This window comes from Sebastes umbrosus, chromosome 24 (genome assembly GCF_015220745.1).
Source record: "Sebastes umbrosus isolate fSebUmb1 chromosome 24, fSebUmb1.pri, whole genome shotgun sequence".
In the NCBI taxonomy this organism is placed as follows: Eukaryota; Metazoa; Chordata; class Actinopteri; order Perciformes; family Sebastidae; genus Sebastes; species Sebastes umbrosus.
In genome coordinates, this window is record NC_051292.1 from 7,350,996 (window position 1) to 7,472,891 (window position 121,896).

Sequence of the window (121,896 nt, forward strand, 5' to 3'; positions counted from 1 at the left end):
GTCTAGGCAACAAAACTACATCTTCTACAGGTTTAGGCAACAAAACTACAACTTCTTTAGGTCTAGGCAACAAAACAACAACTTCTTTAGGTCTAGGCAACAAAACTACAACTTCTTTAGGTCTAGGCAACAAAACTACAACTTCTTTAGGTCTAGGCAACAAAACTACATCTTCTACAGGTTTAGGCAACAAAACTACAACTTCTTTAGATTTAGACAAAAAAACAACCTTAGTTATGTTTAGGGGGAAAAAACATGTTTTGGGTTAATAAAACTTCGTACACAAAGACAACAACACATTGATTTCACACAGGACGCAAACTCTGATCTCATGTGTGAACTTCATGTGTTTTGTGTCCCATCCATCGTCCCCTGACCAACATTTTTAGTCGTAGTTATTGTTAACGAAATTGTCTGGCTGCAACTAAATTGTTTTCATTATTGAATCCTGACTTCTGCTTCTGCTCCTGCCATAATTACCGCGGTCGCTAGAGGTCACTGTTGTGTTCTTTTATACCTTCTTTTGGTGATCTACCATGTGAATAGATGATAAAACCTACTCATGGGTGTAGTAGGCCCCTATTAACCCACATCTATGGTGCTTATAGCGACTGATAACGCACATTTAATTAGCCTGACAACAGTCTAATCTGCTGCAAATCTCCACTCTGTACTTTTTTTTCTATGTTTAAACTCTTCCGCCTACCCCTCCTGGAAAGCAGTTCTCCTTTTCCTCACCGCCTCTTCGGGCATGTTCCCAGTGGTTTGTGTTCTCAAGCGCAAAATTGCATGTGAGATGTGGGTCAGGTAAGGAGTGAGATGGATGGGGTTTTAATAGAGATTAATTACATCCCAAATGAGGCAATGAACTCCCCACGGATCCTCGCAAGATTGGTTTGGACCACTGTTAATGACGGAAAAAGTCCACGTCTAGTCTACGAGCACACAATAGCATCTTAGAAACAAATGCACGGACAAAACTCAACTCTCTGTTGCAGATTGTGATAAAAGAGATGTAAATGTGACCAAACCCGATAAATCAATGTTAGAAGTGCAGTGGGTTGTAGGAACTAAATCGACGTAAATGACCCAGTAAAAACGACAAAGAAGCGTTTACACAGTGAGGCAGTGAGGAACTAACTCCAGAATTCACTACTATATAGTTCAGTCTTTTCATATTTTTAGAAATTATTTTCCAACATGTATAATGCGTTTAAAAACAAATCTGTGATTTTACTTTACCCAGACTTATTTTGTGATCAAAGGAGGATAAGATCGTGAGGTAGTTTTGTTATCATGAGACCACTTCTTCCATAAAAGTCGGCGTTGATTTTACATTGGAGAATTGGCCGACAAAGATGAAACATAGATGTGAAATAAAGTAGCTTTCTGTCTTGGGATGAAGTTACAAATCGTAAAATTCCAACTGTAAAAAAGAGTTCATGTTTTGATTCTTTGAGTACACGCAACATTACAACTAATTAACCGTTTTCCCAAAAGTCGCCTATCTTACAATGTAGCTCCAGGCCTTGGCAGCTTTATTTCTCTAAACTCTAATTAAGACAACAAGGATTTAGTATTCTCTTATCACATCAATGGGAAAGTTGAATGCAAAGTGGCCAAATTCTGGATTTCTAGGCTTTGGGAATAAATATGAAAGGATTTGCCAATACTACTTATGTATATTTAAGAATGTGATGTATATTTAAGTGCAAGATCTTGATGCAAAGATTTTGAATCACAAGCCTGTTTTTATGCTCAACTTAACGAGCACATGAGCTGTAGTTGTACACCAGTCTGTTAAAATACATGATTTATAAAGACAATGTGACAGAGCACAGCGAGATGCATTCATTCCCAACCAGGGCGACTTGCATCCCGGGGGGTTCTTCTACAGTTGCTAGGGGCTACGTGGAAAGATTGTGGAGCATCGCAACCAATATAGAAAAGAAATTATCATTTGATAAAAAAAAAAGACACATATTTGTGTTACGAAGGAAAATGTGCATCAAATCAGGATTACTAATTGGTGTGCCAATCTTTAGTAAATTCATTGTCACAATAACCAATAAGCTGCCAGACACTGAATGTACACACGGCGTTACCAGATGTATTATAATTATCATATTTGTATGATAATTTTGCCCTCTGTACAATCAATCATACCGAACGTGCCATAATTTGATCATTTTGTGACTAATTAGTAATTGGTGTTAGTCTGTGCCGTCTCATTTTAATTGATTAAGCGTTAAAAAGTTGTTTAAATACATGCTTTGTGGTTATGACTCACGAAATTTCCCCTCAAAATACGATAATTAACATTAAGTTAACATTTTCCCATCAAGCAACGCTGAGCAGGCTACACACCTCCTACCTATGGAGGACAGAACCTGCCAAGATAATAAATAATAAATAAATGACTTGATAAATAAAAAAGGCATTTAATGTACATAGGGTATCAAAGAAAATGTAGGCATAAAATAAATAAATACTTTAATAATGAATAAAATAAGTACATTTAAAAATACATTTTAAATAAATAAATAAAAGGGGAAATTAAATAGAAAAGTAGATAGGGGAATTAATACAAAGGTAAATTAATAAAGAAGCAAATTAAAACTGAAATATTAATTTATGTCACATTCTCAATTTATTAATGCCTACATTTAAGCATATTTATTTATTAACAAGTCCTTTATTTATTCATTCATTCATTTTTTATGTTGGCAGTTTCCGTCTTCCATACCCATTAACACCTTCAGGTCATGTTTTGGCAAAGAGATTGAAAGCTAGTTAGCAAGCTAGCAGAGAAGTTAATATAATTAACTAAAAGTAATGGATAAACAGCTAAAGTAGGTGGATAATGGATAAATGGTTGAAGTGTCCAGCTTAACACTCCAGGTGGTGGTAGTATAAATGCAAACTTAACCAAACCAACCTAACATTGACAATTCAAGTTTCCGAAAATGAATTTCATGTAGTTTTACTTAAAGGTGCTAAATTTGATATCCAGAGCATTAATATAGCAACAAACAACTATTATCTACGTAGAGATATAGAGGAGTAATGTCTACCTGAGCAGAGAATGAAGTCTCTCTTCCTCTGTGTGTGTTGTAATCTAAGCTTCTCCGCGCTTTGTTGACATAGCCGGGCCGGCCGTGTGTGCTTTCAGCGCACGTTCGTGTATGTGCGTGCCCCACTTGCCATCTCACAGCTATCGCTCTGTACTGCTCTCATACAGCGGTTACAGCGGAAGCGTAGCGTCCGCTATGAGTCAACGGAAATACTCTCAATCCCGTATTTAGCACCTTTAACATCCACTTTATCTTTATTTATATACACAGCAACGCAACACAACTGATGAAGTGGCACTTGAACATCACACTTTAAAAAAGGTTGGGAACCGCTGCACTATACGACGCTGTAAACTGCTGATCTGCCTCTGTGGGCTGAGTGAGCGCTGCTGCTCGCCTGGATGCAATTGGAATGAAAGAATATAAGCATCACTTTCATATACATCAAACAGACTAACTCAGAGAGACCATGCATACTGCATAGGCCTCGAGACGGATAATCGAGTCACATACTTACAAAAATACTGACATTAAATGCACAGAAAGAATGTTATAAGCACCTTGTTCCTTTACCGGCTCTCTGAATCCAATGAACTTAATATTCATAAGCCGATCAGGTATTTATGAGACTCCACTCACATGCAAAAATGCAAATATTCCTGCTAAGCTAGCGGCTGGTCATAAATATGAGCCTGCTGCCTTTTCGGTAGAAGGTGAAGTTGAGCTCCGTCAGTTCCAAGAGATCAGCTTCCGTCCCAGAGCATTAAGGGTTAATTTATCGCTTACGCAATTCAAATTTCAGCTTAGCTGTCACACTTATCTCTGTCAAGTGCTCGTGGTGAACCCTGCCTCACGCCCTGATGTATGCTTCCTATTTAAATCCCATCTATCTGGTGGGGATGACAGAGAATAATTCATGCTGCTGAAACGCCGTCATCGACAAGGACAGTTTCTCCTGGCACATATCCATATCAAGGTTTCGTCTTGAGTTGTTCTGTGTTTAACGTTCTGCTGCCCGGACATGCGATGGATCGTGAGCAACGAAGAATGTGATTGCCTATAAAACACCAAGTGACACGTACGTCATTTATGCAACAGGAAGCACAAGTCTGGGGCTCATTCTGCCTCCTCGCTGCCATTGATTTGTTTTTGCAGAGAAGTCATTTCACAACAAATTTGAATGTTCAGTCTCAGAGGCAGCCGGCGTCCAAAATCGGCTCGTGTTTGCTGTATATTTATCAAAATGCTCCAAACGTGGCAGACAGGACGAAGATTAATGGCGTCTGTGCTTTTGATCGCTGAGCCTGCATCAAGTTTTGACCTTTGAGTCGCAAGTAAATATCGCTCTCGCTGCCATGCCTCCTCAAGGTGGAAAAACTACAGACTGCTGACTGATGCTGTGCATGAATGTAGAGTCAACACTCAACATTAAAGGGATGGTTCGGATTTGTTGTATGATGTACTATAAGTGTTGTCCCCATGAATGTATACTCAGCTATACAGACAGCTAAACACACAGGATATATGAAAATGCTGCATCACTACGCAGTATCTCACAAATCTTACCACAAAATATAAATCAAAAAGGACCAATCAGCTATGTTATAGGCTAAGTTCAAGGTAAGTCTGTAAATCCAAGTCAAGTCAACCATTCCTGGCTAACCCGACTGCTGTTTTGAAGCCTTGAGGTCGCCATCTTGGTTTCTTGCAACCAGAAGTGACACGAGAGGGTGGAGCTAAGTACAAACCGAACTCTGAATCAAGACATTTTTAGGCGACCAAAAAGGTTATAATTAACTTTCATGAACTAAAAACTAGGGCTATCAAAGTTAACGTGATAACACAAATTCGTTTTAACGCCACTTATTTCTTTAACTATAACAAAATAAATAAATACATTTAAAAATGAATACAAATGAATACATAAATAAGTAAAAGGCAAAATTAAACAGAAGAGTAAATAAATAAGGGAGTCAATACAAAGATAAACAAATAAAAAAGCAAATTAAAACTGATATCAATTTTAATTTGATCAATTAATTAATGGCTACATTTATATTTATTTATATATATATAAATAAGCACTGTTACTGTTGTTTTTGCTATGTTGAGAGCCGTGCGGAGGCAATAGAAATGCTCCCAATCTCACATTTAGCACCTTTAAAAAAAATCTGATTAACTACTGTAGATATTTGCAAAACAGAGTGATCAGATTCGGATATATTGTCATATTTTGAAGGGAGCCGGGCTTACTGCATGTCTTTAAGTTGTTTATCTCATTATATTTTTTATTTTTGCGTCAATTTTATAAACTTTTTGCATTGTTTGAATCCCAATTTGAGAGTTAGATACTGTGGAAAAAATACACAAAAAAGGGATTTTTGTTTCCAATTCATAACATAAAGCAAAAAATACTAGTGCAAAAATAAAATATACCCTTTTTTTAAAATAATCAAAAACGTAAGAAATTCTGAGGAGGTTTATGAATAAACATATCTCCTACTTTCACACAAAACTGCACATCCAAATATAATAGTCAGCTATCAAGCAACAACAGAACAACCAGCAGATCCAACATGACTTCAGGCCAAGCTAAAAGCCACTCGCACGTTAAGTCGTCATTATCGTTTTGGGGAAGCTGCGTTGCATCGCAGCGTTCGCTCTCGTGCCACTTTTCCTGGAGGAAGAGAGAGTATTGTTGGGTGGCGGCTCCCCAGCTGCTCTCAATGAGCCTCCTCCTCTCACCTTGCTATAACTGCGGCTGCACAGATGGCAGATTGCACACCTCCCAATTTATTCCACGGCTATTTTCCTCGTAAACTCACATCCTCTGTGCCTCAAAGGACGGGTCGCGAGGAGGTCGCGCTAACTGGAAGGCTGACGTATTTAGAGCAAAAGAATATGAATATGCATCTTGCTTTTTCATTATGCAGCATTAAGACATTTGCCTCCAGCCTTAACACATGTAACTAGACTACAATGTAACTCCAATGCCAAACCTCGGTGTCGTAATAGTGTTGTTTTCCCACTCAAGGCTCCACCGGCCTGCCTTCATCGGCTCTGTTTTGAAACCGGAGCGTTCCCAATTGTCTCGCACTCCGCCTTGTTCGTTATGAGGTTCATTTACCACAGGCCCCGGAATAATCACTCGCTTTTCATTTTCCCCAAGCTTTAGCCTTTTAAATGCTCTACCACTGGGTTGTTTGGCCAATTACAGAGCAGACTTTCTATTACTCAGCATATTGTATCAAATTGCATATACCATAGGGGGTGATCAGAGGAGTGCAAAACGCAGCGCCGAGGATAAAAAGCTGTGAATAACAATTATTTCACATGTGTACTAGTGGGTCGACTACGTTTAGAGTTTTTTGGAAGTAAAATGAAGTCATTAAGTGATAACATACTGCGGTTGTTAGGGGTTCTTTTCTTTCCCACACAATAAAAATAAAGCGCCCTAAACGGATGCATAAAACTGTTTCAATTATTTTCCAAAACTGCTCTAGAAAACTGATCAAAAAGAAGTATTTGACGTAAAGATGTCAACCGGGAATAGTTTTATTATGAAATCATAACAGCAACGGTGTGTTTTCCGCCTACGAGCTCCCACAAGGTTTGCGAGCGAAAAAAGCCGTTTGAGGGAAAGAGCCTCGCCACAAGTGCTTCCCACGTTCTTATGTTTATCTTTGCAAGTAAAGAACAGAAGACATTTTTTCATTTTCTTCGCCGCCGAATCCCGCCGGAGTGTTGCTGCGCTCTCAGATGATGGTGATGCCTGGAACAAAGAGTTCACGAATCCAGTACACGCACACATACACACACCTGTAGGCTTCAGAGGCTGAAGCAACCTAATTACAGTGTTGTTGCCTGGTGCACATTTGTCCATACACATGCCTACACACATGTAACATGTTTTATGCTGAAGATAAAAAAGCTCTTAACCTATGAGGAGGCATCAAAAGGGGAAATGACTGTTTTAGTGTTCATAAAAACACGTTATTTCTGTTCTTCTGTTTTGTGAATTTCATCATCGTGCGCAGGAAGTCAGGACCGTTGAGAGGTGCACGCATCTCATACGAAAAAGCCATTTTAATGATTTCAGAGGAGAAAGTCATGTTCATAATAACCTTCACCAACAGGTTCACCAGTTGTGACACAGAGCCTGTAGCTATGGAGGACCGAACGTGCCAAAATAAAAAAATAAATTAATGAATAAATAAATGTCATTAAATGCGAAAATGTGACATAAATTGATATTTCTGTTTTAATTTGGTTCTTTATTTATTCATCGTGGTATTAATTCCCTTATTTATTTAATCTTCAGCTAAATTTTAATTTTAATTTATTTATTTTTTAATTTATTTTAATTTATTTATTGTTGCATTTATTTATCTATGCACTTATTTTTTATTTATTTATTTGCACTTATTTTTTCATTTATTTATTATTTCACTTATTTTATATTTATTTTTAAATGTGTATTTATTTATGTATTTTGCAGTTAGAGATTTTCTGCACAATATGCCCTTTACATTTCACCCCATAATTATTTCCCTAAACTTATTTATTTATGTATTCTTTTCTTTATACATTTCTTTATGCATTTCTGCCTCATTATGCAAATTAGGTGTTTGTTACATAAAATAAATACAAAATATATGCAAAGATATATAAATAAAAAAATAAATGCAAAAATAAATAAATTTAAAAATGAATAAAATAAATATGTAATAAAAGGTCAAATTAAACAGAACAGTAAATAAATAAGGGAATTAATAAAAAATAAAGAAGCAAATTAAACAGAAATGTCAATTTATGTCACATTTTATCAATTAATCAAAGGCTTCATTTATTTTCAATATTATTTCTGCTGCCTTTAATGAAATATTTATTCATTTATCGAGTTCCGTCCTCCATATGTATCTATGTCATCAAGTTATTGACTCACCAGAATTATCCTGGTTTGTAGGCTTTGCAGTAGGCTGAGCGTTTGCTTTGATGACGGTGGCCACTACCGTAGATGTCCCTGTAGGAGGCGAACATGTCAAATCAAAGAGTCAAGGGATAACACTACAATCGGACATATATGAACATACATTCAGATGATTTCACCGTAAGGAAACAGTTTACACTTTTATTTCCAGACACAACATTTTTGGCGAGTCCAATAATGCACCTGTTATAAGTCGGCTGCAGTCAGTCTGACATCACTGATGAACCAGTCATTGAAGGTTAGAATGTGTTATTATTAACTGTACGTCTCCTCTGAAATCATTCAAATCCTTAAAATTGACTATAAAATTAAAAAAACAATCCATTTTCTATTTAAAATTGTCTTAAAGGTTCAGTAGGTAACTTTTATAAAAAATAACTTCGTCATATTTGCTCAGTAGTGAAGGGAAGTAGTGCATGAGACAGATAATCTTTGAAAATATAATACTGTCAAAATGCTTTAGCTTAATTTACAGAAATGTAGTGTGTAGTGTGCGCGATGATGCTAACTTCCTGGTTGGCCTGCAAAAATACGTCATCCTTGCACACTCTATTAGCATACATCCATGGGAAATAGCAAGCTCGCAAGGTAGGGGCTGCGCCGAGGGGATTCGATTGGCTGTTTTCCCTCAGGCACAGTGGATTCAAGCCGCTAGGAAGAGCGCCGGGCTTCCAAGCAAATTTTCGTAGTGGCCAAACGGCGGTACTACAACCACCGTGTCGTGGGCCCAATGGATGCGGAAGATCGCCGAACGATCCGGGAACTTTATCACTCGGCAGTCGAGCCATTTTGGCTTCATGCGCCACTGAGCAAATCTCATAGGAGCACTAATGTCAGGATATCGTGACAGTTTCAACAAATATGACAAAACATTATTCTTTATAAAAGGTACCCACTGAACCTGTAAAAATCCTCACCCGTTTTTAGACTGAGAAACACAGACTAACACAGAGAAACAAAAAAAAGAATACAAATAATAGGGAACCTGTAAGACACTTGGAAATCAACAGTGTATGCACTGTCAATCTTCACTTACACACACACCTGCATGAAGGAGAAGACGGCCGCGTTGCTTCCAGAGCTTTCCGTCAGTCCTCCTCGCCGTGTGTCGGTGACGTGTTGAGAGCTGCGACCTGCTTCACACTGAGCACAGCTGCTGAACGAACAGCAGTCCTAATGAGACGCTTTCATTTCTACCCGCTCATGTTTCACAACAGTCACACCGAAGCACCTCTAATCTAGTTTCCTCATATGCAACGCTACAGATTAAGTGTAATAAATCCAGCAGAATAAAAAATAGTTTTTTCTGTAATAAATACAATATCGAGTCTTATAAAAGCGCTTTATTTGATCTCAAGTAATTGAAAAGAAGAAAAGCACTCAAAAGTGTTGTATTTGTCTTCGCTGCTCTTACCGTACATCTGTCCTCCTTCATGTTCAAGTAATAGAAAATGTAATAGTCTGCAGCCCGACTGCCTGGGACAAATAACTGCACATCACACATTAACAGAAGTAACATTCACTTGGGAATGCGAGCCGCCGATATCTCCACGAATCAGATCTGTGGCTCTGTTGTAAGAAAATATGTCTGATTCTGAAAAGGATATTACAGAGGCAAACAGGTCCCAGTCATTAATACTCCACTGCTTTCCAAGAGCAACATGATTCACGTTTTGTAAATGAGTCATCACACTGTAAACTCACCATGGTCCTCACGACGACAGCTGCCGCAGCGCCAGACAGTACATCCAACATTAACACCTTTGTTCAGAAAGTACAACAACTGAAAATACATGAGGAACATTCATGATTAGAGTGATCAACCCAAGAGGCGAATATCTGGGTCCGAAGAACTGTGTTGGCATTTTATGTCATCAGTTTGGTAATCGGGGGACGGTTTGTGTCTCGTATATATAGGCCCTTTTTGTGTCGACGTCATGATGATGTTACGGTGTTAGCCGGAGGCAAAACAAAGGAAAGACTGGAGGCTAACACTAGCAGTTAAAGTTACACATCTAAAATGTCATCTTGCTGTGTTGTTGGGTGCCAGAATCTAGCGAATTACAATATAAATGTTTCAGAGATGGAGAGTTAATGTTGCTCATATTTATCCTTCTGCTAACCGGCTGCGGCTTTAACATTAGCAACCCTTTCTCTCGATCTCGGAAACGCTTCGCCGATATTGTACGACTCTTTTTGACTGACTTCACTGAAGGATAGTTAACTATAGGCGTCCAAAGATTAATTTATCTTTACAACGCTGCCGTTGGCCACCGTTGGCTATGAGACTACTAAACGTCACTATCAAAACTTGCTGGCCAGCGTTAGCTACCAGAGAATGTTTCTGCCTCCATTTAATGCTCCGTCCACAAAATAAGTCATCATGTTTAGCAATAGAAAAGGGGTCTGTAATAAAAATCATAGTGCTGCTGGCAATGACAACCAACCACCTGAACATTTTGCACGTTTTTTTGTTTCTGGAAAATGGGTTTCCAACGTTGTGCCTGTTTTGTGAGTCTGAGCTCTCATGAACACCTTGAAGTGAGAAAGGACATCGAACACTGAAGAGTTTGCTTTGGCCTCGCACTACGGAGACTCCTGGCAAAGCAATCAGCGCCTGGACAAAGCCTTCGTCGATCCTTCAGCTCGGTGCTACGTGCTGTACAGTATTCGCCAATGATGGAGACCCTCCCACTGGCGTGAGTGCTAACAGTCCTGCTAACATTTCAGGTGTTTCTTGCTGGTCATGTCGTTCCAGATGCGGTGCATCTCCTCGGGGGAGATCTGGTGGACGGTGACCACCCGGCGGTAGCGACAGAGGCTGTAGGCCATCTTCCAGTGGTTGAAGCCACTGTTCTGGAACGGGTGGATGCCCAGCTTACGGAGGCACACGCCGACGTACACGTCCTCCAGGTGCAGCAGCCTGGTGTGCAAAGACGTCTTGTATATGAGCTCGGCCACGTCCGCCGAGAAGACGTAGCCGGTGCCGGAGCAGAACGGCGGGTACTTGCTGTCAGGGTACAGATCCCTGGGCATGTACCACTTGCTGCGCATGTCTCTGATTGGCCCGCCGTTGATGACGTAGCCGGTGAAGTACCTCCTCCGGGGCTTGGTGGTGGGCTTCAGGAGGTTGTAGATGAGGTTCTCCATGTTGACGAAGATGTCACTGTCCGTCTTGAGGACATACTGAGCCTTGGTGCAAAACGTGGCCACCCAGCGCATGCCCATCAGCGTCTTCAGCGTCAGGTTGTGGTACGAGTCGATAAAATCCTCCACGACGATGTCATGAAAGATCTGACTCTCCTGCTCCACCATCTGGTTGAGGACGAGATCGGTGCTGCGGCCCAGCAAGAAGAGCGTGACCACGCGAACCTCCGGGAACGTGCTCTCGTCACCCCATGTCTCCCTGATGGCCTGGCGGGCGTCGAACTCCTTGTGGGTGGTGCTGATCAGGATGACGAGGAACGGGGGCTCCGCCTCGCACTTCTTGGCCTCGTTGATGAGGTAGCCGAAGTCGTGCGGGTTGAGCGAGCGCGTGCGGATGTTGCTGAAGGTGTCGTTCTTGCTCGCCTTGGGCGGTTTGCGCACGGGGATGGTCATCTGGCCCACGTAGGACGTGGAGGGGCGGGACACACTCAGGTACCACAGAGCGCTGGCCCAGCACACCACTGTCAGCAAGTATAAGCAGGAGACCTTAGAAGGCATCGCTGTTCACTCGGCTGTTAGTGGCAGCAGTGCTGGAAACGTCGAGGCCACGCCTCCATGGGTTGTCTCAGATCTGGCGGCGCAGCGTGAGGCTGCCTCCGCAACGCAGCTGACATTAATCTTAGATAAGGGACTTCTCTACCGTCTAGTGTGATTGAGAAGGAGCACCGCGGAGATTTCTTATCCCGTCCGCGGCCTCACCGTGTCCCATCGCAGCTCGCACGAACGCTTTCAGCTCTCCGTGACAGCATCTAAAAAAAGATAAAACAGACAGTCAGTGGTGACATAAATCATGACTACATAATGAAACCGCAGCATTGTGATATGTTGACTAAAAGGTGTGACTTCCAACATATTTCATTTTCATGAAACGCCATTTATGCAGGCAAGGCGTGTGACATATCTAACAATAGTTCTGTACTCCCTATTCATTACAGCCCATAACATCAGTCCACTGGCAAGGCAGGCGGCACTGCGCCACAGCCAGTTACCCCATCATTCTATCACTGCCGCTGATAACAGCTCTGTGGTCTGAAGAAAGAGAGTGAATATCCCAGGAAACTCCCTCTCATTGATGGGGCCTGCTCTGCCTCGGCTCCGACCACTTTCTGTTTGCAAACGCTGTTTATCTCCCTCTGATCCCCCCCGGAGCAGACACAGGCTGGCCAATCAGAGCTAGTCTGAGAGGAGGAGGAAGAGGAGGATGAGGAGGGGTGAGACGGAGAGGGAGAGGGAGAGGGAGAGGGATCAAGGCAGAGAAGGTGAAAGTAAAACGTTCTCATGTGAAAAGATTAATATCCACTTCCTCTCATCCTCCTGGTCTCACTCCCCTTCTACTCATCACCCATCCTCTCCATACCTCAATGGCAAACTGAACTTCATGTAGATTTTTACATATTTTACTCTGTAATGAGCTGTTCTTTTGTTAGCACGACAGGCAACTAATTGGACACACTGACTGACCATGAGTGGATGTATTTAAGCTCTAAAGATTGATTTAGTACCTCAGTAAACATTGTAAACATGAGTTTATAGTCTCAATCGCTAGTTTCAAGTCTTCTACAATACAGCACAATGTGGCCAAAAACCAAGATGGCGACAGTTAAATACCAAGATGACGATGGCCAAAAACCAACATTGGTGACGGCCAAAAACCAACATTGGTGACGGCCAAAAACCAAGATGGTGACGGCCAACAACCAAGATGGTGACGGGCAAACACCAAGATGGTGACGGCCAAAAACCAAGATGGTGACGGCCAAACACCAAGATGGTGATGGCCAACAACCAAGATGGTGACGGCCAAACACCAAGATGGTGACAGCCAAAAACCAAGATGGTGTTGGCCAAACACTAAGATGGTGTTGGCCAAACACTAAGATGGTGACGGCCAAACACCAAGATGGTGACGGCCAAACACCAAGATGGTGACGGCCAAAAACCACAATGGTGACGGCCAAAAACTATGATGGTGACGGCCAAACACCAAGATGGTGTTGGCCAAACATCAAGATGGTGAGGGCCAAACACCAAGATGGTGACGGCCAAAAACCACAATGGTGACGGCCAAACACCAAGATGGCGACGGCCAAATACCAGGAGGGTGACGGCCAAAAACCAAGATGACAATGGCCAAATGCCAAACTCAAAGCTTCACAACGGCAGTCCACAAACCAATGGGTGACGTCACAGTGACTACATCCACTTCTTAAAAACAGTGTATGGCTTAAACACTGTGTGCTTCCTGTATTTAAATGTTTGCATTCAAAGGCGGTGACGGATTCACAGGATGTCTGGCGTCTAATCCTTCTTTACAAACTCACTTTTATTTGCTTCAGACATAATCCCCTTTTTTATTCTGGTGAAATACATTTTTCTTTTTTTAAAGCATAACTGATGATGAACAAAAAAAAAGTAGAACAGATCCTATTAGAGATACTGGGAGATGCTGCTTGTGCTCTGTCTCAAGATGGAAGGGCTGAGATTAAAAAACGGCTCATTCTTTTTATCAGACTCCAGATTTTGTCGTGTCTTGCGGGGCGCGATGCGTCTTTTCATCAGGGCTTTTCTCTTATCCCCCCCAACCCACCCCTCACATCTCTGCTATCTCTTCCCTCTTCTCTTTCTGAAGCAGAGTCATCAATCTCATGGTCCAGTAGAATCCATCTCATCATGGCTGCTTTTCCACACCTCCTCCCTCTCGATCACTCCCTCCTTCTTTACTTCAGCGAGTGCTTGATCCATTTTTATACGTCTCACTACCTCACCCCCCCCTCTCTGATTTCTTCGTCTCACTCTCTATACTTCTGGATTTTTATTGTTTTTGTCTGCGGGACTCCTCGTTTCAAGTTTCCCACACTCCCTTGCTCTGTCTTGTTGAGCTACCTCCCTTTTTCTCCGTGTCATTTCCCTCTCTCTCCTCACAGCTTGCCTCTAACTTATTGACAACTTCCATCACAATCAGTCTCCCTAAAGCCACTCCACTCCTCCTCCTCCTTCTCCTCCTCTCCGACAAAATCACTAAATCATCATATTCATTCCCTTTCCTTGACCTCGCTCCCCCTCATCTCCCTCTTCCTGTTTGCGAATCAGCTCGTCCTCACCTTACTCGGGAGGGTCTATTGGTTTCATAACCCGACAAAACCGCCGCACGCCGAGGATAACCTCGTTTGGCGATGCACCTCACGGAACCCCGAGACCTAACTTCCCCCCTCAGAGCAAATTGAAAAGTTCGGCTGTATCGTTTCATGCCGTCTTTGAATTACATTAGCGCCTGAGTAGAAGTCATCTCCTGAATATGTTGCACAGAATATCATAGTTTTAGATTGCGGTGATACAGCTCTCGCGGTGGTAAATATTAAGTAATGACGGTGTTAATTTGCGGTGAGCAGAAACTAATTTAGTACGACCAAAACAGACCACACGGTCTGCTGATTCAGCAGCCTGGAGAGGTTCGAGTACACATTAGTTGCCAGATGAAGAACATAAGTTACAGAGTGGCTCATTGGGCCACCTTGCATTATTTTCAGTTTAAACACGACCTATAATGCTTTTATGCTTTTTCTCTTTCCTTTAGTGTATTATATAGATTTTTGTGCATGTAAAAGTTCTGCAAAGTTATGAAGCCCAAAGTCCACACCAAAAGAAGAAACACTGCTCCTGAACTACCTTGTTTGAAGTCTCATCTTTTCTTCCGTAACATGGTGATGTCACCAAGTAACACATTAGCATAATACCTGCCTTGCGGCTAGTTTGGCACGCCCTCAAACAAAGCTAGTTAGAGCGGAGTCCGAAGAGTTCAGTTGACCAATCACAACGGTGGGCCAGCTGACCAATCAGAGCAGACTGGACTTTTCGAGAGGGGGCGGGGCTCAAACAGAGCGTTTCAGACAGAAGGTGAAAGGAGGTGGTGCAGAACAGCCAGTATGAGAATACTAAAGCGTTTTTTGAACAATAAAGCATGCAAACTTGTTCTAGTAGAAACCCAAAGTACAAGTATGAACCTGAAAATAATCATAATAGGTCCTCTTTAAGACTAGGGGTGTAAGAAAATATCAATACACTTGAGTATTGCAATATTGTGTTTTGTGATACTGTATCAATTCTCAAAAACATTGTATTGATTTTTGGGGCCTTGAGACTATGGACGTCTAAAATCTGAAAGGATGTACAGTATAAACTCACTATCGACGCACCCTATTTTCCCCTGATAATGCTACATTGTGAACAACAAATATGTTGAAATCGGCAGGACGAGAGCTAGTCACTAACGATGTTACGATGTTAACACATGTTGTCACGAAGGAGGTTAAATAGCGCTCCAAACTTACGATACATTTTGTCGAGGAAAAACTGGCATGACCATTTACAAAGGGGTCCCTTGACCTCTGACTTCCAGATATGTTAATGAAAAATGGGTTCTATGGGTACCGACGAGTCTCCCCTTTACAGACATGCCCACTTTATGATAATCACATGCAGTTTTGGGGCAAGTCATAGTCAAGTCAGCACACTGACACACTGACAGCTGTTGTTGCCTGTTGGGCTGCAGTTTGCCATGTTATGATTTGAGCATATGTTTTATGCTAGATGCAGTACCTGTGAGGGTTTCCGGACAATATTTGTCATTGTTTTGTGTTGTTAATTGATCTCCAATAATAAATATATACATACATTTATATAAAGCAGCATATTTGTCCACTCCCATGTTGACAAGATTATTAAATACTAAAACTGGAGGTCAAGAACTGTAAACATGAAGTTATAGACTAATAGGTAACTCATTCATTGGACAGTATTTGGTGATGTCATCCTGCATCATCAGCACAACATGGAGCCTTGTGGGGAAATCCAATTCTGGGGACTGACAGCAGGTCATGCTGCACTTCAATACTTCATATGATGTGTTTTTTCATCTTCTCTGGGTCACAAAGACCCCACAGAGAAATAACTCTAAAGCACATTATTGTGGCTGCAACTGGACCTCATTATATGAATGTAGAAACAGGATGTGACTGTAATATCACAGCTGGAGATGTGTCTACCGTGTTGTTGCTACGTTTCACTCTTTTTAATGAATTATGAAGGGTGCATACATGTTACCATGGTTACCAAATGATTTGCATAAACATGCACAAAGGTCGCTTATGAGGTCACGTGTAAGGTCGTTTCACGGCCACCAATCACGTATGGAAGATCCACCACTGTATGGAGCAACATAACTGTTTGAGTGTGTGTATATGACGTCTTTTTGACTGCGTTATGACTGCTAAGAAGACGTGCTGTGACATTTGTGGCAGATTGTGTAAATTACATGACAGAAAGGGAAATGACTGTAGATCATAATAATGACTACCCTGCTGCAGTGAAACACGCCATTGGAATAACTCCAAAATAGCACATTGCAATAAAACCTTGGCATTAACGTGTGAAAAAAGAAACATTAAAGTGTAATAATTACAGTTATTATTAACACCCATTTACGGGGCTTATTGCTAATGATCTGCTAATCTGAGCCGGTTGTCATGACAGCGCAGTGACAGGCCATAGGGGGAGAGAGTGAGAATGGTAGGAGAAATGCAGTCAGTACGTCATTAAGTGCTAAAGTGTTTTGAATGTAACTCTCCCCCCCCCCACCCACATCACGCGGGAAGTCAATTTAGCAACCTCATACTGAGCTCTGCTGCAGTCGCTGCTCCATTACGCCTCACACTGATCCCAGACTCCACATGATGATCACCTTTGTGTGGAGGAGGAGACTTATAATACTTCTGTACTCTGATCAAACATTTATCCGCAGAGAGAGGCACGCAACAGTTTTGACGAATGATTAATCATCATTTTTCAAAAACCAAACATTCCCAACCTTCACTGCTTCTTAAGGATTTGCTGCTTTTCTGTTGTATGCCACTAAAAACTGAATATCTCTGGGGTTTGGACTTGACTACAAAAAAAAAGCAATTTGAAGATATCACCTTGGGCTTTTGTGATGGGAAATTGCGCCGGGCATTTTTCATTATTTCTGACGTGTTATTGGCAAAATGATGAATCAGTTAAAAAGGTACTCGGGCAAATTGCACTTCCATAAATTTAGAGGGTTTGCAACAGACGTATTATGGAAATAATGGTCAAAATTGATGTGGTAGAGGCCTAAGGTTGGAGTTCATTAGCAACCTACAAACTCATTAACTGCTAATCCAAATCTAATTATCTAGTAGTTTTCAACTTTTGAAAGAAGCTGAACTCAAATTGAGATCTGTCTTTTTTATTGGCTACATTCAAGGTCAATGACTAACCTCAAACTTTAGAGGTCAACGTCTAACCTCAACCATTGGAGGTCAACGCCTAACCTCAACCACTGGAGGTAAATGCCTAACTTTAACCATTGGAGGTCAATGTCTAACCTCAACCATTGGAGGTCAATGCCTAACTTTAACCATTTGAGGTCAATGCCTAACCTCAACCACTGGAGGTCAATGTCTAACCTCAACCATTGGAGGTCAATACCTAACTGTAACCATTTGAGGCCAATGCCTAACCATAACTATTCAAGGTCAATGCCTAACTTTAACCATTTGAGGTCAATGCCTAAACTCAACCATTCAAGGTCAATCCCTAACCGTAACCATTTGAGGCCAATGCCTAACCTTAACTATTCAAGGTCAATGCCTAACCTCAACCATTGGAGGTCAATGCTTAACCATAACCATTGGAGGTCAATGCCTAAACTTAACTGTTCGAGGTCAATGTCTAACCTCAACCAATCGAGGTCAATGCCTAACCTCAACCATTGGAAGTCAATGCTTAACCTCAACCATTCGAGGTCAGCCCAAGCCGAGATAACCCTGATGACATCGCTATGACATCATCAGGGTTGTTGTCTCAGTCTTCTGACATTCTGGCACTGTTTTGACAGACTGAGTAGTGATCCACATAACAAATAAATTATTCATTCATTATATTATAATCGGATCAATTGCTTCAAGAGCTGGCGTTCATAACATCACCTTGTTATTATCATACATTAAAGAAATCAATGACATATTTTACTATTATACATTATTATTCCTGCTTGGGGGGTTCACAGGAACTCTGAACAGAATCATCTGCTCTGTTGTCTTTACAATCAAGTGACCTCTATGAGCTGAAGCACAAAGCTGGAAGGCTAGAGATGTGGGAGTTTCAGTCTCGTTTAATACACCAGATAATTGATTACAGTCATTAGTGCAGCGTAGAGTGACCTTGCTTGGGGGGGATGACTGTGTATGTGAGTCAGTGAGGGAGGGAGTTAGAGGAAAACAAAGCAAGGTGGTTTAATGGACTGTAATGTCTGCTGTCTGCTGTTGCATCGGAGGAACATGTGCGTGAGAGGTGAGCGTGGAGGGCGGACACATTTGAAGGTAAATAAATCATATTCCGAGCTCAGGGTTGACGTCTTACATTCACGCTGCCTGTTTCAATAGCACGGACTTAATGAATGGCGAAGGAAAACAGGAAGCAGCCTCCATCACTTGCGATTTTCACGACTGCTGATTTAAGCAAAGCTGTCAATACGTTTTTGTGTGTAGATTCTTTACATTGCTGCATTATGATGTGGTAATAGTATCTGGAAGTGAGGCGTTACCTGTAAATACCATTCAATAAATACAACAAAGAGGACAATGGAAATAAAAAATAATTGCTTTTTATGTCTGAGGGAGGAAAAAACGCCACTCAGGAACAAATTATATTTATCAAACACACTTTCCACTTTGACTCTAGGGTATGTGACATTGTCTTAGAGTGCCTGCGTATGCTTTATGATTACTGAACAAACAGCAGCTTCCTTAGAGGGAAAGACTCAAACACTTTCCCCTCAAACACTGAAACAAAACAGACTCCAAGGCCAGTGAGAGCTGCATATGAATATAGTGATACTGGAGGCGTGGAAGGATGTGAATAATTTACAATTTCAACTACATTTGAGGGTTGAACAGCTTTTTTCCCCAAAACCCACCGGCGGGTTTAAAAAGAATGTTTCCTGGCCAAAAATACACCATTTATCATAGCCAGAAGGAAAACAGACATTAACATGAACTTTCTGACTGTCCTTGAACACATCATGTGTGACGAACCCTTTCGTTAGGAAAAGCAACCAAATCGGATCTTAAAGGTGCTCAATACATATTTTACCAAAATGGCCTGTGTTGAACAGTAAAACATTATAAATATAATACGCGTTTTCAGTCCAAAATGGCGACAGCAGCTGTTGTCAAAAAAGTTTGAGTTTCGTCTCTTTGCTTCTATACTCTTTGCGGCTATGTCAACAAAGCAAGGAGAAGTTCGGATGACAACACACACAGAGGGAGAGTGACTTCATTCTCTGCTCAGGTAGACATTACTCCTCTATATCTTTACATAGACAATAGTTGTTAGCTGTTATAATAATGATCTGAATCCTGTATAGAGAACTTTTAACATAGTGGTATTTCATCAAAATGACTTTATTCTACATGTCTTATTTAAAATTTCGCCAAAAATAAACCGTTCGCAATAACCAGATCGCCATGATTGTGCTGTTTCCATTGAGGCACTCTAGAGGTGGACTTATGTTTAGTGGCCAAAGTGAGTAAAATAAAACTAGCAAAAAAAGGTTTAGAGAGTGAAATTTAAACCGATCAAACACACAAAAAACGCTTGAGCGGACCTTTCTTGCCGATGCCCACATACGCCGTCCACATCCTATAACTCAGCACCTTATCTCAAGCTCCTGCTGCTGAATGTGTGATAAGCTCAACAGGAGGTTTATAATTGTCAGCCGCAAAATAAAAAAAAAACGGTCTTCTGTCCGACGTTTGATCCTCTTTCCCTCCAATCTTCTGCCAAGTCTAAAACCCATTATGTCTGCCTCTAAACATTCAAAAGAGGAATTAATGCGCGAGGAATTTAACAGCAATGGCCAAATTGGTTTGCATCCCACCTAATATGAGAGAAGCACAATTAAAATGTCAGGGCTGGTAGGCTCCCAGCGTGGCACCAGCTACGCTTTTGTTTCCTGGATAATAAAAGACTGGATGATTGTTGTGGAGCGGCACAGCCAGCCGTGTAGTCGGCATTACAGGCCGCAGACTGGACACTCTGGGCTTAGTGCAAAGCCTCCGAATGCAAAGCAGCTTAGGAGTGACAGAGGAAATGGGATATCAATAGCGGCCAACAGATTTGGCGGCCGTACAGAAGCCTGATGCTCCATCCCCACTCCAGTGCTGACTTGAGCCCGAACTGTGCCTTGGCGCGTCAGTCTTTGGCCAAGTACACAAAACTCTCAGCGTTTGTTTAAACTGATGCTTCCCTCAAAGGACATTACGATTGCTGAAAGTTAAAACTTGTTTAACCCTTAGATACCAGCGGGATCGCGGACGCTACCGAACGTCTTTAAGAGGCTGTAGCAGATTCAGTTTTAGAGCTAGATAGAAAGAAAACCTAACCAATCCATTGGTACCAACCATGTCGTCGCTAAATAACGCTAAGAATTCAGGCTAAATTTTGACGACGAAAAACTGTCATGGCCATTTTCAAAAGGGTTCCTTGACTTCTGACCTCAAGATATGTGAATGAAAATGGGTTCTATGGGTACCCACGAGTCTCCCCTTTACAGACATGCCCACTTTATGATAATCACATGCAGTTTGGGGCATGTAGTTCTTTGAATGCAGTATAAATGTGTTATTTTAGTCGATTCTAAAAAGGTGTATTTGAATATTTCTGCATACTGGGGTCCCTAAACAGTCTTGAATTACATAAATTGGATATCACTGTAAAGCTGAGACTCTTGTGGATCCAATGAGCCCAACTGTATTCATGTGTGATGATGCCATTTCATTGTTGTGAGACCACTTTCAGAAACTTGACCTCACTATATAAAATGACCTGTGGTGACCTCTAGGATAATCACAGCCTCATGAAACTTTACAGCCACACACTAGAGACCTACCGTAGAGCATTCAGAGGATGGATGGCTTTCCTAGGTAGACTGACAATAAGGGGGTTTTTGAGCAGTTTTCCAGAACAGAAGTACTCGCCATCCAATGGCTGAAAAATGCATAAATCTCCAAATGTCAAAAGTTTTTGATACCAAATCACAGCATGGCTTTTTCTATGGTGTTCCTCAAGGTCTTGGTGACTTAATGTGGTATTTTTTAGGGATTACTGATCATTTCTATCAATTCTCCAGTGGTAAAAAATGGATAAATTTAGCACCAAATCTGTGCAACAAATGGTATCAACCCAAAAATTTGTATAGAGTATGTGAATGGCCATCATATACTTCTATCATAATGTTCTAAACCCTTATACATATTTTATATATACTAGATTTATGACTAGAAGAACTTGACCCACAGTGCTGCATCTCAAATTAATCTTCAGGTTCTCAGCTTTCAGATGATGTATACCGCTTCTATGTGACATCTACTGTTGACCTGCTATCTCCCTCTGAAGATCCCCTGTATCCCCCTAAAAAAGACAAAAACAAATCTATTATGGGTCTCAGAAGACAGTTGAGAACTTATAATTATACTTAATTTGTGTTGAGCTGTGACTCCCACCCAATGTGGTGCGTCACGCAGGTTAAAACAAGCTGAGATGTGCAAAGGCTACCCTGCTGGTGGATGAGTAAGCAGTAAAAAGACGCTGAGTTTTGGTGCACAAACACAGCTGCGTTTCATAATTACACATGAAAAAATGAGCACGGTTTGTTTTGCGGTGTCGTTGACCTCAATGAGAATCGGCACTGGGCGTTGCTGAGGGGGGGGAGGGATTTCGGAGAGGCGAACAGCTTCAGCTCCCCACACCGGCCAGACGTGTGCTCTGAATGCTAAGCTCCCTCATAAATTGGAAATGACAACTTGATTCATGCAGGTAATACATTTCACTGTCCGACTGGGTGACATTGCCGTTATACAATATTCAAGCTCGGTGCTGCATCGGGGTAAGTGGGGGCGATGCTCCCGGAAGACGCTGGAATTATGGTAATGCCGCCGAGGCGTACTCAGCACCCAAAATTAAACATTATGTGATAACAGCTGGTGAGGACGAACGCTACACCAACAAGAAAACAAGGCGTTCGTGCAGGGAAAGGGGAAAAAGCTGAGGTAATAACCTCCATAGATCTGGCTGTAAAAGTCAGAGCTTTATGGTATTGATGAAATGTATCAGCTGTAGTCACTAGAGAGCGCAGCCGCCTGGGGCGAGGCAGCGTTCGCTTCTTTAAACTTTTACATTATCCAGGGCAACGTTTTGCTGAGCACGCACTCCCAGCAGTGGCCTGCACTCCCATTCGTACACTCACACCTGCTTGGTTGCTCAGTGCAAGCAGCGTTTTACACTGTCAGGCACTCACATCTGCAGTGGAGCGATTGAGTCAGTAGTGTGACAAAAAAAAGAGAACGGTGACAAAATTGTGGAACGTATTGTTAACATTTTTCTACCCTCTGATCTGCTAGAGTTTTCTAGAGCTGTCCTCGACCAAAGAAATTCTTAGTTGACCAACACTCATACGACTCTGTTGACTAATTGATCGTTGATTTAATCAACAGATCCGTAAAAGTGAGTTTCTCCACAAAGAATAACACAAAAGCACCACTTTAAATCTGATGTTTACCAGAGATGTGCTCAGAAGTTTATTGGAAATAAGTCATTCAGCATGAAAAAAGCACATGCTGCCATTAAGACAGATTTTTCAAAACATTAACTACCATATTTATGCAGATGATACTCAGATCTACATTTGTCTTTTACTGGATTGCTATTGTCCCATTGACGAACTTTGGCAGTCCGTTGTTTAAAGCCCTTAAGAGGACTCTGCCCATATCCAAATCTAAGCTTATAACCACTTGTTCACTACGTAATTTTGTTTTTCCCTGCTTTGGCTTCACCATTTACTATTTATTGATCTCATTTGATTGTTTTTGTTCTTTTCTTTTCTTGCTTATTCTATGTAATTTGAACTGCCATTGTGTATGAAATGTGCTGTATAAATAATCCAGGTTCAATGCACTGCAAACAACTGAACCCTAATGAATGTGTTATTTCCCTACATTCAAAACGGTCTGGCAGTCCGACAGTGTAATAAATCCTACAAAACGTTCCGTCCAAAGTCATCACAAGGGTCTAACGATCAAGTATAACAGTCCATTTGTTTTCTTGCACGAGCGTGGGTGTCGATTCAACTGACAGGGCCTCAAACAGACATCCTGGCTGCTTTGATAAGTTATGACAACCACCATTAAATGGTTTGAGAGAAAACAGCAAAGCAAGAAAAATCATTTGAAACGGGCGTGTCCTCTTGGGGCTTCTGTTCATAGGAGGTCATTTTCCACATGTAGTGAAGCATATCCATCAGCCCCACTGGACTACAGCAACACAAATCAACTAGAACCAACATAAAAATAGTATTAGTAGGGTAATGAAGTTCAGAGCTGAACAAGCAGCATCATAAATTTCACTTCTAAGACTCAAGTCTTGCTTTCTTCACTCGACAGAATCAGAATCTAATTTATGTTAATAAGGAAAATCTATCTATGTGATCTAGAGATGTCACGAGAACAGACTTCTGTACCAGGTCCTCGCACTCGTTTTTATATAGTACCATAGGTACCGTCAGGGCTCGAGGCTGATGGCGTTTATTATTATTATCGTCCCGCGAATAAAAAATGTCCCTGATAATGTCACATTGTTAACAACAAATGTTGAAATTGGTAGAAGGAGAGCTAGTTAACATTAAATGGACTTGGCGAAGTTAGCAAAAGTATACACGTGTGACTACGTCCGTTTTTCAAAATAAGGTGTTAACAAAGGGAACTGTTTATACAAAATACATATATGGAAATAAGATTAATTCGAGTATAGAAGTATAAAACACATTATATGTCCCTTTTTGGGTTGCTGGAAAACCTTGAATAAATAATTCCTGACAATGACTGATATATTTGACTTCAGGACATCTCTGACTACACACATGCCAAAAATCAAACATTTTTAATGTATTAATTTAGATATTTTCCATAGTAAAAGTCCCTAGAAGTGTATGATTCAACTTTTTCCCATGGTGTAGTGTTAAAAAAGTTAACAAAACTTGCAATAAATCGTAATATCGAATCACAATACATATCGAATTGGCACCCAAGTAATGTGATAGTATTGAATCGGTAGATAGGTGTATCGTCCCAGCCCTAATACATAACGGAGCTAACAGCTAACGTACGGGTGTTACATTATGATGCGTTCAAGCTCTATTTAGTAAAAATGAGCATCATGCGAAGGTAACTTATAACACTATCATGATGTTTTCAAATGCAATCTTGTAAAATTTAGTTTTTTGGTGAGAAACTTGAAGTGGCCCATCAGGAATTAATAATAAATTCACAAAAAAAAGACCAGTATGCAAATGGTAATATGTGTATGTTGAAGTACATTCGATTTATTGTCTTGTTTTTTGTCTTTTTTAATTGTGGCATCGAATTTGGTATCTAAAATCTATTGTGGCATCCCTAATGTTAGCTTCTTCATCTCAATCCTTCCTTGTGATTTATGGTGATAAATCCATCTTACAATCTTTCCTTGGAAAGGTTTTATATTCTTGTGTCTCTTGGAGTCTCAACACATGCAGAGGAACCTTTGTGTTAAGCTGGAAAAACAAAGTGAGAAGGCGATCGATACAGCAAGCAGCCTGCAGCGGAAGTGTAGACACATCATGTAGCACCAACCTCTCCAACCCTCCTCTGGGGTCGACTGTTTTCATTTAAACACTTTCCCACCTCTTTCCTCCCTTTCTCTTCTTCCTGTGCTCTCTCCCCTTCACTCCAACGCCGACCTTAAACCTGCGGAAGTGTCTACAAGCACCTTCAACACTAAAGCAGCAGGAGCAGCAGCGGCGGCAGCGATAAGTCTCTGATGGGCTTGTAAATTCTCCGCTATTGATCCGGCTCTGGAGAGTCTCGGGGTGTTTCTCTGTAATTTTTATTTTCCCTTTTGCGACGTCCATCAGCAAAGTGATGAATCAGACGTACATAATACTGTGTGAGTATAATATCCTGAGGACTTCCATCAAAAGCACCGAATCTAAACCAAACACAGTAAAGTGAATAACAGACTGTTAGATAGGCGGCTTGAAGTATTCCAAATCCACTCTAACATTACCATTCGGAGTGATCACCTTTCTCCCATCATGCTCCTCTGCCCATATGGCAGCAGTTTCTATGGGGACGGAAAATGCCCCGATCTCCCAGACACTGAGCGATGTGAATAGCATGCGATATTCACATGAAGTGTTTCACTCCAAAAAATGAAGCAACCACCAATCGAAAAAAAAAAAAAGTGGTACTTCAGCTCATGATGGATAGGACGGGAATTGAGATAAGTGATATTCCATTCTGAACACAAATGGTTGTTTTCAGCACTTAGTTGATTAAATTAGACCTCTTTCGAGTGCACCGTCCTCTCTTTGAGGATAATGAATAGTGATTTGAGGCATCGTTTCTCCAAAAATGAGCCGGAATTGTAGTGTAGTGTTGCTTTAAGGATTTGTTCCATAATAGCCTTTCAGCATATTGTAATTCAAGTGCTCTGAGAGAAAACTAGACTTCTGCACCTCCTCATGGCTCTGTTTTCAGGCTTTAAACAAAATCTAGCCCGTGACGGGAGACTTTGGCCAATCACAGGTCATTTGAGAGAGAGAGAGCGTTCCTATTGGCTGTTTATTCAACGGAGGAAGCTGTCAATCACTCGCAAACTGCGATCAAATGGTCAAATATGAATTATTTTTCTGTTACTGTAACGCCTATTTCTCTCCTCACATGTTTTCAGAAACATCTTGTAGTGTACTGTTTAGCTGTAAAAAAGTTTGTTCCGGCTGGTGGGCGGTGCTTGGTATTTCCTCAACTGATCTTAACATGGCGGCCGGGTCACAAACTTTCTCATCTTACAGCTAAGTAGTGTTTACACTCACAAAAAAAAGAAAAGGCTGATGGGTCCAGCAGTATGCGAGATTAGCCACGGACAGACAGACATACGCACAACGAATACATAATCTCCTGGCAGAGATAAAAAATCGTATCTCCCCCCATTCAGAGTTTTTCTATGGACAGATTTCCTTACAACGTAGAACTAGTAAAATGCATATGAAAGTCTATGTGCACATACATGCAGCACAAATCTCCCATGAGTCCATGTGACGCCCCCTGACAACACAGCACCCTGTTCTCAGCCATAGAGGTGTGGCTCCGCAACATTAAAAGGCCACATGCTCACCACCACAGTCCTGGTGTTGAGTACGGACCTACTCAGTGGGAAACCTCCCAAGTCGAGCTCTAACACAAGGCGGCTAATGAAGTCATGGACGTCTGAACAGACACTTCCACACACACACACATTATTCACAATAACTAATTTACCTAGGAAAACACCTGGAGGGAGCCGACGGAGACGGAGGATTAGCGCTAGTCCAAACATATGTGCAGAGCCGCTGCCCAGTGGCAGTATTCCCTCACCGCGCTTCACCCTGCTGCAGAGCCCCAGCCTCTATCAGAGGCCGAGGAGTTATCAGGAACACCATCTCAGCGCTGGCAGACGGCACGGCCGTGGAACACATCCCATTATATAGCAGGGCGCAGACAACTGCACCTGTCTAGATAACAGGAGCAGCTCCAGGCAATAGTGAAGCTGGGGGGGGGGAGGAGATGCACACGATGCAGAGACAACGCAGAGACACGCTCTTAGGTTTTTATGTAACATGTGCTCCCTGCAGATGTCCTCCACTGTCCATGTAAAAAAAAAAAAAAAGTCTTAATTTTTTAGGCCACACACCTGCTCGGCGTCCTCGCTGGAAGCTGACAGAGCTCCTGTTAGCTGCTCTGTTGAACCTGAGAGCTGAGCGGATGCCAGATGAAGGGTCCTGTGGTAATTACCTTGTCTCCTCGTCTGTCCACCACACACACACACACACACACACATCCCTGCCACTGCTGATGGCAGCACAGGCCGAGGACATGCAGCTTCAGCACTCCTTCTGGTAAATAACACTCTACTAAGGGGCACTGGGAACACACACACACACACACACACACACACGCGCACTGCTAGAATGCAGCGTCTCCAGAGCTGAAGTCGGCATTGTCTTCTACATTTGGACATTTACTTATAAGAGTATGCATAAAAATGTGTTTAGGTAGGGAAAAGTGAATCTGTCCCATACAGGTTAGCGTTAGCAACACTAAAAGAACGAAAGAAATATGTATTTAATACTGAACTATATACTCCTATAGTGTCAACTAGTCAACGTTTTTAATGGCAGCCTGATTCATGTTGACAACCTGCAGCTACAAGCTGAAAATGAGGCGTTAATGATCTGACACGTTGAAGTAACAGCTGAACTTACTTTCACACTTTGTTTCAGCTTCTCCTGATTCAGAATTATTAAGTTGACATGCTTAAAATATTGATATTATATTCATGAAAGTTTAAATTGGACTCTCCTCACATTGACGCAATCGGCGAGATCACAATCTCGGAACCCATCGGCTATCGGTCTGACAACGGATAAAGGCCATGACACACCGGCAGTGTTTTGTTTGTGCACGTCAATACAAAGCTAAATGTTTTTCTACCTACTCAGGAGACATTCATTGGCATACAAGCCAACGAACTTTGCCAACTGGGAACTGTTGTCAATGGAACCAGCATTTAGAACCCAAACAGCTATAATCGTTTTTTTTACGTATGCTAGGATTTTTATGATATCATATGAATAGTTAAATTCTTCATGCGTTCCCCTACAAATGTCCAGCAACACAAGCAATCAGTGCACCTGCACAAGCCCTGCAGTGCAGAACCTGTTTAAGTAACAAAACTATGTGGTTAGATTTAGAAAAAGATCAAGGTTTGGGTTAAAATAAGGATGTTTGAACTAATTGCTTAATTTTAGGCAACAAAACTACTCAATTACAATTAAACCTTTTTTAATGCAGCAACAAATTGGTCAAAATTCAAACAGGAATTAAAATTCCAGTAAATAAATGTATATATTATATACGTATAGAATTGAATTGAATAGATCAGCCCGATTGCCATCATGGTTTAGTCTTTAAATATATTTGAGGTAAATATTTGTGAGGATCTAAATTAGATTTGGCAGTCCTATTGTAGTTAAAAGGTGGATAATGAGATTCTTTTCTTTTTAAATGAAAAGCCTCTTCTGCTGCTCTAATCTCATTCATGTTCCTGATAAATCCATGAGAATGTACTATTCACAAATCCTTGGCAACCAATTTCAATAACAATACAGTGAGAGCGGCTGGTGTTAAACACCAGGTATTTACATTCTAATCGACAAAATGCATAAATGAGAGCTAAGATTCATATCTCCTACTACTAAATATAAATAATCCTGACAAATGGCGCCCAGTGGGTGTCAAGGGAGGTAGATGAATATTAATGGACACGCGCTCCTCTCTCGCATGCACGAGCTTCACTATCCTGCCGAAATCACAGCAGGCCATTTGGCCGCTCTGATGATGTGTGTGGACGGCGTGATAACCCGCGGCCCGGCTGCCCACAGCTGCCTCGGGCCCTCCGAGGTGAGGCCGCTATCTCCGGCCAGCGTGAGGTCCGGTCAGAGGCCGCGCTGCTCGCCGAGCCCTCGGTAAATAAATGATTCCATCTGTCGGCCCCGCTAAGCTTCAGCTCCAACAGAGGTGAGACGCGGGAGGAAAGGAGTCAATTTTCCTGTTTACGAGCCTTTACACGTGTGTGGGAGAACGAGAGGATAGTTTCAGCTTCGACCTAAACCCTGACAGAAACACACACTAGTTTTCATTGTTCTGTCAGCCTGTCAGACACAGTTTGGCTTCAAACACACACACACACACACACACACAAACAGAGCAGACGGCAATTCTCTGAACCTTCAACCTCTTGCGCACACATCAGTATTGGCTGGAGGTGTATTCAGAGAAGCAGTATTAACCTTAAACTGTGCTTTTGTTTGTGCCGGAGCAGCCCTGGGGAAACACTGTGAGATCACAGGGAGTGTGTATAGTATGCATGTGTGTGAATAAGTGTGTGTTTTAGAGGCGAGCCGAGGATGGAGGAGGGGAAATACTAGAGCGTGGGCGACACACCGAGCCCACCAGGAAGAGCGCTAGGCTTTGAAGTAGAGCTGGACGATATGGAGAAAAGAAAATATTGCGATATTTTTGACCAAATACCTCGATATCGATATTATATATTAATAATAAAGAACAATTAAATACATTTGTATCTATGTAGTTCATATCCGCTAGTATCGGCCATGTTCCCTGTTCTTCGGAGGCGAAGATAAGCATTAGCATAGTATAGGAATATCCGAGAAGATGCCGACAGCGGAACAGCTGATCGGTCATGTGAGATAAATGTTCGCCGATTTATTCGGCAAAGTAATTTCCGTAATCCATTTAGCGCATCATCTCTTTTTCAATAAAGGCAAAAACCACCTCAAGCGAACATAAAACGTTTTTTTTTTTTGCACAATCGAGGAAGTTTTATTGAATGTTGCCGTTTCCATACAGCTTTTCTAATGTGAAACGCGGCTACTGTGACAGCGTTACCATGGCGACAGCATCACAGAGAGGGCTAGTGGATGTAAAGCTCAAATCATATGTGCATCGTTAAAGAAGGGAAATGATATGCATCTCCTCCAGCTGATTCTTTTAGGCTAATGAATATTTAAATTCTTCCGCAGAGGACTGGACAAGGTTAACTGGTGTGGATCCTGGCTGACTGTACCTCCAGCTCAATGTCTGGATCTCTGAATGCTACTTTAATGAGAGCTTTTCAAACATTTTCCACCTCCAGGCCCGGCTTTGACAGAGGAGCCGTTGTTACAAAGAGGATGGGGAAAAAAGATAAAGAGGGAGAGGGAGAAAAGGGAATACATAAAAACATTAGAGATGAAGGAAAGATGTGGGACGGTGTAATGGGGCAACCCTAAACCTCGTAAGTACAATTTTTACTGTCCCATAGCACAGAATGACCATAATATGTCTGCACGGTTTAATAGGGTTGTTGATCAATACCGGCGACTCAACGATTACTTTGCCAAGTGCTGAGGCTTCAAGTTTCAGACCTTATAAATAAAACACCCATTAGAGGACTTAATACCGCCTTAAAGTATTTCTCGAATTAAGATTAAGGAGACATTCGGAGAAGAAGTTTAAAGTAAGGCTTTGTGGAAGTGAGTCTAGTCAGCGTCCTCACAGGCATGCTAAGGGACTGTATGTAAATTATTTGAGTGGGGACGGGGGTTGAGTCTTACGTTTCATGAATATTTTTGTTGGACCCTCAACTCAAAATCAGGGTTTTCCACTAGTGCATCGGTTGTGTTCGTAACGTTAGCGAGTGCGCGGTCTCGAGAGAGATAGATGCTGTGTCTCAATTAGCATACTTACGAACTTACAGTTACTATTTTGAGTGCACAAGTGCGTTCATACTGAGAAGTATGGCAAAATGCAGTGCACTCTCAGTACCAAGACTCAAAACACTGCCCTTTCACAATTCACATTCACATTTTGCATGAAATAAATCTATTTTAGATTTGGGTTTAGAGACAAGTTCAAATCGTCAATATGTTTTATCAAATTTCACCATTAGTAGGATGATTGAATTTGTTTTTTTCCAATAAATCCCACAAGGGATGGATAAAATAATATCTGGGATGAGAAAAGTTATATTATTAGAAATATATTAACGACACTAACTGCTAAGCTAGCAGATCTGAATAGTGTGTAACGTTTGTTTGGTTGTTTTTGAAAGGCTAATCGCCAACAAATATGTGTTGAAGCAGAATAATTCTTTGGATAAAAACGTGACGTGATGATGAACGACATGTTTTAGTTTTTATGCATTTTGCATGAAATCGATTACAATTTTAGATTTGGTTTTAGAGATAAGGTGAGATATAAAATAGAGGTGTGTGAGTTCAGAACACTGTGAAGAAAACGTGTGCATTAGAGCTGCAACTAACGATTATTTTCTTTGTTGATCGATTAGTTGTTTGTTCTATAAAATGTCAGAAAATGGTGGAAAATGTCCATCAGTGTTTCCCAAAGCCCAAGATGATGTCCTCAAATGTCTCGTTTTGTCCACTACTCAAAGACATTCAGTTTACTGTCATAGAGGAAACCAGAAAATATTCACATTTAGTGTGCATATCTGATCATATGAGCTTTCCAAACTGTCAAAATTCACCCTCAATAGAACAATTGAATTTGTTTTAATAAATTCAATAAATCCCACAAGGGATGAATAAAATAATATCTGGGATGAGAAAAAGACGATATTTACACGATGCTCCCTTCAGCAAAAAGAAATAATATTACAGTGCCTAACAGAAAAGTGTGCGTGTGTGTGTGTCTTGACGTCGGAGTGTGTCAGTGGTGACAGGAAGTGATCCAGTAGCGGTCTCACTGCTTATGACGGGCTGTCGGACGCGAGATCCATCTGTGTGATTAGCCGCTGGACCGGATGACTCGCCTCTGGGACGGATCGATGTGAGCTGAGATGACGCCCGCCCGTCAAAGATGACTGTGTGTGTGTATGTGAAGTACATAAGTGTGTGTCGTGATGGGGCTGCAATATACCATAGTTCTATTCTACTCGTCCTAAACGTCTTCTCCAATACATACACAAAAAGATAAGGAAATGATGCAGAAAAAATATAGTTTTGCACTTAATTAGATATTATGATGTACTAAAATCATAGCACATTAAACTTGAAATTAACAAAAGTATCTTTGATTCACAGAGCCATCAGTACAGACACAGAAACCGATGCCACAAGCCTTCACGCCTACTCAGTGTGCTTGTTTTTCTTCCCCTGACACCCTCCTCTCATCTTCCATCCTGTCCTTGACCAACAACTAAATGGCCTCCATCCTAGCATGATCCTTTAGCACCTCGTAGGAGTCACTTGGGTTTAAAAAAAGCCCAGTTGATGGGGCTTGACTGGAGGGCCGCAGTGACAGATGAAACCGAAGCTACTTCTCACGGCATCTCTGATTAGATCGTCTGTCTTTTTGTTGGCCGTCCGACGCAGTTAATGTCTAATCATTTTGTGATCAATAGAGGAGCGCGGCCTGCCCTGTTGGAAAGATGACCTGACCAGAGATCTCAGAGGGAGATAGTCCACGACTCATTTCTCACTTTCTTTATCTGATGGGAGGCATTCCTCACAGCGGCCGACCCTCTGCAGGAACTCTGAGCCTCTGAGGAGAAACGCCAATACCTCTTTGACCTCGATGTTGTCTCAATGACTCACACTCAAGCCAACCAGGAATAAAGGCTGGGCGATATGGCTATATATATTTCAATATTTTCATATTTTCTTTTACTATTTGATTAAACCCGTTGATGCGTATGATCACACCAGCATGATCATTCCATTATTCTCTAAATTAATCTAAATTTAGAGGGAATATATCGAGCATATATGACATTTCAGAGGGCTTTAATTTTGAAATACCAGATCAGGATGTCCTGTTATTGTGTGAGTGACACTGTGAGGTGGCGTGCTATTATTTTGAAGTCAGATTGGTCTGTGGAAATTTATTTTTTATTATTAAGATTGACAATTTTTTCTCTTAAATACAGTTTGCAGGCAATAGTTTTTTAAAAACAATAATTATTTTATTTATTATTTAATATGTAATAATTTTGTTTAATTATTGATATTTATTAATTTATTAATGACTGTCTGACTTATTGAATGAAGGTGAAATTGCCAAAATTTAGTGCAAGTTTTGTTTTTTAGTTTCATTGATACTAGATGAAACCGAGCTCGCTACAACCTAAAAATCGCAAGTTGCGTTAATGCGTTAAAGAAATTAGTGTTAACGCATTATTATCACGTTAGCTTTGACAGTCCTTGTTTTAATGTTTCAACTAAGACAGATTTAATCACAATAACGAGTCGTGAGCATTGACCATGTCACTCTGATCACTGGGAGCATCACTGAGTGTAGCCTCATTGAATTGTATAGGAAATACTCTGTTTTCTAGTGTATGTAAGACCACAAACAGAGGATCCTGTCTTGCTGTTACAACACCAAAACCAAAACATGAGCAAGTCTGATCTACAGTATTCCTACAAAGACTGAGAATGATCATTCTTTTGGTATAACTTGTTTATGAAATGTCTGTTGTGCTCCTCTGCTGTAAGTGTACATCTCAACTGTTTGTCAGAAGCTCATAATAATACAGCTATGTGGAAAAGGAATCATTCTTCCAGTATTTTTCTCTGGGTGGAACCAAAACATCCAGCCTAACAAAGAAAAACCTCTCTAGAGCCCAAGGCCATTTGATTGAGGCTTCTTTCAAACCATTATTTCCCAGAATCCTCAGGTCCTATATCTTTGTCTCTGTCAGGTCAGTGTACTTCTCTGTGTACCTTTATCCTGTTCTGATAAACCAAGTGAAGATGAGGAAGGCAGGAGTCACACAAGGAGAGAGGACGAAGGCTTTTTTTCCTTTCCTCACTGCACTGACAATCACACATCCATTTAAATGAAACACTTTTCTACACATCACAATAAGAGAGTCAAACAGTTGCCCTGACAACAAACTGCACCCACTCGCCACTGTGAAGAAGACAAGTTTAGTTTGTACTCTGTTAAAGTTTCAATTAAGTTGGAATTGGATGTGTTTCGACCTTGTCACTCATTCCTGAGTGTAGCTCAGGTCAGGAGGCGGGAGGCGGGGAAGGATCGTGTGCAGCGCCAGAGATCCTAAAAACTCTTAAACATAGTTATTCACTGACCCCCCTCTCTTGCCGCAAATTCATTTTTCCGTCTGTGCCCTTGAAAGGAGGATGTCTGAGAGCTGTCAGGATCAGAACTTCTTGGTTGCGTAAGAGCAGCCACGCTGAGGCGGCGTGGATGTTGAACTTGGCGGGTCCGGCTTCAATGAGGCACTTTATCTGATTGATTTTTCTGCTCCATTTGTGATGGAATAAATAGTCGGCTAGGGTTTGTTTCCAACTGATAAAACTGAGTTAGGGACTGACAAAATGTACCAACTTTACAAAAATATATATGAATAAAGTAAAGGCACTGGCATGAAATCAACTAGTACAAAGGTGGACTCCAATTAAGGCTGGGTATCGTTTAAAAAATGACAATGCCAAAACAAGTAACAGTACCCTTAAAGTGATACCAATACCAATAGAGTACTTCATTCGATACTCATCATGTAAATAGAAGCTGTGTGTGTCCCACTGGCTATCTAATCGCTGCTGCACTGCACAGTGCTCAAACAGCGGTTCCTGCTGACAACGCCAACCCCGACCCACAGTGGCGGGACCACGTTGGAGTATTTCAGTAAGATATATTGCGATTTATTACCTTTTTTCAATGCAGTTTGTCAACATCGGTTTTACCTAATAAGATACAGTTTTCACTCTGTTCATCTCAGCATTTTCATTCACATATCTTGAGGTCAGAGGTCAAGGGGCCCCTTTTGAAAATGGCCGACAGTTTTACCTCGCCAAACTTTTGCGCAAGTTTGGAGCGTTATTTGGCATTCTTCCCCATAAGCTAACATGACATGGTTTGTACTTATCGATTCTTTAGGTTTTCTAGTTTCAGAACGAAAAAAGGTAAATTTTTCTTTCTTTTGGGGCTCGACTGATATTAAAGGAACACTTCACCCCAAAAAGGACCATTTGTAAAACAATGACTCACCCCGTGTTGTCTTGAATTCTTGAAGAAAACTTTGTTCTTCTCGCATGCCTCCACAGTGAATGAAGAATCTAGAAACAAAGAAAAGTCTTGATGAATTAAAGTAAATGGAAGCCAGGTTTAAAAGACAGCAAAAATCGATAAAACATCCGTTTAGAAACTCTCACACAATTCATGCAGTATAATTCTCATTTATCCAGTTGTATGCTCACTACTTCCCAAACACATGCCTCTTCGCTAAAACCTTACTATTTAAAACACTTCGGATTTGTACGGACAAGTAACGTGTCTGCGCAAGCATGAAACTGTTTATGCGGACGTGTTTTAGATGATTCTTCAGGAAAGTCAAGCATACAAAAATGGTAATTTTGGGGGTGAAGTATTCGTTTAAATGACCTAGTGGCTTTGCACAATCCGTCCAATAAATCTTGTGTGCTTAAAACTTAGTACTGACAACCATTTTCCAATTTATGCGGGTGGAGATGTGCTATTAAATACGTATTTTCCACCTTCCAAGGGCCCATTGGTTTCAGCTATCAAAAAATCACTTGAAACTTGCTCAACACACATAATGAAACACAGGTGGTTTCCCTCAAAGTTAGTTCATTTTAGAGGACATTTAAGGTTGTACATGATGTTGGCAGAGGGGATAAAACAGGGGCTACTGCACACAGATTATGCACTTAGTCTATATACATTATACAAAATAAATCATCTGTTACACTCATGAAATATGTAATACTCTTCTGTCTAACTGTGCCTTTTAATTCTGTCTTATCTGAGCACTGCACTCCAACCATAAAGACGAGTGACTAACACTTAATACTGCAGGGCTTTATTTGTTGCCATTCAATAATCAGGCCTGCATTTTAGCTCCCATTAAATGACTAATTAAAAACACCCACAATCAATGTAAGAGTTTACAGATCATCTTACTATCAGTTTAATTAGGCTAATTGCTATTTGCAACAGTGCTCATTGTCATGTGATTTAATTAAGTGAAAAATTAATAGATGAACCCGCGATGAGAGTCATAAAGGTTGTGAAGAGGCAGTCTGTGCTCTAAGCTTGATGGGGTTTGATCAACAGGGACTGTCATTTTATTTCAATTTCTGAAATGGCAGCGATGATGAGATTGAAATGAAATTAGATCAGAGACCAAAAAACAAATATGAAATAAGAGGGCTAGTTCTGATAATGTTAAAGGAGTCGTTGGGAAACAGATATAGTTGAGAGTTTGGTCGGTTAAACTGAGCATACACTGTACGATTTTAAAATGTTGTTGTGTAATTATTGAGATGTTGTAGGTATATAATTAGTTCAGGTCTCAATGAGACTTCCTGAAAGAATAACTGTTAATGAATCAACTTTAGTGAACGGCGGCAGTGTCTGTGAGCTCTTTATCGCATCGCTCCCATGATTCATAGGGAGGCGTTGGACTGTATACATTATGTGTTGACTGTCAGTTTTTACAGCTGGGAGTTAAGCACCTGCTATCTGTTTAAAGTTGACATTGCTACAACGCACATTCCTATCACGCCACCCCCCCTTGTTGTTTTAGTGCCTGCGAAGAGTTTATGGGCCGTACATCAGCGGTATCAGGTGATACATCTGAGAGGGAATTATCCGTCTTCCCACTGCCAGGCGGAAAGGTTATGCTTACATTTATATAACAGTACGACTGAGAGAGAAGAAGAAGATGAGGAGAGAAAGACGTTAACTGTTATAGTATGAACCGTACAGTGAAATCACAGAGGGAGTGAGCAGTAATCCAATAACTTCTTGTACGGCAGTCAGCAGTGGGTGTAAATCAAACATACATCCAGGGCTGAGGAGGTAAAGTCAGGATTTCTTTGATTTCAAAATAACGTCAAAGACAACAATTAATCTGATTAAAAAGCGCTAGATAATAATTCTGATTTATTGTTTTGGATCTGCACTGACGATGCACTTCAGCCTGATTTATTTGTACACCGTGTGTGCCCGGAATTTATTCACAGCTCATGCCACGAAACATTCTGCTCATTTGTACATTTGGTGCAGCACATACTGAATCCTTGGTGTACAGGGATACTGTGAGCAATATCATGTATTGTTTTTTGGGCATTCAGTCGATTAAAATAGTTAATCTTGATGAAATCGCACATTTTTTATGTGTTCAAAATGTACCTTAAAGGGAGATTTGTCAAGTATTTAATACTCTTATCAACATGGGAGTGGGCAGATATGCTGCTTTATGCAAATGTATGTATATATTTATTGTTGGAAATCAATTAACAACACAAAATAATGACAAATATTGTCCAGAAACCCTCACAGGTAATGCATTTAGAATGAAAAATACGCTCAAATCATAAAATGGCATTTTCATTCACATATCTGGAGGTCAAGACATTTTTCCTCGCTAGAATTTAGCGTAAGTTTGGAGCGTTAATTAGCCTCCTCCACACCAACTTAGTATGACATGGTTGGCACCAATGGATTCCTTAGTTTGGCACCAATGGATTCCTTAGGTTGGTACCAACAGATTCCTTAGGCTGGCACCAATGGACTACTTAGGTTGGCACCAATAGATTCCTTAGGTTGTCACCAATGGATTTCTTAGGTTGGTACCAATGGATTCCTTAGGTTGGTACCAATGGATTCCTTAGGTTGGTACCAATGGATTCCTTAGGTTGGTACCAATGGATTCCTCAGGTTGGTACCAATGGATTCCTTAGGTTGGTACCAATGGATTCCTTAGGTTTTCTAGTTTCATATGATGCCAGTATATTCATTTTAGCTTTAAAACTGAACCCGCCACAACGTAAAAAATTGCAAGTTGCGTTAAAGAAATTAGTGCCGTTAAAATGAATTTGCGTTAACGCATTATCATATTAATACATTCATTCGTGGTCTGAAAGCTCAGAAAAATCAACCTCCTTCTGTAAAAAAAAGTAAGTAGCTTTTTTGCTGAGTAATATTCGCCTTCTGTGTGAAAATACTCATGACAAAAACAACAGTTTGGAAAAATATATTGACGTGCGAAAAAACGCTGCCTTAATGGTTTCCTATTATATTTTGTACAGTATCCTATGGTATTTTTAAAAAATAATTATTTCAACCAATGTTGATGTTTGTATTCTTATTATTGGTCAAATTTCTTTTAAATATAATTTTTCCTGTTTTTGTTTTGTTTATATTTGGTATATTGGTTTTTGTTGCCTAATGTAATCTCGGCATCATTAAAAATGAGTCCAACCCTCAATGTATTCCCGAGAAATAAATAAAGGCTGAATTAATAAATGATTAATACAAAAAAAGTATAAAAATGCAGCAGCCAGCATATTCAATTAATAAAAGGTCAATGACAGCATGTGTCAGCCCCCAACAGAGTGCCTCCCTATCGAGTCAGCCTGCAGACTCTCAGCATCAGGTGTACCACAAGGTTTATTTAACAATGAAACGTGTGCCTTGTGACAGACTATTAAGGGTAGTACATTTATCACAATATATTAATATTTTTAAAAATTATTATTCAGTATCATCAGTATTACAAGTTTGATTATATTTAATTTAATGCTATTATGGAGTACATGTAGTACAGTCCTGTCACTGACCAAAGCAAAATCCTTGTATGTGAAAACCTACTTGTCAAAACACCGGATTCTGATTCTGATGTTGTCCTTATTTACCGGAGTTCTTCAACAAAGTAAGGAGCTCAAGTTTCAATTTAAAATAAAGAGCGGCTTAAGCCTGCCTGCAGTGTCAGATGGTGCACGCAAGGACAACAGGATGAGATGGAGGGTGTGATTAACACTTTTGATATCCACCACCACCACCACCAGTTCTCAGTTCTGTTGTCTTGCTCTCTCGTTCTCTCCTTCTTGGCTTTCAGATTTAAGATAAGATGAAACTTTAATGATCCCCATGTGGAAATTGGGTCGATGGAGCCGCGAACAGTAACGAGACACAGCGATGGAATACAAAAGCGAAAGCAGGTCTTATAAACACATGCATATAAGTTAAACATTGGTACACTGTGTTAAGTGTGGAAAGACACTAGAAAATAGGCAAATCTTTACACACGGCCTTATTCCACTAACCAAATGGGCTCTTTTGTTAATCTGCCTTTCCTCTAAATCGTTCGCCTCGGGTGAGTAGGCAAGCTTATTTTCTCTCTTGGTCATCAGACCCACTATAATAACTAGAATAAATCACAGATGAGTTATTTTTTTCCCTACAGTGGTGTTCAGCAGAAGCCAAATTCAGGTCAAATCGGTTATTGTGTGCAACTGCAGTGGCTAATCAATATATCAAAAGATTTGGTAGGAGCAGGCAGAGCTAAAGGAACTTTACTGTGACAGAGTTTCTAATGTTTGGCCTTCAGTGTTAAACACTGTGGTGAAACTTTGAATGGAGATGCACAATGTTTTTGATCTTTGAACTGTGAGTTGTATTGATTGTATTCCTCCATACAATATATTCCTAAAGCAAAGGCAGGCAGAATGACCAAGTTGCTATAAGCATTCAGGCTTCACCCGACCTGATCTGTAAAAACTGAATTGGATGCTAGCTTTAGTTGAAAGCCAAGGAGGTCTTCTTTTAAAAAAATGTTCAGGGTCTGTATTTATCAGAGGAGGACATCAGTCCTAACTGTGATCTTTTTGGGACCGGGAGGAAAAACATTTGGACTTTCTTAACATAGGGGAATGACCTGTTCAGATCGGCAGGAGGTGGCTTTCAGGTAGAAACCCGCCTTATGGATAAACACAAAAAAAAAAGTTGTTATAAGAATATACCATTTATCTTATTATAACGTGAAACTTTCATGTTAAAATGTGATAACTTATTGTTATAACATAAAATGTTTTACGTTATAAGATAACAAGATATTTTCATGTTGTTACGACATACAAACTTATCATGTTATGTCATGAAATTTTCACTATTTTATGACATTTTATGGACAAAACAATTCCGCAAGTAAATAATTGCTTGATTTCTTGATCTTAATTGATAATTGATATAATAATACGATTTATTTAACTATATTATTTACCTATATACATACAACCTACACATAAAAAGGTGTTATTTTTAGCGTGTTGAATTGTACCACTGTCTGATATCTTGAACTGCAACTGTCAAAAAAGTACAACACATCATCATAATTTTTACTTCTCCTTGCAGAAAGTCAGTGTGGGTAGTGTGAATATCTCTCAGTCCCACTCTGAGGTTTAACTTTAAGTGTCATTCCTGTGAGGGATTCTGAGATGCTTGATAAATACAGGCCCTGAAGTGCTGTTTATTTTCAAGTCTCCCTGTACAGTTCACCTAAACTTGGACAAATTGAAGCAGTTGTCCTGTCCGCGTGACTGCTACTTCTGAAGTATTGCATCAGAAATGCAGTATGGAAATGGTAAAATTCAATAAAACTTCCTGAATTGCGAACGTTTTTACGCTCGCTTGAGTTGGTTTTTGCCTTTGTCGAAAAAGAGTTGATGTGCTAAATGGGTTTTGGAAACGCCTTTTGCTGAATAAATTCTGATGTAATGAACATTTAACTCATATGACTGATCAGCTGTTTTTGCTGTTGGCGTCTTCTCGGATATATATTTATATCGTCTTAGTCACCGGACAGCATGAAACATGGCAAATAGTAGCTGACATGAAAAAGCAACTAAACCCAATTGAAACCTCTACTTCTTCTACTCCGTTTACTGGTGGATTATAGCCATGCGTAGCCTATAGCGCCAACTTCTGACCAAACTACACTGTAGCCGAGTTTATTTGCATTTCTTTTTTTGCGACATTTCCAAAGTTTGCTTAACAATTGACAAGTGACAAGAATAGTAAGGTAGAAAACAGCAAGTAAATCAGTCCCTTTTTGGTTCAAGTGCATTTATGTAACTATTGCACATGAACCAATGTAGAGTAATTGAAAAAATTGTCCATATGTGTTGAATTGCAGAAAAAATTATATATATATTTACACCTTATCAGCTTCCTACTGTAGATAACAAGCCCAGTGTGTGCAGACGTGGATATGTGCTTTACTGTTAATCTTATCACTAACTCCAGGCGGGGGAGTCTTAACACTGTGACACAGTGAAGGATGCTTGTGCTTGTTCTTATTATCACCATCTGGATGTTATTTATGTGTACATTCAAGATAACATGTCCACAGATATGCAGTGATTCATTCATTCACTGATTTACTCAGAATACCCCTTTTCAAACACATGCATCTTCCTCTTTCACTTCAAGCACTTTACCGTAATGCTAATTTTTATGCATTGTGTCGGTCTGATTTGCATGAACCCTTTTTAATCGGAATTAATTAAGTATCTTACACACATCTACAAGCACACAAACCTAAATCCATGTATGGAAAAGAGACCACAGGAGGTGTTGGATGCTTCTGCTGCCAGAAATGAGTGACAATGGTGATGCAAAACACATTATCCTGCGGCCACACTGGTAATTATGGTTTCTAATATGGGACCAATTAGCCAGACCCATCAAGCTGTATTGCTCTGAATGTGCAATTAGATTTAATTACAAGATAGAAGTATGGCTGATAGCAAGAGACGATGAGATGAAAAATACACGCTCAACGTTGTCCTGTCTTTGACTGTCTCATATTGATATGCTGGCTATATGAAGGGGAAGGCACCCTATAAGGCCAGCACTCTAAATTTAGCCCCATTTGGAGTCTTTTCAGAGGCAAAATGCATGGGGGTTTGGAACAACCATGGAGAGTGTCATTTGGCTCTGAGTGCTGCAGTGTGTGCAGGCTAGCCAGACTTGTTGAGATTTTTGGACAACTGTTTCTTTCTCCATCCACTCCATCTACCCACTATGACTCTCAAGCTCCTTCTGACATCATTAAAGGAAGAGGCCTCAGCAGAGAAGCAGGAAAAGTCACTTTCAGCTAAACTTATATCGACATATATAGTCCAACTGTTCACCTAATTCGACTGTCATCAGGCCATTAAATAGGCGTTATCAGTCGCTATAAGGATCATAGATATGGGTCATTAGGGGCCTACTACGCCTACTACGTTGTGAAACTTAAAAGCAACATGTTCAACATGCAAAACTGAATGAAACGTTACATTTTGAGCACAAACAAAAAGGCTTCTTTAGGTTTAGGCAACAAAACCACAACTTTAGGTTTAGGCAACAAAACTGCAACTTCTTTAGGTTTAGGCAACAAAAATACTTGGTTAAGTTTAAGTTTAAACATTGTATTTTGGGTTGGAATAACTACGCGCACAAGGACAACTACATATTGTTGGTTTTACACGGGATGCAAACTCTGGTCTCCTGTGTTTTATGTCCAGTCCATCGTCCCCGTCCTCCACCCCTTATGGAGTTTCACACTGTCTATACTACAGTGCCTGACTTCCGCTTCTGCTCCTGTCAGAATTACTACGGTCGCTAGAGGACGCTGTTGTGTTCTTTTATGCCTTCTTTCGGTGATCTACCATGTGAATAGATGATAAAACCTACTACTGGGTCTAGTAGGCCCCTACTGACAGTTTAATCATCTGATATGTAATATAGTAACAGTAGGATATTTGGGACCTATTAAAAACAAACCTGTATTTCTGTATATGTTCCTTGTCTCTGGTGATACTAGCTTCAAAATACAATGCAAAACCTCAAGGGAGGATATTTTCACAAAAGTCAGATACTCTGCTGGAAATCGTAGCTGAGCTATGTGAGACACAGCCTGAGGTCAGAGCTCAGTTTTGGTTTGACTGGCCAGTTAGTGAGGGCTGTCAGCTCCGCTTTATTGTTGCTGCAGCAGCAGTGATGTAGTGGGAAATAACACAGGTGAGTTACCTCCGCTCTGTCAATATCACTCTTGTTCTTTTCTTTTTCCACAATAGTGTAGTTCCTTTCTCCAACTGTCTTTCAGCTTGGCTTATCCTCTAGACTGATATTACTGCAATGTACAACAGCTACAATGTTTGCACAAAATTTTCATTATTTTAAGAATTAACTGTGTCCCCAACACTTAGCAACCATAACTAGGCTCGGCAGGCCTGTCAAGCTGTTTGCACAGCGGTGTGCATGGGTTCTATGAAGAGATATTTAGCATCCAAAGCAGTGATTCTCAAAGCGGGTCCATGACACTCTGTCAGGGGGTCCGCAAAATAATTTGCAATAAATTATAAAAATCGTGCTGTTTCATTAACAAGTACATATCTACAGAGAGGGATTTTCACCAATAAAACAAGCCTATTGTGTGCATTACTCCCAACCACGTTAGCTTTGGGCCAATAGAAACTCTGATATGATTGTGTCGTGTCTAGAAGGTAACCCCCAAGTTGGGAAAACGTGCAAAAACTATCGCTGCCCGACAATCTCTCCTAACCTTTATCAATCGAAATCAATGCCTAACCTTAACCATTGGAGGTCAATGCCTAACCTTAACCATTCAAGGTCAATGCCTAACCTCAACCATTGGAGGTCAATGCCCAACCTTAACCATTCAAGGTCAATGCCTAACCTTAACCATTGGAGGTCAATGCCTATCCTTAACTATTCCAAATCAATGCCTAACCTTAATTATTTGAGGTCAATGTCTAACCTCAAACATTCGAGGCCAATGCCTAACCTCAACCATGCAAGGTCAATGCCTAACCTTAACCATTCAAGGTCAATGCCTAAACTTAACCATTGGAGGTCAATGTCTAACCTTCACTATTCTGAATCAATGCCTAACCTCAACCATCGGAGGTCAATGCCTAACCTTAACCATTCAAGGTCAATGCCTAACCTTAACCATCCAAGATCAATGTCTAACCTTAACTATTTTAAATCAATGCCTAACCTCAACCATTCCAGGTCAATGCCTAACTACAACCATCCTGTGAGAGTTTCGCAACTTGGGGAATATAACCCTAGACACGACCGGATCAGACATGGCAATGTTGAGAGCTCTGCGGAGGCAATAGAAATGCTGTGAGCTGCGAAATCCGTATTTAGCCATTTAATAGAAATCCTGATGATTAGTCTCATCTATTTCCAATTAATAAAACAAATAAACAACAAATAAAAACTTTACAGAACAGTATTCAGCCTACTGTGCAGTGTAAACAACTGATGCAGTAAGTGAAATTTAAATGTAAAAGAACAAAGACAAACTGCTGGTCACAAAAAAAAGAGCATCAGCACTGCTGCTGAGTTCGGCTCGCTGCCTTACTTTGTCAATATTTACCGCTTACAGTTTGATCTCGGCTCCAATTGTAAGTTTGTCTTTTCCCTTAATGAGATTTGTTCTGCTGATTCTTTGTCTGCCGCACTCGGCGATAACCAGGAGCCATGCAAAGGCGAGCAAATCAGGCCCGGATCTGAACTGAGACGCCATAATGAGCACAATTTCGCAGGCCCCGCTGCAGGAGAGCCTAATGCCCTGTCAGTAACCTGCTGTGAAGTAATGACTCTGCACGTCACTCTCTAATGCTATTTCCTCAAACGTACACACAAACACAGATATGGAGAGAATAGATGTACACCCATGTGCAGACAAACAACAGTGTTGTTTAAAAAGCGTTTGATTATGCTCGTTTACCCCAAATACACTAATGGCCAATTATTCCTGATATTTTTCCAGCGGTAAAGCTAGCCAGAGTTTCAGCTGAAAATACCCAGCAGACTTTGTCCTGTGAACTATGTAGCTTCATGAAGGCTTATGGAAGTAGGAATCCTCCCGCGGCCAGTGGGCTCATCCAATACAGGCCAGGCTTCTCTGCAGCACTGACATTTGTAGGGCCTAATAAAGTATAACGCTGTATTTCTTTTCCCCTTTAAATAGGAATTTGTTTTCACCCTGACCTTTAGTCGGTAGTTTTTCAGTATCTGCGTTGCATTGTATCCCCCAGAAATTGATTATGGCCTTGATGAGGCCTATTGGACGCCATTGCATAAAAATTCTCCACTAAATCCAATACTAGTGAGTGAAATAGTTTCAGGTTGAGTGCAGGTCAGCTCCAGAGCAGGTTATTTTTCTGTTCAGACAACGGCCAAGTGTACAGACTGTAGATATGAAATATAACAGAGAAAAGCTGGAGCAGAAATAACTATTTTCACGTTGAAGCTACATTCCATCTAAATCATAATGTAAACTAGAATTACCGCCTCCGCCAACCAGTCAAGTTGCAGTTTACATCCATGTCTGTCCAAGTAGTTCATTCTTGAGTCTAAGTGGACATTTGTACCAAATTTGAAGACATTCCCTCAAGGCGTTCCTGAGATATCGTGTTCACGAGAATGGGTTGGACGTACATACACATCGCAGTGAAGGAATTTCCCCTACGGTGAAAATGATTGGCTCAACAGCGCGATATACGGTATTATTTCTGTTTTGTTTTTTTGCCAATTACTCCATTTAACATTGTGCTATATAAATAAACTTTATTGTTAGGATACTATTAAGTATATTGTTGCTTTTTATTTCACAGATATTCTAATTAAATACTTGTTTATCATTAAATGCAGATCATAGAAAGGCAATGAGGCGCAGCCTTTTTTCAGCTGAGGCTCTTTGGTTGCATCTGGTTGCTATGATACGGAATTCCGCAGAAGTAAAAATGTCGGCACAAGGTTACTTAGTTGTTACCCAAAGTTGAACATTTTTCAACTCTCAGCAACCAGAAAAAACACACCAAACGCTCAGAGCTCAGCGCAGAATAAACGCTCAGTGCCTCATCACACTGTTGCCGTCTTTTGGTTATGATAAAATTGTACTATTGCTAAGATGTGGGAACAGACCAACATTGCCACAAATCTGAAGTCTGACATGGTAAGAAACTGTGGGTGCCCACAACTACGACAATTATTATAAGTCATACTTTAAACCCGGGACTTGGACACTAAATGGCCCTATCAGAGCCTCAAACCAGCCATCACAAAAGTCATTTGGTTTTGTTGGTCACAATTTAACGGTCATTGCATGTCAAGCCTACAGAACTCATAGCTGTCAATCTCCATTTATTGGAAAGTAGCCTCACTACTCATTGGGGCAACCACCCAAATGGTACAAAATGGGGCCCAAGCTGCCCAAAGCCATTTTCCTCCTGAGCAATCAAATAAAAAGAAGCCCAATTAGGTGGAAAACCATCTAATCTGGCAAAACTGAACATTTGTTTTCTCTTCCAAAAAAGTTTGACCAACACCACTTTTCACTTCTGATCAATTGACAAATACACAAATCACTTATTTTTCATATATTAATCGAATTCTTCAAAGATATGTGACTTTAACTTATATAGAAAAAAGTTATGAAATTGTATCAAATGGGGCGCAACATTTGATTTTACCTAAGATGATTTAACTAAATACTAATAATTATGATAAAATATAGTGAATAAAAACAAAATCATTGCAAACATGACCACCCCAACTGTGCACATTATGCAGCAGACTGGAGTGTGTTTGCCTCATTAGCTGCTCAGGTACGCAAAGGATGTTTGACTGCTCTTTGAACATGTAGCTGCGTCGCAATTTGGACAACGCTGACATATTGGTGACATCAAAGAGAATATGGGAGAGGCTGACAGTTACGGCAAGTAATATTGGGGTGACACACATATACACACACAGCTATTAAAGTGTTATCGTGTGTGTGAGAGAAAGAGAAAGCATTAGAAGGAGACAGAAAAGATGATTTGTGACATTTTGCATATGTTGAATATTTGTTTTTGCAATTTTTCAGCCGTGTGTATTCTTGTGATTCTTCAAAAGTTTTGACTGTTATTGCCAAAACCAGAAATGTCAATAACAATATACTGTCCTGTTGTGCTTTGAGACAAATAATAGTTTTCCACTCTCATGCAGCAAAAACACAAAATTACAGTACATTGTAGCTGTAGCTCTGCAATTATTTTCCACGTCCTGCTGCTTCCAAACAGCAGGGATGTGGAGTTACAACTTTGCCAGAGACAGCAAAAGTCACTGATTCTTGGGAGATGGTATCATTTGCATAACACAAACTAAGGTGAATCAAAAAGGATAGAGAGAAAACATGGGCAGAAAATGACAGAGAACAGAGACAAAAGTGGATGTTAAGAGACATAAATATCACACTGTTGGAACAAGCTATGGAGTGAGAGAAACATCAAGAGGAGGATTTCTTTCTACCGGTGTCACAGGGGATTGGGAGCACAGGGAACAGAGATACACAAGTCTGTGACCTCAGCCAATAAAAATTGCTTTTGTAAACCTAAAAGTCCCCTGTGACACCCATCGTGGGGTTTTATGATCTCTCGTTGCAGCACAACAGCCTCCTTATTCCCTCGGTGTATGTCACTGCTGTCTGTTTACCCGCGCATAAAGATGGGAAACAAAATCCAACAGAAGACGGAGCTTCCCTTTGAGATGTAGCGCTGGGGTAGAGTGACGGCTGCACTCTTGAACCCGGCTTCTGATTTACTGTCTTACTCTGACAAAAGGCATTATCAAAAACTCTTTCTTTGCCTCCAGTCTGTACTTTTAGCATAGGGGTGGAGCTGCTTTTTCAGTGTCATTTGTACATGACACATAACCCCTCAAAATAAGATGCAGAAATGACTATCTGCATTGCTACCGATGCACTTATAAGTTGCTAATTGGACTGTAAACAATGGCCGCATGATGGCACGTAAGCTACAGCGCAAGTTTCTTTGTCTTTTGTTCCCCTGCAGGGGCTCAGCCTGCCAGCTGCCATCAATCAAACACAGACACAGATCTCTTGCACTTTAGTTGGGACCATTAAATATGTTTTAATTTCAAATTAGTCTGACAAAGAGGGACCATAATGTTGCAGTTTAAAGGCCCTCGAAATCTATGGTTCACTGTCTTGCTCAGACAAAAGGCACAAACTTGCTCTTTGACTCATGTCTTTACTGTCAGCACGTGGGCAGAGCTGCTTTTTCAGTGTCATTTGTGCATATGTGTAAATAACATAAAAAATATTCTCTGTGTTGCTGAGAATTAGTGTGTAGGTGTGTGTGCGTGGGTGGAGTTGCACTCGTTGTTATGTGTCCAACTGTTCCTAACAATGCATCAGTGGATGTGACAGAGTGTCTCACCAATTAGTTGGCCACTATTGAACTCCAATACTCCTCTATTCTGTTTCAGCTCGGTACAATTTGCACTACTGATGGATTCAACATTGTTCTCTCTAACTTATAAATTAGATGAATATTTAAAGCTAGCGAGCGTGACCCACGGTGTCTTGTTACAGCACTTGAATGACAATGCCGACTCTGTGCTTTGGGTGAAATGAAACGGAAAATGAACAAAGCTCTCGCGGAAAACGTCTTAATGACTCTTAATTATCTTTGCCATAATGCCGAGTGATACACCAGTCATGTAGGACACACTAATCCCTCCTACGCTAACTACATGTATTGAGCAAATGTCTTCAGCTAAAAATAGGTCTGTGTAGAGAATTTGAATTCCTCTACAGGTATATCAAAGAAATTGAATATAATAACTCCAACATGCTCATCTGTTTATTTAAAGGCCCTGTGAAATGAATGCCCACAATTTTACCCTGTTGTTTGGGGTGATCAACACTTCCAACATATTAAATCTGCAATTGTACATATCAGTCTAGCACTTGCAGCACTAACCCGTGTCAGATTTCTAATCACCAGCAGCTGTATGTCTTCAGTTATCCTGGATGATTAGACCTCTGCTCAGCAGGAGGTCCATATATATGCAAATAAACATAATAAAGGCGCGAGTTTTCCCACTTCACCAGGTGAGGGAGATGTCAATCAATAGGCCTTTTTCACCACATTTTGACATATCACAGCAGTAGAGCCACAGGTGTAAACAATCTAAATAATAATTCCATTTAGCTGCTTCAGATTCAGGGCCTGGTATTGTGCATCTCACTGTCACAGCTTACGGGGACACTTGAATTGATTATGGTGCTTTTCCTACGATGACAAGTCCAAATGTCTTATTCTGTAGACGCCCACATAGTCCAGGAGTGAGGACTAATCAGAGGAGATAAATCAAACACCTATGCGGAGGCACTGGATAAACTAATCTATGCGTGGGAGTTAATCGTCGAACACAAAGTGGTGAAAGTAAAGTCATGCAATCATGTTCGCATCAACCTCAAAGATGATGTGTGTTTCTCTGACGGCAAAATCTCCCCGCGACGAAAAATAAATTACTTTTCAAATCATAATGAGAGCCTCTCTCATGACACTACACTCTGAGAAATAAGGGCCTCAAAAGGGTTCTTCCTGAAAGGCTGAGGTTCAAGCCAGAACCGTTTGCTTCTGAAGAACCCTTTTTGAAGAAATGGATCCTCCCAGCCCACACCCCCAAAAACTGTGATTGTTGTGGGTTGAGAAGGATATATGGAATATAAATGGAATATAAAAGGGTTCTCCGTAGAACCCCCTGGGTTGGTTCTGGTTAACACCCTGAAGCCTCAATTATATTCCTGAACGGATGTGTACAAAGGGTGCTCTGGACACCACAAATAGGTAGTAGTTCTGTTTATACATAAGTAGTTTTGTTGCCCTTAACCTAACTAAGTTTTGTTGCTTAAACCTTACTAAGTAGTTTTGTTGCTTCAACCTAAGTAGTTTTGTTGCTTAAACCTAAGTAGTTTCGTTGCCTTAACCTAACTAAGTAATTTTGTTGCCTAAACCTAACTAAGTTTTGTTGCCTAACCCGAGGTAGTTTTGTTGCCTAACTAAGGATACCTGATCGAGCTATTTGAGTCAGTATTGGCCTGATATCCGATCCAATATCAGTATCGGTGCATCCCTATCTCATTGGGGATTCTGGTAGGAACCTTTCACAGATAGTTCTAGGTATAACCCTTTATGTTGGGTTCTAGGTATAACCCTTTATGTTTGGTTCAAGGTAGAACCCTCTGAGAGGGTACCAGCTGGAACCTTTACAAAAGGTTCTACCTGAAACAAAAAAGTGTTTCCTATGGGGACAAGCCAAAGAACCCTATATGGTCCTAGCTAGCACCTTTATTTCTAAGAGTGTACATATAAAACGCTAACGTTACACGACCACGAAGTGTGTCCTGCAGAGCCAGCGTTAAATTACACAGGCGTAGGAAGGCAGGACTTCACACTGTATGGCAGATCATTTTCTGTTCTATTCACCCCGGCTTGTTTTACTCCCTCCTCTCATTTCATGCACAATAACTCTCTAAGATAGAAGGGCTTATAGTTGGGGTGATACAACGCATGAACTATTACTGAATATCTTACAGCAATTCCACATTACATTTCTAATTACATTTTAAATGGGCTGATGTTCAGAGATTCCTTTTAACCACTTGCATCAGAAGATTCTAATATGATTCAATTTATTCAAGTTATTTTTGTGCAAATATCTTTACCAGAAGCCCTTCGGCAGATTTGTTCATGACACAGATTTAAGCACATGTTTACGCCGCTTCGGGCTGTTGTTGTGAGTTCAAAGTCATGTTGGAGGATTTTTAGTGTTCCGTTATGGAGAAATAATAATTGAGTGGGCGTTAATTATGCTTAAGTAGTTAATGGCTTTTCTGTGTAGGAATTTGATGAGTTTATAGCTCTAAAATAAGCTGATTTCTACTGTTAGAAAACACAATTTGGATTAATTATACTTTCAAGACCTATTAAGAAAACATTTATAGCATTGGATCAGCAAGATGAAGGTTTTTCTTTATCGCCCTCCCTCCCAGACTGTCTTCTGATTGCTATCACGCCTCCACACGGGTCCTCTGCAAACCTTCCATGTCCAGACCGGTAGCATCCCTCCCAGACAGCTGCTGTCCAGATACGCATCAGACGTGCACAGCCACAGTCTACCACGGAGTCTATTCATCTTCCCCTGCCTGCCGTGCACATTTCATAAGTGTCATTGCATTCGGTTGCGGCATTAAGTTGCCGGGGAATCAAGCAGCCGCTTATTTGGAGCCCATTTATTTTTCTCATGAAATACTGTGTCATTACATTTGCTTCATCCAATTAAAGGGAGGTTGAGAGAGTGTGAGCGAGGAAATATATACAGAGGAGGAGGATAGTTTTATTTCCGTGCCTGGTCATTTACATGACCCATTAATCAACAACAAACCTTCTGATGTGTATGTCCACCAGCATCTAATAGCATAATATATTGACCTCATATAAATATGAACAGCTTACACATAACATCCCAAGAGATGACATTGACCTTGACTTTGATGACTACATACCCCTGACACATGATCTAAGAGAGGACAGATGTTTGATCAGGCTGTTCTTATGCACCGTTCATAGCTATACCTACAATAAGTAATGCACTGTAATTCGTATATATCCCACAAAATCAATTTGTACGTAACGTAATAGAGAAGTAGGAAGTACAAAGAGCGACAAACGCCGCCCAGGGAGGAGGTCGGGATGGATGGGTGGGTACAAAAAACACTTTTTTTCCCAGGAGACCGCTGTTTATAACCCGTGTGAAGCCATGAGTCAACGTCGATTTATTTGTCACGTAACTTCCGTACGAAATTTACGCAACTTTTGCAGTTATCTTAACCGAAAAAACACAACTTTTTCCTAAACCTAAGTATTTTTTGACACACAACTTACGTACTTAAGTTACGCCACTTCGGGGATTATTTCAACCCTAACCTAAACCTAAGTAATATTTTTCATGTAACGTCCGTAGTTAAGTTATTCCACTTCTGTAGTTATTTTAACCCAAATCCCAATCTTTTCCTGAACCTAACTAAGTAGTTTTTGTTACGTAACTTCCATACTTAAGTTACGATACTGCCGGAGTTATTTTAACCCAAACCACGATCTTTTCCTAAAGTTAACGTAGTTTTGTTGTCTAACCTAACTTCGTAGTTTTGTTGCCTAAACCTAAGTAATCTTGTTGCCTAAGCCTAAACCTTGTCGATCTACTCCTAAACCTAACTGCGTAGTTTTGTTGCCTAAATCTAACCAATTTGTTTCCTGTGAAGACGAAAGTTTATTTTGAAAAGACTGTATGCATGGAAATACGTGTTGCTGGACATTTGTAAGAAAACGCACGAAAAATTTGAAATAACTTTTGGTAAGACATCATACGAACTGTATGAGAATATGTTGGTTTCCCATATCTCTGAGCATTTTAGGTTTTTCCTATAATACCTCCTGCTTTAACATGATTCTGAAACACGTCAACACACATTGATTGTAAATCATCCTCATTTTCCGACAGCAAAATGTTATTATTGACAAATGACACATATTGACAAAGAAGGATAATTACAATGGCGGCCTTTTTGCTCTCTGGAGATGTACGGCGGGGTAAGCTGACTAACGCCTCATGCGCTGAAGGTCACACGTGCACGCATCGATCACACCCAGGAAAAGTGAGAGGAAGAGCTTGATTGAAGCACATCAGCAACGCTCTTCCTATTGAACTGAAGTGGAGGGAGACGGAACAACAGTGTGCGTCAGAAAGGAAAAGGCAAGTCGAGAACAGAGCGGTATGGGATCCTCCTGTACGCTTTGACGTCGAGCATTCTCCTTGAGCGCGCCGCCAGCGGAGGGTCCCACGGTAACCGAGCAAACAACGATGCTAGATCACTGAGGCAGCCGCCAGGTAGGAGAGTAACCCTGCTTTAAACCAACATGTAGCGCTGGCCACATCCTTAAATTGGCTCTGTACTCTTAAATGTACCGCACACACCCACATGCTGTAAGTCACGCTGCCGGCAGCACACATCACACCTCCACATGCTGAAATACACTACCTTTAACAATTCACAATCCCTCTGATCTCTCTAATCTCTGGATGTACGACATCACTCTTCCTCCTGGTGGATTTATATGAAAGCTGAACGCCACAATAGTGAAATAATAGAGAGGATAAAGTTGGGGGAAAAGTTTTGACAGAGCTCGCTGTTTCACAGTATCAAGAATGTGTCCACCTGCTGCTTTTGGATGTAGCTCAAAACTGATGTTTTGTTCACCGTCTGCACGCTACCTTTTATGAAATGTATTAAAAAATGGTAGCAAATCTCACACCTGCTTGAATAACCAGCAGCGACCATTAACACGTTGTTGATGAGTGCTGTCTCGTTGTTTTTTTCACATTGTGTGCATAAAAGCTGTTAATCGAAAAGCCTCCTAAAGGGAATATCTGCCAACGTTCGTGAGGCCGTTCTCTTTTGCTCACCCTGTCAGGCGGAAACCTTGTGTTTCGAAAATGTCAACTTTTCACAGAAGCAGCCTTGTTTGCAGCCTTGAGCGCCGTGTTCTTTTTGGCTCGGGCCAGTGAAATAGGTTTGAGGAGACCGAAGTTACATAAATTTCTCGAAACAAGGGCACTGTGTGGTATTTAAGTTAAAGTCGCAGCTCTCTCTGCATCTTTTCTTGATTGATTTAATCATGATTTATTGCAAATTTCACATTTTTTATCTGTTCAAAATGTACCTTAAAGGGAGATTTGTCAAGTATTTAATACTCTTATCAACATGAGAGTGGACAAATATGCTGCTTTATGCAAATGTATGTATATATTCAATACTGGAAATCAATTAACAACACAAAACAATGACAGATATTGTCCAGAAACCCTCACAGGTACTGCATTTAGCATAAAATAATATGCTCCAATCATAACATGGCAAACTGCAGCCCAACAGGCAACAACAGCTGTCAGTGTGTCAGTGTGCTGACTTGACTATGACTTGCCCCAAAACAGCATGTGATTATCATAAAGTGGGCATGTCTGTAAAGGGGAGACTCGTGGGTACCCACAGAACCCATATTCATTCACATATCTGGAGGTCAGAGGTCAAGGGACCCCTTTGAAAATAGCAATGACAATCTTTCCTCGCCAAAATTTAGCGTAAGTTTGGAGCGTTATTTAGCCTCCTTCACAACAAGCTAGTATGACATGGTTGGTACCAATGGATTCCTTATATTTTCTGGTTTCATATGATACCAGTATCGTCACTCTAGCTTTAAAACTGAGCCCGCTACTATATTCGGCATATCGCAAAATGTTTAAAATCGCAATAAGATTGTATTCTGACTTAAGTATCGTGATAATATTCTATCGTAGGGCCTCTGGTGACTCCCACTCCTTATATATAGCTTAAAATATATATAAATATCATGAGAATATGATGCCTTGACTCTCTTCGTGCGTTCACTGTACTTCCGTTGAGGTGAATGAGCACGGCAAGGTGAGAAAAACATCGCCGTCCTTCCTCCTCCTCCTTCTTCGCTAACTTCTCTCTGGGCTCTCAGTCCGTCCTGGCAGCCGAGGCTCCAGAGTCCCTTTTGTCATTTCCACTTCAATTACAGCCGCCTTTGCGACGGTAGCCCCCCATACCCTCACCCCACAGCACTGCACATTTTCAGGTGTCCCTTGAAAGACGGACCTCTTCGCCCGTTCAGTTTGCGGAGTGATCAAACAGTCACAAGCGCTTTGATAATCTCTCGCTCCCAGGCACTGCCGCCATCTTCCCGGGACGAGCGGTGAGTAATGAGAGTGGGGGTCTGAGCCAGGCCGTTTTGGCGGCGTAATCCCTTTCATAATACCCTTCATTGGTGGGCCAGGGGTCATAAATAAACAACAGAGAATGGCGGCGGCGGCGGCGTCACAGACGGCTGGGAGGCAGCGTCAAAGGAGGGCGGTGGAGGAGGTGCCGGGGGGGTTACGCCGCTGACGGCTGCGAGGGTCACACGGTGCCGCGGTGTGACTAGCTGCACACACTTATTATGCTGGAGGTGTGACGGGGCGGCGAGGAAGAGGAGGAGAGGAGGGAGCGCTGAATGGCAGAGCTGTCTGGGGGTTATGTTGACTGCTGGACCTTGTGATGATAGGGAGCTCCCGTGGGGAGATGGGGACCTAGAAAACAGCGTCCCTTCTGCAGATGTATACCCTTTGTGTGTGTGTGTGTGTGTGTGCGCATGACTGCATGTGCATGTGAGGGGTGTGTTTGTGCATGTCCCGGTGTTGGTCCGCCGGCTGCAGGGCGTTTCACGGCGACCGGCTAGGTGCGCATTTGCAAATCGCTGCAAGGTCAGAGCGGGCCTCGTTGCTCAGTGTCAAAATGGAGGACAGGAAGGAGGTGTGTGGGGGGGGGTGGGGGAGAGTCATCATTGTCTCTGTGGGGGGGCCCCCGGGGACCTGAGTCCTTGTTGAGTCCTTGAACTCCCCTCTTCTCTGCCGGCTCACAAACAGAAAATAAACGGCTGGCTTTCTAGAAACACAGAGGAGGAGGACCTGGTGGTTTCATGAATAACATGTTCGGTGGTCTTGTGCTACAACAGGTTGAGCTATTGTTCAACGGGCAAATGTAACGGTGACAAGACAATAGAATTCTCGGGTGAATTAAGCACCTATCCATTTATAAAGTGCTAGTTATCTCAGGCAGTCACAATGGATCAGCCCAACAGCTATCTAAGTCCTTCATCCTCCAGAATCATACAAATCCAACCAGTTCTTACTCCCAACTCGTCAAATACCGACACTTGGTCACTTGGTGTCTGATACCGACACAACGAGGCACCCTTTAGCGTCTCATACGCATCGGGCCTTCAACCAAATCTAATGTAAACCCATCTGTGTCATTATTAGACTCTCAGAGCAACTGACGTAGCATAAAGAGCCAGAAAGTCCGCACAGGATGGGTGGGAGGGGCGGTTCGGTGGGTCCAACAAACACAGGACCTTCACCCATGAGACCTCGGTTCATGTCCAGTGTGAAACGTCAACAATTTCTTATTTTATAGTAATTTTGTTACGTATCTTACACACCTTATTAACACCAGTTACGTAACAAACGTAGGTATTTCACGTAACAAATGTAGTTATTTTAACCCAAACCCCGATCTTCTTTCTAACGTTCTTGTTTGGCGATAAGCTGCGATAAGTTGTTTGGCGTCTTGAGATAACTTCTGTTATGATTTGAAGCTATATAAATATAAATTGAATTGAATAAGCAGTAGCTGAACTTATTACACGGCTGTGTTGAATACTCGATTGTTATTGGTCAATCACGGCGTTCTGCGGTCTGTACTTTCTGTATAACAGACCGTTGTTTTGTGTAACAGACCGTTGCTATGGGCGCAGCTCTGATGTCGGACTCTGGCGGACCATTTTTGTGTCAAAATATTGATTTCTTAAGTAAGTAGCCTTGTCATAAGCAGGATAATGTACAGCTGTTGGGTCTCTAAATTATAGAATACAGTCTAGACCTGCGTCTCGAGATAAATTCTGGTATGATTTGACGCTATATAAAAATTAATTGACTGGCTAAAAACGAGCCAAGGTTCACATCCAGCCATATATGGACCAGAGCTGTGCTGACACGTATCCGCTTATTTGTAGATATTTTTCATATCAATTTAACAAGAGCTAAAACGATTAAATCGAAAGAAAATTAATCGGCAACTATTATGATAACTGATTAATCGTTCAAGATGATGATGATCTGTAAAGGAATCCATGATCAGAGTATATTTCCTGCTGGTTTTTCCTCCTTTCTTGTGTCGATCTATTTACAGTTTGCACTGAAATTACCTCGAGTGTCACTTCAACTAACAGCGTGCGGGCCCGTGCCCACCGCAGCCCACAGCTGTGCCCCTTTAAACTGAAATTAGCCCTAGAATTACTTTTACATAACATACCACCGACACAAAGTACTTAGTATGCTACGCGGCCCACTTTGAGCCACCAGAGACGGCTGCAAAAGCCGCCTGCACTCCCACGGATTGCTGTGGAGAGTAAGCATGTGTGGCAGAGTGCTTACGTCCAGAGAAATACTTTTGGGCAGAACTTTTGAGAGTTTAGGTTTGTCTTTGAGGTAGCAAAAAAACTGAAATGTTCCGGAAATGTAACAGCGAATGTCGACATGTTTACCAAGACGGAGCGGTGAAAGTGAAACTGGTGGGATAAGGACGAGGAGACAAACACTCAATCTGCTATACCTTTCCTCCTTTGTCATTCTCTTTATCTCCTACCTCATTTTCACTGCGCTTTCTTTCTCGCTCCGCTCTATTCTCTTGCTTCCTTTTTATTTTCTCTCTCTAAAAAAACACGGGGAAAAATGAAAAACGACCTAGTTGATAACGGGGGACATGATAAATGGCCGTTGAAAAATCCTGCCTTTTGAACCTGGTTCTAATTTTATGCGGCATCAAAACACTATTGTGCCAAAGTCCAAGCCCCCACCTGGAAGTAAAGGCACTGCAGTACATAAAAGCCCCCTTATGAAGTGTGCTGTCAGTGTGCGGAGGGAGGGTCTATTCATCTACAGAGTTTAGCTTTATCAAAGTCACGCATGGTTAAGAGTACGCGATTGCTCATTGAAAACACAAAAGAGTAAAGGATTTGGGTAAGGAGAAAGCCTCGCGGTCCCCACGCCACGGTTCATTCTAACATCAAACAGCCCTGTTCAAAGAGATAGTGGGCTGCGTATGTGGAAACACCTCCAGGAAATGGAAAGTGTAGGGGAGAAGCGGGGGGTAAATGGTCAAAGCAGAACTGGGCAAAGGAAGGATTACGATGCAAAGAGAATGAAAAAATGCGTCGGCTGTTCGCTGAAGGTGTCTCTCTCTTTGCAACGTTTTCAATCACTTTCACCTTGATACGTCGCCATCGACGGTCAACCTCAGATGTCATCGATCAAACTCCATCAGCACTCAAAGGAAGACCAAAGGGGCTTTAAAATCAAAACGGGGTTATTCTTTTGGGAGATCAGATTATTAAAAACAATGACGCCAGCAGGATTGTATTCCATAATATGCAAAACTCGGATTACAGCACGCATTTCAAAGACCAGCCAACAGGCCTGAAAAACAACAGCCAGCTCAAAAAATAGGCTACAATATAGGCAGAAGCACCTTACTTTAGGATCTTGGGCTACAGACGTTTTGGAGGCCCTTCCCTCCCTTCACAATATATCATGGCAACATTAATTCAGCACCCCTCGTCAATGGACAGCCACAAATAGTAAATAAAGTGCCCTCATAATCAGTAAACACAATATGAAACTCATAAATATAAGGCAATACGTCAACAGTAAGTCAAGACGAAGCTACGTGATCATTCTTTGTGTTAAAACATTGTATGTCTGCACAGTTGCAGATAAATATTAGGCTACACTAATATTATTAGTATCAAACACATTTCTGACTTGTGTTATCCAAACATTTCTAAAAACTCCAGAGCGCTGTTGAGTCCAAAAGTCAATATGTATTGAAAAAAGATAGATGTTTTCATTTCTAAAACTCACAACGTTTTAATCTAACAAAATATTCTGTTTCAATCCATATTTGTTGGCGTTTAGCCATTCAAAAACTACAGTTTCACTGCCAGCCTTTGAATTAATGCGTCATTACGCGTAAAAATGTTTCTGACTCATGTGATCCAAACATTTCCAATTACTCCACAGCGTTATAAAGTCCAAAAGTCAAAATGTATTGAAAAAATATATATGTCATAATTTCCAAAATTCACAGCGTTTTTATCTAACAAAATATTCTGCTTCAATCCATATTTGTTGGCATTTAGCCTTTCAAAAACAACACTTTCACTCCTAGCTCGTGCATTAAGACGCTATTGTGTGTAGGATTGTTTCCGACTTGTGTGATCCAAACATTTCATATAACTCCAGAGCTCTGTCAAGTCCAAAAGTACACCAATCACCGGCCTTCAAATGTACAGTATTTGCATCTAACGGCTTGAAAAATGCATCTCAAGTACATTAAGTAAAACATAATCCAAAAACAACATCTGCTGATTGGCTACATTTATTTTTAATATTATTTTAGCTTCATTTAATGAAATTTTATTTATTTATCGAGTCATTTTTTTAATTTATTGATTTATTTTTTGATTTTGGCATGTTCTGTCCTCCATATTCTAAAGGAAAATGTGTTTAAAGTTGTTCCAAACTGCCACAAAGAGTACCTGTTAATACCACATAGAATGTTATTGAATACCTGTTTCATGGTCATACCGAGTATGAAGGTATGATGGAAATCCAGTGGACACAAGAAGCCCAGAATCAGATACATTTTATAACTAACGTTACCTACAGCAGGCAAGAGAAAATAGGAAGGCTTTAGTGAATCAAATGCCAGACTTCTTCTAGTTGGATAAGTGTGTGGGGAGGGGGTTTCACACGCTGTTCGACTATTCAAAAAGCACTTCAGTTGACTGATGCCTCTATAGGCTCAGGGGTTGAGGAAGACAAGCAAACAAAACCTCTATTTTATCCTGTTGGTTGGTGCTCAAGTTCGAGCACAACTGTGATGTTCCAACAAAGCAGAAGTGGTTAAACCGGCAGGCAGCTCATGCCCGTGACTGACTGCTTATGGACTCCTCGCAAGGATGTGTCAGCCAAAAACTTTAAATTAGCAGCAAAGTGAAATACAACGCAGACAGGGGGGATTCACTCCAGCGGTTTCAAAACAGAAGCAGCTCGCGACCTTCACTTTAAATGAAACCTTCATTTGTCAAGAGATGCTCTGACTGGCAGAGCTCTCTGCTCAAGTGGTTACGCACTAAATAACAAAACAGTACCAAACACTGCACTGCTCTGTGCAGCGCCGCATTGTGCAAGATTCAAAAGCCAGTGTGAATGCTGTTTGCTGCTTCTTTCACAGATTTTTGACCATGGGGAGTCTGAAGGCCTGTCCAAGTCCACTTCACAGTGCAGGCTTTGTGGTACAAGGTTAAACATTGCAGCAATACAACCTATGAATTCAGGTAGATATGGCCTCCATACAGCTAGGTTAAGTACACATTCATTGATATTTGTGCAGACTGCTTTTGATTGGTTTAATTTACTTGAGATGATTGTAATTTAATGGACAAGGCCGAAAAGCAGAGACTCGCGTCACCAGAGTCTTCCACAAGCTGCTCGCTTGTGGCAGCTGTTAGTGCTAACAATAACCATGTTCGTTGCAGTTTACATCCACGTCGGTACAAAATGTTTTAAATTTATGTGAAATTGTCAAAATTAGCATGAATCCTTGAGTTCTTGTTCTGTGAGGTCACAGTGACCTTTGAACACCAAATTCTAATCAGTTTGTCCAAGTGAGACTTTTGTGCAAAATTTGAAGAAATTCCCTCCAGGCGTTCTTGAGATATCACGTTCACAAGAATGTCCGTCCATCTGTCCAACCCAAAAACATAATCCTCTGGCTGTTGTCGGCGCGGAGGCATTAAAGGTGAGGGAATTTCCATTTCAATTAGACTTTACCTGATAATGCTTACATCAACTAAGGGCATAACTGCATATAATCAGACTATAATGTGTACATGGGTGTTTTCCTTAATGACTTATTGATGGAAATGTATTAATGCAGCGAGCGTACAGTGAGGTCAACCTGGGTGTTTAGCTATCAGTGCTGTCCTGACACAGCAACCTCCACCCGTCAACAACTCAAATGAAACCTTAATTTGCATTTACGACCTGACCCCGGCGCAATCTTAAACCACCCTCGACCCCAGATATGATTTGAAACCTTGTACGTCAGCAGAGAGCGGTCCTGTGGGGAGGCTGGAATTAACCCCCCTTTCCATTGTACGGAGCAATTATTTGAACCCAGGCGCACGTTATAAACCAACTCAGCCAAGGGAAAAACCTGCGAGGTGCATCCACAGTCCTCTGGCTTCTGTTTTTCAGAGATGTTATTGTTCGAATCGGGTGCCTCTCGCTGCTCGGCAATTGAAACCCCACCATGGTTTCATTTAATCTGACAAGTATAATCTTGTGAGATTGCCCTTTCCCGCTGTGATGTTTTGGAAAGCTTATAAAAGACTCACTTCATTGATCCGAAGACACTTTAAGAGGCCTCATTGTTGTTCCCATGCCATAATCGCAAATAGAGCCTTTTGAAATGGAATAATGCCAAACAATGCCAGTCAGCGAGTGAGTCAACCGTGCAATAAAGGCTTAATAGTTTTATCATTGCTTTCCAAATTGTGCAGTCCATCTGTGTGAGTGTGTTGCTGTCTTCCTGTCTGTAAATCTGCCAGCGGTTCAAGCACAGCTCGTTTAATGTAACCACAGAAGCTGCCATTGATCGGAATATTTCACCGGGAAAATACGATAAACTCGTCCATCTTTGGGGATAAATTGCGATTTTCATTGACAATCAAATAGAGTCTGAGGGATCCTTCCCAACTCATCAAGTCCTTTACCTCCTACTGCACCAAAATGGATTCCCCCCTGAGGCAAACATTCAAGGTTTATGTTCCTAATGACCCGCAATGATTCAACCGTGATTGATCGACTAATGACTTACAACCAGCGCGCCGACGTTAATCTCCGAGGCGTCTTCCCGACTGTATTAAGCATTGTGTGCCCTGATATCTCACTATATGATCAAATAACTCACTGCCATTGGCCCGGGCCGATACCTCACCGTGGTTGGCCGCCGTTGGCGCTGAACAAACTGTTTATTCGGGGGGCGCCCACTCGCCGCAAGGGCACCCGGGGAAGATGTATGAGTCGTCGGCGTAATGTATTCATAGGGAGATTGAGAAATTGGTCTTGAGACGTGATAAAGTGCCCGCTGCGGTGTCTTTGATAAATGATGATGAAGCTATGCAAATAGCAGCTGGATCTCCGGCGTGTACGGTTCAATTAGCACGTCGCTCTGGTTGTAGACTGGGTGAGCAATGAATCCATCTATTATTGAAATTCATGCTAGTTTGATATTCAACATTATGATGAAATCAGAAGTAATATCTTGAGTTTGGTGCAGATATAAACAAGAGCAAATTCTGATGGTAAGATTATTCTAAGGGTGCTTTCATGAGCCGTAGTCCGTTTGGCTAGTCCGAATCAGAGGGAAATTCATACTTTTGGTTCGTTTTCAACTTAGTCTGGTTTGATTTCACAATGCACAAGTTAAAGCGCACCAAATTTTAAAAGTAAGTTTGGAGCGTTATTTAGCCTCCTTTTCGACAAGCTACTATGACATGGTTGGTACCAATGGATTCCTTTGGTTTTTTAGTTTCATATGATTCCAGTGCCTTCAATGTAGCTTTAAAACTGAGCCCGCTACAACTTAAAAGTGCAAGTTGCGTAAATGTGTTAAAGAAATTAGTGCCATTAAAACAAATTTGCGTTAACCTGTTATTATCACATTCAGTTTAACAGCCCTAAAATACATAAAAAATACATTTTTATATCATTTTGATAATATATATATCGTCATTTTGCCCAGCCCTAGTTCTTACCTTCACAATAAAAGCCCTACATATATATTATTTGCAGGTATTTTGCATTTTCGTGCCATTTATTTGTCACGGCCCCGGTGTGTAAAGGACCTAAAATCAACACTTTACACATAGGACCCTTGTTAAGACACCGATTTACAAGCCAAGCAGCAAGACAAAGACACTCATATTGTTTTACCCAGTGGGAAGATGCTTCATAAAGGAAGTTAGATTATGTTAGCACATTACACTCTTATATCTGGATCTGTGTCAGAGCGCTGCTGCGGTATATTAACTATAATTCATTAAAGTGTCTTTCTATTTCACTAAGCGAATGAGAGAAAAAAGAAATCAAACCCTCCGACTTGTCGGGAAAAATTATCTCAAGGGTTGATTGAATATTTAAAAAGAGGGAGTTTTATGAATGAAAAGACGTGATAAAGTGCCGCTTTTAACTATTTGTACTCAGACGATTCGCAGTAACTCCCAGAGTCCTGATGTGGGGATTAGGGGGAGCAGTTCAAAGAAGGCTGAATTGCCTCATAGATACCGGCTGCTCTTCCCTGAGGCCCATCAATACATTCACTCCTTTTCACTAAATATTTCACCGCGAGGTTATGCAGGTCTCACCCCATGCGTTCAGACTTCACATTCATGTTACACAGTGTGACTTGTGTGTAGCAGAAACCTCCGCCACCTCTTTGTAGTATGTGATTAGATGCCACAGCAAAAACATTAGTATGATCCACTGGTACCTTCCATAAATTTTAGTTCAATTCAGGGCTGTCAAAGTTAACGCGATAATAACGCATATACTATAATATATATACTTTTTCGAACTGTTCTTCTTGTCCTGAGTACTTTCACATAGAACGTGAATATAACGCGGCGAAAAAGCGACAAAAAAAGCGATTAATTAGCGATTAATCGTGATTAACTATGGAAAAACATGCGATATTTCATATATTAATCGATTGACATCGATTGTTACTGCTACGGAATATCATCTCCCATTAATGGGTTTAGAAACTGGTATTTCAGTGTGATTACTGCTTTGAATATCATAATACAGCTGGAAAAACAATTCAAAATGACATCATATTACAATGCTCTTCAAGGCTAGAAAATGCTAATTATATGCAGATTTGTAGTATGATTCATGCATTAATTTGGCATGCTGAGGTGTGATTAGGTGAGTGGGAGCAAGCAGCAGTCACTAATGCTCCTCAAAGGCTAAAAACAGCATGGTGAGGGGAAGCGAGAGCCGGCAATTTCCTTCATTTCATCAGTGTGAGAGATGACCTTTTCACGGAGTCCCTGCCTGTGGCGCTAAGGATGCGCTCGAATGAGGGGGATCTGAACTTTAGCTCGCATGGAGCATCTGACATATGTATGCTAACTGTTTGTGTCTCTGCGGGCCGGCGCCGACGCTGGCAGGGCGCTGAGAAAGGGAAGACACAGAGGGAAGAAAGAGCAGGCAGCTCTTAATGTCTTATTTAAAAGATACATTATCCAGATTTTGTTTCAATGCCCAGGAGCAGCCCCGAACTGAAAAAATGTCCTCCCACCTCTGGAGGAAGACAGCGTGGCATTTGTGGCCAGTGTTGCGTGGGTCACCGAAACCATGTCCCACCATGTTCAAACATGGAGATCACTTTACTCGACATGATACGCCTACTCAGCCTGTGAAAACAGTTGTATAATTTCTTCTGTGGCCCTGGAGGAGCTTTGACAAGTCGGAGAAAACAACCCTGATGACATCACTGTGATGTCATCTCAGCTTTGGCTGGGAGACAAAACATTTTTATCATAAAGCCTGCATCACAAACTGGGGGCAAGGGGTTTGAAAGGCGTGGGCGTTTACCAGGCAGGGGATCAAAGATACTATTGAGTTGCATTATGGGAAATGTAGGATCCAACATTTTTGGAGCTTGGCCTATGATAGGGACTAAAAGTCAGAATATTTCAGCCTCTGTTGCATCAATCTTTTTCAGCTGTAGCACCATGTCATTTCCGTATCTAAAAGAATCTTATCTTATCAAATTTACCAACTGTGACTCTGCACTTCCTTGGGTCCCCAGTAATACACCCACCAAGTGTGATGTAAATTGGATGAACTGTTCTCGAGATATACGAAGGACAAACACACATATAAAGATTCAGAAAGAGATTCCTAGCTTTATAGTTAAATGATGCTGCTACAGCGCCACCTATTGGCCAAATGGCACCAAATTTGTCATGGTCAATCACATATCATATCGTCACAGGTCCACCAAATGCGATTCCAATATCACAAAGCGTTCAAGAGATATATTATTTTTTGTAATATAAGCCCTGCCTACAGAATTTGAGCTAACTTTGAGGGCCAGCTTTAGAAAAACTGTATGGAACAATAACAATCTGAAAAAGCAACTTTTTCCAGATTGGTCTAGAGATGTTCTGTACCAAATTTGGTGGCAATTGCTCAAAATTTGTTGGAGAAGTAGAAAACAAAACACATTTGGACACAATCCAAAAGTCACAGTCCAAAACATAAAGTTTGCCGTTACAGCGCCACCATCTGGCCAAATTGCACCACCAAAGACACAAAATTGTAAATCACTGTACTCTATAACACTGATCATGTTCACATTAGAGGTTGTGAATGCCTCTGAAACAAGACGTGGAAAACATGAAAGTATGGTCGACCCAAGCAACACTAACAGCTGCATAATGCACCATCAATCAACATAGCAGCCACGGTCATAAGGAGTAGCAGTACACTTCATTTTCCCTCCACTTTACAATTCAAATTCTCCATCTTGCCTCGAAAAACACGCTCCTAGTGATCACAAGTCTGCTCAGGTTTTAGAAATATTGACACACAGGCCCACCGCGATACAATACAATTACATTAACATTGAGTAAAATAGGGTTAGAAAAGGTTTTGTTCATCCATGGCATAAACATCATTAACATTCAGCCGAGTTATCACAATCGAAAGCAAATGCAAAAAACAATCCTTGATCAAGACCTCCGTTTTGACATTTGATAGATTACACTGACGGCGTCACAACAATCAGATTTGTTTTTTAATAGTCTGTGATAACACCAGACACGGACTAGAAAAGCCCATTTGTTGTGTTGCTGGATAGCAGCGTGGGGAGACGGCGCAGACTGCATTTTCTCTTCAATTTAGTAATTCCCTTTGATGACTAAGGGAACCCAGGAGACTTAAATGCATGCAAGGGTGACAAAGCCGCCGCTTCATTAAGCAGCGAGATTGAAGCAGTGAACCTCAGAGGCAACAATAACTTTTATTCAAGGCTTTTGTTTCAGTTCTCCAGCTCCTCTGGCTTTTTTTTTCTCCCTCCAGCACTGTGAAATACAGGACTACCTATTATGAGAGGCCTTTTAAAACCAGATATGGGCTACATCCCTGACTGAGCAGCGCTCTGACAAACGGACAGGAAGCGGAGGTCAGTGTAGCATACCTGACACAGCTGGCTCTCGTCCAAGGCAATATAGGCTCTTCATAGCATCTCTGTAAGAAAAAAAGGGAGAAAAAAAAAAGACAGAGCCGGGTCAGCATATGAGACTTCTAGAAAGAGAGGATATTGGAAAAGGAAAAGAGATTAGACGATGCTGTGAGGATGCAGGAAGTATGTGTGGCTTTAAAGCGGAAATGAAACGTTCAACCAAGTTAAGCTGGTATACTAAATGGATTTCCACTAGCTAGCAGAAGCTACCGGAAAGTTACATAAACAAATAGTGCCTTGAATGAAACTCGTGAGCTTGTGTTTACAACATAGGAAGTCGTGTACACGATATGCTTGGCTTTAAAGTGGTTAAGTCGTGAGAACACCGCTGCTAAGCAATGGCAATATTACTGTCGGCGTCTAGAAGCTACAGAGGGTAACAATTTAGCAAGTGGGTAACATAATGCAGGAAATGCAACGGTATAATGACAGAGGAAAAAGATGAGGCCGTTGGGAATATCAACATGTTCCTCAGACATATTATAAAATTACAAAGAAAAACAATATATGACTAAAATTACAACATATTAACTTATTATGCACCGAAAACTTCCAAGGCCTCCGCCATTTCTGACAACATCAACAAATTCATCACAATTCGCGAACTCTGAGCTTTCAGAAACTTTCCACTTACGAAGTCGTGAAAACCAAAAGAGGGGGACGTTCTTATGGACTCTTCTGGTGAACGCAGTAAACAAGGCACCAAAACGCCATAACGTTGGCTTCAGAATAAAGTAGTGCTTTCGGCGTTAATAGCGCGGAGAGGACGGGAAAAAGGGAGACAGTCAGCTGGACTGTGCCACTAGCCAGCGCTGCAGTAACTTTACTGATCTCCGTTTCAGCATCAGTTTATGAAATGGACAGTTTTGTCTTCGGTTTTAACATTGTAAAACTCGAATTTACATCCAGGAACAATAGTGTAACTCTGTGTAACTCGCCAAGCCAACCAACCTCGTGACATCACAGGCCAGAGTACTGCAACATGGCGGCGTTCTTGCCACAAAAGATGAAACATATCTTCTTTTTCTTTTAAACGCTGACATTTTTCACATTTGTTATATAATTGTTCATTAGAGTGGAAATCCATTGCGTAAACAAGCTTAACTTGGTTTCATTTCCACTTTAAGGCTTTTCAAATAAACATGTTTTACTGAAGCTCATTGTGAATCTGTAAAAAGCATCTTTTTAACATGAATAAATGAATTCAGTTGAACCCATTCCGTCAGAAAATTAAACAATGAATCAGCATCAAGCGGCAGACACACATATGCTTTCCTTCATGCAAACTGCATAAAGGCTCGACTGAACTCAAACATATCTTGACGCCGACCATGAGGGAAGTTTGAAATGCAATCAGCCGACGGCTCATCAGTATGCTGCAGCCACCGCCGCTATCTAACTATGGCAACAACCAGGCGGAGAAGGTTGGAGGGATCTATCGATGTGTGTTCTTTTATGAGCAGAACTTATCATTCAAGGCTCACTCACGCCCAGAAAAGGTCAAACGGAAAACTCTCATATCAAATTGAGTTTTTCACTTGATTAATAAGCCTTGGTGGCAGATGCTGCCGCGCCGACACGCGCAACCAATTTCAAAACATTCCCAGGTTTTCATTTAACTTGGGGATGGCACTGAACTCAGATAACACACGTCTAATTAATATATTCCAAAAGAAAATTCAATTATCGGATGATGACGTGACTGTTATGTGTCACTATATGTCTGAGAGCTTTGGTAGTAGTAGTGAGAAAGCTGTTTTCCTGTCTAGTAAGAACACTCCCTTATTCACTCATTCATTATATAGTCACTCAGTAGTTTACTCTATATTGAGAAGTAAACTGAGATTTGAATCGTCATTGCATTGTGGGATTGTTAGCAGAACATGTAAACTACTTTTCTCCGTTCTGTGATAGTGAATAGGGAGTGATCTTGGACACAGACTAAGAGTCTACAGTTGGGCTGCAACTAGGCCTGTACCCAATTGTTAGGCTACACTAATATTATTAGTATTATTATATATGTAAAATTAGATTCCAGTGACAGCATATTTCCGAGTTGTGATCCAAAAACTCCAATTACTCCAGAGCGTTGTAAAGCCTAAAAGTTAAATGTATTGAAAAAAGTTTTTATGTAATGGTATATTCTGATTAAATCCATATTTGTTGGAGTTTAGCCTTTCAAAAACAATACTGCAGTCAAAACTGGTTGGCTCTCCTGCTTGCCGCACACAAAGGGAAGCCCGCACCTGTATTAACAGGGTGGTCTAGCAGCAACTTAACCCTAACCCTAACAATAACAACAAATCTATAGACAGGTGGCAAATTGTCATATTTGAGAAGTAAATATTTGGCATTTTTGCTTGAAAATTGAATCACCAGAGGCCCCCCGATACGATATTATCATGATACTTAAGTCTCGATATGATCTTTTTGAACATTTTGCGACGTGCTGAGTATTGCGATAAGATATATTGCGATATTTCGCCTATTTTTATATTTTATGCAGTTTGTCAACATCTGTTTTAGAGATACAATTCATTCATTTCTTGAGGTCAGAGGTCAAGGCACCCCTTTGAAAATGGCCATACCAGTTATTCCTCACCAAAATTTAGCGTAACTTTGGAGCGTTATATTGTGTTCTTCCCGACAAGCTAATATGACATGCTTGATACCAATCAATTCCTTAGGTTCTCATATGATACCAGTATCTTCACTCAGATTGTTGAGAGGTTAATAGTTTATGTAATAAAAGATCAATACTTGACGTCCGTGTATCGATACAATATTGCCACGCAAATATATCCCGATACAATGCTGTGTTGCTTTTTTCCCCCACCCCTACTTCATATGTCTTGTTTTTGTCCAACCAACAAACCAAAACCCCCAAAATATTCAGTTCACAATGATATGAAACACAGCAAATCCTGACATTAGAAAAGCTGGAACCAGAGAATGTTTGGCATTTCTGTTTTAAAAGAAAAAGTCATCCCTACAGCCACGCCGCTAGTAAGCCTAAAAAATACGGATGGAAAGAGAAAATACAAGTATAGCCCATCATGGTGTTACTATCTCCCTGCCATCAAGCTCAAGAGAGTGAGAGGAATCACCACTTCAAGGTCAGGATGGAGCCCTGTCACCGCTCCCGCTAACAGGCAGAGAGCAGTGCTCTCTGGGTAATTGGGAAGAACTTCCCGCCCTCGCACTTGAGTGGCATGTCTCAGGCCGTGGCATGGAGTCTGTTACCCGATCGGAGCTTAGCCACAGCGAGCTGTCAGCTCAGCTCCGGAGTGATCGCAGCCCTCCGTTTACATCGAAATGGCACGTATAATAGCGTACGCACTGATGAGGCCACACACAAACACTGCGGAGGCCACTGATGAGCAATCACTTTGCAAATTGGCTTACTATACAGATGCAGAGAAATACTTATTAGCACATCACAAACATGCTTTGGTGGCCCTGGCTGCTTTACTATAGAAGCTAATTCACATATTTTTTTTTTCTCTCACATGCCTCTGTTCTCCATTAGCATAATTTTTCTGACGCTGGAAAAAGTGGCGCCGTGCGGAATGCATTACGCCCCTCCTGTCACCGTTCTAATCAGCATAATATGAATTATTGCCATCATTACGGCGGGTGGCCGAGAAATAACAATAGGTCTTAATTATTCAACAACGAGGAATAATAAAGGGGAAGCAAATGCACCTTTAGTTTCTGCTGCCAACAATCATTAGCGTTTGTATCTCTCTCCCCTCTGGTGGCAGAACTAGACTCCGTTTATGCGCTGTGGAAATCATTTCTAAGACCGAGGTGAGTGATGAGCTTGTTTTACGCCCTGAATATACTCCTGGTGTTGTTGTGTCTGGGAGAGCTCACTGCGGAAATTACCATAAGAGTCCAATAAGGATGTGCTTTGCAATGTTTTTTGGGGGTTATAATTTCTGGTGTGTAATTGTTATTGTTTGCGTGTGTCATTAAAATGATGATTGGGGGGTTGATTTTGCTTAAGTTCCATTTCAAGTCATCTTTTGGTCCCAGATTTGTTTTTATGTGGATATCATAATGAAAATTTTGCTTGTTAATAAAACAAGTAGTAAAAGTTTGTGTATGTGTGCTTTGTTTTATGTTTGTGACCATATTCTTATTTAATTTATTTCTATTTACTTATTTACTTCATTATATATTCATCTAAATATATATCCTTTTCAACTTTTGTTTTAAATTAAAGACCTGTCTTTTTAATCTGGCTTTTAATTAACCATTGTTTTTTTCCCTGAAGCACATTGGATTGTTTGTTTCTATGGAAGATGCAATATAAATAAATACAGTTGAGTTGAATACGCTGAAGTGAGGTGCTTCGAGCTAAATGCTAACATCAGCATGCTAACCAGTGGGCAACTGCTGCTCTGAAAAGTGAAGCCAATCCTGAAGTGCCTTGTTTTCATCTTAGAACGTTTCTACACTCTGTGGTGTAGCTAAGAAACTCTGATTCATTCTGTAAGAACTGGTCTCTCTACCACTTGCTTTAAAAGGATGGAAAAATATGTAATACATTTTTAGTATTAACTTCAAACATAAATTACACTGGGGTATCATAGTTCCAGGTTGCCGAGGTCAAACTCATTACAGTAGCATTTCCTTGAGATATAAAGTCTTTAGCTGAATCCACAAATCCGCCGGAACTGCAGGGTTCCTCTGATCTTTCAGAACGAGCCGTCAATCAAATTTCAGCCCGACTTAACGGAGACGTGGCGATCAAAGCGGACATGATTCAGAGCTATAAACCGCTGCCCTTCAAAAGAAAATGAAGTAAGAAAATGAGTAATTACTGCTTGGGAGACATGACACAGTAATGATTTCATTGGAGTTTTCATCGATTCCTGTTTCTCTCTATGATCTAATGACTGATCGTCTCTGTCTGGCATTCATTCGTCTTTAACGTCCTATAGATGCTCCAACAATCCTGATTGCTGATCAGTGCTGCTAACCGGAGGGGGGGGATGTCACAATTCAAAGCGCGTCTTTGTGTGGTCTGAAAGCTTGAAACAGATACCGTCAGATCCTGAGATACCCGCCGCGGGCGAATGAGATAATTAACTTTCAGCTTGAAGGCGTCCTTAAGACTTCCTGTCAGCTGCTGTTAGCGTAGTAGACAGAGCCTGCAACGACAAACGGAGGATATGGAAATGACGTTTTTTTGGCTTATTTCAAATTCGCAGGTGATTGAATGATTCACCCTGAGCTCCAGATCAACCCTCACTGCTGTGTATTCAGCGTGCCGTGGGATACCAGATTCAAGGTCATTTCACTCCCCTGCTTGCTGGATTCTGTTCCAGTTGAAATTCTGCCACATATCCAGATCACATGGGGCCTTTGTCACACCAAAGCAATACTCTGTTGCTATAACTACTGCCAGCTTTACACAAATACCTGCTTTCTTCCTTGACAACATCCCTGTAAAGGATTTTAGATCAAGCACACTTCTATAATAATTATTGCAGTCAGAAGGATATGTGTATTATATGACTGGCCACTTTGGTTTGTGCCACTAAGAAAGATCTTTTAGCACAACTGACACAACCTTGCGATAACGGCTTGCATTTCACTTTGCCTAGCTTAAAGGGATAGTTGGGTGTTGTATGACATACTTATCCATAGTCAGTGTATTACCTAAAGTGGATTCAAATATTTAATCTTGATTAATCGCAAAGTAATCCCACATTTAGTATCTGTTCAAAATGTACCTTAAAGGGAGGTTTGTCAAGTATGTAATACTCTTATCAACATGGTAGTGGGCAAATATGCTGCTTTATGCAAAACGCTGTAAAATCCAAAAGTCAAAATATACTGAAAAAAGATAGATGTAGTCACTTCAAAAAATTCATACATTTTTTTTAATCTAACAAAATATTCTGCTTCAATGGATATTTGATGGTGTTTAGCCTTTCAAAAAACAGCATTTTCAACAAATATTAATATGTAAAATGGACAAATGCATTTGCTTTATGCAAATGTATGTATATATTTATTATTGGAAATCAATTAACAAGACAAAACAATGACAAATATTGTCCAGAAACCCTCACAGGTACTGCATTTAGCATATAAAATATGCTCAAATCATAACATGGCATCATATCATGATGAAAAACTCACTTTTTCAGTACTTGTGCACATACATCTGGGTATCTGGAGTGCCTACCAACCCACAAACTGTGAAATAAGACAACCCAGTCATGCAGGCTCATTAGATTATACCGCTCACAGCTTGACAACTACCTTTGTAAAGGTGTATCATATGTTTCTAGCAAGCCAATCAGAGCAGACTGGGCTTTTACAGGTAGGGGTGTTAAAGAGACAGGCATTAAAACGGAGCGTTTCAGACAGAGGGGGAGTACAGGTATATTCAGACAGACAGGAGGAGAAAAATAATGTGTTTTTTGAACATAAAAGCGTGTAAACATGTTCTAGTAAAAACCTTAAATACAAATATGAAGCTGAAAATGAGCATAATAGGTCCTCTTGAACTGCTTTCATATCGGTGCAATATTTTGAGTGGACCTGATGAGAGTCTGGTCTCTATTCAGGCAATCAACGGGCAACAAATGAAACTCCTGATGTGAATAGCCCTCATCATGTTAAGAGTCTGCACCAGGTACTTTAAGAGCATCGTATTATGAATGGTGCATTAAGAAATGAGTGACTTTTTATTTTAATGGAAATGGCCGAGGTCTAATAGGAAGTGTCCTCTATCTTGATAACTCTAATTATGCACCTGGAGCAGACAACACACAGTCCACTTGTGTTATGTTTTTAACAGAACCTTAATTAGTTGACCTTTGCAATGCACGCAGCATTATTAAAGCCCTAATTAAGAGTCCCATTAGAGATGAGATCCTGTCAATTAAGTCCTTAAACACAAAGATTTAGGTCTCTCTAATGGCGACCTCACACCAAACGACTCTTCAAGCGATTTCCCCGACACATTTCCAATGTCGGAATAAAATAATGAGAGTTTTGCTAGAGTTGCGGAGTGCGCCGCTCCCGTGATCTCAATCGTTTAGTGTAAGGTGGTCATAAAACTCCGTCCAGGTTGTCTTAAGTCAGTCTTTGTCTCGTCTTGACGTTCCGATAAAATCAAACAAGTTTATTATTATCGTAAGTTCAATGACGCGAACATTGTCAACATCCAATAGGTGCGCTCTCTCCAGCACCAAACAGGAAGCAGCAAACCGGGGTCTTTGATGTGTCCTTCCATTTATACCACGATAGAGTGGAGAAGGAAAAAAGCTGCAGTGAGTATGCTATATGCTATTGCTAGCTAGCAAACCACTGTCCCAAACGGGTCAGTCTTTAGATGTGAGAGGGTGTCAGGCTTCAAAGTGTCCTTGTGTATGGTAGACATAAGACTCTCATCAGTCTTCATTGAAGGCAAATGTCAGCTCATGACAAGAAAGGCCCACCTGTTATACAGACAGTGGTAGAAAAGACCGTACTGCTGTTGAATCTCAAGGGAATTACATTATTTGAAATTTAATTAAAAGGTTTAAATACAGGGTTTTAGAAACTTTTGACTGACGGTGTATATTCTTTTTCAGTCTAGTCCAGGTATTGTCAATTAGAGAGTCATGTTAAGATGTTAATATCAGTCCTGTACTGCAGGCCTGGCAGAGAAGTGGAAATGTCAGCTTGAAAGGAACATTTTCTCTTCTTTTCCTTATATTCCTGACTGAATACAGTCATGGAACAGAGATTTACACAAGAGACATCCATCCACGCTATTCAGAAAACGCTCACGTTTACATCTCATATCCAGTCGACGGTAAAGTAATCCGTTCCTCTTAGCTGTTGATGCATAGTAAATCAAGAAAATGTGTATGAAACTACAGTATGTCCTCCTCCTGCCCTCAGTGCTGAGAGAGCAGCTGCACTCACGAGGGAGAAATAGGTCACATCTCCCTAGATCGCCTCCGTAACCTCTCAGTTCATAATGATCATGTTTAATGAGTGAGACGCTCTCCAGGCATTCTTCAGCATGGAACTGTGTCGTCGTTATTGTGCTACATACGTCGCCTTTCACTGATATATTCCACCTTGATTTGAGTTTTAATTGTACCTGGGGCCAATCAGTGCAGCGTTGGGTGCAGCTGTGCGACGCATCTTCTCCTCAGGTTTTGTCAGAGCGAGATCAGCGGAGTCTGACATATTGCATGCGACACATGAATAAGCAAACAAATTATGTTCCCTCCCTCAAACCTGCAATGATCAGTGTGAATTATGAAAATACTGCATGGTAATAAAGTGGTGAGATGCTCCATCAAGTTTCAGAAAACTCCAATTGGACCAATTAGACCAATTAGTGAATTTCTAGAAGTGGTTTGCTCACAATTAGGGGTGTAAAAAAATATCGATACACACGAGTATTGTGATATTATGTTGTCTGATATTGTACCAATTCTCCAAAACACTATCAATTTTTAATTATCCTCTTAAAAGTCCAACGACCCACCATCAGGCCCGGCCACTATTCGATCTTTCGGAGGTCCATTGGTGCCAACCTAAGGAATCCATTGGTGCCAACCTAAGGAATCCATTGGTGCCAACCTAAAGAATCAATTGGTGCCAACCTAAGGAATCCATTGGGGCCAACCTAAGGAATCAATTGGTGCCAACCTAAGGAATCTATTGGTGCCAACCTAAGGAAGCCATTGGTGCCAACCTATGGAATCCATTGGTGCCAACCTAAGGAATCCATTGGTGCCAACCTAAGGAATCCATTGGTACCAACCTAAGGAATCCACTGGTGCCAACCTAAGGAATCCATTGGTGCCAACCTAAGGAATCCATTGGTGCTAACCTAAGGAATCCATTGGTGCTAACCTAAGGAATCCATTGGTACCAACCTAAAGACCTATTGCGCCTTTAACAGACATTAGTCTTATGGCGTTACCTTGGCTACTTAAAGCCCCGTCCCAAAGGGGACTAGGCACCAAACAGATGTGATGTGTATGGTCAACACTGCCAAAAACATGTGCCAACGACGAGAAATACCACAAAAATATATGTCCCCTGAAGCATCACCATCCAATACAGTCTCAAACTCCAGAAATTATAGACAATATGGTATAATGGATTCATTTAAACAGATTTTTCTGTGTGCAGAACCATTCTTGGTCATTTTTCAGGTTTGGAAACAACTACTTCTCAAGGGTTATCTTAAGGTTAAGGGAATCTAAAAGCTCAACACAAATAGTGATTTGTTTTATATTGTGACATATTAGCGTAATAACACTTTCTGACATATTGCCCAAATGCTGTAGATGTAGGACCTAGTTTCCATCTTGCAACACATACTGAATCTCTATTGAATTATTCTATGGAACACACATGCAGAAATAATTCAGCCGAGAGCTAAGTGCATGCGTGCTGTACATACGCCTGTTACATTACAAATGCATAACGCTTTCAGGGAGAGTGCAAAGAAAATAAATGAAATGGAGACTTGTAGCTTCGGCAAGCTGAGCCCAAAGAGTGTTGAGAGAATATAGAGCGATAGAGCTACAGGTAAAAGGATTGGTTTTCTTATTCAGCCTCAGCCTGCAGTCCTCATCGTCATTGACTTTTCATTGAAGCCCCCCTCTTCCCCACCTCTTTGGCCCTGTCAAAGGAAAGGAGAGACAAGCCCTTGATGAGTGCACCTTTGATCTCGCTGAGGCGCCTCTGCTCCTCCTCCACTCTTTCTCCCATCATCCTCCCTGTCCTCTCTGCTGGGGAGCTGTCAGAGTTCTGAAGGCTCCGTCTGTCCGCTCTGCTCCCTCATCCCACCCGGCCACGTCCCCCGCCTCTTTCATCCTCACGCCCAGCGTTTCATGAAGGCCGGCTCGAGTCCCAGAGGGACCCCGCCGCCACCCAAAGTCTAGCCACGGCCGAGCAGCCGCCACCTCCCTCCTCCTCGGCCCTCCAGCTAATCGGAGTTGGCTTTTTCTTTCAATAAAAGCGCCACCATTAGTGAGAATCGAGGGCCCATTCCTCACTGTTAACGGCTAATTGTTACAATCGCTCCACTGAAGCGCCGACAGCGTGGTGCACGAGCGCTAAGAACAACCAGGTACCGCGCTTGGTCCTGCGGCATTGATCAGGTTCACACATTAAATGTGCATAACTAAAAGGTTAACACATCATTTCTCTCCTTTTCGGTTTATTTATGAGACTGTCAGCGCTGAAATGGCCAATCAATTCATGCCCAGAGGGAGGTGTTTCAATCATAGCTCAGCCTTTGATTTAATCTTGTTATTTACACTATGTACTAGAGGCTCCTTGTTTATCATCACTCCACAGATCTCAAAGCAATATTTCACTTTACTAGAACAGTTGGACTCCCATTGTGGGATTTGCGTGCGTCATCTCTCCAGACCGCCATTTGTTATCTTCCCATGAAGAGATACAGTGACTGGCCCATGCTTCAACAATGCAATGAGCCGAGCCCCACTTCAATCCCTCGTGCTATTACATATTCAATTAAATTCGTCGTCTCCTTGCTAGTAATAGTGATGAATATGCAGGGCGTTAATTTCTTTGTGACACAGTCTCAAAAGGAGGAGACATTGGGGGTTGACAAAGTGTGCCAGTTGATTGGATCCCTCGCTGCCGCGGGGCAAACTGGCGGAGGTTAATGTTGCCGGCAAGGACGATGTGTTCTGAATGAGACGTTCCTGAGCGCCGGCGTAACTTGCACCCTATGCATCGCTGACAATAGGGTCACAGAGAAATCACACATATGAGGACGAGATGCCTTCCAAGAAAGATGCCTTATGTAACAGTCTGGAAAGATACAGAAAATGCCTGAATAGAGTCTGTAGTCCAAGTCGAATTAATCTACAACCTTATCATGAATTGCTAATTTCAACTTGATAAATGCCAACTTTTTATGAGGAGGTGCACGTTCATTGATTTCATTAGTATAACGAGTGCAGTGCAAAACATGCCTGTTCAGAACTGACTGATTTCTTGGCCTGTGGTGCTGCTGCTCGCAGCTTTCACGACACAGCGCTTCCAAGCAATACACCTGCCGTGGCATAGTTGCGTCACAGACCCAGGTTGTAGCTACTTACGTTCAGAAACACCAGTTCTAATTCACGGGAAAAAATACACCCAAGTTGCGGCTAGTCACGGCCAGAAACACTAGTGAAATACACACTGGTTCACGGGAAAAAATACACCCAAGTTATGGCTAGTCACGGTCAGAAACACTAGTAAAATACACTCTGGTTCACGGGAAAAAATACACCCAAGTTGCGGCTAGTCACGGTCAGAAACATAAGTGAAATGAATGGGTTCACAGGAAAAAATAAACCCAAGTCGCAGCTAGTCACAATAAGACACAGTGGTGAAATACACTCTGATTCACGAGAAAAAATACACCCAAGTTGTGGCTAGTCACGGTCAGAAACACTAGTGAAATACACTAGTAGTAGTATTTTCCTTGCTTTGACATAACTACTATGGTTATAAAGTACAGAAATTATCGAAGGTATTCTGCCGGCGGTAACGTTATTAGTGTTATAAGTTAGTAAACGTACACAATTTGATTACAATGGCACACCTGCGCTGCTGCACAGAGTGCTATCACTTGTTTATTAATATTGAACATGCCGTGTGTCCAAATTGCACCAAGTTCGACACTACACGCCCTTGGGTCCCCAGCAACACACCCACTAAGTGTGAAGTAGATCAGATGAAAGGTTCCTAAGATATGTGGAGGACACACATACCCACATATAGACAGAGATTCCTAGTTAGATAAATGCCCCAATTTGCTATAATAAGACTGCCTGTTCCTCTCCATTTGCAGGTTGCAAGTTTCATTCACAGAAATGCCAGAGAAAAAAAGACGAGTTTCACACTGTGGAGCTTCAAGTCCTGCTGTTGAAAATCAGCAGATGAAAACATAAAAGCTGTAGCAGTGTCAGTAGTCATTTTAGACTTGAAAATATTAGAAAATATTACTACAACTGCCAAAAATGTGTCATCACAGAGCTGCATTGAAACAGAAAGAATGATAACATATTTGAGAATTGCACTACATGCACGTAAGGCTGCAACTAACTATCATTTTAATTATCTTTTAATCTGCCAATTGTCTTTATGATTAGTCGTTTGGTTTATAAATGTCATAAAATACAAAAAATCAGCCACTATTTTTTATTACAACTATTTTTCTGAGTTTTATTCTCGCAAACTCTTGAGTTTTTTCTCGTTTATTTGCTACTTTAATCCCAGAAACTATCCAAGGTTTTTTTCTTGTAAATGTATTACCCTAATCTCATAAATTCAATTTTTTTTTCTTGAAATATTACCTCTGCCCTGGCTCCGTAATTATAATTTTTTTTACCTACAAAGGCACTAATAGGCCGTTGTACAATAGCTCTGAATTCAAATGGACAAAGAAAAATTCCAACACAGATGTATGTGCAGAGGTACAAAGTTAAAATCAGGATTGTGTTATCCAGTCATGTAGGTGACATCACCTCACAGATGTTTTATTTGTTCAACGGGGCAAAAATAACACTTTCACCATAAACTGTCTCAACCACCCATCATAATTAATGTCTGAATGTATCTTCTGAACAAAAAAGCTCGCCGACTGTGACTCATACCTTGACAAACAATGGTTGCCGTAGGAACCCCCAGAGCGCCGACGACAGCTTGCACTCTGCATGAAAGGGATTTGTTCACTTCCATTCCAAAGTTACCGCTTCTCTTCCAGTAAGGCCATTACGAGTTCTGAGGAATCGATGGCTTCAAACGTGTGAAAAAACTCAAGTTGTGAGCGGCTAACAAACTCCGGCGAGCTTATATTGCTTTTCACCCAGACCGAAGATAGATAAAGTGCTGACCTGATAATAAATGGACTGCATTTATACAGAGATTTTCTAGTCTACCGACCACTCAAAGGCATGCCAACATTCACCCATTCACACATTCATACAGTGATGGCAGAGGCTGCCATGCAAGGAGAAGTTAGTGTGAATAGATCATTTATCCACAGGAGCTGAATTAACACTTGCTAGGACTTTGTGTACAGAGTACCATCATCCTGACATCTGTGAAAAGGCACTTTTTCTCCTTAAGAAGAACACCAGCAGTGAAAGAGACCACTTCTGGATGTGTGTGGATCCCATCTTAAAGGGGACATATCGTGCTCATTTTCAGGTTCATACTTGTATTTTGAGTTTCTACTAGAACATGTTTACATGCTTTAATGTTCAAAAAACACACTATTTTTCTCATACTGACTGTTTGAATATACCTGTATTCAGCCTCTGTCTGAAACGCTCCGTTTTAGCGCCTGTCTCTTTGAGACGTCCTCCCAAAAAAGCCCAGTCTGCTCTGATCGGTCAGCGTTTTAGGTCTTCTGCATCTGCGCTGTCGCCGTCTTCACAGCCTCACTGCGACTCACTGTGTGTGTCAACTACACAGAGTTTAGCTACACCACTACCGGTGACTGTATAGTTGTGACATCACAACCTTACAGAAGTCCTACAATGCAATGCGGCAGTGACAACAAAGTTCATAACGGACTCTGACAGACAGCTCTGTAACATCAATAACACTTCAATTTAAATATAAGATTTCATTTTGCTAAGAGTAATATATACTGTATATTTTAATTCATTCTGACTTTGATTCTCACAAACCGTCATTTAAGGTTGGTCTCGGGTTACCATGGTTACACGTCTCCAACGGGAAGTGACGACGTAAATTACGTCTGAAAAAATAGACACTACTGTTTATTCACACAAAAGTACGTTGAACGATAGTACACCTATTGGGTCTTTAGTGCATAGTATGCGATTTCGGATGAAGCCTGTATATTGTATAGTTGTGACATCACAACTGTACAGAAATCCTGCCGGCTCGTTTAAATGCAGACTTTCTGAATACAGGCTGTGTGCTTTTTTTCCATGGATTTTGATACTTTCACAGTATTTATACAGCACTTGTAATAAAAAAAACATGAAAATCTCACTTAACAATATATGACCTTTAAAGCTGCATGGTAGCACTGAGCAATTAAAGAGCCTTACATGATTCAACCCCCCAGCCACACTTCATGTTTCCAGAGACATGCAAGAACAATCTGACAGTCTTTATGAAGGTTGCTGATATAATATAATGATACGTTAAATCTGACTGTAACATCTTGTTTTTGCCTCGGGGCATCATTTCACTCTCTTAAGATCCTATTGTTTGAGACAAAAGTCAGTGCTGGTTCAAATAAAAGATAGAATTCTGCGTATTTAGCCTTGTCTCTTCGTTATAGGTCTTCTTCAAAAGGTCGACACATTTAAAGCCATGAAATTAATAGAAATAAACAGTTTTAGCCGTGAAAGACTGTCAGGGTTTGAGTAAAAAACATCTTTGAAGTAGGGCTGTCAAAGTTAATAATAACGCGTTAACGTAAATTCGCTTTAACGCCACTAATTTCTTTAACGCATAAACGCAACTTGTGATTTTTAGTAGGTTGTAGCGGCTCAGTTGTAAAGCTAGGAGAAGATACTGATATCATATGAAACTAGGAAAAACCTAAGAAATCTACTGGTACCAACCATGCCATACTAGCTTGTCGCAAAGGAGGCTAAATAACACTCCAAACTTACACTAAATTTTGGCGAAAACAGCCATTTGAGCATATTTTTATGCTAAATGCAGTACCTGTGAGGGTTTTATGGACAATATGTCATTGTTTTGTGTTGTTAATTGATTTCCAATAATAAGTATAAACAGTACATTTGCATAAAGCAGCATATTTGCCCACTACCATGTTGATAAAATGATTAAATACAAATCTCCCTTTAATGTATATTTTGAACAAATCAAAAAATGTGCAATTAATTTGCGATTAATCGCGATTAATTATTGACAATCATGTGATTAATCGCGATGAAATATTTTAATGGATTGACAGCTCTACCTGGTACAAAATCCTCAATTTGAATAAAGTGATTCCGCAGTGAAAAATGCTGCTTTTGAAAGGCTAAACACCAACAAATATCCATCTAACTTTTTTCAATACATTTTGACTTTAAGACTTACAGCATTTTGCACTAAGCAAGCATATTTGTCCACTCCCATGTTGATAAGAGTATTAAATACTTGACAAATCTCCCTTTAAGGTACATTTTGAACAGATAAAAAACTGTGTGATTAACTATGGGCAATCATGTGATTAATCACGATTAAATATTTGAATCAATTGACATCCCTTAACAAAAATAAGTTAAATCTGACTTTAACATCTTATTTTTGCCTTGGGGCATCATCCTTTCACTGTCTTATGATCGTATTTTATGAGACTACTGTCAGTGCTGGTTCAAATAAAGGTTCTGCGTATTTAGCTTTAATTTGGATTGTCTCTTCTTTATAGTCTTCTATAAAGTTTGACACATATAAAGCCACGAAATGAATAGAAATAAACAGTAAAAAAAGGAATCATTCTGTAAACAAACTCAACGGTGTTGGAAACAGACTGCTCTTATGAACTGACACGAAGCTTTTCTTCTCCCCTTCATTCATGACTACTTTGACTGCACTGCGAGTATAAAGCGCTTATCTCCCAATTTCCTCAACCCTCTATCTCTTTCTCACAACATGGACTGAAAATGGATGCTAGTGACAGAGCGTGGGAGGCTGCCAGCGCAGTGTCACCCAGAGTCGCTGATGTCACCTCCACTGTACCCTGCACCGGGAGCGCTGCCAGAGTGCGACTTTTTACCGCTGATTCAGCCCTGCACTCAGCTCGGCAACCATGGTGATGTGCATCGTGGGATGCCTCTAAGTGTCATTAACTGGCATGGGTGAGTGTTGGTCGTGGCGGGGCGCTGCCACATGCGTTTGCCATCAGCCGTACCTGGCAGAGGACTCGAGGGAGTAAAGAGGGGGAAACACAGATGGAGAGGTTTTTAAGGGAGGAAAAAGGCCTCACCAGGAGCAAAACTCCAGAGAGGCAGAGTAAGAACCCACAACCCAAAGGTGAGAAAATTGCGAGGAAGAGTGGGAAGCAGAGAGAAAGAAGAGCGAGTGAAGTCTGACTCATTCCCCGAGGCTCATCTGAAAAATGCTCTTTCGTCTTCTGTTCTCTGTCTGCCGAGTCCACAATAACAGCCCGTTGCAAAGACACTCCATCCTCCGCAGGAGAAACAAATAATAGATTCATAAAGAGCTGCTTCTTTTTAGTTGAGGTACAGTCCTGGAAAGTCTCTGAAGCAGCTTTAAGATGACGGAGAATTCATAAAGCTGCTGCTACAGTACTCAACTGTGCTGTGCTGCACATCACAATGCCCAACTTTCATGTTGGAGGATTAGGAGGGATCAGTTTTCTGGATCAATAGGATTATGGTTGTCGTTAACCCCTTCGAGATGAAAGAATCACAACCTACGGATGAGAGAAAGTGTTGCAGGGTGGTAGGAGGACAGCTCTGCCAGCACTTAGCACAGCAAAACAAACAGTTATTCCGAGCAGGAATAATCTGTACTTGGAAGCAGACAAAAAGCAAACTGCCCACGGCGCTGCGTTCACAAAAGCGCGCTGGAAAAGAAGAAAGCTCTTATTGTTCGGAGAGCCCAAATAGAAAAATCACTCACTGTAATTGGCCTGCCTTTCTTCTGTATCTACCTCTAGAGAGGAAGAGAAACTCGAGTGTGCGCGCAGAGAATCTTCTAGACCGGCACAGTAATTGACTACTTCGCAGGGCACATACACGAGTCAATACCTGCCATCCAATCCACTTTGAGCTGCTTTCAGCCTATTACGTCCACTGATGGCGCAGCTGGTTAAAGCTTACAGCTCGCAGGTGAATTACAGAAAAGTGTGCACTCCGCTACAACCTTTATTTGTTCCCTGCTTACGCACAAAATCATAGAATTGAACGCAGAAGGAAGGAGGAAGCAAAGAAGGATGTGTTGTGTATATGCCATGTTTTCTTATTGATTTACCAGCGCAGCTATTATTTATTATTATTTGATGCGTCGTTGACATGCTGAAATCTGAAGTTTTTAGCTAGCTACAGGCATTTTGTTAGCATTGCATATTGTGGTGCCCCTGCAGTGGGCGTGGTTTTCAGAGTATGATGCGTTGCCCTCTGTCTCTATAGACTGTAAATAAGAAGTGGACGTAGTCACCGTGACGTCAGGGTAAAGTTGACATCACCCATTGGTTTGCGGACTATGTTTTTGAAGCCTCGAGTTTGGCATTTTGGCTGTCGCCATCTTGGTTTCTTGCAACCAGAAGTGACACAAGAGGGTGGAGCTAAGTACAACCAAACGCTGAATAAGACATTTTTAGGCGACCAAAATGTAACAATTAGGTTATGAACTGAAAACACACTGTGAAAGGGGCACAGTTGTAGACAAAAACACAGACAACACCCAGACCGGACAACGCCTTGGTATGTGACACTCTAAATGGGACCATAATTTACTAAATGAACATCATGCTGTATTGAAGAAGACTTGAAACTAGCGATTGAGACCATAAACTCATGTTTACAATGTTTACTGAGGTAATATATCAAGTGAGAAGTAGGCTCATTTTCTCATAGACTTCTATACAATCAGACTTCTTTTTGCAACCAGAGGAGTGGCTGTTAGAAAGAATGACATTTAAAGGCACTTCAGCATTGGCTTCACTTTTCAGAACCGGACGTTGCGCACTGGTTTCAACACATTGACTCGTGTTGCGGTTTTCGTTGTGTGTTGGACTGAATGTATCCACATGTACAGTATGCACAAGTGTTTCTCACACCAACGGAGAGACAGAACTCATGCCACGGTGTGTTTGCAAGTATTTGATTTGTGCATCTGACTCGCTGCTCCCACATCAGCCTCACTCTCCGCACCAGATGGATCCTCGCGAAATAGCCAGGGAGGAAATTAAGAACAACAGCTGTCGATTCAGTGAGCGAAGTGAGCAGGAGAAAAAGAAAGCAGAAGAAGAAGAAGCAGGAGGGTGAAGAAAAAAAAAGAAATTCCTGTGAATTCATAGAGTCGCACCTCACTCAGGTAAAGCCGGATTGACATTCAGCGAACGGCTTATTAGGAAATTTCACGGGAGTCGTGAAGTGATTATCCTGAACCTGTCAGCCGCAAACAGCATGTCAAAATGCCACCCAGGCATTTCCCCCTCCAGGTGGTTGATGCGTTGCTGCAATGAAAACTAAACATGTGTTCATGAGACTGATGGCTGCTAAGGGAGTGGGAGTTGGGGGGGTGGAGTGCAGATGGAGGCCGAATAATACACACACAACATTAACTCTTACGCGAAATGAGCAGCACATGAGAACGAATGCACTCGAGGGTGAACGATTCCCTTCTTTCTCCTCATGTCTCTGTCTGTAATCTGATTTGATGCATACAGAGCAGCCAGTAAGGGGTGTGAATGAATGAAAGTGTGTCATCCCGTCGCTGCCTCCCCCCTTTGAACTGTCACTCTGAGCCGTTTGATCATCACAAATCATTTATAATTTATGTAATCTACATTCATAAGGGAAGGCAAAGCAGGGTTTTTATTCTGTGTAGCACCTTTCAAACACAGAGGCGATTCAACAGGCTTTTACATACGGTGTGCCATGTGTCACAGTCACATGGTGGTCATATGTCCTATTGATCGGTTGCAATCAAGCATACGTTTCTGTTCAACGTATCCTCATACAACGGCTCGTATCATATCTTATAAAAAATGATTCCTCATTTTTCGTGCGTTTTCCTACGAATGTCCAGCAACACGTCGGTTTCCGCTCGTTACATGCATGCAGTCTTTTCAAAATAAACTTCCGTCTTTACAGGAAACAACTTTGTTAGGTTTAGGTAACAAAACTACTTAGTTCTGTTTAGGAAAGGATCGACTTAATTAGGTTTAGGGAACAAAACTACTTGGTTAGGTTTAGGTAACAAAACCACTTAGTTCTGTTTAGGAAAGGATCACTTAGTTAGGTTTAGGAAAGGATCGACTTGGTTAGGTTTAGGCAACAAAACTACTCATTTCTGTTTAGGAACAGATCATGGTTTGGGTTAAAATAACTCTGGAAGTAGCGTAACTTAAGTACGGAAGTTACGTGCCAAATATATCAACATTGACTTCTGGTTTCAAACGGGGTACGAACAGCGGGGGAAACTCCAGTGTTTCTTTGACCCACCCATCCACCCCGACCTCCTCCCTACGTGGCGTTTGTCGCTCTTTATACTTCCTGGTTCACAGTTAAGTGGGTTACATACGAATTGATTGTTCTGTTAATACACAAGCGCCATGCATGGCTTTGAAACTTTGAGATAATTAGACATAGGTAGTGATTGTAGTATGAACTTTTCTCAACTCTGACTCACTGACAGAATTTCATCACAAAAGTGCAAACATTTGTTTTAGTAGACATATGCATATAAAAATAACTGCAAACTAGTTCCTGCGAGCAGCAAAAAAAGTTGTGCAACAGAATGATGCAGAGGTAATAAACTCAGTCCGTTATTCAAAACTAGTAACTTTATATGCACTATTCCATATTCATGACACAGAGTAGCCTTGTCTTATGCTTTCATTCTCTTGTTTTGGATAGGAGAATGAAAATGTGATGGCCAAAATACATTAAAAAAAATCCAAACCCTGAGGTAAACCAACTGCCCAGAACAGGCTGGAGTTGATGGCCATGAATAAAAACATACTGTATGTGGAAAACACAGAAGATGTGGGTAGTAAAATAATATGGTGTTGAGTCTGTCTACTGGGGTTTCACAACATTGATAAAACAGGCAAACATCTTATTTATGCAAGACAATTTTAAATCTAAATTATCATAATTCCATGCAGCTATGATCATATATGCCATTGGGCTGAAATTTGAATCTTAGTATTAAGTATTCTGTTAGGGTGTTGTTTATTTTTCTAAGCTCCCACAGCTAAAATAGACTTGACGTTACTGTTGGGATTATTTGGAGTTCAAACTTTTAAGATACTAAGTGAAATCGCTAAGATGTTGATCATACTTTGGGCTGCATGTAACTCTGGTTACAAATTCTATTTCAAGATGATTTATTTCATGACTCTACAGCTTTATAAAAGTTAAAGAGAAGGTTAACGGCAGGCTGAAAAGCAGTGTTTCACTGCCCTTTCTGGCTCCAATTTTCAGGCCTGTTACTTTGTTTACTATGTTCGCCATCTTGTATTGGCATACAACATTTGTTGCTTTGCACCAAACCGCTGAGGGTGATGGGAGTGTCATTAGTTTTGCAGTGATTTCGGTCACAGCGTTATTATTACTTCTGCCAAGGCTGAAGGCCTAGGAAGGAGGTTATGTTTTCACCGGTGTTGGTTTGTTTTTTGGTTTGTCCATTTGGAGGATAACTCCAAAAGTCCGTGATGGATTTGAATGAACTTTTCTGGAGGGGAGGGGTGGGGTGTGGCACAATGAACAATCCATTAGATTTTGGTGGCGATCCGGGATGGGGTTAAAATGTACCTTAAAGAGAGATTAGTTTGAAAATGTCAGTTTTTCCTAGCCAAAATTTAGCCCAAGGTGGAGCATGATTTAGCCTCCTTCATGACAAGCCAGTATAACATGGTTGGTACCAATGGATTTCTTAGGTTTACCAGTTTCATATGATGCCAGTATCTTCACTCTAGTTTTAAAACTGAGCCCGCTACGACGTAAAAATCACAAGTTGTGTTAATGCGTTCAAGAAATTTGTGGTTTTTAATCACAATTGCGTACAAATGACACGCGATAGCGCAAAAATACATACTCCTGACACGCGGAATGTCTGTGTAATGTTGTAGTATTATACCCTTTCCTGTGAGACCGGGTTGAAAAAATATATATTTTTGGCCATATAATCCAGCCCCAATGAAAATGAGGAACTCAACAGAAAAAGTTTGAAATCTGCGGATTCCTCGGAAGTGTGTGTCAGCCGTATTAAAGTTTAGAGCATTTGTTGTGGCCCCTTGACTCCAAAGAGCACCTTTGTTCACAGAGTGTGACTTTTTAAATCACATTTTCAAAATTACTTCCACTTATTGAGTGGAACAAGCACTGCAGTTTTCCCTTTTTTTATGGTCTGCAAATTATCTCTGAGGGATGAAACAAAAGGAAGTTGCCAGCTGTGCTAGTCAGGAGAAAAAACACCTCTCCACAACAGCGGGGTCAACGGCGACCAGAGCTCAACTGACAAGACAAGTCAGTGACGAGACAGACTCATGTGGAAGTGAAAATAAGGTATTTCTTCATGAATCAGGTTTCAGGTCTGCTGCGTGTCAGCACTATGGGTTTCCAATTAAGGATGAAAACAACACGACAGCAAGCAAGATGCAGACAGCTTATTACAAGTTGAGTATTGTTTTACACTTTCAACGCGAGCCTGAAATAGATTTTTAATAGGAAATGTCTCAGAGCAGATGTACGCTGATGTACAGTGTGATGTTGTTTAATTAACTTTTTTTTTACCATCCAAGCTAATTTAGAGATAACATTGGTCTTTGTATTCAAACAGGCATTTAAATTAGAGCTGGGTGTTGGCAAGAATCTGGAGATACAATACGTATCACGATACAACGCTTCAATATATCGGGATACTGTAAGCAAGGCGATATATTGCAAATTTTCTCATCTAATTTTAAGAAAACTGTCATAGTATACACATAAAATCTGAATAAAAACAAGATTATTTTTGATGCAATCAGAACAGTGGGATCTGCATACATCTGCTACAAATAGTCAGTTGCCATGTGTTTAATGTTAAATCTAGCGGTACATCTCCACCAGGTCCGGCGAGGACACTATAGGGGACGCGCTGCTGCACTCAACTGGCCGTTCAAGCGGTGACTTGGAATGCCCCTGATTGGTCCCTGGTTTTCTGTTCGCCATTTCAAACAGGAAACAACACGGCGGCCTGGTCATAAACTTTCTGTTATTCCGTCTACAATCCATAAACATCTACTTCTGAAAACATTTTATGCGAGAGACAGGCGATGCCGCTGCTGAATCTGGTTTCATTTTAGAACCAGATCGCCTAGTTTGACAGCTTGGTCCAAAGTTTGTGAGCCGGACACGTCACGCTGGACGAGCTCATTTGCATAAAGGACTTTTCCCGTCTTTTCATTTTGAAAGAGCAACGGCCAATAAGGAAACTCCAACACTCTGCTGACAAATCATGTAACTTCATCACTGTAGGGCTGGCCCTCTGCGGTCCAGCCAAAATTATAAGTGATTACAGTATTCTTGAGGTAAACACCCTACATACATACTAGGGCTGCCAAAAATGACGTTCAAATATGAATTCTAAAAAAACACATAGGTTCAAACTATTCAAATATCTTCTTTTTTTTTGCATTATGTCCATGACATTGTGTCTTAACTGGCTGCAAATGTGAAGCAGCGTTTTGTTTTTTCACTGGTTTTGTCATACGCCCTATTTCTATTTATTCCTGTCGCTCACTTTGACAGCACTCGTCCTCGTCTGTTGCGAGGAATGATAGTAAAGTTGAATGTGGAGTTATCTATGAGACACCTAAATAAGGAGGCAGCTGGCTGGAGGGAGATTGCCAGGAGGTCACCTGAAAGATGTCATTTCCCGTAAATATCACAATATAAAATGTGTTTGTTTTCTGTTTAAAAGGGTACAAACGTCGGAAGATAGCAAGTTCTACTCACCCATCTTTTTTTGTATATATTTTTTAAAACGACTGATTAAAAATCTATAGGTTTTTTGAGAATACCACAAACCATAATGTCGCGCAAGTGTGATGATATTTTCAAACAGCCCTAATTAAAGCCGCTTTGAAATTGGCTATTTATTTTCTACTTCGGCATATGTAATGTTTTTTATTTAAATAGGTTTTTTTTATGCATACATACATAACTTCCTGCCCCATTTGACGGCGGCATTAGAATTTATGAAGCAGAAAATACACCTCAGGAAATCCTCCTCCTGGGTGCTCTCTGTCACCTTTATTATTCCTCCTAATGTATTCTCTCAGGAGCCACCACACATTTCTCATTTTGATGAAATGACGGGACCAACTCTCCTCTTTTTAGGTGGAGAGAGTGGCTCCAATTGACAACACTGATTCGGTCTTGGCAGACAGACTTGAAAAAAAAAAAAAAAAAAAAAAAGTCTTGAAATAAGTGATTTAATGATGACATATGCCGGGAGAGAAGAATACCAAGCCAAAGTTGTCAATATGCAAAACACCATCCGGTATTCTGTAATAAGCTGCAGAGCACATATTTCCACTGGATTTGTATGGGTGTTGAATGGAGAGAGAAAAGCAATTGTGAAAGGAAATACCAGGGAAAGTGATTGTTTAGGTTGGTGTGTGTGAGGTGGTTTTTGTATGCAGGTTTTGGACGGCGGCTGAGGGTACTGATTAGCAGCAACATCTTGTGCCAAGCTACAGTTATCAGTACTGATTTCACCCAGCTATCTGTATTCATTTATGCATGGAGCGACCGCCGAGCATGAGTGGTGTGCAAAACAGAATATTTTTTCTTCTCAGTATTCACCCCTCACTGTTGCTATCTCTTCTGTCTCCAAAGTCATCGTTCCCTTTGCTCATTCACTTCAATATTGCGAGAAAGAACATTTCGAGATTCTCAATTTGTCGTCCCTTTGTGTCGGATTCCAGACTAAAAGGGGTACATTGTTGTTTGGGGATTTTTAATGCCGCCGTGCAGCCGCCCACTATTCAGGAACGTTCTTACTATGAATACTAACGAAATGGCACAAAGGAAGGAGAGAAAAGCAAACTGATGTGCATTACACATGATCATCAGGCTTTCAGACCTACTCTCCTCTCTCAATTATGGGCCTCATTTATGATGTTGGTTTGGAAAAAAGACAAAACATGTGTGAACATGCCTGTTCTGTTGGATTAACAAATTGGTTTGCGGAAATTTTGACACGTCATAGTAGGAAAAGTACAGGTGTTACGACTGTAATCACATGTTCCTTTCATTCCAGTAAACTGTGACAATGAACCAGCATGTACAATACCAGGACCTTGAAACTGAAACAGCTAAATGGAATTCAGCCATTATTCCTTTAATTATCTTGTGCTTTCCTGCAGTGATATGTCAAAATGCATATTAAAATATGTGCAGCTGTGATACGTTTTCTTCAAGGCTTTATTTTTTGGAGAGAATATCTGTCTGTGTGTCCTACAATGCCAAAGAAAATTCCTAGTGTATACCTCTTACACCTGGCAATAAACACCATTCTGATTCTGATTCTGATTCTGATTCACATATCTCAAGAACTGTTGTTCCGATCTGATTCACACTTGGCGGGTGTATTGCTGGTGTGCCAAGGACATGCACTGTCAAATGTGGTGCGATTTGGACAAACTTTGAACAAGCAAACGGTGGTCTGTGCAGCAGCGGGAAGCGATGCCTCGGGGCTCTACAAACCGAGTTGAGCATGTTGTCTGCAGCGGGCCTTTACAGGCCGCTGCTCATTGACTGCAATTCACTTTTGCTGCTGGATGCTGGATATACTAACGTTACAACCAGACTCTTCCTCACTTTCCTGGAGTCAATGTGCGATGGCACACACTCCAAACAGCCACATCCTGCACAGGTACTGCACTAGTGGCTACAATTCAGGGCCCCACATTAACGCTTGCCCGGGACAAGTAAACTCTGTCTTAGTGCAAGTGGAATGCCACATGCAGTTGTCCGATCGGGCAAGTGAAAATTCAATTTGATCTTTATCTGGGATGCAGATCTTAATCGGCCGATATTCAGTAAAAATATGTGATCCAGAGATCGGCGATAATGCTTTCTAGTCGCCGATCCCTGATGTGGCCACATTATGAAAAACAATCTGTGCTGAAATCAGGAGGAGAGCTACTTAACATTAGCTGTTAGCAGCCGGTGAGAAGCGCAGTCCTGCTTGGCTAAATAACGCAGCTAACAGCTAACATTAACGGAGGTTGCATTGAGTTGTATTGCGATGCCTTCAAACTCTATTCAGTAAAAATGAATAATGGGCAAAGGTAAATTACAACACTATTATGTTTAAATGTAATCTTGTAAAATGTTTTTGGTGAGAAACTTGAACAAATACAGTTGTATGGAGATGTTTTCACAACAATATAAAATAGATATTAGACAGGGAATTATGCTACATAGCACTAACTCTAAGTAGCTTATAATAGATAATTAAATTTGAAAGTATTTTACAATGATCAGTGAGGTAAAATTACTATTTCTGTCAATAGAGTCTGGTGGCTTTGAGGAGAGCATACTAATTGTATGTTTTAATGAATCATATTAATTGTTAAAATTGCTGTTGATTTAATTTGTTTTTTAATAGGCGATACGATTAAATTTGGCTATAGGGCAAGTAAAACATTTCAGCCACTTGCCCGAAGCTTAACGTCAAGCCCTGCAATTAGAGGTGACCAGGTTCAGCAGAGCTGCTGACTCCTAGAGGGCTTAAATAGCCCACAAATGGAAAACCGCAAGAAGTTAATCAAGTGGACCTGCTCGACTCGCTGGAGAGCTGTTGTGCTGCTGCCCGTGTATCCTGCTATAACCCAGTAATGATGGCCCTGGCACAAACCTTAATGCTTCCTCACTGCTGCATTTGTTAACACGGAAATATTAGCATCTGAATCCGTCACTGAATGTGGATTTGAAAAATTAATACACTGCAAACTCTGCAAAACACAGCAGAGAGTGGCGACACCTATTAAAACTCCCAGCGACAAATATTTTGCAGATATTAACATAATTTAGCATTTCACTTCTGGTGATTTCTAGCAAATTTCTAATAAAATACAAGAAAAACACCTGCTGGCGAGAAAAATATATAATATTACGCCTCATTATCAACATTTGCATGATCAATATTCATCATACTGCAGATGCTGGTTATCTGGCACTGAGATATTGCATCCAACAACACCTTAAGTCCGAACTCCTGGCTCCACCGTAGCTGCTGTAGTTAATTCACGTCCTCAGCGAAGCAGTGGCTTAGAAAAATGTGTCTAGTTCAGAGAGGTACGCCAAGTCTCCCATTGCTCTCATTAACCAACTAAATTATGATGACGGTAATGACAGTAGCTGTAAAACTGAGCTGAATGGACGCAGACGGGTGACCAATTAAACACCTGAATAAATGTGAAGAGAAAAAGGGTCGCTGTCCGTGTTCGACAGGCTCCTCCGCCACCATCATCATCAATATACCAAATGAAGGAACAGCAGAGTTCTACAGACTGGAGAATCTATGACTAAGAGTATTGAATTGGGTCTGAAGGATATTAAAGGGACAGTTCGGGTGTTTTGAAATGGGGTTGTATGAGGTACCCAGTTTGGAGAAACAGACAGGAGTACCAGCACCGGAGCAAAGCAATGCGCTGTTGTGGGCGGGGCCGGCAGCAAAACTAAAAAAAAAATTGTTTAAATGTACGCTATATTTAGAATATTTCCACTGATTTACCTTGCCGTGACACAGCTATACTGTCTATGTTTCCGACGGGGAATTGAAGCCGATATCTATGCTCTCGCCAAAGCCACCAGACTCCATTGAAAAAAACAGTAATTTTACCTCGCGGAACACAGGGGGTTGCTGGTCTACCGCTGCCTTGATCGTTTTTTTATGCTAAAAACAATAACACAAACTTAAATGAGTTAAATTAAAATTCCAATATATAATGTATATTGTGAATTTAACAGATCGGCCCCATTGTTACTGACATCCGATCCAGCTATTTGAGTCAGTATCGGCTCGATATCCGATCCGCTATCGGTGCATCCCTATTCTGGGCTGCTGTAGAAACATGGCAGCCGACTCTGTGAGAGGACCTGCTCCGTATATAGATATAAACGGCTCATTCTAAGTTAATGAAAACACAACACGCTTTCCTTGCTTTGACTTTGGAATTAAAATGCAACATAAATTTCCAGACAACAAGGGGAGACAGCACAGATTCACACTAAATTCTTATTTAGTCCCTTCGACATCCAAGGACCCAGTTGGACAGCAGCTGGCAGTCTGCATCAGTAACAAACACAAGAACAATTTCTTCCCTCAGGCCGTCACTCTGATGACCATTTAATCAGCCATACACAGTCAATAACTCTCTAACACCAAATATCTACTGCTGCTGCTGTTGAATTTAGTCTTTAATACACATTGTTAGATTATAATTTACAGTCTTTTGTGCACATTTTTAAATTATAATTTACAGTCTCTTCAAATCACATTTTAGATTATAATAGTATTTAATGCATTTTTTTTATTATAATTTACAGTCTTTAATGCAACTTTTTAGATTATAATTTAGTCTTTAATGCACATTTTTAGATTATAATTCACAGTCTTTAATGTACATTTTTAGATTATAATTCAGTCTTTAATGCACATTTTTATATTATAATTTACAGTCTTTAATGCACATTGTTAGATTATAATTTACAGTCTTTAATGCACATTTTTAGATGATAATTTACAGTCTTTAATGCACATTTTTAGATTATAATTTACAGTCTTTAATGCACATTTTTAGATTATAATTTACAGTCTTTAACGCAAATTTTTAGATTATAATTTACAGTCTTTAATGCAAACGTTTAGATTATGATTTACAGTCTTTAATGCACATTGTTAGATATAATTTACAGTCTTTTGTGCAAACGTTTAGATTATAATTTACAGTCTTTAATGCACATTTTGTGATTATAATTTACGGTCCGGAGTCAAATTCCATACATGTATGTACTTGGCAAAATGGTCCTGATTCTGATACAGTATGTATGACAGTGGTTGTCACACATATACAGGGTGTGTGCTGGTCTATCAGCAGGAAATCAGTGAAATGTATTACGACCTGTCCTCAGGCAGACAAAGGGCTCATGTAGCGTAATGGATGCTGGAAACCACAGAGCTAATTGTGGTTTATTGATAACTTTCTGTTATTGATGACCATCAAGCAGCATGCCTATACGGTTGGAATTGTAACTCCCGGGCATTGCTGCAGTTTTGTTCATCTGGAAAATATGATGTTTGGAACACGACGGCTAAATGATCAACTGCTGGCTTCCTGCACACCCAGGGGGGAGTATCGTAAGCAACGGCGTTAACAGTCCCTGGCATTACAGTCATAACTGAACACAATAAGACGGTAGCTTCAAACTCTGCATCCAAATGGAGCTACAAACAGCAACCGGGCCATTAAAGAGTGAGCTGTAATACCGCCCGTCCTGGCACGCCAGCATCTCTGGATTTATTATGGGGCTAAGCACCTCACTGTACGATGTCGCAGCCGCGCTGATGTATCCCCGGAGACGCATTGCAATAAAATGAACTGCCATTGTTTTCTTGCCGAAGTGTACAAATTGCCTCATCAAAGCCACAACATGGGTCCTCCACCTCTAGCCATTAATCAGTGGGAGAGACGGAGGCGCCACCGAATGCCTCGGCATTTTATTCAGCTGAGAAGAGCATCAGGCTGACAAGTGTTGTTGTTTTAGAAAATTAAGAGTTGGTGGTGTCGCCAGGGCCAGATGTTTTAAAGCTGAGACATCTGGATTGACTTGTTGGACTATGTTTTATTCAAATGATATAGATTTTGTTTCGGGTTGGGAGTGACAGCAGCAATGGATAAATGTCTGAAAGAGTTAGCTAAAAGTAATAGTTCAATGTCTGAAAGAACAAGCTAAAAGTAATAGATAAATGTCCTGGTTTAAAAAATGAAGACCTCGTCAAGGCCAGATGTTTTAAAGCACATCTGAATTGACTAATTCTACTATGTTTTATTCAAATGCTATAGATTTCAGGTTGGGAGTAACAGCATGGTGACGCTCTTCCAGTGTTAATCCCTGACCTGCGAGTCAAAGACAAAGACGCCGAGCTAAGTGTCTCGTATTATATTATTCCAAATGACATTCCACTATGGAAATCTCGCCAACGCCTTTCGCCCTAAATATGGATCCATAAACGGAACGACGACCGCTTTGGGAATAAATTAGAAGTGCTGCTGGGATGAATGCTAATGACCGCGTTAACCTTTTGCTAACAAAGTTCCGTTGACATTCACTTTTCAAAGGGTCTTCTGTAATTTCCACTTCCTCCCAACTTGTTCCTTTAATAATTTCTTGTGTTCACAGTTTCTAATTGGGATGAGAGCTGTGAGGGCGAAGCCACTTGAATTTCATTAAATTACCAAAAAATGGATTTAATTCCGGACACCCAATGTGCAGCATGCTATTTTTCGCCCCAGCAATGTGTGAGAACTTGAACTCTAATTTGTGCAGAGCCTTTTTATGATTGGAGTCCTATTGGAATCCCATAATGCAGCACGCATGCAGCAAACACTAACCGAGATTAGTTCAATTCAATAATTTCCACTGCAGCAGAGAGAGAGGGGTTCGTGCGAGTTGTGCAAAAAGCTTGTGACACAACAGGATTTGAGCTCCACTGCTCTTACACAACAGAAGTGAAAACAAACAAGCTATCCCCCCCCCCCCCCGAGTCCCGGCCTGTGTGGCCAGTTAACCTGAAAACCACGGCGCTCAGACAGGCAACAAATGAAACTTCCTGTGCGGCTGAGCCCTCGCAAAGCTAATGGAATGCCAACACACTATGGTGTTTTGTCGTTTAGCCTCGCAAAGACTGAAATATCATTACGTTTGATAATGTCTGAAGTAAATAAATCCACCTCAGTCTGGACGAGGAGAAAAGAACCTACTTTGTCTTTTAAACTCCCAACAGAGCAGTGACTGAGCAGTTGGAAGCATGGAAGCTATTTGCTGCAGGAATGCACCTGTTGTAGGTGTGATATTCATAACACCTGTCATTTCAAGTGGACAAATATGCTGCTTTATGCAAATGTATGCATATATTTACCACTGGAAATCAATGACCAACATAAAACAATGACAAATATTGTCCAGAAACCCTCACAGGTACTGCATTTCGCATCAAAAATATGCTTGAATCATAACATGGCAAACTGAAGCCCAACAGGCAACAACAGCTGTCAGTGTGTCAGTGTGCTGACTTGACTATGACTTGCCCCAAACTGCATGTGATTATCATAAAGTGGGCATGTCTGTAAAGGGGAGACTCGTGGGTACCCATAGAACCCATTTACATTCACATATCTGGAGGTCATAGATTAAGGGACCCCTTTGAAGATGGCTATGACAGTTTTTCCTCGCCAAAAGTTTGCTTAAGTTTGGAGCGTTATTTAGCCTCCTTTGCGACAAGCTAGTATGACATGGTTGGTACCAATGGATCCATTAGGTTTTTTTCTAGTTTCATATGATGACAGTATCTTCACTCCAGCATTAAAACTGAGCCCACTACAACCTGAAAATCAACCTAAAAATCAACCTTAAAAACACAAAACAACACTTAACTTTGACAGCCCTAATTATAAGCTGCTTAGAGATAGTGTTGGGATGTTAAACAGGTCATAATTCCCTCTCTATTATTTATTTTATATTGCTGTGAAAACATCTCCTTCAAACAACTGGATTTATTCAAGTTTCTCACCAAAAAATTACATTTTACAAGATTACATTTCAACGCATCGTGATAACGTTATAATTAAATTTACCTTCGCCCATATCTCATTTTAACTGAGAAGAGCTTGAAGGCATCATAATGCAATTCAATACAACCTTCGTTAACATTAGCCGTCAGCTTTGTTATAAGCAGGACTGTGCTAGGGAGAGACCCTGAATGAATTACAACAACTGTCTGATTGAGTTAGTTGTTCCAAATGTTTATTTCCTCGACGACTTGCAGTTTTTACTTTATGTCTTCTTCACTCACGTTGAATAACTTCCACACCGACAACGACGTAAAGCTATCATGCAAAAATAGGAAATATGACACATATCAGCCACCTGTCTTGGCCGATCAGCTGGAAATCGTCTGGTTTAAATTGACAGCCAATAAATCAGTGCATCTCTACTAAAAATATTGAACATACAGTTGATATAGTTAACTAACTAAAAGTAATGGATAAATGGCTGAAAGGGTTAGCTGAAAGCAAAGGAACATCTAGCTTCTGCCACTAGTAGTACAAATACAAACTTCACCAAACTAACCTAAACATTGACAGTTTAACTATATGAAAAAATATAAATGTAAAATGTAATATAAATTGTGAATATGGTTCAATAATATCCAGTTAATGTTACATTCAAAGAAGCACATTTGGAGCCTGACGGGTGGTGTTGATAACGGGGTACTTGAGTCATCTGATAGGGCTGTGGTGTACGTCTTAAATAAAGTTGGAAACCACTGAGCTAGATAACCAGTCGCACACTAATTCTCTCAGCACATGCAACCAAAGAAGGAAAATGTGGACAAAAAGATGGAATTGTTGGCAAACACTTCATTAAATAGGGGATGAGATCCGACGGATCAGCTTTATTTTGTTGACTTCTGGCAGCCGAATACGAGCTAACTTTATCTCCCAATCCTCAAATGCTGCCTTTGACTAAACCAAAAGGAGTGCACAGCTGGGTCAATCTATGTTTTCAAACTGGCTTCATCCCTTTTCCCCCCCGAAAAAAAAAAAAGAGTCCTTCTGTGAACCTCCGCCTGTAAATCCCAGCTGCCAATCCAGCTACAATCCCTCTCACACTGAGAGCTTCTCACAAGAAAAAGAGCCGTTCCCACCGATTCACGGAATATAAACCGTGATGTCTCACAGTTAGAGGATGTGGCCTTGATTGCTGTCCGTTTTTCATAATTACGCCGTTACACTTGTCGCCCACGGAGTCGCGGCTCGTCCTCCGTCGGGGCTGTTTTTTCGTCTCACCTCTATTAGCCGACGGTGCTGGGAAATCAGTCAGGGGGAGAGAGGGAGAATAATGGCGTTTGCATGCCGACGTCTCACACCTCGATAAGCACGGGGAAATGTAAATGGAGTAGGGCATCGCTCACAAAAACTCGGAAGAGAGAGATGGAGGGTGTATTACAAGAGTTGACAAATTATGTTTGCATTTACTTTGAACTCGACTGTCAGATGATCTTTTTTTTTTTATCAATTTGATCAAAATGTCAAGTTCCTCCAGAAAATGTCACATCAAAAATAACCTCAAATGGAATCCTCAAAGCACCGCGGGGGGGTGAGAAACAAGCTGCTGTGCAATGGAAACCAATATGGTGGCAAACATTAGCTGCAGCCGCATTAAGCCGGGGCTTTTTATTGCTTCTGAGAGTTACACTGTAAAGAGTATTATAAAGCGGACTGGAGATTATGCCACTAATCTGTTCCGACAACCACACTGTCATTGATTATTAAAGGCCCGATCTATAATCCAGAGGCGCGCGGAAGGGGACGCCTCGCTGCTGGAAAGCTTCTGTACGCGTTCATTCAGTCATTGTCGGGAGTCTCGATACAAATAATAACAAGCTGGGGTGGTTGATAACAAGTCGGAGATGTAGACTTGGTAGACTAGCTCAGTAAAAAGCCTCTAATCCTCTCCTAGAATAAAGGCAATATCTACAGCATTAGTGACATTTTAAAACATGCTTCGGGGCTTATGGAAACATCAGACTGGTGCGGTTGCACTTTAGCCTTCACAATGTGTATATTGATTAAAAACAACACCTGAATATAGTCAATAAAACATATCTGTGACATTTAATTCTGTTTTAATCCCATGAAAGATAAAGCTGTATTTTCACTATGGAGACTGTAAGGCCAAGAAGTCATCAGCAGAACGAATCACTCACTAATAATGGCCTGAAGAATAACTTAATGGTGAAAGTAATGACTTCCGAGGGGGTTTATATAGAAAATTACAATATTTTACTGCATTTTAAACTGTTAATCTACAGTAAAAAATAAAGATCATTTAGATGTAGATGTGGAAAAATTAACTAGCAGCCGATCACTGTTACTGAGCAGCTGTGGAAACCATAGATATATATAGATGCCACATTGGATCGTACGTCACTGTCGCCGCCATATTGGGGGAGGCAGAATTGGCCTGTTAACACATACAAATGAACGTGGGAGCTGCCGTTTTCCTGGTTAAAAAGCACTATAAGCACTATATAGTGAGTCGTTTCTATATTCAAGCGTTTATGTATCTACATGGAGTACTGTAGGTTTGATTCCCCCCACAAAATCTGTCTTATCTGTTCAAAATGTACCTTAAAGGGAAATTTGTCAAGTATTTAATACTCTTATCAACATGGGAGCGGGCAAATATGCTGCTTTATGCAAATATACGTATATATATTTATTATTGAAATCAATTAACAACACAAAACAATGACAAATATTGTCCAGAAACCCTCACAGATACTGCATTTAGCATCAAAAATATGCTCAAATCATAAAATGGCAAACTGCAGCCCAACAGGCAACAACAGCTGTCAGTGTGTCAGTGTGCTGACTTGACTATGACTTGCCCCAAACTGCATGTGATTATCATAAAGTAGGCATATCTGTAAAGGGGAGACTCGTGGGTACCCAGAGAACCCATTTTCATTCACATATCTTGAGGTCAGAGGTCAAGGGACCCCTTTGAAAATGGTCATGACAGTTTTTTCCTCGACAAAATTTAACGTAAACTTGAAGCGTTATTTAGCCTCCTTTCCGACAAGCTAGTATGACATGGATGGTTCCAATGGATTCCTTAGGTTTTCTAGTTTCATATGATGCCAGTATCTTCACTCCAGCTTCTAAAACTACTAGTTGCGTTAATGTGTTAAAGAAATTAGTGCCGTTAAAACGAATTTGCGTTAACACATTATTGTGTTTGATTATTATAGGTGAATTGTCAAAGCCCGAGTATAAACAGAAATTTCCAATATTTCACTGCATCGTAATGGTTAATCTACAGTGAAATAAAGCTCATTTAGATGTATGTATGAAAGAATTAAATAGCAGCTGATCAGTCTCACCTCTGTCAAAAATAGGAGAACAATGACTCCTTATTCCAGCAGATATTCCTTCATGTTCTAATGACAGAACTGTGAACTCTTCTGGGATTCTCCTTGTTAGGGAGATGTGCTTTCAATGGCTGCAGTTGAAGGGGGAGGAGACGCCTGTCACAATTAATATCACGCTACGTTTCAGCAGCCTATTTTATTACGACGTAGGCCTATCATTTGCTGGAACACGGGGCACCTCTGGGTGCCAAAGCCTGAAAAGCTGGCATCCGTCTCCTGCTCCCGTGACACCTGTAACGCTGGCGTCTCGGCACGGCCCAAATCCATCCTTTTTCATTTTTCTCCATTAATCTCCAAGCCCGGTAATTCAGTTTTCATTTGTTCCTCGTCTCGCAGGCTGGTGGATGCCAAGCCGACGTAGCGGCCTCGTGCCAGATGACTGCTCAGCGCTCCGCATATTCTCTTCACAGACAGGAAGCCGGGGGACAGATTAGGCTAACCGCAATTACAGGAGAACAGCGAAGGGGAGGATTTCTCTCTCCGTTTGTTGTGGACCTCGGCTAACCCTGGCTAGTGTCTGCGCACCTGGGCCGTCCCTCCTGGGCTCCTGTACTTCACTCAATTAGCGAAGATCCTTTATTGCACCTGTGCCTCCCATTCACCGGTCTCTGTGTGCCCTTTCCCTTACTGGCAAACATCCAACAGCATAGCAAAGACAGCCCTTTTATCACTGTCTCTCTTTTTTATCTCCCTCCCAGCCCTCTCCTTGTGTCTCTCTGTCTCCCTGCCTCTCAGATATTTAGACTGAAAAACAGTTATCAAAAATAGATTCTTTGAATGATTTTTCGCAGCAACCTACTGTAGGAAAACACAAACCCCTCAGCTTGCCACTTGATGTGAATCTAACGACAGGTGACTGGGCTGAAAGCTGTGAAGGAGATAAGGAGAAAACCTATTTCGAGTGTGACTGCGCTTTTTTTTTTTTTAAGTGTCATTTTTATATTTCCATCCTAAAAATAATCCCTGTTGACCCCTGCAGTCAGTGTCTGAGAATCAGCCTTTTCTGCATTACAGATGGCAGACGCCTAGGGATACACCGATACCGATATCGGGCCGATACTGACTCAAATAGCTGGATCGGGTATCATGGCAATGGGGCCGATCTATTCTATTCAATTCTATGTTGTTTATATACCATATACATTATACATTTGAATTTGTGGGCATGTCTGTAAAGGGGAGACTCGTGGGTACCCAAAGAACCCATTTCTTTCACATATCTTGAGGGCAAGGGACCCCTTTAAAAATGGCCGTGCCAGTTTTCCTCGCCAAAATTTAGCCTAAATTTGAGGCATTTTTTAGCCTCCTTCTCGACGAGCTAGTACGACATGGTTGGTACCAATGGATTCCTTAGGTTTTTAGTTTAGTATCCTTAGTATCGGTATTTAATACCTTGGTATATAACGAAATAACCCAGCACAAAGTACTGTCAAAACATCTCCAGTCAGACGATACCTGCATTCGAAAAAAATTACTACTTGTATGGTTTTGCTCGCAGCTTGGATTTAATGCAACTACGGCAGCAGCTACAACCCATACAGTCTGCGGTGTGGTGAAGTTGAGTGCCTTGTAGTTGGCGGAGTTGGCAGTTTAGCAAGCCGAGATGCCACCAAAATGTTTGAAAGTATACTGTAGTTATACTACACGCCTTTGGCATCTGATAAAAATGATGGTTGCACTTTACGCAACTGAATGCTTCCATTCACATAATGGGTATTAAGTAGAAAAAAAGGTATCAAATGAAGAACTCTATTAGTTTCAGTATCACTTAAGGGTACTGGTATTGGTACTGGTGTCGTCATCTTTTAAACAATACCCAGCCCTATTGCTGAGAGCAGAGAAAAGAGCTGGCCTCCACTGTGATTCACTCATTATAACAACACTCGAGCGGCCTATCACGTTTAGTTGGCCTTGAGGAACTGACTCCGACTGACTCTTTATCATGAAACACAAGCCCCTGTGAAATTGAAGAAAACACAAACTACAGATAACAAGAGCTGAGCGCGTAGATTCACTACACACCCCGCAGGAGAAAGCCAGAGGGGATTTATGGACAAGGGAGATGACTTAGAGTTACGCTATAGGGTGTTTAAGTCTTTTTGCGCTCCACATAAAAAGAAAATACTCACATCCCCCAGTTTGTTTTGTGCTGAGTTTGTGTTTGTGAAGTCTTTTGTTGGAGGCTTGATATCAGAAGCAGGTGTAATAAAGTAAGAGAAGAGCTGTGGAGCTGCAGACACACACACTATTGTGTTCATATTATACGACTCTCACTCATAAAAGTTAGTAGTAGATAAATAATAATAACTGATAATTTGTTTTTTATGTGTTCAAAATGGTTAACTCACTTGCTTTATCTTATTTCGTTATACCCAATAGAGATTTCCTAGATTTTAAAAGATGGTAAAAATTGGCTTCTTTATTGACGGCATATTCTGCAAAATAAAGGCTTAACACTGTCTTTATTTTCTCCGTGTAACGCATGAGTAACTGTTCTGTTCATATTTAAGTCTGCAGTATATTACCTGGCCTCTTACCCAGCTCTGAAAGACAGGTAATTTTCTAGAATCAGAGCGAAAGCACAAGTGTTTTACTGTATACCCATGGGCCGTTATAATGAGCAACAAAACACCACAGTAAAAAGTGTTGTACAGCTCCATAAAACCACAGGTGACAGTTAACTACTGAGCCAGAGAGCGAGGTAGAAAACAAGCCACAATGAACTAAAAAAAATAAATATGGGGCCTAAAATGAGAATGTAAAAGTTCAAATCATAAAACAGAAGCCATTAAAATGAAAAAGAGACAGTAAAACGGATCATAAAAGCATTAAATTAGTTATGCGGCGAGATTTAAGAGAAAAATACAAGCTTAACACATCAAGCGCGGTTCCATAGAATCCCATTAGTATTGAGCTGAAGGTTAGAAACTGCACTGCAAGACAGTGTAGTGTGAGGTTAAGGTCCCTGGTTTCATTAGGTTTAGACTGATGTAAAGCTGGATATCATCTGCATAAAAGCGGAATATTGTGGTCACAAATAATACAACCTCGAGCTGAGCGGCTATGGCCCACGGCCCGGAACAAGTGACGGTTCTATGACCAATTTCTGATAAATCAGTGAGAACAAATAATAATCTTCACAGTGCGTTGTTTTTTTTTTACGGCGGTCACAGATATTGCAGTTAATACGGCAATAGCTTCAAGCCTGGAGACAGGTCGCCAAACTATCACACAGACAACCACTCACACTCACATTCACACCTACGGGCAATTTAGAACACCTAACCTGCATGTCTTTGGACTGTGGGGGGAAACCTTAGCACCCGGAGTGAACCCACGCTAACACGGGGAGAACATGCAAACTTCACATAAAAGGGCCACAAGCCGGGTTTGAACCTGCGACCCTGTTGCTGTGAGGCGACAGTGCTAACCACTGCAACACCGTGCCACCCATAATAATAATAATAATAATAATAATAAAAAGAAAAGGTTCTGCTCAAAGCATTTTAATTTATTTTATTCAGAAAATTCTGTCATGTTCTCTTTTAATTAAAAAGTACGCCTTAGGTTCATTGTGCTAGGATTCATTTTATCTCTGGTAAAGACAGCTATTTGTATTCCATACAATAACCATACAAGTTCAATGTGTCTGTATGGTAAAAGTGTCCTACTTTGAAAATTGACAATATTGTTGAAATTATATGGAAATGTGCGTTGTTGATTTTATTAATTGAATACCCCTGAGGAGTATGAGGAGACGACCACCATATTTAAATAACGCTTGAGAAGAAGAATGATCTTTTTTTTAGTGTCAGGCCAAACTCAGGCTAACAGTGATTATTAATCCATTCCTAGCATTTTTGCTTAAAATTCTAATTTAGAAATTTGTCTTAATGGGCCCAATTTTTATTGGATCCTCTGGAAGCCTGGTTGAGATCACATCAAGTAAGCAATCACTTGTGAGATGCAGATTTCATTATACTGCAGGGCTGGGCGTCATGGGTATAACATTTAATTTGTCTAATTGTCCCTAATCTAATCATCATAATAATGGAAGTGCTCGGCAATCAGTAATTATCAAGCAATTCAATTTTTGGTAACATAATGTGCATTTGCATTTGAACGATTTGTAAAAGGGAAAAATCCAAAGACATTTCAGTCAATACATGTATGAATACTGACACGTTGTCATCGACGTGCTAAAAGTACTTGCTACTTTAATTGGGTTCAGTAATAGGACTAAGTGCAGCAATCCCAGCGAATTTAGAAATCTGTGCTGACCAGTTGAGCAGAATTCCAGTGTGAAATATATCCAGAATGGCATTGAAACCTGCTATAACTTAACAACAAGTTAGAATCGCCAGCAGGGTCGAGGCTTCCAGGCGGCTCGCTGTTAGCAAACAGTGCCCGGCCTCTTATTATAGAGCCCTGGCTGCTCTCATCAGCATTCACTCTGGGGAGCACCTGCTGCTGAGGTGGATGCTCCACAAGTTATTGGATTGCTAATCTCTTCCTGGGAGGCCTTTTCAGCCGGGCGGACAGATGAGGGTGGAAAAGGCAATAAGCCATCTACGGGGAGCAGCTGATGATAAACTTGAGTGAGACGACAGCAACATAAGGAGGGTGGGTTGGGGGGTGAGGAAGAGGAGAGGTGAGGAACGTATGTCCGTATACGAAGCTGGGTTGGTGGAAGGATGGCTGGCTGAGACACGCATGCCTCCTGATTTCCTTCTCCACAGCCACAGAGTTATTGCTTTTATTTGAAGACTGCTTCGGCTTTCTCCCTCAATAGATCATAGCGCTCGATAAAGTGATGGGGGGGTGTTGGGGGTGATTGGGGAGGAAGGGTGAATCTGGACCATCTACACTCTGTGTGCTTCCCATGGCCTAAGCTGATCTCTTAATGGTGATGAATGTACAGGAAATGGCAGGCCGACTTCCACAGATGCGGTGATGGAAGGGAGCAATAACTCTACATCACGGAAAGCCTTCCACCGTGAGGAAGGTACTAAACACTAAAATAAGTAATAACAATCCGATAAAAAGGGATATGCTCACAGCTTTACCTGATGCGACGAAAAGGTGGAGCATACACAACAAACTTTATGGCTTATTTGACTTTGTCGGTGCCACATTTGCATGCTGTAAAGAAAGTTGATTTTGTCATCCTTTTTTTAAAACTCAAACTTCAAGATGCTAAACGAAGATGGTGAATATGGTAAGGCTGTAGGGGTAAGTTTCCTTACTGTTTCGTTTACCATGCTTTGTGGTTGGGACTTTTTAACCTTGTCGTCACCATTCATGTCCATACAACTAATGTGTTTATGATTAAATTGTTTACTAGAACACAAAGTTCTTCATAGATCTAGCCTCTTAATTTTGCTCTCAAAGCACACCAGATTGGTGAGTTTATCTATAAAAGAGTTTGGCTACAAAATGTATTTTTCTAAATGCATGATGTTTCCGAATTCAATGAGTAATCGTGTTAAATAATCGTGATTAAATTAAATCATTAAATTAGTAAAATAATATGACAAACATCGCCCAAAAAAGAAATCGCCCCAAAAAGAAATAACCAGAAATGTACTCTGCCAATCGCCGACGGCTGATATATAGCCAGATGCAATGAAATTCCCTCAAGACTTTCCAGAAATAAGTCCATCCAACGTGAGGTCACAGTGACCTTGACCTTTGACCTCCAAAATGTAATCAGTTTATAGTCCAACAAGACGTTTGTTCCAAATTTGAAAAAATTCCCTCAAGGAGTTCCTGAAATATCGCATTCACTACAATTCATGGATGGGAGGTCACAGTGACCTTGACCTTTGTTTGACCTTTGACCACCAAATTCTTATGAGTTCATCCTTGAGTCCAGGCGGAGGTTTATGCCAAATTTGAAGAAATTTCCTTGAGATGTTCTATTAAAAATACTGGCATAAAAATACTCCTTGCCTAGAATTATGACAAATACTACTATAACACTATTAACCAAAGAGTATAGAAGCAAAGAGACAAAATTCCGGTGTTTATAATAGAAAGAATAGAATAGAAAAAATATGTGTTTTACTTTCGTACGGCACTGTGGAACGAACAATTCACTTTCACTTCTTGGCAATATACGTTCTTTGCTATTACTTCTGGCCTCTGTCCAGTTACACCACAGTTTACAGCCTGCCATGCTGTTTTCCTGTGTTGCTGTGTGATATGACGCAGCAGAAAAAAAGGTAAATGATTCGCCTGACGATTTTATTAACTGACATGAAGAGGGCAGTCCTAATCGACACATCTTTATTCAATAATAGATTAACAGCCAAGCTGTTCATCACCCGTGTTGAACAGAATGGTAAAACTGTAGCTTGTTGTAGCTGTTTCTATGTGCCCTGTCTGGCATGCATGGTGAACACAGTGTGCTTTGCTTTGAACCTGCAGAACTACTGTGGCATCTTTAGGCGTCACAGCACATCAAACACATCTCCAATGCAGCGGGGAGTCGGAGCTGCAATCCTACAAACCGCAAAGCAGGACCATCATCCCCTGGTTCATTACACACGGGCTGCTTATATGTCAGTGTGGAAAGGAGAACTGTCATGGCGGCAAGCGAATAGACGACGGTGGCAGGCTGTCCTGCTTTCTCGCTGCGTAATAACGGGTCAATGTGTCTATAGCATGATGGAGCAGGAGGTGACGCAGAAACAGTTCCGTGATTAAGATGCATCAGTGATAACTCGGTTGAAATGACTCTGCAACAATTTTATTTTCTCGCCGGAAAGGTCACCAGGTGTCCACGACTGAGCTGGCGCTGCTTTCCCCCTCAGGCAAAGACGGAATGGTGACAGTGATGAATGAATGAAAAATGATCCGAATATCAAGACCGCTCGGTGAGCCGGCGAACATCCACTCATGAAGAAAATGTTGCTTTGTGTATTTCTGCATAAATCAGGCAAATTAGCAGAGAATACTTTCTTTCCATCTGACAGCTTCTGTTCCACATTATTACAGTATCTTTGTTTTGTTGCTTTCAGGTGCAATTATGATCCTCATTATCATTCCAGCTTCCACTGTTTTCCCGGGAACCTTCAATATAAAATGTGATTAAATCAGTGTTATTTGGAGATGAATCACTGACTAGATAAATTAAAATTCCTTACAGAGGATGAAAATACTACAGTTATACCAGAGGCTTCACAATAATCCCTCAAAATAAAAATGAATTTGGGGGAACTAGTGCAGTGTCTGTTCGGAGCGCATGCCAGAGAATACTTCCTTTATAGTTAGATGATGTTGCTACAGCGCCACCTACTGGCCAAATGGCACCAAATTTGTCATGGTAACTCAGACATCATACAAACACATGTCCACCAAATGTGGTCCCAATAGCACAAAGCGATATGACATTTTTTGTAATATAAGCCCTGCCGACAGCATTTGAGCTAACTTTGACTGCCAGCTATAGCGAAACTATACGGAACATCAACAATCCAAATACGTAACTTTTTCCGGCTTGGTCCAGAGATGTTCTGTACCAAATCTGGTGACGATTGCTCAAAATGTGTAAGAGGAGTAGCAAAAATTCTGATTCAGACAAAATTCAAAATAGCGAAAAAACACTCTGGACATAAATGGTGTTGCTTAAATTGATATATTCGTCTGGACCCACATAATCCAGGGAAGAAAGAATTTTGTTTCTGAGACTTACGCTTCAAAAGTTACAGGCCAAAATGTAACGTAACGTTCAACGTTATAGCGCCACCATCAGGCCAAATTGCACCACATTCAACAGAGAATCCTTGCTTTATAGTTAGATATCACCAAATTCTAAGTAGCAAATACGTTATTTCCACAAAAACTACTCTATAAATCCACTAAATAAAAGGCAGAGCGGAGAATGCAAACAAATTAAATGCATGTCTGTAATGTGGATACACTGAATATTAATGGGCAGTCTTGTGTAAGTAAAAACCCATTGCGCCTGGAGCTGATTAAATATGAAAAATCATCCAGAGAATGTAATCAACCGCATCGTATGCATGGGGGTTCACATATTAGAGAGGACACATTGTGCATCTCACCAGAACACACATTAGCCCGCTCCTGTTACATTAGTTTTTTTTTCTGCGAAGGCAACCGGATAAGACAGACATTCCTGAAGTAATCTAAGCAGATAAAAAGATCTTCGGCGCTGGAGCTTCAGACCAGTCATTTATCATTTTCACATCATAGCGTTCATGTTTGCGGAGCATGTATACAGTCAAAACTCAGCGGCTAATGGAGTGCAACATGCAGTATTCAAATCCATACACAACATATTCATAGGCTTTTCTGGAATGACAAATGTGTACTGCTTGCCTGGAGTACAAATTTAACAAAAAAAAAGTGCCCTGAGAATAAACTCGCTCCAAGAAAAGATTATAGCAAACAAACCTCAATGTGTTTTGCCTCTATCCCCATGTCTTGTTGGGTGCTCAAGGGGAAGGATTGTTGTTTTTACCCCTGTGCCACGGTGAGAGCACAGTCAAACAACAAATAAACTATGTCTGGTGCAATAAATAAAAGAGAAAAATTGAGCGTGCTCAGATGTACTCCCAATATTGTTTTTCATTTGTCAGTGTTTCAACCGCATACTGTAGTCCTTTGTGGTCTACGTGATAAAATCACACATCTACTTGTTGTTTTGTCGTTGTCATTTACCACTTCCACTAGGGCTGCTGGTTATATTACAATTAATCGTTCGGTCTAAAAAAAATATTGGAAAATGGTCTAAAAAAAATGTTTTGAAAATGGTGAGAAATCGTTCAGTTGTGGACACAAATGCGTTTAACAATTGATCAATTATCAAAATTGTTGCTGATTAATCAATTCATTATGTCACCTCTACGTACTACACACATTTACAATCTTCAGAAAAGCCAAAGTGGTCAAAATATTTACAAATGTATACAGATTGTATTGGCAGAACCTGAACGCGTGTGTGATCTCCGCTTTTCTTCAAACCCACTGACCTAGAACTAGTAAAATAAAAATGGAAAAAAAAAAAAATACAGAAAATGGAACAAGAGCGAGAACGAGTGCTGAATAAAGGTCTTTTATTATCATTCGGGCGGCTTAACTTAGTGTTATTTGACCTTTTGAGGCTCCCTCAAAGCTGCAAGAAAAGGAATAAATGAGACGAAACTCTTTGAGAGCACAGTACAAACATTACAGACACACTTGTGTTCTGTATGTCCTGTCTCTCTAACGCTCTATGCTTTAAGTACATATAGGGCTCCATGAATGGAAAGAATACACTTATATACACTATATCTTAACCTTGCAATCTACTGTGAACAAGTACAACAGAGAGATTTCCACCCACTGCAAAGATGTATACAAAGACGTGCTTATATGGCAACACAGCTCACGACAAAGTAGGGAACTACAAGTTTCTTGCTTAAATATGTATCTATCGTCCATTAGGGCTGGGCAATATATCAATATTGTGATATGAGAGTAGATATCGTCTTAGATTTTGGATATCTTAATATAGCATAAGTGTAGTCTTTGTCTGGTTTTAAAGGAGCATTACAGTAAAGTGATGTTATTTTCTGAACTTAGCAGACTGTTCCATCATTTGTCTTTACCCACTTAGTCATTATTTCCACATTACAGATGATTATTTATCAAAAATCTCATTGTGTAAATATTTTGTCAACCCTACTTCATCGTCACAATATTGATATCGAGGTATTTGGTTAAAAATATGCTTGATTTTCTCCGTATCGCCCGGCCCTATTGTCCATCATGTTATACTAAGAACATTTTTGATAACTTGAGAAGGACAAGGGCTCGGCCTCTGCCTGCTGCCGGTGTTACACCATAATCTGTGACCTGGCACATTCTGTGACCTGTAGCAGAGCAACCTAGGGAGGTCACGAGAACCAATACTTCGATGCCAAAATTCATAAAATGTCACAGTACTCATTTTTCAGCACTCGATACTGCCGATACCTGCCGATTTCAACTTTGGAGGTGCCACACATTATGATGTGTTCAGGCTCTATTCAGTAAAAATGAGTATTGAAGGTAAATTATAATATATGTTCAAATATAATCTTGTAAAATGTAGTTTTTGCTGAGAAACTTGAACAAATCCAGTTTTTTGGAGATGTTTTCACAGCAATATAAAATAGATAATAGAGAGGGAATTACGACCCATTTGACTTCCTAACAAAAACCAGTATGAAAACGGTAATAATGGAGTGAATGCTGAAGTACATTTTATTTAATTTTTTTCACGTGGTATCGAATTGGTATCGAGAATCGTGGAATTTCACTGGTGTTGGTTATTGGCTACTAAATTCGTGGTATTGTGACATCCTTAGTGCAACAACCATTTCAGCTAACATTGAAAGCATCGTGCAGGCAGACAAATCTTATTTATTTTAGTTGATATTTGCTCAACGATAAAGTATTTTTAATGTTATTTCCACTGTGTTGTTTTTACTTCTGTAGCTGTAGCCCAAAGCAGTTTACTAATGTGATAGTAAAGTGAATATTTTGGGAGGAGGTTTTGACTGTTGTGTCGAACCAAAAAAAAACAATTTTCTAACATTAGAAACCAAACAAAAATAATTGGCAGATTAATTTATGCAATTGCAGCCAGACTGAAAATGTAACTCTCTAGCTGGAAGTAACACAGAAATAATACCCAATATATGCTTCTAACTTTTCTGGGAGTTATTCATCCTTTTTGCAATCATCAATACTGAGTGCTGAAGGAAAAATCCTTAGCGTGAGCAGTGGCAGTGAATCCCTGAAGCAGCCAGAGCTGGATATCGACTCAACTTAAACTTATAGGAGACGTTCCGCCAAAGCGAAGCGCTGCTTTGTGTTTCAAACAGCACAAAAGCTTCACATGCACAAATCTGAAGTGGAAGATGGACTTCAAAGTGAGCGTTAGAGTGCGGACCTGGGATAAAAAGCACCTGTATTACTGAGCATATCGTTCACAGTGTGCATACAGTAAGTTCTTTTCATCAACAAGAGCGGAGGCAGGAGAGATCAAGATCAACCTCTCGACTGGTTGATAGGAACCATCTGTTTGGGCCAAAAGGTCAGCGAAGAAACTCCATTATCGAGGTCCGTCAGTCTCATGTAAATACAGTTTACGTCTCATGGATGAGAGCTGAGGCAGTTAACAAGACCAACTGGGATCAGACGGGGATACGATCGCTCCACATTAAGTCTGCCTGCCCTCAAAATCAATTTGGTGGAAAGAATTTCGAGAGGCAAATGTCAAATTTACATACGGGCCTCAAAGGGATAAAGACGCTTAAACGCACGTCAAGTGTATCAAACCTACCTGAAATAATTGGCCGCATCTAGTTTTGTCGAAGATTAATGATCTTCTGTGTGGTGTTTGTGCACACGTAATAGTGCGTACTCTATAATTAGGCCTAGGAGTCGCTATTCAAATGGGTTAGTCGGGGTCCGCTGAGGGATGGCGTGCTCGTCGAGAGCAGATGCTGATTGAGATCAACCGTGCGCACGGCGAGATATTAATATCAGCGACCGGATTACGCCGGAAGCGTTGCAAAATGTTATACATACAGCCTTTGGAAAAAGAAAAGTAAATATCTTCCTCTGTGGCGAGTGGAGGGCGAGATGCACTCTCTGTATTTAATGAATTTAGCTGAAGAAGTAAAAACAGCAGGATTTGACACCTCATCCCGTATCCTGCTGTATAGAAATATCAGTATGGAACCATGTTGGTCTTCCATAAAGAGGAGTACAATGAGGAGGGGGAATCAAATTACAAAAATTATGCTTTTTCTTAGAGTTGTTCCAATAACACTATCGGAAATGTGTACAGTTCTGACCAACATGTTCTTACACTTCTTCTTGGAGCATGAATTTTAAAACCCGATGGTTCTGAATGTGTTTCATGAGCCAAAGGGGTTTCTCAACATAAACTTTCAACCTCAAAATCAGAGTGACAAGGTATCCATGCGGTGGGAGAAGATAAGGCGGGAGGCAGCGTGTCCTAACACAAACGAGGCGACCTTGTGTTATAAATGCGGCGCTCTCTGAGGCCAAACAGCCTGTAGAGATAGACGGGGAGACGCTGATAGGGTCCTCACCCTTATATCCCCCCGCTGTTTGACCACTCTGATGAAAATCCAATAATCTACTTGACCCAGGGGGGAGCTGGGAGACATCAGTAGTCACAGCGGGCCAGTTTGGCAAAACCAGTCCCGTCATTAGAACCCAATTTTTCAAAAACAAGGCGAGGAGACTCCTCTGCACTAATCCCATGCCAAGTGTGATGGCAGGGGGGCCTCAGCGAGCTTTGCAGCAGAGCCTCGCGTGTGGAAATGGGAAGCCAACATTCAACCACAGCTGGTAGAGGATGAGATAACAGGATGCGGAGGAGCGGTCTGGAGCTAACACAGCTCCCCAGCCCTAAAACCAGCTATGTGAGACAACTACGATCGTAAAAACAAACTGCTGAGAACCTGTGAGCACAGGGGGAAAAAATGCAATTCAGCACTTAACCCTCTGAGACCGTTTTTGTCTTTTTTTAGGGGGGTACAGGGGTTCTTTAGGGGGAGATAGCAGGTCAACAGTAGATGTCACATAGAAGTGGCGTACATCATCTGAAAGCTGGGAACCTGATGATTAATTTGAGATGCAGCTCAGCACTGTGGGGCAAGTTGTTCTAGTCATTAATCTGAAATAACATGAATAACTCAATTAATTAAAATAAATTGTGAAAGTGTATAAGGGTTTAGAACATCATGATGGAAGTATATCATGGTCATTCCCATGCTCTATTAAATAAAAATCCAAAATACCACATTAAGACACCAAGACCTTGAGGAACAACACAGAAAAAGCCATGCTGTGATTTGGTATCAAAAACTTTTCACATTTGGAGATTTCTGCAAGAATTGTATTTTTCAGTGATTGGATGGCGATTACTTCTGTTGTGTAAACTGCAATGAGAAACCCCCTTATTGTCAATCTAGCTAGGAAAGCCATCCATCCTCTGAATGCTCTAGGTCTCTAGTTTGTGGTTGTAAAGTTTCCTGAGGCTGTGATTATCCTAGAGGTCACCACAGGTCATTTTATAAAGTGAGGTCAAGTTTTAAAAAAAATGGTCTCACTACAATGAAATGGCTACTGTGGGGACTAACATCATCACACATGAATACAGTTGGGCTCATTTGTATGGAGGACAGAGAGTGCCAAAATAAAAAGTAAATGAATAAATAAATAAATGAATTGACAAATAAATAAGTGAATAAATAGGTCATTAAATGTAGCAAAATCAATGAATAAGGATGCACCGATCCAACTTTTTCAGTCCCGATACCGTTTTAATTTGTTTTTTTATGCATGTTTCATTGTATTAATTCCTTTATTTACATACTCTTCTGTTTATTTTTCCCTTTTATTTATTCATGTGTTTGTTTTTATTTTTTGCATTATTTATTTATTTTGCATTTATTATTTACTTTTTGCATTTTTACATTAGTTTTTTTATTTATTTAATATTTGCATTATTCATTTATTTTTACGTTTATTTTTTATTCATTCATTTATCTTTTATTTATCTTAAATTTGTTTTTACATGTATGTATTTATTTATGTATTTACGCATTTAATTATTCATTTATTTCTGCATGATTTTCCCTTTGCATTTCCCCAAACGTATTTATTTCTGTATTAAAAAAATATATGCATTGCATAGGTGTTCTAGTTTCATATGATATCTGTAGCTCTAAAGCAGAACCTGCTACAGCCTCTGAAAGACAGTAAAGTCACTCGCAGTCCCCCCAACAAACTCAGCATTATGGAACAATGTAATCACCTGGCTGTTTTATCAGACCCGGCTGCAGTGACTCACCTCATCAACCTGAAATGCACCGGCGATGAGGACGTGAAGGGTCAGTATTTTCACACCGCGCTGCCTTTTTGTCTTCGGTAACAACCAGAGAGGACATCTGCCGGCTGAGCATTTTGGATAATAACAGCGTATCACTCCTTATCATCTGTCATTTCTGTAAACAAAAAGCAGGAAAATGGATGTTGTTTAGTTTCTCCTCGCTGTTACTTTAACTGTGTCAAAATCCAGTAAACACAGCCAGATATAATAACAAAAAACAGAGTATTTTTTATGCCATGTTGTTGGGAGGACTGGTGGGTACACACCAGCCTGATCACAGTATGGGGTTTTTGGATCTATCATCTGTGCCGATGCAGATCTGGGGACACACGTGGCTAAGCTCCGGGCCAACGAGATTATCAAATGATCCAATAAACTTTGGACGGCAGTCACAGACGTGATCGCGACTAGCTGAGCTCGCCAGATGAAACACACAGCTCTCTGTGTAGCTCTCCACAAAGACTGAAAGAGAGAGAGGGGGTGGGGGGGTTGGGAGCAACGTAGGTCAGAGCACATCAATGTGAAACCAGTGCACGCCCTCGGAGAAAGCAGAGAAATCCTGCAGCCACGGCGTCACGAGACCTTATAAAAGATGACAGCCTCGCAAGTTACAGCCTCGTCCTATCAGTAATTACGGCGCAGCCAGGCACTCGTAAAATCCAATGCGTTGTAAATTATGAGGTGTTAGGGCGGAAACCGTGAATTCTGCAGGAAAAAACAGGCAACCGGGCAGCGCTGGTTGGCTTGCTTCCACCGTGTTGCGATTAAATTGAACAATTTGGTCATTAATTATTAAGAAAATTTTTTTTTTTGTTTGCCCCGGCCTCAGGAAGAGGTCAGGGTCAACGATTCCAGGACCAGGGGAGCATTTAAAGGACGTTATGTGCAGAGAAATCTGATTTTTCTGACCAATATTGCTATTTAAACTGCGATGATCTTCTGTAAATCAAACTACAGGCCTGTATTTGTCATCTATTATGGAAGATGTGATTGTTCAGAGCATAAATCACAAACATTGAATCAGATAGAATCGTGTATTCGCTCGGTAAGTCGCGTCTGACAATGTTTTCATATCTGACTCACGACCCCCTCATGCTACTGTTAACAGATCTGCACTTAAGCTGCTTAAGCCAACATTAGCGTTAGCTTCACAGACTGACAGGATGAGCTACTTCACAGCTCGGAATCCCACATTCATTAAATGTATCTATACGTCCTCCAAATACTGATTACAAGGCTTAATGCTCAATTCGATCCTCTCTTTCTTTTGTTTGAAGTGACCCATATCTGACATCAGTGTGAACGCATCTCTGCCCTGAAACGCCTCACATGCAGCTGTTAACATCACACACCTGGGGGACCGCCGTCCGACGGCGCATCGGTCCAAAAATACACACTGGAGTCCACTGACTGCCAGACTCCATTAACATATTGCTCAATTTAACAGATCTGGGTTCGCCCATACACAGATGTTCCTCCTAAATCATAACATATGACTTTGTTTGACTCCTAAAGAAGACTTTTCATTTCGGCTGATAATGAACTAATTAAGAGCGCTATAATAACGCATTAACGCAAATTTGTTTTAACGCCACTAATTTCTTTAATGCATTAACGCAACTTGCAACTTTTAAGTTGTAGCGGGCTCAGTTTTAAAGTTCTAAAGCATCATATGAAACTAGAAATCTTGAGGAATCCATTTGTGCCAACCAAAGAGGCAATATTTTGGCGAGGAAAAACTCATGGCCATTTTCAAAGGGGTCCATTGACCTCTGACCTCAAAGATATGTGAATAAAAATGGGTTCTATGGGTACCAAACGTAATTTCATTGGACCGCTTCGACAAAAGTGATCTGCTCCTGCTCAGTAATGACGTATAACGTGGAAAAAACCAACCCGGTCTCACAGGAAGGCGTATAAATACCACGAAATTACAAGAACATTCCGCTTGAGTACGCATTTTAGCCTTTTCACGTGTCATTTGTACGCAACGCAAACGTCCGCAGATAGACTTAGGCAAGAAAACCACTAACTTAGGTTCAGGAAAAAAAAAAAAACTAAGTTATTTTAAGGGAAAACGTCATGGTTGGGCTTAAAATAAGTACGTAAACCAAGTAAAATACATACGAAAAACAACGTAAGACAACTACGGATAACACGTCACAAATGTCAACAAAAAAAACATGTGACATATGTCACTAATGCAACTTACAAAACAAAACACCGGTCAACAATGGTCTTGAACACGGGTCTCCTGGTTAAAAGTCCAGTGTTTGTTGGACCCACCCTCCATATGTGGTCTTTCTCGCTTTTTATACAACGTCACTAACTCTTACCGTAGCATTTATACGTGGATATGTTTACATTGCAGTCAGTACAGGAAACATGGTGTACAAATAACACGCAAAAATCAATAAAGGTGCTCCAATTGCACGCATTTATACATCTTTTTGTGCGAACGAGCAGGGAAAAACACACATGAATTCTGATTTGACCGTTTTCACAGCGGTCGCACTGTCAGTGATCGGATATGTATCAGATTCAGGACCAGATCTGATTGGAAAAAAAACAGATTTTTGTGTCCATACAATGAAAAATTAAGATGTGTGTCACATGAGAGCAAAAAAAATCAGATTTGGGCCACTTTTTAAAATCATTTCTCTATGGAAGAGTCACCACTCTGTTGGTCCCTGTTGAACAACCATGCAGTCGACTAGCAGTCGTACAGTGGTGTTACAGAGTGATGTATCTCTGTCTGAATACAGACACACATTAACCAGACCAAGCAGCCAATTAACTCTTCCCTTTAAACGTTAATTGGCTCCGGATCTAATCTGCCGCTGGGGAAGTCTGTAGTTTTCCACTAAAAAGGCTGGTACCTATGTGTTATTGTTCCTTGCTAATAAAAAGGAGTGAGAGATAAAATGTTTGATAGGAGATTAGTTAGCATCAGAGCTCAACAAATCCAAGTGTATTGCCAACCGTGGAACTAAATCCAGAATTAAACCCTCCGTCGGAACCCATCCCTGTCTTTGGCGGAGCTTAAATGAACAGACGCTGGCATGCAGAGCGCTCATTAACTGGACAGCCAACAGATTACTTTTTATTCTTTTTCCAACTCGCTGAGTAAAACTATCTGTTGTCTTTACAGACGGCTCCCTTCTGAAAGTTTTCTCTTGCTACAGCTTGTTAAAACACTCTTAAGTTACAATTTAAATCACGGCTATAAAAATTGCATTTTTTATAAAAGAAGAAATCTTTAGTTCAGCACTAAGTGTAGTGAACACATTTAAAGTGTAAAAAAACCTACTTGAGTAAAGCCTGAATACAAGACACACTAAACTCAACACAAAGTACAGTACCTCTGTTCGAGACTGGTGTTTTGTTTTCTAGTGACGTTTGCAATGTGTTTTTTAGAGATGTTTGTGGATAGCTTGGGTGTTGTAGGAGGTACTTAACCATAGTAGTTGTATTACTTACAGTAGGTGACGGTTGACACGCCCCCAGCTTGGAGAAACAGACAGGAGCACCGACACCGGAGCAAAGCAATACAGTGCTGTGGATGTGGACGGCAGAAAAACATATTTTAGCCACCTAAAAGAATTATATCCATTTAAGAGTATATTTAGAATATTTTCCGATGGCGAACTGAACTAAAAGTGAAACGTATCTATACTGTTTTTGTCATGTGACCCTGCTGGCTTTGGAGAGAGCATAGATAAGTTTCACTTTCAGTTCAGTTCCTCGTCGAAAAGGAGAAGGAACGGGCTGTCTGACGGCAAGATAAAGCAGTGAAAATATTCTAAAAAATTGTTTTGCTGCCGTCCACTGCACTGTATTGCTTTGCTTTGGTGTCGGTGCTCCTGTCTGTTTCTCCAAACTGGGGGCGTGGCGACCGTCACTGTAGGTAATACACTGACTATGGATAAGTACCTCATACAACCCAACTTCAAAACACCTGAACTATCCCTTTAAGCAGCACAGCAGCCCCCTAGTTGCATACGGGGATAGCATTGAGTATTGTACAGCCTTGAATATTTTAAAGTCACTCTCATGTGACGCTCAGTGCAAAGAGGAAGCATTGTCATTCTTTCCCTGATTTCCCACAACGTCAGCAGAAAGTGTCTAAACCAGATGATGTCAATCACAGGTGGTCATATGGGTATACGATACATGCCTACCAAATAGTGCACAATCATATATCTATGATTGCGGCCGTGAACCTTACTCAGCGGAGAAATTGGTATCTCATCCTGCTCTGTGATGGATTCCTCCCTGTACCGGTTGAATGTTGATGCAGAAGTGACTGACACTAAATCCTGATGATGAATGGCAGAGCAGGTTCGCCAAAAATTAAACCAACGGTGGTGACGGAGGGGAAAAAAACTAATAACAAAATAAAGGTCTTTATAAAGCAGCGATGTTCCCCCGGGGGCACCAGAATGCCACGGCACGCCGAGACAAACAGCAGCACACGAACTGACACATTTTCCCTTTAAATTGTACCGACGAGAAAAGCAGCGAGCGCATTGAAATTGTGAACGAGTTAATAAGCTGGTTTGTAATACACTTTTCTATTGCGCTCCTTACAAACGCCATTCATCACTGTCACATACAGTTTATCTCGTCTGGGAGCGCGTTGCTGCGCGGTAAATCGACTTCCAGGACACGAATATGATGTAATTAAGAGGATCTGGTCTGGCCTGAGGGCTTCTTCCAGATTCATTTCAGCCCAAAAAAAAACTCCAATTTCCTTTTCTGCGCTACAAGTGAATATGGCATCAATTTATTTAGTGTGGAACATTTCAAAAAGATCAATTCTGTGTGTCACATTCGCCCAATAATTCTGACAGGCGGGATGCCGACACATATAAAACCCCCACGCAGGGGTTAAATGAGTTAAAACCAGCCGGTTAGATGCACGCCCAGGGGCTTGCTTCCTCTCACAGGATGTCAATAAGATGTAATTCACAACACAGCAGTCGTAAACAGCCTATTTACAGATATCAGGCCTGTGATGAGACTCACAAGTGCTTAATAGTGATTTACTACTACAACTACTGCTTTAAAACAGACTGGAAATCATTGATTCTTGGGAACTTACAGGAGGAAATTCTGAGGGTCTCTTATTGACCCACAATGCACTCCAGTCGCACGACAAGGCGTATGAATGACACGATAAGGCACAAGGCAAAAGCACGCGTCATTTGTACTGACTGCAATGTAAACGCATCGGCGTAAATATGCTACGCTCAGAGCTAGTGATGTAGAATAAAAAGTGAGAAAGACTGCTTATGGTGGTGGAAGGAAGGTGGATGGGTCCAACAAACACAGGACTTTTAACCAGGAGACCACTGTTATGTTTTGTAAGATGTATTAGTGACATTTGTCACATCTTTTCGTTTTTTTTTGTGACGTTTATGACGTACTTTTTAGTTTTTAAGTGACGTTTGTGGCATGTTTTTAGTGATTTTTTTTAGTGACGTTCGTTTTTCAGTGACGTTTTTGATGTTTTTTAGTGACGCTTGTGACGTGTTTTTAGTTCCGTTTTAGACGTGTTTTTTTATAGATGTTTTTGACCTGTTTATAGTGATGTTTTTATTTTTAAGTGCCATTTTTTTGTGGCATTTTTGAGGTGTTTTTTTGTATTTTAGTAACGTTATGACGTGTTTTTTTCTACGTGTTTTCTTAATGACATTTATGACATGTTTTTTTTGTTTTAAGTGACATTTGTGACGACTTTTGTAACGTTGTTTCCGTACGTATTGTAGTTAATTTAAGTTTACATACTTATTCTAAGGCCAACCATGATATTTTTCCTTAATCTAACAATGTGGTTTTGTTGGATGAACCAAAGTGAGTGGTTTTGTTGCCCCCTGCTGGTCCTGTACCTTCATACTCCTGTAATATTCTTGCCTTGATGAGGCAAAACTTGACACTTACACGCTATCCTCTAGTGGACAGGCGGGTCTATTACGCGCTTTGGCGTGACACCGGCTTGAATCATTATAATAATCATTCTTTAGAAGACCACCAGCTGTGGTATGATGAGGAACTTATTAGCTGTTATCTGAAGAGTCATTCTGGAAATAGCCTCTAAATCGGAACATTTGCTGGAGCGTTAGTGACAGAAAAATGACTTCTATCAAGATTCGGCTGCATCAAACGGAGGCTTTACAGTCACAGTCTGCCAGGAGGAGAAAAAATGGAAATTGTAAGATGAAGTCGAGCAAGTGGAGATCAATTAAACATCTTTTTTTCTCTTCTATCACCTTCATTTCAACTAGACCTCCAAAACCCGTGTTCATCACTGTCATCTGCAACCACCCGTGTGTGGGGGGCACCCATTCTGATATGTCATCGCCTAATTGAGATTAAAACACTATATTTCATGTCACGGGAGATGAATGGACCGCGGGACGTTTCTGAAATGAAATGGAACATCTCCCCCCCCAACCCCCTCCAGCACAGGCTTAAATTTGGCAGGGCTGCCGGTATTAACGACCCAGGCGGCAGCGGTGTGAGGTTGAAAGCCACGGTCGCTCACAAAAGAGAGACAAGACACAGCGTGGAGTATTGATGTAACCCACTTCAAGGAAAACGGAGTAATTCCAGAAAGCGGATCAGTCCTGCAGATGCGTTTGAGATCATTCGTGTTCCAAAGTGTCAAAATAAATCTTTAGAGATGGATTTTTAGAGGCTTAGAGGTGCACCGTTCACAGCGAGCGGAGACCGTCAATTCTTGTTATGACCCCTCGAGGTAAAAATCCCATTGAGCCAGTTATACGATCCCCCGCGCTTTCCAGTTTTTACAGTCCGTCGGAGTCGTAGTAGTGGAGCTGACGGGAGTGATAATAAAGCACAGCGTGGTGCTGACACTCATCCCTTTTATGCAGAGATGGACGATGGGAGTTCATGTTAAGTGACGTGGATTAGCAAGCTAGATAAATCATTGTACTTGGCTATAAAGTGCACAGCATTATGGGGATGCACAATGCTCTCATGTGCTTAACTAGGGTTTATCCCGTCTCTGCTCTCTTTTGTCTCTCACACACACATAAACGCCAATAACTTTACATTTAATCCATCCATCCATCCATCTTAAACCGCTTATCCGGAGTCGGGTCGCCGGGGGCAACAGCTCCATCAGGGGACCCCAAACTTCCCCTTTAACCGGGCCACATTTTAAACAGCTCTGACTGGGGGGTCCCGAGGCGTTCCCAGGCCAAGTGTGGAGATATAATCTCTCCAACTTTGTACGTTTGTACCCGCGATCTAGTTCTTTCGGTCACCACCTGACGGGAGAAACTATAGCTGAGTAATTAAAACAGTGATGTGCAGGAAGAGTCAGCTGAGATCATAGGCCGTGATGAACAGGTGGTGCTCGAGGATGCATTGCATGTTGCATTGACAGTTGCATTGCATGTTGCATTGCAGGATACATCTCAGCCGGCTCCTTTCTACTCCGAGTCCCTCACGGATACCTGAGCTTCTCACCCTATCTCCAAAGGAAGACGCCAGACACCCTCCTGAGGACACTTAAATTGATGTTTCCATGCAAACCTGCAAAAGCACCTGAAGAAGACAAATGGTTGCAAGTAAACCTTTAAAAACAACTTTAAAATTCCTTAAAAAAGAAGAACATCCCCTTTAAAAACCAGTCTCCTTGTCCTTAATAGAGGACAGACATGAAGTCCCACAGCAGAGGGGTCAATTAGCTCAGCATTCATCAACACAACACACACATGATGGAGGTTGATTGGAGCTCACCCTTTAACTCTCATTTCACTTCACAAACAAGCATCCAGAGAGCAACACAAGCGACCAATTAGTGGCTAGAAAGCGTCCAGCTCACCACACAGCGAGTATAAAGCGTTTTAAAGCGTTTCTGGAGACCTACCGGTGCTGTTTCTACCGTGTCTCCGTCGGTCCAACTCGTCCTCCTACTAGCAGCAGCTGCATCAGTTAGGAACCAACGCGCTGCTCACCGAGCAGATTCATCCTCTGCTCTCTGAGAGAGAGAGAGAGACAGAAGGGGGCGGGGAGGCTGCAGCCGGCGATGAGATGAGAGGAGAAGAGAGGACCAATCAGCAGCCGCCTGGCGGGGAGGGGACGGGCAGCCAATCGGTCCATCCTCATTAGATTGAACACAATTAAAGGAGAGGTCCACATTTTTTTCAAGTCCATCTTAATTTAATACTCACATGCCAGTATGTGTGTTGGAAGGGTTTTCGGCCGTTTTAATTACTCTACAGCGGAAATAATTAGTCGATAAATTGATTAGTTGCTTATTTGATTGAATG

General features: G+C 41.0%; 1 protein-coding gene across 4 annotated transcripts; it reads right to left on the reverse strand.

The window, feature by feature from the left end:
• Window positions 1-9,392: 9,392 nt before the first annotated feature.
• LOC119483889 (beta-1,3-galactosyltransferase 1-like) lies at window positions 9,393-121,680 on the reverse strand. Of its 4 annotated transcripts, XM_037762366.1 has the most exons (6): window positions 121,494-121,680; window positions 113,555-113,708; window positions 70,754-70,859; window positions 65,656-65,705; window positions 35,013-35,080; window positions 9,393-12,020 (listed from the first exon to the last, which is right to left on the reverse strand). In XM_037762366.1, the coding sequence occupies exon 6, from the start codon at window positions 11,767-11,769 to the stop codon at window positions 10,783-10,785; it is 987 nt and encodes a 328-aa protein (XP_037618294.1). In that variant the 5' UTR covers window positions 11,770-12,020; window positions 35,013-35,080; window positions 65,656-65,705; window positions 70,754-70,859; window positions 113,555-113,708; window positions 121,494-121,680; the 3' UTR covers window positions 9,393-10,782. The 4 variants fall into 4 exon arrangements, with proteins under 4 accessions (XP_037618294.1, XP_037618293.1, XP_037618296.1 ...); XM_037762365.1 differs by lacking the exon at window positions 70,754-70,859; XM_037762368.1 differs by lacking the exon at window positions 35,013-35,080.
• Between the last annotated feature and the right edge of the window lie 216 nt (window positions 121,681-121,896).

Bases quoted from the DNA above. Each gene is read 5' to 3' on its own strand.
- LOC119483889 (XM_037762367.1), bottom strand. From the start codon at position 11,769: ATGCCTTCTAAGGTCTCCTGCTTATACTTGCTGACAGTGGTGTGCTGG.